The sequence below is a fragment of the Sciurus carolinensis genome, chromosome 16, assembly GCF_902686445.1.
Source record: "Sciurus carolinensis chromosome 16, mSciCar1.2, whole genome shotgun sequence".
NCBI classification, from domain to species: Eukaryota; Metazoa; Chordata; class Mammalia; order Rodentia; family Sciuridae; genus Sciurus; species Sciurus carolinensis.
The window spans coordinates 65,252,603-65,383,209 of NC_062228.1; the positions used below are offsets into that span (position 1 = coordinate 65,252,603).

Here is a 130,607-nt window from a genome sequence, read left to right on the forward strand (position 1 = left end):
CATCACGCAGCTGGAGAGAGGGATGAGGTCGGGCACGATTTGCAGCGTGAATGGACCTCCAGGTGCTCCGTGAAAGAGCAGTTGCCACAGCCACCACATGCAAACCCCCTGTCTCAAATGTCCAGCGTGGGCAAGGCTGAGGGGACAGTCGGTCAGACCGCCTGGCTCGGAGGGACAGGCGGGACTTCAGTGGGCAGGAGAGCTGTTCCGGGCATTGACAATGCTCTACAATTGGATTGTGGCACGAGTTAGATTTATGGAAAGTCAATGAATGAAACGTGAAGTGGGCAAATTCTGGGGCGTGGAAGTGACACTTCATTACGCTGCCCAAGAGCAAAAGCAGAGACAGAAGGAAAGGGGGGAGCCCGTCCTGGGTGGTGCTCTGCCGCTGTCGCTGGCGAGCTCACTTCTGTGGCCCTCCAGGCGCCTGCCTGTACTGTCACCCATGAACGCCATGAGGTCATGTATGTAAACGCTGGAGAGACAGAGCCGGCACCTCTGCATGCTCGTCCGCGGTGGCTTCATCGCTTCCAGGTCTGTCCGGGGTTTTCAGGCCTCAGTCTTCCACCTGCATGGAGGCGGTGGGGCTGGGCTCCTCCTGGGTCCTTTGCTCCCCCCAGCTCTGTAGTTTGCTCTGGGCACCTTCCTCTCTGGGGTCAGTGTGTGGGAGCAGAAAGTGGGCCCACCAGAGAGCAGGGGTGGGCCCTCAGGGCCAGGAGGGGACAGACAGGGCCTGGGCGTGGTCATGTGGGAGCAGATCCTGAGGGCTTCGTGGACTGGGTTTTAATCCTCACAGCTGTGAGGCCGGGGCAAGGGCCTCCCTGCTGGCAGTCTCCACCTTGGAAAGTGGAGAGGTGCTCCTCCTTCCCAGGGGCCTGGCAAGGTTGGCGGAGATCACCAATGTCCTGGGACCTCAGGGTGTACACCTTTCTGGAAAAGTCAGAGGAAGCCAGTGGCTCTTCCTGCCATGTTCGGGCACTGTCTCCAGCCCTTCCCACCAAGTAGCTCATTTAATGCCGTGGGAGTCTTGCCCTTGTGACGACTGGAGGTGACATTCACCTCAAGCCTCACCTTCAAGCCTCAACTCATCCCTTCTGGAAGTGACCTATAAGATCCCCTCCCTTGACTTCGTGTTGTCAGGCGGGGGTAGCCTCAGAAAGGTGGTCAATAAACAGTGGCCCGCATTTGCAGACGGTGCAGGGAGTCGCAGGGGTTCCGAGGGAGGGAGTAGCTTTGAGGTAACAAAGCTCTCTGTTTCTCCAGCACTGAGGGGTAGAGACAGCCCCTCAAGGACCTGGCTCTTTAGGGAACCAGCCTCATTTGGTTACCCTAATTTATTTGTGTCTGATTTGATTATTGCCACTCTCCTGAGCTGGATTGTCCGGCTCACAAAGACAGGCACCCAGGTGGTCTCCCCCAACACTGATGCTAATGTCCAGCACTGGGCTTCAGCACAGTGGTAATCAACAGGCCCTCTACTCTGAGAGCTTAGCCAAGATGGGTGACGGGCTGGCTGTTGTAGGGCTCACCAGGGAAACCAGCTTCCCTCCAGAACCTCAGTTAGTCTCCCTGCACAATGGAGACAGTCTTGCTCCTCCCTTGCCTTTTCTTGCAGGTAGGAAGACACTAAGTAATGACTTGCTATTATTTGCAAGGGCACACACAAGAGAGCCTTGGAAGGGGCAGGATGTCAAGAGAGGGCAAGAGAAAGACCTGGAAGGTGAACTGGCAGATATCCTCCCCTCTCCACTCCACTCCACTCAGGGTCTAAAACTGAGCTAACTCAAAACTTCCCACCCACCCCAAAGGTGGTTTACCCACCCACCTCACAGCATTGCCCTGGCCGTCCCCTCTGCCCAGTGCTCTCTTCTCCAGATCATTCCTCTCACATCTGGTTCCTTCCATCTTTATTCAGGTCAAACACCACCTCCCCAGAGAGGCCCACTTCCCACTTTCCCTCCACAGGTGACTCTTGGCAGGCCTCATCAATACCCAACATATTGATTATCTAGGACAGTGCTGTCCACTACAGCTTTTCACAATGGCGGAACGTTCTAGATCTGTGCTGTTCAATATAGCAGCCACCAGCTATATTTGGTGGGGAACTGAACATTTTATTTCATTTGAATTAAACTTATTTACTAATTCTAAATTTAAACAAAACCATCCCCGTGTGACTAGCGGATACCCTGTTGCACAGCAAAAGTCCCTAACATTCCAGCACCATAAAAAAGGTTTAGTGGACAGGGCGGCTCTGGAATTCCTGCTCTTCAGTGGAAGGGAGGTGGGCTCCTTTCTCCTCTGCCTCCAGGGCCTGGCAGAGGGTCTGGCACAGAGCATGGGTGTGGCAAGCCTGCTGTGTGACCGGGCAGCATGCAAAGCTCCCCAGGCAGCCATCTGGAGGTCCAGTTGTTGCATCCCTGCCTCTTCTCAAGTCAAGGTTCTTGCACTTCCTGCTCGGTGCAGGGTCTCCCTGCTGAGAACCCAAGCACGCTGGCTCCCACCTCCACACACAGCCTCACTCCCGGGTTTCACAAACTCACATTTATTCACAGACAGAGGAACAGGGACAGACCTTTGATCACTGGGAACCCCCAGGGTCTGGCAGTTCCAAAGAGGTGATGGTGTCCAGTGTGTCAGGGGACAGGCAGGCTGGGGCAAACCCACCAGTCCACGTCCCTCTGGCCAAGTGTCCTCCGCCTCCTTTTCCAAGTCGTTCTGCCTTAAGACACATGTCGGGGCAAGCGGTTCCTAAACGGCATCAGGGGTCTAGGGGTGGGAAATGGGGACGGCGGGTGGCCCGGGGCCTCCTCTCCTGTAGTGTCAAGGGCTTGGGGCAAGGTAGACAGAGGAGGTGCCTCTCCTTCAACTTCCCTCCTCCATACTGCGAACCGAGAGCTCAAAAGGAGGGGCGGAGGGTGGGCGCGAGGGTCAGGAGGCCAGGCCTCCCAGGCCGCGCAGATGCGCTTTGCTGTCTACCTCTTCTTCCTCCATCTCAAAGGCTGAGTGGTCTTGGCTGTCGAAACAGGAGGCGCTGAGGAAGACGGGGGGAGCCGGCGGGGACTGGGGTGGGGTCCCCGGGGAGGGCGGCTCTTCCTTGATGTGTGAGACGGGCAGAGGGAGCCCTTGGCCGTCCTGCTCAGGCGGCTGGGGCGAAGGTGCGGCCTGGGCCTGGAGCGCCTGAAGCGCAGCGGCCCTCTCCAGCTCTGCGCGGTGGCAGCGCTGGTGGCGCAGGAGGCTGTAGGCTCGCGAGAAGCGCCGTGGGCAGCGTGGGCACGGGTGCGGGGCCGGGCCCCCGGCATGGACCTGCGCGTGGCGGGCCAGGTCCGCCAGTCGCTTGAACTCCCGCTGGCAGCGCACACACTGGAAGGGGCGCGCCCCCGAGTGGGTCACACCGTGCTGCCGCAGGTGTGCCCGGCGTCGGAAACCTTTGCCACACTCGGGGCACCAGAAGCGGGGCTCCCCGGCAGGGGGCCGGGCGGGGGCGGCGTCTCCTCCGTTCTGCCCACCTTCCCCCCCTTCCGAGGCAGCCCCGCACTCGGCCCCTTCGCCCCCCTCGGGCCCTTTCCCTGAGGTCCGTCCAGCCGAGGCCTTGTCGTCCTTCTTGCCCGCCCCGGGCAGCGGGGCCAGCAGGCTGAGCGCGCCATGGACCCGGCGGTGCTGGCGGAGGTAGGAGGCGAGGCGGAAGGCCAGGCCGCAGTCCGGGCACACAAAAGGGCGGTCGGTGGAGTGGACCAGCCGGTGGCGCGACAGGGACCAGGGCCTGGCGAAGGCCTTGAGGCAGATGGAGCACTGGTGTCGCTTGGGGCGTGGCGGGGCCCCCCCTTCGCCCTCCTGTTCACCCTCAGGGCGCAGACACGGGTGCGCTTTGAGCTCACCCTTGGTGGCAAAGGCTTCGCGGCAGCGGAGGCACAGCAGCGTCCAGTCGGCCTGGAGCAGGACCTGCTTCTCCTCCTGCCTCCCGGCCGCCAGCGCCAGCTCGGCCCTCAGCTCAGCTGCCCCCGCCTCGGCCTCCTCCGCCTCCTCCTCTCGGGGCTCGGCACTCGTGGGGGCCACCAGTGGGGCTGGATCCCCGGCAGGCCACGACTCAGGCCACGCTGTCTCCTCCTCCGCGGCCCCGGCCACTGCAGTGGCAGGCTGCTCCGCGCCCTCCTCCTGCGGGCTCCAGCTGGACTCAGCCGCCTCCTTGGCTGCCCTCTCGATGGCCAGCTCGACCTCGCCGCCCGCGTGCTCCTGGGCCAGGTGGCGCCTGAGCTGGGCGGGCTCCGGGAAGGTGCGAGGGCAGGCGGCGCAGCGCAGCGGGGGCTGGGGCCCGTGGCCTCGCAGGTGGCGGGAGAGATGGGCGGGCCGGCGGAAGGCCTTGGGACACAGGGGACAGGCGTGGGGCCGGAGGCCAGAGTGGCTCAACCGGTGCCGGGAGAGGTAGTAGGGGAACCGGAAGAGGCGGCCACATGTGGGGCAGGGCAGGGGCGCCCGAGGGGCTCCAGCGCCTCCCCTGCCGCGACCACGACCACGGCCCCGGCCCCGGCCCCGGCCCCTGCCTCGGCCACGGTGAGGTGGGCTGCCCTGGGCAGGTGGAGGGGGCTGCGGATCCATGTCTGTGGGGAGAAAGGGGAGAGGCGGGGCAGTTGAAGGGAGGTCTGTGGGGTGTGACAGAGAGGGGCAGCCACAGGCAGGCACAGGTGGAGAGATGCACAGGGTCAGCAGCTCAACCAGGGAAAGGGGAGAGAGGGCAAAGATGGGAGGGCAGAGGTGAGAGATGGGAGACACAGGTCAGAGGCAGAGAAGTGAAGAGACACAAAGAAGCACAAATGGAGAGAGAATCCAGGGGGAGAGAGAGAGAGAGGGAAAGGGAAAGATGTAGCCCCAGAGGCAGGATAGTGCAAACAGACCAGACCAGGTGGGAGTGTAGAGGCAGGGACAGGCAGGGACAGACAGGGAGAACAGGAGAGACAGAAGAGACACAGTCAGCCAGCCAACTGCTTCTGCTCAAGGGCCCCAGGGTTGGATTTTTGAGAGAGGCCAGAAACTAGCCCCCAAGGGGCCCAAGTGGAGGAGGTGGGATTTCAAGCCTGAAGGCCCAGGAAATGGAGTGTGTGCGCCCAGAGCCAGGGGCCTGCACAAGCCAGGGAACTGAAGAGCTCAGACTCCCAGTCTGAGGGAGGAGGGCTGGGCCTGGACCCCTGAGTCTGAGGGAGGAGGCTGGGCCTGGACCCCTGGGTCTGAGGGAGGAGGCTGGGCCTGGACCCCGGGGACTGAGGGAGGAGGCTGGGCCTGGACCCCCGGGTCTGAGGGAGGAGGCTGGTCCTGGAGCCCCCCGGTCTGAGGGAGGAGGATGGGACTGGGGCCCCGGGTCTGAGGGAGGAGGCTGGGCCTGGAGCCCTGGGTCTGAGGGAGGAGGCTGGGCTGGACCCCTGGGTCTGAGGGAGGAGGGCTGGGTCCTGGACTCCTGGGTCTGAAGCTGGGGTCTGGACTTCTGGGACTTGGGGAGGAAGAACCTGGGTCTGAACTCCTGGGTGTGGACTGGGTGGGATGGGTGATCTAGCCTCCTGGTAGGTAGGACATAGAGTTCCTGGGTCCGGGTGGAGGAGGGGGCTGGGGGAGGGGGTCGGGCTCCTAAGACAAGGGGGAGGAGGAGGTTGGAAGCCTGGATGCTGGAAATCCCCAGGGAGGAGCAGGCTGAGGGCCGGACCCCTGGACGGGTTTGGGGGGCGGAGGCTGCGCCAGTCGGGGGCCTAGGTCCCGGAGGGGGCGATCTGCTCTGGGCCCAGCCTGCGGCTCCCCGCAAGCATGATCTGCAGAATTGGCGGCGGGTGGCGGCCTTGCGGATTTCTCAGCCCGTGGCCTGGGGCTCGCTCTGGCTGCAGGGCGCCGTCTTACCTCCGCCTCCTTCGCTCCTTTCTTCCTTCCCCGCGGCCGGCCGAACGCGGACGGTGGTGGCGGGGAGGGAGGGGGCCGAGCGTGGTGGGGGGTGGAGGAGGAGGCTGGGCTCGGTGTCACCGCCTAAGCCTTCCCCCCGGAAACTCGGCCTTTGGTCGGAGCCTGGAAGAGGAAAGACTGGCTGGGAAGCCGGAAGCGGAGGACCAGGGACCCGGGAGCAGGGAGGCAGGGTGGCTGTGGCTCCTGGGTCCTGTGCCGGGCCTGTCCTCTGGGCCGCCAGGGGGCGGAGGGGGCCGCCGGCCTGGAGGCTGAATGCAGCCATCCACCGCTCCCCTGCAGATGCACGTATTCATTCATTCCTTCAACAAATACTCATTTATCAAGCCCTGCCTGTGCCAGGCACTGTGTTGGGCGAGAGGGCAGGTGGGGGAGGGAATTGAATTTCGCGACAGAGTCTTCAGAAAGTACTGGCATGCTGCATCAGAACCTGGCTCCAGTCTCCCTTTGGCAGCCTGAGCAAGCGAGTCTCTTCTCCAAGTCTCAGTTCCTTTCTCTGTGATAAGCCCTTGCATATATTCATTCAGTCACAAGTGGTGCGTATTTACTGAGCACCTACTATGAGCTAGCTCTGTCCTTGGTGCTGGAAGGACAGTGGCCAAAACAGAGGCCACTGGACACTGCCCCAGGAGATCACCATCCAATGGGGGAGGCAGGCAGACAGATCAGCCACTGAGGGTGGAGGAGTGCTCTAATGCAGGAAGCTGGATGCCTAGGAATGCAGGAAGAGAGGCGGCTCTGTGCTGAGCTCACAATGGGGGTTGGGGTTATTCCTGAAGCCTTCCAGGAGGCAGGAGCTTCAGTTGAAGCTACAGGATGGAATAGCATGACCTCATCCCAGAAACCTCATGTGAAGCAGGAAAGGCATATTGCAGGTGTATACCTGTGCTTTTCTTTAAGATTTCATTCATGCCGAACATTGTTGGCAGGTGAGTGGGCAAACAGTTGCTTTTGTACATAGCTGGGATGAGTTGCGTTCAGAAGAGCCTTAACAAGCCAGCAATTCCAGGAATTTATCCTTCAGAGAGATCAGAAACATGCAAAATTATGTCTGTACCAGGTTAATCCTTGGCAGTGGTGCACATCACTGCAAATGGCTGAAAACAGTCTCAAGGTCCATCTGCAGGAGGTTTGAGTAACAAACCCATGATTGATCTATCCCGTGGAATCCTAGTGTCCATAAAAAGACTGAAGATGCCCCTGTGGAAAGATATGGAAAGCAATAACATGGGGGTGGAGGGGCGGAGAACAGCCTGCAGTAGCCTCTGCTTGTGTAGAGGTGGATGGCGCTGAAGAACTGGAAGAAAAGAGCAGAAACTGGCAACAAAGTCTAACTCTAGGACTGAAAGTTAACTACATTTTATCCTTTGGTACTTTCACAGTTGGAAATAGTGACTGTGATATATATATTCAAAAAAAAAGTAAAGGGGAAATAAATAAGTGAGGATACTGACAATACAGTGAAAAATGTAAAGTTCATTTTTATTTTTTGGTCCTGGGGATTGAACTCAGGGGTGCTTTACCGCTGAGCTACATCCCCAGTACTTTTCATTTATTTTGAGACAAGGCCTTGCTAAGTTGCCCAGGCTGGCCTCAAACTTGGGATCCTCCTGCCTCGGCCTCCCAATTCTCTGGGATTACAGGCATGAGCCACTCTGCCTGGCTTAATGAAAATAGCTGATTCTCGTAAGTGTTTTAAAAATATGAGCCCATATTCCTCCTTACTTTATGAAATAGATAACATACTACTTCCCCCTTTTACAGAGGATGAAAATGAGTTAGTTTCAAAGCTACTGAGTCTAAGATTTTTGACTTCACAAAGAGGAGAAATGATAGTGGATCAGAAGCATGATTTTTAAAAAAGCATCTGGTCGGTAATACTCTTTTTTAAAGGATATATACCTAAGGAGTAAAAATCTAAAAATATCTGTTGAAAATATAACCAATTTTTACATTTGAGAAGAAAGAGGCAATCAGATGTATCTCTGATATTTCAAAGCTGGTAGTGTATGGGTGTGTGTATATGCATTTTAACATTTTTATTTGGTGAAATACATATAACATAAAACTTACAATTTTAATTGTTTTAAAGTGTACAACTGAGTGATTGTAGTAGCAAGTACATTCACAACGTGGTGCAAGCATCCCTGCCGTCCAGTCCCAGAACTTACCCATCAGCCCGGGTAGAAAGCTTGTACCTGTTAAGGGGTCATTCCCTGTTCCCATCTCCCCACAGACCCTGGCAACCTATAATCTAGGTTTCTGTTCTGGATTGCCTATTGTGGGTATTTCATATAAATTGCATTATAAAATATGTGGCCTTTAAAAAAATTTTTAGTTGTAAATGAACACAAAACCTTTGTTTTTTAAATTTATTTTTTAGTTTGGTGCTGAGGATGGAACCCAGTGCCTCCAAGCACTCTACCACTGAGCTACAACCTTAGCCCTAAAATACGTGGTCTTTTGTGACAACTGTTTCCACTTAGCCTAATATTTTTCTGAAACACCCATGTTGTACGAGAATGGGTGAATCATTCCTTTTTGTGACAGAATAATATTCCATTGTACAAATAAAGTACATTTTATTTATTGATTGGTGAACATTTGGGTTGTTTCCATCTTTTGCCTGTCAGGAATAGTGCTGTTATAAACATTGCTGTGAAGTTTTTGTTTGAGCAGCTGTTCCGAATTCTCTTGGGTATATACCTAGGGGTGTGCCTATGTCATTTTGTCATCCATTTCAAAGGCCAGAATTTTTTCTTTAAAAAGTAAGACAAGAATTCAGGAATGAGCATGATGGGAACGAAAATCGAAACAGAGAAGATGGTAAGGGGGCTGTGACTTGCGGGGGATTTGATGTCTTGAATTGGGGCATCAAGGGCAGCGGGTGGGACTTCGAGGCCAGCGCCCTGCACTGGAGATGTGCGGGGCCTGCGGTCCAGGCTGAGCTTGGACTCGTTCCGAGGGAACTGAGAAGCCACTGAAAAGGTTTTAAGGAGAGTCACATGATCCGATTAGTGTGTTAGAGAAATTCCTGTGGGAAGCCTGGGAGACCCGGGCGGGGGCGGGGGGAGGCGCGCGGGTGCAGGTGCGCTGGGCCTGGGGAGGCGGCTCCCCAGGCAGGGGCGGGGCCTGGCTCCGATTGGCTCAGGCCGCGGTGCCATTCCCATCGCAACCGCTGCCTCATTGGCTTCTCTGCTTCCACGTCCTCCCTGGTCTCCAGGGCCAAGCATCCAAAACCACTTCAGGTCACTTCTCTGCTGAACGCTCTTCTGTGACTCCTCCTGTCCTTCGGAATAAACCCAGGCCTTCCCCCTCTGACCCTAACACCCCATGAACCCCCGCCCACAAGGTTCTGGCATGTCCCTCACCTCCTTGCTGACCGCTCTCCTGCCTCCTCCCCTCCAGCCACACCACTCTCTCTGCTCTTCCTGGGCTCAGGGCCTTTGCACTTCCTGTTTTCTGTAAAGTGTCCCTGACTTCCCACACTACTTTCAGAGCTCAGCCTCCTATCCTGTCCTCCCAAACTAAAATCGCCATGGATTTTCAACAAGTAAAGAGGCTCCACTTAACGGCCCTGTCACTGTGGCTTGCTTTAAAACGGACATTCCTCCCTTTCTCCCTCCGTCATCATGGAGGAAGCAAGATTACCCTTCTTATCCTAGGTCGAGTTATCTGTCCTTGGTTCACAGAGAACAAGAATGGAGGCCAGACTTTGGAGTCGGCACCTGAGGATCTCAGAAACAGCTCGCAAGGCTGCAGATGAATCACCATAGCCTTTGAGTCACTCTGTCCCCTTGACAGAATCACAGTCTCTGGGACAGGAGTCCCCTGTGTTTCTCCTTTGCTAGCAAAGCAATGCAACTTCTTTTTCCTTTTCCTCAAAATCTTGTCCTCATTATTGGATTGGCACCGGGGTGAGGCCGATCTGTGGATATTAATCATCCTTACTGCAAACAAACATTAGACAACCTGTGGCTTGTCCGTGGTGGTCTGTCTCCCCTCCCACTAGATTCCAAACTCCACCAGGCCCGGGGCTTGTTTTACCTATTTGCCAAACTGCTCTACCCATAGCACCAAACATTTTTGACACTATATGGAGGAATAAAAGGCCGGGAGGAATGAGGCGAATCGGGGCTTTGTGTAATGGGAAGGGAGCGATGGAGGTGGAGGGGAGTTGTAGGGATCAGGTGAGCGCGCCAAGCTGCCAACCTTGGGTTAGTTATTAACCCCCCGCCGCGCTCAAATTAGCACATCTACAAAATGGGGACACAGTGAGACAGGAAGAGGGCCAGTTCAGCGCCAGCGCCGCCCTTGGGAGGCACTCAGGAATTGAAAAGAGGCCGTTCGGTTGCCTCTGGGAAGCACCAGGATTGTGGTAGAGGTGAGGCGGATGGGAGCCTCTGGCTCCGCAGGTCCCTGCTCTTTACTCCGCAGCCGGTGGCAATCTCCATGACAACCCTGGCACCTTTCCAGGCCGTAGACCCCCGGACGAGCTGCCTCCAGGCAGGACTGGGAGGGCGGGCCTTGTCCCTGGGGACGGGCCCTGCTTCTCCAACTGTGACGCCCCCCACCCCCCATGGAGTTAGCCTGACGGTGTGGAGAGGAATGTGTCCAAGGTCTAGCGTCGGGGGCTGACTTTGTTCCCAAGAGATGGAGCCTTTTCAGAGTGGTAGTGTGGATCTCAGCCCGTCTTCCTTGAGCTTGGAACTGTTACTTGTTCCCGCCCCCACATGTCTCCCTCTTTAACATTGTTTCCCCTTGCGAAATGTAAAACTCAAAAACCGCACAATACAAACGAATAATCGAACATAAATCATGCAGTGGGGCTGGGTTGTGGCTCAGTGGTGAGCACTTGCCTGGCACGTGTGAGGCACTGGTTTGATTCTCAGCACCACATGTAAATAAATGAACAAAATAAAGGTGTATTAACATCTAAAAAATACTAAGAAAAAAATTCTACAGTGATCCCCAGATTAAGAAACAGGACATCATGGTCTATCAGCAACTGTAGAAACCTTTCGGGCCTCCGCCTGAGCTTAGCTGACCAGTCCACTCCGGTGAGTTTCAGAGAAGTGTTTTCCTGCCCATTCACTGCCCACGACACACCCTGAAAACTATGGCAGCTAGGTTTTGCTTCTTTTGCATGCTGTGTGCATGGAGTCACCCTTTCCCTCAAGTGCTGTGTGTGTTCTCACCCATTCTGTTGCCATGCACAGCCTAGTATATCATCACCATCTATGCATTGTATTCATGGGTGTGTGTGTGTTGGAGCGGGGTGCTGGGGATGGAACCCAGGGCTCCAACATGCTAGGCTAAACCCCCAGGCCCAACTTACTCATTTTTTTTTTTTTTCAGTTGTTTATATCTGGTGCTGAGTGTGGAAAACCAGTGCCTCACACATGCTAGGTAAATGCTCTACCACTGAGCCACAACCCCCGCCATCTACTGTGTTCCATGGACATTTTGGTGGTTCCGAGTTCAGATGTGTAAATACTGCTGCTATGAATGCTCTCATGTGCCTACCTCTCCACCTCACCTCAACCCTGGGCTCACTCTCCTCCTGGCCAGCCACTCCTCATCCTTCAGAACTCAGCAGTGCCACCTGGCAGGGATGCCCACCCTGACCATGGAAGGTGGCATAGCCTAGCCACTCCCCTTTTCCTGTTGTCTTCAGTGTTGAGGACCATTGGAAATGACCTTCACTTCATTGGTTTCTTTTCTTCTTACCTCCGTGGCCCACACACTAGAATGTAAATGCACCAGAACCAGGATTAGCTATTTGCTTACTGAGGGGTCCCCGGAGGGGGGCGCCAATGCCTGACTCCAAGAGCCCCGCCTGTGAATGCAATTGAGTTATGCAGGAGCAGATGACCTCTCCTGATGGGCCAACTGTGTTCTTGGGGTCTTTCTTAGGATCTAAGGATCTTGCCTGGTGGCAGTCCAAGGGGTGGGTCCTCTTCCTGGGCTAAGGAGATGGTTTGGTTTCCAAGGGGCATGTCCTGTGGGATTGATGATTTCTAAGTGGAATGTCTGATTTCTAGGGGGTGTGTCCATCTGGTTGGAGATGGATCTTGTATCTAAGGTACAAGTTTCCATTTAGGTGAGGCTTAAATTATCTCTGTAAAGGCCTCAAAACTTCTTTGGAGGGAGTGAGGATCTGTCTCTATTTAGGAGGCCTACTCAAAGAGGGAGAGATCCCCACCCCTCCGGAGCCTGGAGCAGAAAATGAGACAGTAGTGATTGACAGGACAAGGTTTATTGGGGTCCTGGAGACACTGGGGAGTGGGAGAAGGGGGCGAGGTCGAGGCTCACTGGGTGGGAACCCCCTAGCCAAGTTCCCCCCTTCCCCTTGGGGTTAGGAGGAACACAGAGACAGATAGAGATGGAGAGAAAGATGGACTGGTGCTACAGCAGAGGGGGAGGAAACCCAGATGTTCACCACCTCCACCAGGATGAGGGCTGGAGGCTGAGAAACGTGGACCCAGCCACACTCTACAGGATAAGGGAGTGTCTGTCCTACTGGTTCTAAGAAAGGTGGGGCCAGGCCACAGTGTGGCCAGCCCAGTGCATCTGGGTCGATCCATCCTACCGGCTAGGGGGATTTTGGACCAGTCTATCCTAGTGTTTGGGGGTGGGGAAGATCATTAGGGTAGATCCATTCCATGGTAGAGAAGGGGAACCTAACTGGAGGTCGGGGGAGATGAAAGGGGAGGCATCTATCCTGGTCCTCTTTCAGTACTGAGAATGAAATGGGGGAAAGGCAGATTTCGGCTATATTCATTTTCTGGGACCACCAGTTACTGGTGGGTAGCATTTGGAGGGGATCCTGGAAGATTAGGGGGCATGATCCCCACATTCCCCACATCAAGGTCGTAGGGAATGATGGCTCTCAGGGAGCAGACAGACTTCCCTTGGAGCTACCCACCCACACATTATTAGCTGAGAGGTGCAGGTGGAGACCTGTTTCTCATTCCTAGGTCCCCACATCCTAGAGACCTGTTGATTGGGGGTGCCCACACGCATTCCTGGGGTCTCAAGCTCAGGAGTCTGTCCGTAGGTTTCGTCCCCCAATGAATATGTTCTTTGACCCCTTTGCTGAAAGAGGTCTGTTTCTTTGTGGTCCCCCAGCCCGGGGGCCTGTGTGGGTTCTGAGTGGCCCCATCTCCAGGTCGGGGCCTCATCTTAGGGCCTTGGCTCTGGACTTGGAGGGCCGGGGGCTCACTTGCACGCAGTCCTGAGGTCCCTGGCATGGCCCTGGTCCAGTCCCTGGGGTTGGTCAGGTTGAGGGCTGGGTGGCCCAGCAGTTCAGTCCATGCCCCGGTGCAGCTTCAGGTGCCTGGAAAGGTTGCTGAGCGTGATGAAACCCTTGCCACAGATGTGGCAGGGGAAGGGCCGCTCGGTGCCGTGCAGCAGCCGGTGGCGCTTGAGGTAGCACTCGTGGCGGAAGAACTTGCCGCACTCGAGGCACGGGAACGGCTTCTCCCCGGTGTGCACCAGCACGTGCCGCTCCAGGTCTCGCGGCGAGCGAAACAGCTTCTCGCACTCAGAGCAGCCAAAGATCTTCTTGCCGCGGCTGGAGCCCGACGCGGGCTCGCCGGAAGTCGGCTCCCCTCCAGGGGCCGACGCTGCAGCCTCCTCCCCGCCACCCTCACCGTGGCTGACCCGACGGTGCTCCTCCAGGGCTGCCAGCGCCGCGTACAGCGCCCCGCAGTGGCCGCAGCCGTAGGTGGCCGGGCCCGAGTGAGCCTCCAGGTGGCTGGCCAGCGCCGCGGCCGATGCGAAGAAGGTCCCGCAGTCGCACTGGTACAGGGTGTCTTCTGAGGGCTCGGCTGCAGCGCCCCGCACTGGGGCCTCGCCGCCGCCCTCCGGAAGCAGCCCCCCAAGCTCAGGCACGCCGCCCCCAGTGGGGCCCAGGAGAAGCTCGCCGTCCCAAGCCGACGGAGCGTCGCCCGCCTCTGCTGCGCCGCCCTCGCGCGCCATCTCCGGCCCGCCGCTGGCCCCTGGGGCCCAGACCTGCGCAGGGGGCGCACCGGTGCCCTGCAGGTCGTGGGTTAGCTTGTGCCGCTCCAGCAGCGCCGGCGCGTTGAAGTCGCGCTCGCAGCGCGGGCACTTGAAAGGCTTCACGTCGGTGTGCGCTGCCCAGTGGGCTGCCAGCTCGCGGCCGTGGTCGAAGCGCCGCGCGCAGGCGCCACACGCAAACGGAGGCAAGGAGGCCGCGGCCGCAGCTGCTGCCTCCGCTAGCCCCCAGCCGCCCGCGCCTGCGCCCTCCAGGCCCTCTCCGCTGCCGGTCCCGGCGCCCCCGCACACCGAGCAGGGACCCACGTTGCAGCAGACCGAGCAGGGTGCGCTCAGGGCGGGCAGGCCGGGGCCGGGCTGCAGCGGAGCTGGGAGCACACCGCGGTGCTGGCGCTTGAGGTGGCGGCCCAGGCTGGAACGCGAGGAGAAGCGAAGCTCGCAGACCAGGCAGCAGTAGGGCTTCTCACCAGTGTGGACGACCTGGGAGTGGCGAGGAAGAGCACAGAGTCAGCGCAGAGGGGCTTTCCTGCGCGGCAGATTCCCAGGCTCTCCACCCAGCTTCCACCGGCTCACATCCACTCTCTCTCTACTTTGGACCACGCTGGCATCTTTCAGTGCTCAAGAAGGCCCAGTCCCTTCCACCTGAGAACCTCTGCAGATGCTGCTCCCCCAGGGTGGGAGACTTCCTCCCATTCTTCCTGGCTAACACACACTCCTCTTCCATGGGCTCACTTAAGGATGTGACTCCCTGGGAGAGTGGTTAAGGGCTGGAGCTCCCAGTGTCCTCTATTCTGTGAAAGGTGAAGCAAGTGGCTTTGAATCTCTTGAACTTTGCTTTTCCCTTTTGTGACATGGGCAGAATCAGACTAGCCATATCACAGTGCTCCTGTGAGGATACAGGGAAATGGTCACGAGATAATCGGTGGACTTAGGGATGCTAAGATCACTAAGGAGCCTTTCCATGCCCTCTAAACCAGCATACAGTGGGGCAGGTGGAGAGGGGTTTTCATGATCACCTAGGTGGGAGGTGGCTTTTAAGGTACACGCTGAACCTTCTAGAGCAGAGCTATCCAATAGACTTGAGTGACCATGGAAATGTCCTACATTTGCACTGCCCCATAAATTAGCCACTAGCCACATGTGCTACCAAGCACCTGGAATGTGACTGGTGCCAGTGAGGAACCCAGTTTTAGATTTTAATTTATTTGAATAGAACTCACCACCTGAGGCTAATGGTTCCAGAGTCCCAGAGGCCAGCCTAGGAGGGGCCTCATCCAATGTCAAGTCTGCTGTCATAACCCAGTAACTAACAGCCTCAGGTCTATCAAGGTGGAGCTGTGATTTGAACCAAATCTGGATGCTTTTCAGAGTGCCGCCTAATTTTTTTTTTTTTTTTTTAACAAATATTGATCCAGGGAATCACTTCCATATCTAGGAAATCAGACTCTCCCAGGATGGAGACCAGGAATATATTTTTTTCTGAGGTACAGCCAGGTCTGCAGGCTGGGAGAAACCAGAGATCTGTAGCATCATTCATCCCATGGCCAAGAGCTTTTTGAGTGTGTTGGTTGGTAATACCTGCCTGAGATCCATAATGAGAGTTCAGTGTGATTGGCAATTTCTACCAGGGGCATGGACCTATAGGAAGAACCAGGAGCAGTGCCCACCTGCCATTTGGCTCCAGACATAGTGATATGTCTGCAGTACAGTGTGGTGCACAGAACTCTCTCCTCTTTCTTACTAGATTTATTCTCTCTCCACCTGACTTTCTAACACAAAAGATGGTGCTGGCCTTGGGACTTTTGCACATGCTCTTCTCACTGCCTGGAACGCTCTTTCCCATGAGAGGCTCTTCCCTTAACAGGGAGAGTGTCAGTGTATCTGTCAGCTGCATTGCTCCCAGCTCTCTCCTGGTATCCATCCTCTCCCTTCCAAGTTTCTACACCCCACCTGGGTTTTGTTGCCTCCCGAGCATGTAAGGAAAGAGAAAAGAGGAGCCATATTGGTTTGCTCACTGCTGTAGTTTCAGGGTCTCACACTTAACTAGATGCCACAGGATCAGTGGATTCCACAGCCTTCTCTGGTGCCACACTGTCCCTGGCCACACATCCAGTTCCTGAAACGCCTATGCTGCTTCCATGAACACTTGCATTCCCTGGGTCCAGGCAGCCCTCTTCCTGCCTGGTGAGCACCTCCTCCTTCAGAGGCACCACCTGCCTCAGCAGCAACCCTGACCCTGGCCAGCTACATTGAATCTCTTCACCCCTGTGCCTTGGCTGCAGTCTAACAGTTACTAACCTATGTGTCAGTTAGTATCTCCCTCCCTGGACTGCTGGCTCTGGGGGCCTTGAAGGGCCTTGAAGGGTCTTGAAGGTTTTTCCCTGAACAACCTGACTCTAAGGGCTCATTAAATGGTTCAGCTGGATCATGGCCTACCGGTGGGCAGGGGGGGATGTCATGTGGAGTTAAGGGACTCATCGCCTGAGCATGAGGGCTATAAGCAGTGGGTACTTGGTCACTCTGATGGATGCAGACACTGGATGAGAGAGGGAGACAGGAGGTGAGGACACCACTACCACTACCATTGGGGCCAGCATCCAGGATGTGAGGTTCTGAACCAAGACAGATGCTGGGGGACAGAGGTGGGGATATGAAGACCACTGTAAAAGTCAGGTCTGCCTTACCTTTGCAGTGTGTCTGGCATACAGACACGGTGTCCCAATTCCTTACAATAACAGAGAAGGTTGGACGTGGGCCTGCCCCTACCCACCTTCCACCCTGCCCAGCCACAGTCTCCAATCAATCCTTGAACACACCATCTCCTTCCCACCTCGGGCCTTTGCACATGCATTCCTCCTGCTGGAATGCTTTTCCCAGATGGAATCCTTGGACTCAGGTTCAGCTCAAACATCCCCTTGCTCTGACCTTCCTGCCCCAAGTAAAACTTCCTTTACTCTTCTATGTGGATTTACTTATTTATTTATTAAAAATATCCTTCCCAACACTTCTCCTTTCCCAGGACAGTCTTATCTGTGGAACTGCTTTCTTGTTTATCACCTAACTGGCACTGTCCTTCTCCAAAGGAACATAAATTCTCCGATGGTTGAGACTTTATTGATTTTACGATTGCAACCCCAGTGTTGGACCCAGGGAAAGTCCTCAATTGTGGAATAAACAAATTATTTTTATATGTGATAAAACTATTTTAAAACGGTAAGGAAGGGATCCACAGACGCAGGACCTGGCAGGGGGCTGAGCAGAAGGGACACATGGGAGGGACAAACTTACTAGCATGTTGGGGGATGGGCAGTGACCAAGAGAATTATCTCACCCTTTGGTCAGGATGCTTTGATGGAGGGAAGAAAGGAGAAATTCTCCACGGAGAAAGCAAGTAAGTGGGCCTCAACCAGCTGCCTTTCACCAGTGTATGAGCTCTTGGGCCTGTAGGACTCACCTGGTGGTGTAGCAGGCCGGTGGAGTCGCGGAAACCCTTGGGACAGGCAGAGCAGCGGTAGGGCCGCTCCCCTGTGTGGGAGCGCAGGTGGTTGGCCAGGTTGAAGCTGTGCTTGAATCCCTTGCCGCAGCGCGGACACGCGTGGGGCTTGAGTGCCGTGTGCCGGGCGAAGTGACGCCGCAGGTCCGAACGGTAGCGGAAGCTCTTGCCACATTCACTGCAGTGAAATGGGACCCGAGGGGCCGCGGCAGGTGCTGCCTGTGCTGAAGCGGGTGCGGGCGCGGGGGTCGGGGGTGCGGGCAACCGAGCTTCGTCCATGATGACAGGTGGTACAGTGGTGGGTGGGGGCTTTCTGGAGTAGGGAGGAGACACAAAAGCAGGTGAGGGGATCACCTCCCTGTCAGCCCCTTGGGCTCACAGGTCCAACTTGTCCCCTTGGAGAACCACCCACTGCTAAGCCACGCCCTCCCTACAAACCCCACCCACTGTTGTTTAAATTCTTCTCACTCACAAATCTTTTTCCCTCTTCACTCATCTGCCAATCTTCATAACCACTTCCATGTCGCTTCTACTCTGGACCCTTTCTAAGCCCCTCCCATTTAGACGCAGGTCCCACCACTCCTTTAAAGACACTCCTAGTGTTCCCTAAACATCTATCTGTATTCCTGGCCATGCCACTTTCCCTCCAAAAGCCTCTCCTACACTTTTTTGAAGATGACTACTTAGTGCACAGGAGGACAAGGATTTGCAGTTAAGCACACAGGTGTCAGGCTTTCAGGAAGACCAGAACTAGCCGAACAACCTAGATAAAACCGGTAAAAACTCTTGTCATCTGCAAAAGGGAATAATTCTAGTACCCACCTCACGGAGTGGTGGTGGGCATTAAGCCACAGCGCGGCAAGTATGTTTGTGATCACATAAGTCAGCGAACAGCCAAGACTCAAGTGCGCTGTTGTGATTACCCCTATCCGTGAGGGTCCTCCTACTTTCCTCTTTTAGTCCCCCCATGTTTTCCAAGTTATCCGACTTCTCCAATCTTTTCACTTTAACAAGATCTGACTTCAAATACCACACATTTTTTCCTTCAAATAAGCCCCATCCTTTCCAAGATCAACCTCCACTCCACTTCTGTCACTTCCTCCGCCCTTTATTAGTCCACTACTGAGCCACCGCCATCCCCTCCAAGCTCTTTCACTTTCATTATTAAGACTTGATAGTTCCATGGAACTCTCCAAATTACACATCTAAACCTGGGCCCCTCTCTGCACCCACCGAACCCCACCCCGCCCCACCCCACCCTACCCCAGACAAACTCCACCCCTTCTGCCCTAAGCTCCTCCTGCTTCTTCCTGTTCCCTATGTCTACAGCAAGCCTTAAGAGTTTCTTCTACCTTTTAACCAGGCCCCGCCCACCATGGTATTAAAGCCACGCCCCTCTACCAAGCCCCACCCTTTAAAAGCTCCTCCCACTTTCTACCCACAGTCCCTTAAAATGCACGAAGCCCCACCCATCACAAAGCCCCGCCCATTAGACGCCTCCGGCCACTGCTCCGCCCACATCGACAATAGGCCCCGCCCCCTCGTGCTCCCCACGGCCTAGGGTGCAGGCCCCCCCCAGCCTAGTCGGCTCGGAGACCTAGGCCCCAAAGACAACCCTTTGTGCCCCTCCCCCTGGCCCTAGAAGGTGCAGCCCCGGGCACTCGGGGCGGGGGAAGGTCAGGCGGGCGGGGGCCAGGCAAGTCCACCTCGCTCGTAGGGGGCGGAGGTCCTGGAGGCTTGGTGCGGCCTCGGGAGGCCGGGGAAGTCAGTCGGCTTTCCTCTTTAATTACTTACACCTCCCTCTGGGCGCCGACATTTTGGGCAGCGGGGGCAGCGTCACTTCCACCCGGGGGGCCCCTCAACTTCCGCCTCGGCTCCCGTCTACCCCCCCTTCTCCCGCCCTCTCGGCTCCCCCTTTCCAGCCCACCCCGCCCTTCTCCTTCTTTCCCTTCCCTTTCCTAGTCCTGTAGGTTAGAGAAGCCAGATTGGCGCCATCTTGGGTGAGGGCACGAGAGAGGAGGGGCCTAGGGTCACCCCCAGCGCCACATAGAGTAAGGGCAACAAGCTTAGCGCGCGGCTTCCTGCAGTGTATAGCGACCCTAGCCGGTGCTAACGGAGACGAATGTAAATATGATTCCTTTTCCCCAACCTAGCACTGCTTCCTTGAAGGATGCTGAGTTGCATCAGGAGGGCAGAAAGAAATTAAAGTGTTCCAAGTGCAATAGAGAAAAAACCAGGCACCGTCTTTCCTACTTAGCCCTTCATGGGGCCTCGAAGCTATCAGGCGCCATGTTAGTTGTGGGCACTAAGCAGCCATTTCCCGCTTCTCATCTATTCTGTGCCGGTCTTTGATTGGATCACCCGGTTGGGTGCTTTGTGGGTGGAAAGGCATTTCGATGTGGTCGGGGATGTGGTGATGGGCTATTTCCCACTTGGGCAAATAAGGCGACTGGTGCGCCTCTGCCTTCACGGACGTGACCGGTCCTTAGGACCCAGCGAGTCCCCTTTGTTCCCCGCGGGCGCGGGCGGCGGGGGGAGGGGCCGCTGGCGTCCGCTCCGATGGGCGGGGCCGGCCCTCGCGCCATCGCCCCCGCCCCGCCGCCGCCGAGGGGCAGGGCCCCCTCGCCCCCGCCCCTTCCCACGCGCCGGCCCGTCGCCCCCCGCGCGCGTGCACACACGCGAGCCCAGGCGGCATGCAAATGAGGTACCCGGGAGGCGGGGGGCCCGGGAGGGGGGAGGGGGGAGAGGTGGCCGGGCGCGCGCCGGAGCGCGCCCCAGCACCTGCTCCCGCGCTCGCCCCTGCGCGCGCCGACCTCGCGCCCCGCGGAGCCGCCGGGCTCGCGCGCGCAGACCCCCTCCTGGCAGCTCTCGCTGCCTGCGGCCCCCGCGCCGCTCATTGGCCGCCGCCCCCGCAGGGCCCGCCCCGCGCGCGGGCACCGCCGCTCCGGCCCGACGGGCGCGCGCCCGCAAGGAATGGGGGTTGGGGAGGGTCGAGGGACCAGGTGATTTCCTCCCCTGTGTTCCTGAGGTCTACCTCCCGGTCCAGGATTCCCCACGGGAGCGAACCATCTGGTCGTGGAACAGTTGCCGCTCTTTGGACTTCAGGCCGTGTGTCCATTAAAAGGGGGTGGGGGGCTGCGGGTGGTAGAGGACTTGCCTAGCATGCTCAAGGCCCTGGGTTCCATCTTCTGACCATATAAACAACAACAACAAAAAAACCAACAAAAGTCTAAACGGGGACGCGGAGCACTCGTGCTGCTTCTCTAGTTACACCCCATCCCATGCTCCCGCGTTCTAGTTGGCTCTGGGAAGATGGTGATGGTGGTTGTAGTTTTACTGTGTACCAGTAGGTTAGGGACATTTTAAAACTCCTTCCATATTACGCGTGACTCTCCCACAAACCAGATGTATCCATTTTACAGAGGGGGAAACTGGTACAGAGAAGACAATCACTTGCTTACTATGGGTATTCAGACCTGGGCATGAGACTTCATGCTATCCTCTATCTCCTTGGGTCTATTTCTTCTCATTCCCTGAGCAATACTGGGTTGGAGGTGTTCCCCTGCACTAGCTATCAGAAGGAACTGGGCTTTCTTGTACCTGTTGCCCGTTGCAAAATGGGAAAGGTGCATCCTCAATCACAAGATTGGTGGAAGACTTAGCTGCTCATGATGCTCATGAGGGCTCTTCTGTGTATGAACCATTCAAGCGTTATTATCCTCATGGCATGTCTGGGCAAGCAAGTAGAACTGAATCCCTTTTGTGAAAGACTTAATTGAGCTCAGAGAAGTGAACACCTTGCCCAAGGCCACACTTAGAGGAAGTGACAGACTCGGAATTTGAACTCGGGATGTCTGACTCCAAAGGCCAGACTTAGCAACGTGGGTATGTTTCCTCGTGCACGAATTAGGGCCAGACTTTGCCTAGGACTGATTCCTTTCTTTCAGTCCCGAACCCGAACCCGATCCCCTCTTCTGCCAATCAGGAAGGACATTTCTGAGACCTCTATGGCTCCAGAAATTGATGGGCTATTTTGAGACCTGCACTCAGTTGAACTCTTATTTTTCTTTATTTAGCTCATGTTGATCTTGAATTCCCGGGTCAAGGGGAAGGATTGTAGGGCAGGAGGGACATTTGTGGGACTCAGGGCAGCGAGTACAAAATTATCTTGCTGTTTTACCCACCAGCATGGCTATAATTGTCTGGTCGAAGTCAATCATACTCAGGTTAAGAGACTTGGAGAGAGGGATGGGTGACATGTTGGGGTACACAGGGGTGCTGGAGGCCCTCCCCACACTGACAATGCCCCTCTCTCCTCTTAGCCGGCTCCAGTGCCCAGACCCAAGCCCCTCACTGCTCAATGGACACCCCCAGCCCAGACCCGTTGCCTTCGACTTTGCCTGGGGAGGAAGAGAAACCTCTGACCTTACTTCCTCCTGTTCCCCGGGGCCGCCGAGGCAGACCTCCCGGGGGAGCCGCCTCCTCAAATCGGACCCTCAAGGCCTCCTTCCCTCGCAAGCGGGGCCGCCCCCCCAAGTCAGGGCAGGAGCCCCCGCTGGCGCAGGGGCTGACCTCGCAGGTGGGCAGTGGTGGTGGCAGCGACCTCCTGTTGATCGATGATCAGGGTGTGCCCTATACAGTCTCGGAAAGGTCGGCTGCAGGTGGGCCCCAAGGCTCTGTCTCCAGAAGGGCCCCACACTTCTGCCCTGTGTGCCTGCGGGCCTTCCCCTACCTCTCCGACCTGGAGCGCCACAGCATCTCACACTCGGAGCTGAAGCCACATGAGTGCAAGGATTGCGGCAAGACCTTCAAGCGGTCCAGCCACCTGCGACGGCACTGCAACATCCATGCGGGCCTGCGACCCTTCCGCTGCCAGCTGTGCCCACGCCGCTTCCGCGAGGCGGGCGAGCTGGCGCACCACCACCGCGTGCACTCGGGCGAGCGCCCATACCAGTGCCCAGTGTGCCGGCTGCGCTTCACCGAGGCCAACACGCTGCGGCGCCATTCCAAACGCAAGCACCCGGAGGCCATGGGGGTGCCCCTGTGTCCCCCGGATCCAAGGCCGGAGCCGCCCTGGGACGAAGAAGGCATACTGACCACAGCGGGTGTGCGCGAGGAGGGCCCCGAGGGGAAGGAGCCCGCCTGACCCGCACCCTCGGCCTCAGCTTCCTGGTCCCGGCTTACAGCCAGGAACTCAGCTGGCACCGGGCCTGGGCAAACAGGCCAGGACACCCTCGCTTCTGGTGACCTTCCTGTCGTGGGAGGGGGTCGAGGGTAGGGACTTACACCTCCAGGTCCTGCTGCCTTGTGGCACCTTCCCGCAGACTAACAGGTCCCGGGAGGCAGGGGCTGTGGAAATAAATCCCTGCCTACTGGCTTCATGTGTGTATTCCATGATGATGCCTCTTCTCCATTGCAGTGTTCAGCGACTGCACCGCCTTGACAGAAGTGCGTGGGATTCCAAATAACCCACATCACATGCCTTGTTAGCATGGCGCCAAAGAATGGCTCTGAAGAAGCCTTTGCTCCTCTCCCATTTCCACCAGACCCCAAAGTGCTACCAATAAAAAGCCAGTCTAAGTGAGCCATTGACCCTTCTATGCAAACGTGACTCTAGGCTCCCCCCATCCCCGCCAAATTCCCTGAAATTATGTTGACACGTATGCCCCACCTCTTGGACCCGCAGTTTTGAATGAAAAACTGAGTTGAAGATTGGATGTAATTCAGTGGTACATCCACTCAGTGCATTGCATATGCAAGGTCCTGGGTTCAACCTCCAGCACCGAAAAAGAAAAAAGGAAAAAAAATATTAAGAAGTTGAAGGCGAGAGGGCTGAATTTCGGTAGTTTATCAAAAGAAAGGTTGGCCTGGCGGGGCGCGCTTGGCCGCCATGCAAGCCTTATTCGTCAGTTAGTGGAGATTAGGGCGGGGCTTGGAAGGTGCGAAGGCTGGGGGTGGGGGTTTAAAGCCGTTAAGGTGGGCCGAAGAATGACTTCGAGGGAATGGGCGAGAGTCTCCCTGAGGGATGGGGCTGGAAAGAGCTTTGGAAAGACAGAGTATTAGAAGTAGGACTTCTCTGTTAGAAAGTGCTGAAGGGTGGGCATGACTGGCGGGAAGGAGGTACCCGAGCGAGGGGGAACAGCGGGGGGGAGCTGAGTAGATCTGGGCCTCGCCGCTTGAGGTAGGGCTGAGTTGGGAGGAGGCTTGTGGAGATACACGAGGGGAGCAGTGTCAAGTGTGGTAAAGCTGTGGTTGAGCTACAGGAGACCCTCCTGGAGGATATTTTAAAACACAGAAGCTAGGCCCTACCACACAGGTTTCTTCCATTCAGTAGGTTTGGGGCAAGGAGCTGGACGCTGACTCTTACTGCCTGCGAACCACTGGTTCAAGGAGATGCTTTAGGTGCGAGGCATAACCACTGTAGTCAAGTTATGAGGGTCCTGCAGCTGTGGCAGAAGGACAGGATTTAATTCAAGGGGCGGGTACAGCTTAAGTGGGGTCGGAGCTTGGAAGGGGCGTGGCTGAGGGCGTTGCTTGGACCAGGGAGGGGATCTCCAGAGAGAGGCTTGGAGAGAAGGAAAGAATGGAGAAATTTGGTGGAGGTGGGGGCGAAGGGTATAGGTTTGGGGGTCGGGGGTGGAGCCTATGAAAGAGTGCGACGAGAGGGGCGTGGCTCAGAGCCCGGGGGCGGGGCCCAAGCGTGGGACCGGAACTCAGGGTGTGCCTTAACCGGATGTCCGCAGTACGTGGGCGGTGCCCAAGGAAGAAGCGGGCACACCGGGCGCAGGCGCACCTGGTTCCGCTGGCCCACCGGAAGCTGCCTAGGCCTTCCCCCGCCCGCATCACCCCAACAGTGCGCAGGCGCACTGCCCCTCCCTGCGCCGCCGCCGCCGCTGCCTCTTTCCGTCCTCCACGCCGGCGCCTCAGGAACGGGCGCGACTTCCGCTTCCGGGCGGGCGGCGCGGGGCTGCCGGGGAGGGGGAGGGGGCGGCACTTCCGGTCGGGCCCTCGGGTCTCCCCGGAGCGGCGGCGCCTCCTCCGCCTCCTCGGCCTCCTCCCGGCGGAGACCCCGGCGCCGGTGAGTGACGGGCGCGCGGCCCGAGGTCCCGGGGCGGCGGGGGCGGGGGGCCCCGCCCTGGCCTGCAGCGGTCCTCAGGACGCCCCCCAGAACGTCAGTGCTTCTCCGCCGGGCGCTAGCCAGGCCCCCCCCCCCACTGCTCTCCAAAAGACCGCTCCAGATGTGCCCCGCATGAACGCCCCAGCTCGGACGGCTGCCGGAGGACCTTCATTCGTGACGGTCCCCTCAATTGCCAGGCCCCCCACCGATGCGCCTTCGTAGGATCTCTTTCACATAGTCCACCGTCATTGCCTCTTGCAGGGCAGTCCACCGATGCCACCAGCATTGCTCCTCTTGTAGTGCAGCGGCTCGTGAACCCTCTGTTAGTGACTTCTAAAGGACTGCCCCCGGGAGGGCTGCATTCGTGCTTCGCGACGCAACTGGCCCCCACTAACGCTGATCACATACATTCCAGTCCCAGCGCCCCTTTTGTTGTAAAAATGCTTTCTATTCTGATCAAAATGCCTTTTACCCGTGCAGCCCTCAGTAATACCGCTCAAGAATATCCCTTTCAAACACACCCCTCAACGAACAGCTCCCTCTAGCGTTCCCCGTTAATACCCACACCTTCCCTCCCTCCGCAGGAAAACCTGTCGGTTAGGGCCAGGCCCTGATTCTGGCCTTCTTTGCCTTCAGTACTTCTGTTCTAGAACAGAGCCCGGCAGTGGAACTTTCTTAGCATACTCCCTTTCCCCTAGCATTAGCCAATTCTGTCATCACTTGCAGCCAGCTCAGCTGACCCAGTCCTGAACTTCCTCGAGAAGGTTCCCTGGCTCCACCAGGGTATGACACACCTCTTAATGTAGAAGTTTGTTGTTCATGGAATGAATATTCACTCTTCCCGGTCCAGGGCATATAGCTGGGAAGGAGAAAGGTGCAGATGGTCTTTCATCTTATGAAGTTTTACAGTTTAATTGAGGCAGATCAGAAACAAGAAAACAAATAAGCCGTATAAAGGCGGTTCTCCTAGAGGCTCCTAAGCTACTTCAGAGGTGAAACTTGAAACATGAGAGGTAACTTAGCCAGGCAAAGGTCTTGGTGAACAGCCAGGGGGAACAGCATGTGCATGCATGGTAGACCAGCAGCAGAGGAGGCTGGTGAGGGTGGAGCAGTAGAATTGAGGGGAAGCATGAGAGGAAGGAAAGCTGAAGGCAGAGAGCCTTGGGTTACATCCTTTGGCCCAAGCCCTGAAGGCTGATCATTTACTTGTTCATTCAACACACTCATTTGGCAGCTGTTTCATGAGTGCCTGCTTCACCCTAGGAATGCCACAAGAACAAAACAGGCAAAAATCCCAGTCCATGCGGAGTGGATATGCTGTCGAGAGGGCAGACAACTAAAAATCAAAATGCACATGAATGTGAAGTCATACAGTGGGCTAAGGGGACAGAGTTAGAGGGCTGGGGTATCATGAAGGCCTCACCCAAGATTCCCTCACCCTCCAATAAGCCATAGGATAAAAAGTTAGAACTCCACTTCTTTGGACAACTGTGATCCACCAGCAGGTTACTTTTAACAATCTCTCCCCAGGAGCAAATGATTAAGACGGTGAGCCCTGAATTCCTACTTGGGGCTCAAATCTTCAAGCAAATCACTTTCTCTCTTCTCCTTGTTCATTCATTTAATCAATGAATACTTACCACGCCAGGCACTCTTGTAGGTCCTGAGAACAGGGTAGTGAACAAAATGTAAAAATATTGCTTCTGAGCTGTGTTTCGTGGCACATGCCTATAATCCCAGTGACTCAGGAAGCTGAGGCAGGAGGATTGCTAATTCAAGGCCAGCTTCAGAACTTAGTGAGGTTCTAAGCAACTTGGTGAGAACCTTTCTTAAAAATTTAAAAGGACTGGGGGTGTAGCTCAGTGGTAAAGCAACCCAAGGTTCATTTCCCAGTACCTCCCCTCCACCAAATTTTATTTTATTATTTATTTATTTATTTATTTATTTATTTATTTATTTATTTTACTTCTGGCAGGTGCAGTGGTGCTTGCCTATGATTCCAACTACTTGGAAGGCTGAGGCAGGAAGATTTTAAGTTTGAGGCCACCCTGGGCAACTTAGCCAGATTCTGTCTCAAAACAAAAACAGTTTTTTTAATAAAAGGTTAGGGTTGTAGCTCAGTGGTAGAATACTTGCCTTACATGCTCAAGGCTGTGGGTTCAATTCCCATTACTGAAAAAAAACAAAAATAAAACACCAAAAAACAAAATAAAAGCCACTTCTGTCTGGAGAGGGAGACCAGCAAATCAAGGCAGGGTAGCAGAATGGAGCATTAGGTGATGGTGAGTGGCACTGGGAGAAGTGAAGCAGTGTGGGGAGATCAGGATGTGGGCCTGGCCACAGGCGACAGTGGTCACCAAGAGCCAGTTTGAGAAGACAACAGTGGAGCAGACAGGAAGGAGGTGAGGGAGTGACAAGGTGGGCACTCCAGGCAAGGCAGCAGTGGGCAGGAGTGGAGCAGACACGCTGGTGTGTGTGGGGACCTGTGGGGGCCACGGAGGCCATCCAGGTCATCCTAAGGACTTCGAGTTGTGCTCTGAGTGAGTGGCAGCACTGCAGGGTTTTGATCAGAAGGTCGTGGTTTGACTCTAGTCCTGTCTAAATGGGAATAGTAATGCTTCTGAGTTTGTGGTGAAGTTGAGACAAGTCTCATGAGTCAACAAACAGCAGAATTCAGCAAATGCCAGAGGCTTACCATGGATTGGGTCAACCCACAAGATTTGGGATTAGGTGGCAGGGAGGTGGGTGAGGCAAAGCCTGTCTGCAGTATATGGTGGAATGGGGGTTTCACCTTTGTCTTGGAAGATGGAATACTGAAAGCATATTGTAGGGGATCAGAGCATAGAATCTGGAACCCCACCACCACCTGCTGTGTGATGTTGGGAGATTCATTTACCTCTTGGGCCCTCAGTTACTACTTCTGTATTTCGGAGTCAATATGTGTAGCCTGGGCATGGTGGTGCACACTTGTAATCCCAGCAACTCTGGAGGACGAGGCAGGAGGATCCCAAATTCAAGGCCAACCAGGGCAACTTAGTGAGACTCTGTCTCAGACTTTAAAAGTGGAAGTGGTAGTGGGGGATGGGGATGTAGTTTAGTGGTAGAGTTACCCTGGGTTCATTTCCCAGTACTGGAAGAAAAAAAAACCCAAAGTAATTGAACTTGTTTCATAAGGTGCCTGGGAAGAGGGTTTAGAAGAGCACTTGACCGGTAAGAGGCTCTTGTCCAGGGTTCCATACCATTCTGCATCACTGTTATGATTCCGACAGACTGGAATTTCATCCCGAGCAGCTTTGTTGCAACTGAATAACTCACATTTCCTGGCATCAGAAACAACCAGAATCAAGTAGCTGATTTCCTTCTTATTGGCCATGTGACCCTGGGGGAATAACTTGGCTCCTCAGTTTCCCCACTTACCAAATGGGACCAAGAATGGCTTGAGACTGTTGTGAGGCCCCAAGGGCATGGTACCTATTAAACTGTCCAAAAGTAGATGTGAGCAGTTACAACTCTCACTACCTTCACTGTGGGACATCTCTCCCAGAATGCCTCTCTACCTAAAGCCCTCTGTGACACTCTTCCCCATAGAAAGACAATGTAGACTTGAGTCCTCTGAAGGAGGAAGTACCTTCTTTCTCAGTGGACGTGCTCTTGAGACTGACCTGTTCTCTCCCCATTCATGCACCCGCTCAGCATCTGCCGCACTTGCCCTCCACGCCACAGCACTGTTTCCAGAGCCCATCTTCTGGGATTCACTGCTCGATAGCTCCATCTCTGCACGTGTCTGCTTCCTGCGGGTGTGGTAGTCAGCCTGGTCTTGTACATTTGCTCATCCCACTGATCTTTATCAAAACAGGCATTCGCAGCCATCAGTTTCCCTCTGCACACTATATTGTGTTTCTTCAGCGTTGGTATGTTGTTATGTTTTCATTCCCTGCAAAAAGCATTTTCAAATTTCCCTTGTGATTTCTTCCTGGAGCCATTGGAGATTAAGGAAGGTGTTTATTCTACATATCAGCAAATACTTGTCAGGTAGTGACACAGTGTCCACACAGGTACTGTGCTAGGTCCTGGGGTCCCATTGGGGAACAAGACAGGCCAAGTCTTTTCTCTCTCAGTGAGAGCAGACAGTAAACACACAGCAAGGAATACTTAATAAGCCAGTGGCAATAACTGTGACGTAAAGAACAGTGGGATGATGGCTTGGGAATGCAGACCAGAAGGAAGCTCAGGAGGGCACCTTGTTGAAATCTGAGGAAGAACATTCCAGGCAGAAGGAAAATCCATGCTGATGTTTTGTTTTTTTTTTTGAGATAGTGGCCACCACCCCCTCTTACCAGGTTCCTTGTGTAACCCTCCCTCATACCGAGAGGGAGGTGGGAATAAGACTCCTGCCTCCACTCCCAAAACACAGCCCCTGGGAAAACACTCCCATGGGGCTTGGTAGTGGAGATGGGGTGCTCTTCTGGCTGCCCAAACCAGTTGCTTCATTACAGACTGTTGCTCTGTGACCTTGAGCAAGTCACTTGGCCTCTTTGTGCCTCTGTTTTCACACCTTTCCAATGAAGGGAACAGGTGTTCCTGTCTCGGTTGTGGTGGGGATTCGGTGAGTTAACAGGTAATGTGCTTAGGAAGGTGGGCAGCCTATGGAAATGCCAGTTGGCCACAGCTGTTGGTAACAGGTGCCTCGGTGGAGGTGAGCCAGGGTAGTGTCCGCCTCCCCACCACTCCAAATTGCTGCCCTGGTCCCAGCATCCTGCACTGGGTGCTTTCTCCCAACCTCTGGGGGCCCGACCTACGTTCCACCTTCAGTCTGCCAATTGCCATACCTTTGCTCCTTCTGGAGAGGGATTAAATGGAGGTGGTGTGAAGGGCATGGGATGTCAAGCCTTGTCCAAAAACAAGGACACTCAGAGCTGAAGATGAAAATATCTAGCGCTGGGGTGGGTAGGGCAGAGGAGACACTCACCTTCCATCTGTGGCAGGAGAGAGCCTGCCATGCTGACAAAGGATGAAAGATCTGTGTCTTGGGAGGCCCTGGGGATTCCTAAGGTGGGCTGGGGACTGAGCCAGGGCCCAGGGGTAGGGGTGATGGGCATGCAGCAGACCCCACAGGCACTGCTTCTATTGGCTCAAGATCTGGGTGGGCCCTAAGAACTGGGAGAGCAACGGCAGGAGACAGTGCTGCGGCAACAGTGTTCAGACGGGGACAGCTGTAGTCTGGGATGAGAGGTGCTGGGAGTACCTGCCTGCAGAGAGGGGTCAGGGCAGGGGCTCAGGCTCCCCCAGGTGTATGGTGTCATCTGGTGGTGTGCACAGCTCAAAGGACAGATGGTTCCATTATGTGCTATGTCACCCTTCTTCAATCCCCCTGAGTTGAGGACTTTTAATCCTGTTTCAAACGTGGAGAAAGTGTGAACCCCAACAGATGGCATCAGACCCCAAGTATTCCCAAGCCCAGGGCCCATGACATGTTGGGTCATATCAGGCTGTCTTCCAGAAACCCCAGCACCCTTGCAAGCAGACACTCCTTCCCACCTTGAGTTCCAGGAACACCCTCTTTCCCAGTACCAACTCTTCCCAGTTCTCTTGCCTTTTCCCGACTTCCCTGTTTTACTCTTGGAAGCAGCAGCAGCAACAGCACATGGTGATACCTTTCATTCATGAGGTGCTTAGAGTGCCAGTAGCCCTTTACCGCATGCTAGCCCTGAATGGTAACAGCCCTGTGACTGGGGCTGTGCTGCTCTCCCCTTTGGAGATGAGGAGATGACCACATAGCTAGAAAGTAGCAGGGCTTAGATCTGAACCTGGTTTCTCCCTACAGAGCCACCATCTTTTTTTTGGTGGTGCCGGGGATTTGAACCCAGGGCCTTGTGCTTGCGAGGCAAGCACTCCACCAACTGAGCTATATCCCCAGCCCAAGAGCCACCATCTTGATCACTCTGATAGAGTTGCTGTTACCTTCATTTTACAGAAGCACATCCTGAGGGGTCTGAGCACAGGAAGTGGAGCCAGAGGCGACAGAGAGTCTTAGAACTGAGATCAGAGTCTTCTCCAGTACCAGGGGAATTAGACTGAGAAGGAGAGAATGGACTTGCAGGTGGTGAGGGGGAGGATCTGGAGATCGGGGAGGTATGTGAGGACCCTGGAAAAGTTGGGGAGAGATGGAATTAGCTGGAGAGATGGAGGGAGTGGACAGGGTGGGCATTGAGGGCCTGAAGGTGAAGGGCTGGGAGGTCCTGGGCTAGTGCAGTGAGAGGAAAAGCTGGGGACAAGAGGCTGGGTGATGACAGCTCCTTTTGCTGGCAAGGTACCTGCCCCTTTCTTCAGCCCCCATCCTCCTCTTTACAGGGTCTCCTTTCTCCCCATCTGCCAGAAATGGAGGCAAACCCGGCAGGCAGCAGCGCCGGGGGTGGCGGGAGCAGCGGCATCGGGGGCGAGGACGGGGTCCATTTCCAGAGCTACCCATTTGACTTCTTGGAATTCCTCAACCACCAGCGCTTCGAGCCCATGGAACTATACGGGGAGCATGCCAAGGCTGTGGCGGCCCTGCCCTGTGCCCCGGGGCCCCTGCCCCAGCCTCCGCCCCAGCCCCCGCCACCCCAGTATGACTACCCACCCCAGTCTACTTTCAAACCCAAGGCGGAGGCCCCTTCCTCCTCCTCCTCCTCCTCGTCGTCCTCCTCGTCCTCCTCTTCTTCCTCCTCCTCGTCTTCCTCCTCTTCCCAAGCCAAGAAGCCGGATCCGCCCCTGCCACCTGCTTTTGGGGCCCCCCCGCCTCCGCTCTTTGACGCTGCCTTCCCTGCCCCACAGTGGGGCATTGTCGATCTGTCGGGACACCAGCACCTCTTCGGAAACCTGAAACGAGGAGGGACAGCTTCTGGACCGGGGGTGGCACCTGGGCTGGGTGCCCCTACAGGAACCCCAGGGCCGCTTCCAGCCCCCTCGCAGACCCCACCAGGACCTGCTGCAGGGGCAGCCTGCGACCCAACCAAGGACGACAAAGGCTACTTCCGAAGGCTGAAATACCTGATGGAGCGGCGCTTTCCCTGCGGGGTGTGCCAGAAGTCTTTTAAGCAGTCCTCGCACCTGGTGCAGCACATGCTGGTACACTCGGGGGAGAGGCCTTACGAATGCGGCGTCTGTGGCCGCACGTACAACCACGTCTCCAGCCTCATCCGCCACCGCCGCTGCCACAAGGACGTGCCACCAGCTGCCGGGGGCCCACCACAGCCCGGACCCCCACTTCCTCAACTGGGCCTCCCAGCGCCCACAGCCAGTGCAACTGCTGCTGTCCCCACCACGGTGTCCTCCGGCCCCCCGGTCGCACCTGCAGCGCCCGCCGCCTCCGGGGATGCGAACACCGCCCCTGCTGCCGTTGGTGTGCCCCCTGCAACCACCGCCGGTGGCGAGGGCCCATTTGCCTGCCCACTCTGCTGGAAGGTTTTCAAGAAGCCCAGCCACCTTCACCAGCACCAGATCATCCATACAGGCGAGAAGCCCTTCTCCTGCTCCGTGTGCAGCAAGAGCTTCAACCGGAGGGAGAGCCTCAAGCGGCACGTGAAGACGCACTCCGCGGACCTCCTGCGCCTACCCTGCGGCATCTGCGGCAAGGCCTTCCGTGACGCCTCCTACCTCCTTAAACACCAGGCGGCTCACGCGGGAGCGGGAGCGGGGGGCCCTCGGCCAGTGTACCCCTGCGACCTGTGCGGCAAGTCCTACTCAGCGCCGCAGAGCCTGCTTCGGCACAAGGCTGCCCATGCCCCACCTGCGGCCTCTGAGGCATCCAAGGAAGGGGCTGCCTCGGTCCCACAGCCCCCGCCCACCTTTCCCCCTGGCCCCTACCTCCTGCCCCCAGACCCACCCGCCACAGACAGTGAAAAGGCGGCGGCCGCCGCAGCAGCAGTGGTATATGGCGCCGTGCCAGTCCCCCTCCTGGGTGCCCATCCGCTGTTGCTTGGTGGGGCAGGGACCAGCGCGGCTGGAAGCTCTGGCTCCGGTGTCCCCGGAAAGACGTTCTGCTGTGGCATCTGCGGGCGCGGGTTCGGGCGCCGGGAGACCCTGAAGCGCCATGAGCGCATTCACACCGGAGAGAAGCCTCACCAGTGTCCCGTGTGCGGGAAGCGCTTCCGTGAATCCTTCCACCTGAGCAAGCACCATGTGGTGCACACCCGTGAGCGACCCTACAAGTGTGAGCTCTGCGGCAAAGTCTTCGGCTACCCGCAGAGCCTTACCCGTCACCGCCAGGTGCACCGGCTCCAGCTGCCCTGCGCCCTGGCTGGGGCCACTGGTCTCCCCACCTCCCAGGGCGCCACAGGAGCCTGCGGGCCTGGGGCTTCCGCCACATCCGCCGGACCAACTGATGGGCTAAGCTACGCCTGCTCAGACTGCGGAGAACACTTCCCGGATCTCTTTCACGTCATGAGCCACAAGGAAGCCCACATGTCAGAGAAGCCATACGGCTGCGACGCCTGCGGCAAGACCTTTGGCTTCATTGAGAACCTCATGTGGCACAAGCTGGTCCACCAGGCTGCCCCAGAACGCCTGCTGGCACCCACACCGGGTGGTCCCCAACCCCCTGATGGCTCCAGCGGCACTGATGCAGCCAGTGTGCTGGACAACGGGCTGGCGGGAGAAGTCGGGGCGGCTGTGGCAGCACTGGCAGGAGTGTCCGGGGGCGAGGACGCCAGCGGAGCTGCTGTGTCTGGGGCCGGTGGAGGTGCCACTTCAGGTCCTGAGCGCTTCAGCTGTGCCACATGTGGCCAGAGCTTCAAGCATTTCCTGGGCCTAGTGACTCATAAGTATGTCCACCTGGTGCGTCGGACCCTGGGCTGTGGCCTCTGTGGCCAGAGCTTTGCTGGCGCCTACGACTTGCTCCTGCACCGGCGCAGCCATCGGCAGAAGCGGGGTTTCCGCTGCCCGGTATGTGGGAAGCGCTTCTGGGAGGCGGCCTTGCTGATGCGCCACCAGCGCTGCCACACAGAGCAGCGGCCTTATCGCTGTGGTGTGTGTGGCAGAGGTTTCCTGCGCTCTTGGTACCTGCGGCAGCACCGCGTGGTGCACACTGGAGAGCGGGCTTTCAAGTGCGGCGTGTGTGCCAAGCGCTTTGCACAATCCTCTAGTCTGGCGGAGCACCGGCGGCTGCACGCGGTGGCTCGGCCCCAGCGCTGCGGTGCCTGTGGCAAGACCTTCCGCTACCGCTCCAACCTGCTGGAGCATCAGCGGCTGCACCTGGGGGAGCGGGCCTACCGCTGTGAGCACTGTGGCAAGGGCTTCTTCTACTTGAGCTCTGTGCTGCGCCATCAGCGCGCCCACGAGCCCCCTCGACCTGAGCTACGCTGTCCCGCTTGCCTCAAGGCCTTCAAGGATCCCGGCTACTTCCGTAAGCACCTGGCGGCCCATCAGGGTGGCAGGCCCTTCCGCTGCTCCTCTTGTGGGGAGGGCTTTGCCAACACCTATGGCCTGAAGAAACACCGTCTGGTGCACAAGGCGGAGGGCCTAGGGGGCCCTGGACCAGGGGCAGGAGCCCTGGGGAAGGATGCCTGATCCCAGAGCTCCCATCTGCCACTCCAATCAGATGTCCCTTCTTGACTCCCTGCTCCTGGGGCTGCTGAACAGACTGTCCCCCATTCCTCACTATCACCCATCCTTCCGAACTTCAGGTGGTTGAGCCTCCTTCAGGGCCCATGCCCTACAAATCAAGACTGAATCACTCCCATCCTGGCCCTCTGACCCTCCCCTCGTTCTGTCAGACACCGAACCTAACCCTCTGTCCAACCCTCTTTCATAACCCTCAGCAGCCACCCCCAGCAGCATTCTGCCCTGGGAGCTCTTTGGTGGATATGGATCTGAACTGCCCCCACCCACACCCCTGAAATCTGGCTGGACAGCACTGAGTGAGTTGGGAGGACAAAGGGGCTTCTGGGTGCTCTTGGATTGTGGGGTGGGGGGTGGGGTGGCAGACGCAGCTTGTACAGAGCAGAGAACAATAAATCTTATCAACATGGTGGTTGGAGTTTGTCCTCAAATCTCAGGGAGAGTGGGCGTTAAACATTGGCAAAATGCAAGGCTGAGAACGTTGGTTTCCTCAGGGTTGTGAGTCCCAGGCACCCTCTGCCTCACACCATTTTAGCTGGGCTTTTTTTTAGCTGAGGCTTGGCCACATTCCCAGCATTGGTCTATGGGTTGGGTAGATGGAAATTAGCAAAACAGGTAGAGTCTCCCCTCAGGAGCTGACCAGGGCTGCAGACTGCCCTTCAGGGCACCTTCAGCCTTTGTTCACTTGCCACCATTTCCTGAAGCCTCCTGTCTGCTAGGTCCCAAGCTGGGGAATGGGTGAGTTGGACACAGCCCTCACCCTCCAGGAAGACTGGAGAACTCCCGTCAGGCACATCATGGCCTCATGTGGACTCACATTTACAGCTCGCTCATAGCACCTGCTTCTCCAGGACCATGATTTGGGGTTTCAAAAGCCCTTTCAGGCCAGGCATGGTGGTGCATTTCTGTAATCCCAGCAACTTGGGAGACTGAGGCAGGAGAATGGCAAGTTCAAGTTCAACCCTGTCTCATAACAAAAAATAAAAAGGGATGAGGAAAAAAAAAAAAAAAGGGATGGGGATGTAGCTCAATGGCAAAGCACCCCTGGGTTCAATTCCCAGTACTTACACAAAAACAATCCTTCCACAACTCCCATTTTGGTTCTCAGGACTGTGTGATGTATGTCCTGCAGTGTGCGTTTATTCATCCCATTTGTCAGAAGAGGAGCCTGGGGTCCTGGAAAACCAAGAAGCTCTGAGGATGCCTGGCCACTTTTTGGTAGAATTGGGACTCCAATCTCTGGGTACTTTAATACTGAAATTGACGATGACATGGTGAGAGGCACTGCCTGGGCAGGTCTAAGGTGACCCACAAGAAGGCAGCAACCCCGTGTGGCTGCCAAATTCTAGTGCTGCAGACCTACCATGAAACAGGCCTATACCAGTGCTCCAGGGCTCAGAGGTCAATTGGAAGTGAAGTGTCACTGCAGACTGAGGGAGCATGGAGCAGTCACCTCCCAGACTGGGACGAGCCTTAGAAAAGCTTCCGTGCAGGGCGCATGAGACCTGAACAGTGGGATAAAGCAACAAGGGCTTGCCAGGTAAAGCCATGGGCAAATAATCCCAGGAAGAGGATAAGGTGTATCTAACGAAGTCCAGCTATTCTGGAGAATTTAAAATCTACTAGTAGCTGGAGGTTGGAGTGGATGTGCGGCTGGATCCCGAAGGGCTTGAATTCTAAATTGTATGGTTTGGAAGTTTTTTAGGCCAAAGGCTGAAAACTGGCAGCTGCCAGGCTGGATGCAATTCAAAATATTTAACTTGTGTATTAAAAAAAAAAAAATTTTTTTGGAGGGTTGGAGATGTAGCTCAATGGTAGAGTCCTTGCATAGTATGCCAAAGGCCCTGGGTGTGGCTTAGCTGGCAACATTGTAAAATCAAAGGATTTTACATAATGTTAAAATGGAACTTTGAAAACCTTGGACAAATCTATCAACCCAGTCTGCATCCCTGCTGGTGCTGAGTAGCCATTACTATCTGAGGTGTAAATGCCCCACTTGCTGGCAATCCCACCACTCCTTGTTGAATCCCAACACCGAGCCCAAGTGTCAGTTGCCATATTTCACCTCGCAGGTACTTTTGCCTTTAATCTGGCCACACAGTTCTGGTGTTTACATTTGTGATCTCTTCTCAAAGGCACAAGGAGTTGTGGATTGGTGCCAGGGATACACATGGCTCCAGTGTGGGGGAATGGAGTGGGGAAGGCCTCAGCTGGGCTGCTATGCAGTAAAGTTGTGAGGTCACTGCTGGCTTGGTCTATAAGAATAGTGACAAGGAAAAGAAGTATCCAAATGTCACAGATACTTAAGTGTTCAACACAAGAAACTGGTAAGGGGTTAGGTGAGGGAGGAATGTCCAGGTTCCTGAGATGGGGAGCACAGGTGTTTTTCTGGGGCAAATGGGTGAGTTAAGTCCCTGCAGGCTGTCTTGTGGTGCTGGCTAAGTGGGACTGACACTAGTGGCCTATTGTCTCATGAGCAGACCAGGACTAAGCAAATGTGCTTACGACCTCGATGTTGGATCAGGACATCTGCAGGCATCCCTACATTGTACCAGTCTTCCCAAACCCTTCTCCCACTTGGAAATGAAAGGTCTGAAGACCCAGCACCTAGTCAATCACATTCTCAAGATGAGAACACAGGCTTGGGAAGTGGTACAGTGCAACTTAAATGTTCATGGCAAGACTACAGCATGGCTCTGTTCCCCAACTTCCCCAAAGCAGACAACCCAGATACCAGACTGACAAAGAGAACCCCTTCATCAAGTCCTTTAATAGAACAGACAAGATTTCCCACCTCCAGCCCCCAGTCCTCCTTGTTCCACAGCTGGGCCCGAATGCCATGCTGCCATTAGTAAGTCCTTCCTTGGGACTGCCTGGGACTAAGCAATAAGCTGCTTCAAATTCAGAGTGGAGGAAATCAGAGAAACCTAAGGCTTCTTTGCAGATATGTTGGACCACAGGCTCCAAGCCTAACACTTCAGAAAGGGGTTAGCAGGTGGTTGTTTGCTGCTCTCAGTTGCCTCTGGATGGATTAAGGAGGAACCACCATGGGGGCAGAGGCAGCAGTGCTGAATGCAATTCCTATGGTTAGGCTTACATCCTTGAGGCTTCAGTGCTCTCAGCTGTGACTTGGGGACCTTCTGGGTCTCTTTACAGATGACCTGGGGGCATCTTCTGCCTGGGGGTTTGTATACAACTCAGGTCCAGTGCAGTATAATGAGGTAGGCAAAAGATTCCATCACAGTCCACTTCAGGGAGCACCCAACTTAGTCCAGCATTCTGCAGGACTAGATCAGGAACACTGGTATACCCCTGATTTTCCCACCTTCCACTCAACTGTGGCTCTCCTTTGTAGTGTCCAGGTTCTTTTGTAACAGGCTGTTTTGCCCAAGGACAACCTAACAAGGATGCAAACGGCAGTGAAGTGCTTCCTGTGGTCCTCATGTTTAGCTGGGCACACACAGGGCTGCATCAACACCTCTGTGGCATCTCACACAGGTGTAATGTGGGTCTCTGGGAGTCCACAACTTGGTTCTCTCCCTTTATGCTCCAACACCAGCGGCTCATTCCCTACCCACTCTGGCCCTGCCTCCTTTCGCCCACACCCTCCCCTGCAATCAGCCTCCTTTTTCAAGAATTATTGCCCCCAGCCCTGCTCTCCCAGCCTACTGGTCAACCTTCACCTTCGCCTTCACCATCTCCCCACGGCCCCCTTCCAGGGTGCTGCCTGTCCCACTCCCTGACCCTTCAGCCACCAATGATCCCAACTGGCCTCCGGAGTCTCCCAACCCAGGCCCAGGCCCGTGGAAGTGGGTGCGCTGGTGCTTGCGGAAGTTGGAGGAGTTGTTGAAAGTGCGATCGCAGAGGGTGCAACGGAAGGGGCGCTCTCCAGTGTGGATGCGGGCATGCCCGCTCAGCACCGAGGACTGCGTGAAACCCTTGCCGCAGATGCCACAGTGATACGGACGCTCACCGGTGTGCACCCGCTCGTGGTCTCGCATGTCTGAAGAGCGGCGGAACGGTTTGGCGCAGAACCTGCAGGCGAAGGGTTTCCCCACGGCTGCGCCAGCAGCCGCAGCGGCCATCACCACCTCCGACCTCTCCTGCGGCACCCCGGGGCTTGGCTCTCCAGCTGCTGCGGCTTGTGGAGGCCTGCCGGAGGTGCCCGGCTCCAGCCCGTGTCGGTGCTGGTGCCGGAGCAGTGGCGCTAAGGCCTTGAAGGCCCGCGGGCACAGGGGGCAGCGGTAGGGCCGCTCCCCCGTGTGCAAGCTGTAGTGAGCGCGGAGGCTGGCGGGACCCGGGCAGCTGTGACCACACACGTGACACCGGCTTGGGTCCCCACCCTGCCCGCCACCATCCGCGCCTGCCACGTGGCCATGTTCATGGAACAGCAGCTCGGAGACCAGTCGGAAGGCAGCTGGACACAAGGCACAGTGGAAAGAGCCTGGCTCTGGTGGCTCTGGTACCAGCGAAGTGTCTGTGACCTTTACCACCTGGATCTCGATGAGGTCACTTGGGGGTGTGGCGGGATGGCCATCATCAGGCACCAGGACCTGGGAGAGGGAGAAGAACAGAGAAGCCTGTGGGCCCTGCCTGGAGACCTCCCCATAGGCCCCCACTTTCTTAAAGGTCTGCTCCACTGCAGGCCAGGGCGCCCTCCACTAGTAGGTTGTTTCCAAGCCCAGGATGCTGCTGTGAGCCCTCAGTTCTTCCCTCTTGCCCCAAATACCTCAAGGACCCAGGCTTTTCTCTTCTCCACCCAAGTTCAAACCCCTGTGGTTTCTTGCTTCTCCTGCTGAAAGAGCCTCCTAGAGGGAATCTGTTCCCACCTCTGTCCCCTTATAATCCACCTCCCTTGAATGGGCTCTTGAAAATGTAAATCAGATGAAGCCACTTTTCCACTCAAAACCCTCCCACAGGTCCAAAAGAACCCCAAACCGTCACTATAATAGCCACCCTGATCTGACTCCTGCTTATCTCTCTGACCCCAGTATAAAAAGAAGCCGGCACCCAGCTGACCTCTGTCGTCTAAATTTAGCTCCCCAACCCCCACTCTATCAGCTCACTTTTTATTTCTTTTATAGAACGTATCGCAAAAATCTCATTTATAGTCTCTCTCCTCTCACAGGATGGCAAGCTACAAGAGAACACAATCCTTGTCTGTCTTGGGCACCTCTCCATTATAGACCCTGAACAGCAGCTCAGTAAATGTTTGTTGAATGAATGAATGTACTCAGTTACTCTCCATCCTGAATGAGGGGAACGAGGAGGAGGTTCCAAAGTCATTTGGGAAACCCATTCCTCCCCGCAAATTCTCCTGTGGGTATTACCGAGACATAGACATCCCTCCACCCCAACATAGTGACCTGATAATTACTCCCTTTCAGGGTCACCTTTGGAACCTCCAGGCAAGTTGACTAGCCCAAGAATTTTCCGGAGACCCCGCCCCCATGAAGGCATTACCCTAATTATGCAAACGAATCCCTGAGATTCCTCACCCACGACCCAATCCTGCCCCACAGACAACCCCGGTCGCTAGGCCCCGCCCCCTATGCCCCGCCCCAACCCCATAGGCTCCTCCCTAAGCCCCGCCCCAGAAAATACTCAAGAAGCTCCGCCCCCAGGGCAGGCACCCTGATTCCACCCACGTCAACCCTCATAGGCCCCGCCCCCTGCCCTGCGACCGCCCCGCCTCCCGCCTCGAGCCACCCCGCGCAGGCCCCTTTGTCGCCCGCACCAGGTCCGGCGGCTCCAGGGATCGTGACTCCGGGGTCGGTGAGCTCGGACTCGGGTGCTCCGGGCGCACGGCGGCCATCTTGTGCCCAAGCCCGGTCCCCGAGGCCAATGGTCGCTCTCCAAGGGGGCGGGGCTCGGGCTGGCGTAAGAGGTTCTGCGCCGGCGCACTGCAGGGCGGAGGGGGCGGGGCCAGGGCGGGTCTCCCGGGCCACTGTCAGCTCTTCCTGCGGGAAGGTGGCCGGCGAGGAGAGATGTAGCGTGGCGCTGGGTTGTCTGCATCACCGGGCGAGGGATTCAGACGCCCCTTTTAAACCGGCACTAGCAGACCCGAAGCTTGCTCGGTGGAGCCTCAGAGAGTGGAAGAACTGCGTGTCGTTTTCATAGCAAACGTTTCTGTGGTTGCCTTCTCGGCGTGGCTCGTGATAACGTAGTGATGCGAAGTAAGTTCATGAATAAAAGGCTTTTTTAAAAAAGTCGGTGTCGATGGGCTGTGGCTCAGTGGTAGAACGCTTGCCTGGCATGTGTGAGGCACTGAGTTCGATTCTTGGCACCGCAAGTAAATAAATGAAAAATAAAAACCCACCAACAACTAAAAAAAATTTTTTTAAGTCGGTGTCGAGAAAGATTCTCAGTAAACAGCAGCTCAGGTGGTCCCGAGAGGAAGCAAACCGCGCGAGCGGGGATGCCTGGAGGAGAGAGCGCAAACTCAGAGGCTGCGGCAGCACCAAGGACAGGGCTCCGTGCTCTTTCTGCGGCCTGGCTGCGTGCCTGAGTGCGTCACTGCCCTTCCCTGGAACACTCCCCTTTCTCCTGGACAGAACTCAGCACTGTCGTGAAAGCCCCGGGAGGAAAGAGACGTCGAAGAACCGCGGAACACTCTTACATTGTTTCCTTGGCAGGGCAGGAGAACCATAAATGTGACGGTCGCTCCCAAGTTTGCTGTCCCTTCGGGGAACACGGTAGGGTTGCATTTTTCTTTGAAGTTAAATGTAGTCGTGCGATTTTCTTTGCAGGTGAAAGTGATGTGTGTCCCCCTCAGCACGCATTAAGAGCCATAGAGCGATCCACAGCCTTCCATTCTTCCCGGGTTTGGCGGAGATTGTTGGTCAAAGTGAAGTTTCCATCAGCCTGGGCTCCGGAGTGACTAATGAACACAAAGCTGGTGCCTTGGATGTATAACGCTTAAAACAATCATTGTTATGTTGAGCCACTGAACTTTGAGATGGTTCCTGTGCCCCAGGTCCTAAATCATGCTAAGCACACATTCTATCATGGAGCTTCACCCACAGCCCAGATAGGTAGCCTTTAAAATAAACTTTTGTTGCGTTAATTCCTTTGATCTTTGGTTTGTTTTTGCTGCAGCATAACCTATCTCAACTGATACACATCTTTTACTTATATTTATTTTGTTACGAACACTTCTGCATAGGAAAGAATACAGAATAATATAATTCCTCATCCTCAACAAAACAACACTTAAAATGTACATAACTCATACAGTCTAGTCTGAGCCTTCTGTGTACCTGGACATTCATTCTCCTCTCTCCCTTGCCTGGGGTTATTAGGTTTTGCATTTGCTCTTCCTCATTCTCATGCATGGCTTTTTGTTTGTTTTGTTTTTTGAGACAGGGTCTCACTAAGTTGCTGAGACTGGTCTTGAACTTGGATCCTCCTGTCACAGCTTCCCAAGTCGCTGAAACGACAGGTTGTGCACCACCACACCTGGCTCATGCTTATATTTAAAAAATTTTTGCTATATGTATGAAAAGATATGAACTTGTTCTGCATGTTTTAAAATTTGACAGTAAATTATATAACAGTGCAAACTCTAATTTCCCCTGCCTTGGTATTGTTTTGGATTGGCCCAAAATTTTATTATTACAAACAACATTGCCACAAACACCCTTGCTCATGTCTCCTTGAAACCAAAGGGCATTTTCTCTGATACCCCTGGAGGTTAGGGATGTAGCTCAGTGGTAAAGTGCATGCCTAGCATCACAGACCCTGTGTTCTATCACCAGCACCACAAAGAGCAGCAACAATATCAACCAAGTTTGGGAGATACAGATTATCCACCTGGGAGCTGAATTGCTGGATCAAGGAGTTTGATCAAGCAAATTCAGCCACAGTGGAATTACAATGACTCCATAACTTACTGGGAAATCTTGGGTAAGGCATTTAATAATGCATTATGGTTTTCATGGACCCGGGAAACTGTATCTTTGTGGGTCCTTTCAACCCTAAAATACACTACAGATTATATTTTATAATTACTCTGGTATATAGATGAACATAACCAAACATGGATTATGTTTTTCTTTTGATTGCTTTTGAAACGGGGTATCAATATGTTGCCCAATCCTGACTTGAACTTCTGGGTTCAAGAGATCCCCTGCCTCAGTCTCCCAGGTAGCAGGAACTACAGGTGTGCACCATCCTGCCTGATTTTCTTGTAATATAAAAATAAACTAAAATGTGTGTGTGAGTCCCTTAGGGTACATGGGCTCCAGGCACTGCATGTTCTTGTTGAGTCTAATAGACAAGTAGCCATTCCTGTCAGGTTCCTAATTCACAAAAGTAAGATCATACATCACACAGTCCCTATAAGGATGAAGAAGTCTCTAAAATGTTTTGAATAGTGTATGATACAAAGTAGGTCATGTGTTAGCTAGAATTATTTCTACCAATTTACACGCCCACCAGCAATGACTGGTGTCCCCCTTGGTTGACATCCTTACCAACCACTAGTTGAACAAACTTTTAAATGTTTGCCACTCTGTGGGTGTTAAGTGGTTCCCCATTTGTCAAATGATATTTGGGGCACAACTCGTTCTCTGCTCTCCCTTTCTTGAGAGTCAGGATGATTTCATCTCTGCAGCCACAGAGAAGGCACGTAGATGCCCCAGTGAGTTAGTGAGTGACTGGATCTTTGCAATAAAGACTCGTTTACTGGATCTTGAGATCATTAAATATTTGAAGAGGAAAGTGTGCTTCAATTGAACAACCGTAAGTTTTAAAAGATGGAAAACATGGGTCCAGATCTGTTTATCCATTTGCTGTGCAAATTTGGGCATGTGGTGTCTCCTCTCAGTGTCCAGCTGACAGCAGCAAAGTAAGCACCCTTACACCATTTGGCAGGGTTGTGGTGAAAGCACCACAGAACACCAAGGGTCCAGCCTCAATCCTGGAAGCAACTGGTGCTGAATAACTCTGGGTTTATTGCCCCTTTCCTGTTGCCTTTCTTGAGGCCCTTGGGGCCTGGCCTGGCACGGACAGCCTATCACACGACCTGAGGCTACACGAAACCAACATAAGATGACATAAAGAGTCTGCTTGGGATCAGAAGATACGGGATCCTTCCTTGCTTCTTTTCATATATATATATATATTTTTTAGTTGTCAATGGTCCTTTATTTAATTAATTACTATGAGGTCCTGAGAATTGAACCCAGTGACTCACACATGCCAGGAAAGTGCTCCACCACTGAGACCAGCCCCTGCCTTGCTTCTTTCTCTCACTTTCTTTTTTTTTTTTTTTTTTTGGGGGGGGTACTGGGGAATCGAACCCAGGGCCTTGTGCTTGCAACACAAGCACTCTACCAACTGAGCTATATCCCCAGCCCCTCTCTCACTTTCTTACTATGAAATCCTGAGTGTGCCACCTCACCTCATTGGTCCTGGACTCCTTGCCTCAAAAACAAAAACAAAAAAAGTTCATGAGGATTGAATCCAGGGGTGCTACATTATTTGACTACATCCCCAACCCTTTGTATTTAATTTTGAGGCAGGGTTTCACTGAGTTGCTCAGGCCAACTCAAACTTGCCATCCTCCTGCCTCAGCCTCCTCAGCTTCCTCAGCATGGGATTACCAGCATGCACCATCATGCCTTGCTTGTCCTTTAAAACTGATTGGTTAAAAGACTCACCATATGGTTCAAAGATTCCACTCCTAGTTATGTGTCCAAGAAATAAATACATAAGTGCTCACAAACAGCATTTTTTCATAATAGCCAAAGTGCAGAAGTAACCCAGATGTCCATCAACTGACAAATGGATGAATGAAATGTGGCATATCCATACAATGGAACATTATTTGACCATAAAAAGAAATTAAGTACTGACACCTGCTATAATATGCATGAGCCTTGAAGACCTTAAGTGAGTTGGACACTGTAATCCCAGTGGCTGGGGAGGCTGAGGCAGGAGTGTCATGAGTTCAAAGCCAGCCTCGGCAACTTACAAGCAACTCAGCAAGATCCTGTCTCTAAATAAAATATAACAAAGTGATGGAGATGTGGCTCAGTGGCTAAGACCCCTAGGTTTAATCCCCAATACAAAAAAAGAAAAGGAAAAAAAGAAAAAGAAAAAAAAAAACATTAAGTGAAATAAGCCAGACAGAAATGGTCACATAGTACGCACAGTATATGATTTCATTCACACCACACATCTAGACCAGGGGAATCTACAGGAGCAAAACCCAGGTTAGAGTTTCCTGAGGACGAGTGGCGAGTGACTGGAGGTGAGGGAATGAGGGAGGGCGTGGGGATGGTGAACGTGTTCTAAACTGACCATGGCGATACGTGCACATATCTGCAGCTTTGGGCAAGTGGTGTCTCCTCTAGTGTTCACCTGACATCTTCACATTGGGCCCCATAACACCATCTTGGCAGGGTTGTGGTGAGAATGGCCATAGTGATGTATGCCCTCAGCCATGGAATCGTGCCATCCAAGTGGATGAACTGTAGGGTGGGTGGGTCATATATCAATAAAGGTGTTTTTAAAAATGACTGGTTTTCAGGGTAAAGTGTAGATGATATTTAAACATTATAAACTTATGCAGTATCCCAGCAGCTACTTCAGAAACTGAGGCAGGAGGAAGGCAGGTTTGAAGTCAGCCTGGGCAACTTTGCCAGATCCTGTCTCCAAATAAAATAAAAAGGCCTGGGGGTGTGGTTCTGTGGCAGAGTGCTTGCCTAGCATGTGCAAGGCCCTGGGTTGGAACCGAAACCAAAACCAAAACCAAAACAAACAACCTACATAATGTGTATGTTCACTGTGCAAGCCTTTCAGCTTTTCTCTGAAAATTCTCAAAATAAAATGTTGGTATCGGGAACCTGCAGCCAATATTTAAAATCCGATTTTTGAAAACTCCCAAGTCATGGCTTATCCATGTCAGAGTGCAAGCCCCTGGAAGTGAGAGACCATGTCTTCATCAGTCCCTCCAGTAGCTGTGCACACGCGCTGGTATCTGGGATGTTGAGGTATTCAAAAACATTCTTATTTAATTTTTAATTTGTATTTTTGTCATGACAGAATGTTCAATAAAAACATTTTTAATTAGTGAATCAATGAATAAGTGTAAATGTCTATGAAAAAAGACATACGTGTACTGACTGTGACATGAATAAATGAGGGAATAGAAGCTAGTAATGAAAAAAAAAATCTAGTAATGATGGTTGCCTGAAGTCCTAAGCCAGTAGTAAACCACCAAGAGGTCCTCCTCAGGCCTCCCTGTCTGGGTCTCTCAATGGCTTAACGTCAGCAGGTTAACTGATGCTTATTGTAGGCTCACTGGGTACCGTCCAGAGGTAGACCAGGTTGTGCTCACCAAAGAGGAATTCCTTGTTTCTCAGTTCACTTTCATTCTGACATTTCTAGGGACAGAAAGGAGCGCAGAGCAGGTAAGCCCAATTCATTGCACAGATGGGGGGAAATGAGATCCAGCGTAGGGAAGGAGCTCACTGAACCTAGTCAGCCAGCAAAACCTGGACTACCTGGAAAGGCAGGAAGAAATCTAAGAGAATTAAGAAAAAGGGCACATCAATGAAAGTTCAAAACAACACATACCCAGGAGCATTAAGTATGAGAAAAGAAAGCCCAATCAATTCATTTAAAGGATAATAATTATCATATGCAAATCCCAAATTTTAAAGGATAAAATTTTTATGAATTTCTCATCGCCCGAGACAGTTCTATAATGCTTTTTATCTTACATTCTTAACTACACTTCATACAACAATTTTGTAATACCATTTTGTTTTCTCTTCTCCTTTATTATATTGGAGATAAAACCCAGGGCTTGGGATTACAGGCATACGCCTCCATGCCAGGCTTTAATACCATTTTAGGCATAGAATAGAAAGATAATCAATCTTTGCTTTAATATGGTTGATCAAACATTTCATTTTTGGAGCTGGTGTGGTGGCAAATGCCTGCAATTCCCTACTTGGGAGCCTGACAAAGGAGGATCGCAAGTTCAAGGCCAGTCTTACAGGCTCTGCCTGGCAACTAACAAGATCCTGTCTCAAAATAAATAAATAAATAAAAGCGGCTGGGGATATAGCACATTAGTAAGAGTGCCCCTGGGTTTAATGACCAAAACCAAAAAATATATATAAAGGCTGGATCAGTGGTAGACAGCCCATGCATGAAACTCTGGGTTCAATTCCTATCACTATCTATCTATCTATGTACATATACATTTGATTTAAAATTAATAAATATATATACACATATTTATTTTTGATAATGTAGTAAAATTTTTATTTCAGGTTCATAACTGTTGTAGTTTTAGCATTGTTGTCAGGTTTGGGAAAATCCTAATCAAATTTCTTGCATGTGAGAATTTAACAGAGCTACAGGGTTTTTTTTTTGGGGGGGGTGGTTTCTGGGGATTGAACTCAGTGTGTGATGGACTGACAGATTTGGCTTCATGGAAACGGTATAGGCCAGGCTATATGGACAATGACTAAACAGACTCCATTTTGCTCTGAGACTCCATGTTAGGTAGGAAATGCTTCTCCCATGGGAATGCCCATCTCTGTACCCGTCATCAATTATTTAGCATGACATGTTTGGCAACACAAAATGACGAAATGGCAATTCTTATGAAAAATCGTTCTTTTTTATTCCTGTTTTCCAAAACAATGTACCATGTCAATGGTGATGTCAACAGCGATTGTCTAGATGTTAGTAACCATTCTTTAGTTTGTACCTAAGTGAGGTCATTTTGACCCACCTTCCCTTCTGCTGGTGATTTCAGATCCCATGTTAGTTTATAATTTTGAATCATAGCAACAGACACTTATGATTGATGTACTGGTTTTTGGTATAAGAACCCCTACAACTCTATGGTTGGGGCTGTTCTCCCAATAACCATTTTTGGGGTGTTGTGTGAGACAGCTGGCCGGTTTAATAAAGACTCTCAAATTTGGACTTCTCAGTGGTGAGCGCTCTGTTCTTAAGTTGCACCCCATAACGAGGGCACTCGACCACAGAGCCACATCCACAGCCCTATTTTGCATTTTATTTAGAGACAGGGTCTCCCTGTTGCTGAGGCTGGCTTTGAAGCCACGATCCTCCTGCCTCAGCCTCCCAAGCCACTGGGATTACAGGTCTGCCAGAGTTGCAGTTTTTGAGCAGTGACTAATCTGAAATAATCTTTGAATCATGGTTATTCCTTACTCAGGAAGCATTTAGGCCGGTGAGGCCCCTCCAAACTGAGCGCTTCGTGTTTAAAGTGTAAAGCTGCTTTGCTTCCATGAAGGGGGAGCCTAAAGGGATGAGGCTAGGGTTCAGACTGGAGCCTTGTTGTAGGGGCCCTAAGGCCTCTGGTGGGAACCTTCCTGTTACCAACCCCTCTGCCCATTTTAAAACAGGGGAGCCCTTTGGCTCTGAGGACTGGGAGCCCAGGACCGAGACTGGCTGAGTTCTGAGAGCCGCCCTTTCCTACCCTGGGCCTCAGCCCCCAGTCTATGCAACTATCCGGGTCCGTCGGTCCCCGGCTGGGTCGGAGCGAGAATGGAGAGACAGAACACTCCTCTGCGGCTGAGATCATGCGGCTCCCACCTGAGAGCGGAGGTGGCAGGTCGGGCAGGGCGCGGACCCGCGTCCCGGGCGCGAGTCCGGCCGCAGCACCTGGCAGGCGCCGGGGCCTCGCTTCCCCTCGCGCGTCCCCGGGGCGGCCGGCCCCGCCCTCACCGGCCCGCCCCTAAAGCCGCTGTCCTGCGGCCGCCGTTTCTGCTCGGCGGACCAGACAGGCAGCCCAGATAACGGGTCTGATGGGCGCGGCGGGCCGGGGGCTCCAGAACCGACGAGGTCGGAGGGGAGGCGGTGTCACCAGCGGGATGTCGGCGGCGGGTAGACGGCCCGGGCGGAAGGCAACGAGAGGAAGCCGGAGCGCAGAGGGGTCGGCGGGAGGACCATAGAGAGGCGGGGCGCGGCTAGAAGGGCCCGGAGCGCAGGCCGAGCGGTGTGGGGCGGGAACTGGCCTCCGAAGACCGAACGAAAGAGCCAGGCTCCTTAGATGGAGGCCTGTGTGTCAGCGGCTTCTGGCTCAGTCCATCGCGCGTTCTGGAGTGTGACCTCCCTCTGCGTATCCTGTTGTCATTCGCGAAACAGAAATGATTCTGTTGCCGCTCAAGGGAAAGAAAGAAAGCCGTATACAAAAGTACCAAGCACAGTGCCTTTGCACGGATGGTGTGGAACACAGGGGAACTAGCGCTGTTAGTTTGGCCGGTTGAACTCGTTTCTGCATCTCACCTTCTTCATGGGGTCTCCCATCCTCCCACATCCCTCCCGACCTCAGAACTTAACGCTTTGTCTTCTGGGTGGCAGCACCAACCTCCAGGGCCTCACCTCTCAATTCAGTAGCCCCATCAAAACGTGCAGGCGAAGATCTTCCACAAGGTAGAAAGCCTTCCACAGTTCCTTCCGGAGCCAACATGAGAAATGCAGCTCTTCAGCCTGAGAGGGTCCGGGGCGGTGTGTGAGCTCTTCGTCTTGGAGTGTGTGAGACAGAGCTCTTCAGGAGGCAGTGCCTGCCAAACTCTCCTCTCGCCACTTTGCACTCTGGCCACATGCAACATGACACCTCCCTGAGCACTCTTACTGTCACACCTGCAGGTGTGTCTTGGGTTGTCATGGAATTACGACAAGTTGTGTTTTATGTGTAAAATGAAACCCAGATTTCTGAAGACTGGTTTATATGTAACCTGTTCATCTGGGGCAACTCATTTCCTCCCAAAAGCGATCTTGCCTCCTTTCTCACTCCTCAGCTTCTCCTGCACTGCTCAAGGCCACCGGTTTCAGAGGAACATTTCTACTGCCCAGTAACTGTGTTCCCCCATGAAGCCCTAGTGCCAGCAGCACACAATTCAAGTTCCTCAGGCTGGCAATGTGTTTGTCTCCAGTCAGGATCGCCCCTTGCTGGGCTCTGAAAGATGAGCAGTTGTCTGTGCTTTTCTAGTCCTGGATTTTGCACCCTCCATTCACTTTGCCTGCAACTACACTAGCTGTTCCCCATTCCAACCTATTCTCCTGTGACCACAAGTCTGAACTCAGACATCTCCTCTGGAAAAACCTTCCCAATTCTGTGACCCTCCCTCAGTTGGAGCGTCTGCTCCTCCTGGCCTCTTGGAGCTAGTGTTGCATCATAGTTGCCTGTTTATTGTCCTCTCCTGTAGACACGTCTGTCCAAAATAGTAGCAGCTGTCTGTCCAAAATAGTAGCAGCTGGGCACTTGAATTAGGTCAAGTTGTGTTTTATGTGTAAAAATGCAAACCAGGTTTCCAAAGGGGTTCGTGTGTGTGTGTGTGTGTGTGTGTGTCCCAACCCAGTGTCTGCGAACCAGTCACAAGGGGCCAGGAGACTGAAGAAGAGGCGCACTGACCCAGGATTGCACAGGGTCCCACTTTTGAGAGCTTTACTAGCAGAAGCATGGTCATGGACAGCAGAAGATCAAGTAGATCCTTGAAATTTGTGTCAGAGGAGGGCTGTATATACTGGTTAGGACATAAGTGACTTCATGCTGGCCGAAATGTACCTAGTTTATCTTAAGCTAATATCAAAGAGTCACATTTCTGGTGCCAGGACCTGGGGATACTCTGGCAGCTGTGACTCAAGATGGCTGTGGCCATATGCTGCTGAATTCACACAGCTAGATAGAATTCATAGAACTAATTTCATATGTGTAGGAGGAAAAAGATAGTCTCTTCGTGAACTTACAGGACTCTCAGAGACAAAACTCAAAGGTCCCACTAGGTTTCTCCTTTCTTTTCCTTTCCAGCACCCACACCTAGCATATGGATTGTTGGCCTCAAGCCACACCCTTGAGGGCTGAGAGATGCACCATTGCTGGGACCCGTTTTCCCAGATGACCCTCCCTAAGGAAGGTGTGCTTCATTTCCACCTGAGCTTTCTACTAGTGGCACCCCTGCACCCATCTCACGGAGGAGGGGCCTGCAATGATTCCCCATCTGTGAGTGGGCGGAGACCTTCCCAGCACTGATGTTAATTCAGCTCTACTGTCCACCTGCTGCTGACCCAAGGTCAGCTTTCACTTTTCTGGGCCTCAGTTTCCTCATTTGCAAAGTGCTAAAGTTGAATTTGATAAATGAAATGACCACCTCCCTTGAAATACTAGCCTTTGCTTATAAAAGGTCCCTTAGTAACTCTGAAGACAGCCTGAGTATTCTTTGAATTTCAATGGCCTGATCTGTAAAGTGGAGGATATATCTTGATATTTTGGTTTTGTTGCCCCATAAGGGCTAAGAGAGTTTCTTGTCACAACAGCTACCTGATAAAGACCAGTCTATAAGAACTGTAGCCTCATGGAAGAAGACAGGGACTCTCACTCTTTTAGGCCCAGAGGCTGGTATACACAGGAGAGTCTTTATAAACATTCATTGAAAGAATGACTAAGATGCACGTCAGTGGAACATGAGGGATCTAAGTAGAAGGGGGACGGAGGATGAGGTAGATAAAGGTTGGGGGATACAGAAAAGTTCTTGGGCCACCTCAACTCTGAGCTTACCTCTTCCTGAGTTAATGAATTCATCCCAGTTTTTTGTTGCTCCTTTGGATTCAAAGATGACCTGGAGTATATCCTCATCAATCATAGATTCCTGCCTCCATCTTGAACCTCTTCCCTTAGGCTTCACCTTTTGCCTTCCCTCTGGGCCTCCAGGCCCATGTCCTGCCCTGATTCAAAGGCGATACTTGGTCACTGGCTGTGCACACATCTGCACAGACAAATTGTGCACAGGGGAGAAGCAGGACATCCTGCCCATCTACTGGGTTTCTTATACCTGTTACTTCTGTCCCAAGTTGCTCAGGAGTACCAGAGAGCTGGCTCAGCATGTCCTAGTGCACTAGGGAAGACTGAGTCTCTTACTGACTTGGGCATAGATCTATGGCCTTAGTAGTCAGTGTCCCTGGGTCTCCAATGTCCAACTTGGGAGATGTCAGTTGAAGAGCTTGGCTCTGGTGTCATAATGGGACAAAGTAGCACTTGTTTCTTAGCTCTCATGTTGAAGACTGGATGATGTCCCACTCCAGGGCATACTGGAAGTCTATAGGGGTCAGCAGGAGAGAGAGAGAAAAGGCCTCAAGGTGCATTAGCCAAGGGAAACATGTTCACAGAGGGGGATATGCATGTCTTGGGATGTGGGTTAGAGAGGTTTGTTTCATTCCTCGTCCCCTTCTTTCAGGCTCAGGATCACAAGTACTTTATACCTGTTTCTGAGGAGGCCATGGACCCGTTCTCCCCTAGGGTGACTCCTGCCCTTACACAGGCCTCTTCCCGTCACTCTGGTGACCTGTGTTCCCCCTTAAAAGGACTGTCTCCTACTACAATGGAAATGATGTTCCCTCCATGTACATAGTGGAAGATGACCTACTCCCACTGGAGCCCTGGGCTGGAACTGGCAGGAGCTCTACTCTTCTACAGGGTTTGTGGGTATTCAAGAACTCTCTGTACCTGAGAGCCACAGAATGGTCCAATGGGAGCTCCAGCCCCACATCTGTGCTACCTTCATGGCAAGTCATCAAGCCCTCGGGCATCTTCCAAGGCATTGCTTCATGCATGGGGCCACACATCAGCCCCAGTTGTATCAGACTCACACCTGCCTGCTCTGTCCCTGGCATTTGTAGGAGGCCCAGCATGTCCAGGTCCACTGGGCTGCATCATTGACAGGCAAATGGGGCTTCATAGGTTCTCTTATTTCTGGTACAGAGAGTAGAGGCCTGGGTCCTGGTCACACTGGATACTTGCTGTATGACATGAGGCAAAGGACTCATTCTTCACCTCAGTTTCCTTTCATGAAATAGGGAATGATTTGTGGACTCTAAGGCCCCTTTTCCCTAGGTTTCCTGGCCAGGGTTGAGATGTAGGGGTTGGGTCCCTACCTCTGCCACGGCTTCTCTTTATAGACTGGGAGCAATCTGTTTCATTGTGGAACTCAGTTTTCCAATCAGTAAAATGGGACACGCTTCCCTTTCCAGGATGCCCAGGATGAATGGGAGATGGCTGAATGTCAGTAGGTAGTGGACAAATAATACCTATTGTACAAATATCATACATACTGTACAAAGGTAGCATTTAATGCTCTATTGCTTATTCATACTAACTCATGGTGCCTGCTGTGACAGGCTCAAAAAAATATTAGTTTTGATTCTTTTTGAATTGTTGGTGTCGAGTGGAACCCGAATGCCTTGGGAACCTTTCTTTTGCGGGGCGAGTTTCTGGCCGGAGAGCTGTCCTGCTACTCCCTATCCCTAATCTGGTCCCTCCCCCTTTTCCGGGGTCAGAGCATCCCCGGAAGTTATCCCTGCAGCCACTTCAGGGCCCGGAAGTTTGCTGCGCCTGGGGACTGAGGCCGGCAGAGTCAGGAGTGTAGTGTCCTTCGCGTCCTGCCCAGCAGTGCAGTGAGGACCTCGGTGAGGGAGGTGGCTCCCAGACAGTGGGCATTGGAGACTGAAGTCCTGCGAGGGAAGGCCGGGCCGGTATAGAGAGGAAGGCAGAAAGTCTGGGGAGTTTTGTTTGGACCTGAGACTTGAACTTGGAAATCACTTTCCTCCTCGGAGGAGGTAGCAGTCGTTGAGAAAAGGGGATGGTCTGGGAAAGGTTCCTGAAGTAGGCAGGGCCAGGCTGCAGGCAGCTACAGCGAGGGGAGGGTGCTTGAGTGGGGGTCACTCTGCTCTCGGGCTGGAGTACCCAGGCAAGCGTCTCCCCTTTGAGGACATGGAGTGTCCCTGACTGTCTGCCTGCCTGGAGTGCTGAGGTTTATGCTCGACCCTGGGTAGGAGCATGAAGTTTGAGGGAATGGATAATTGGTTATGGGTGAGGCTGGAGAGAGAGTGATTGCCAGGGAAAAGGAGATTATGCGATGACATTGGAGGGTGGGAGGGGAACCTCAGACTGAGCATGAGCCCAGACATACTGGCCCCAAGTTGGAGGTGTGAACAGTGAAGTCAGATGATTTACTGGGCTATCTAGTCAAGGTTGGATGAGGGCAGAGGTGGGAAAAGAGGCTGATGCCAGGTTGAGTGGTAGATTCATGGGAGGATTTTAAGTAGAGGGAGTGTTAGAAATATCCTTCTGCATCTGGCAGAGTGGTGATCTGGACATACAGGAGATGTCTAGCCAGCTTCAAAAGGTCAGAGTCCTTGGCATTCCTGAAGGCTAGGGAGTAGGGTGCTGCAGAGGACAAACAAGGCTTTGTACATGGAGCCTTGTGAAGTCACTCTCTGGCCAGGGGGCTGTGAAGTGCCAAGTGTGTCTGCAGTACCACTGAGAAACAAGACAGAGAAGTGACTGCACCCTTCATGAAGGGTCTCAGATTCCAGGATGAGGAACTTGGACTTGGTCCTGAAGCTGCTGGAGGCTTTGAGTGGTGCATAAGTCACATTCAACATAGTTTTGAGAAGAATCTGCCAGGTCAGTGTGGGGAGAGAATTGGAATCCAGGGTACCAGGGAGAAGGCTGGCTCTGGGGTCCAGGTGAGGGGGCAGGGGCCAGAAATGGTCCTAGAGGACAGAAGAATATGGCTTTAGGAGCCTATCAGGGCGTGGACACACTTGAACTTGGTGCCTGTCTGACTTTGGGGAGTAAGGGAATGAAGATGTTCAAGGGTTGGACTTATGCAGATGGTGAGGCTTCATCAATATCCTGTCCCATGAGGGTGACAGTGATGCTTTTTAAGGGAGAAGAGAAGTATAAAGTTTGACTTTTGGAGGAGATGATCAAATTCACTCATTCATTCAACCAATATTGACTGTTATTCCCTTACCTTCTCCAGGTGCCTTTGTGGATGCAGAGGCTAGCATACTGGTCAGGACAGAGCTGAGCCTGCCTTCTTGAAGCATGCAGAAGGCAGACAGTGAAACAGCAGATCCATAAGTGTTCAAGGACATGTGGATCCTGTTGTGGGGTACACAGAAAGTAAAACGATGAGATAGCAGGCTATTGCATACGTGAACTGATACCCCCACTGAAGGCTTCAGTGACAAAGCATTACTTGAGCTGAGACCTGAATGGCCAGAAAGGATCCATCCTTCTGAGGGGCAGAAAGGAACATTCCAGAGAGAACAGCAACAAAGGCCTTCAAAGTGGGAGAGGCTGGGCTGGGAATTAGTGGTGGAGCACTTACCTGGCATGTGTGAGGTACCAAATATAATTAAATTCTCAGCACCAAATATAAATAAATAAACAATAAAGGTCCCCCAACAACTAAAAAAAATTTTTTTAAAGTGGGAGAGGCTGGCAAGGTGGGCAATGGAAAGGCAATACCGTGGTGATGGGCCAGGGAAGGAAAGGCAGCCAGGGTCTGCACTGGCCTCCAAGGAGCTCCGGGTTGATTCTAAGCTCATCAAAAACCTCTTTTTGGTTTCAAGACAGGAGAGGATAAGATTCCATGGGCTTAACAGATATCACCTGGCTACTGCCATGGAGAGAAGGGACTAGAGGAAGGGAATGGTTGATGGAGAGACTGTTGCTATGAGCTGGGAGTAAATGTGGAGGTGCTAGCCAGTAGGATCACATTGCTTCCTGGGGCTAGGCAGAAGCAGGTGCTGTCCCACCTTCAGATGTATGATCTTAGACCACTTGCATGATCTCTTCTTTTAAAACAGGGATCCTCATGGCATTTAACTTGTGAGTCTGCGTTGAGTGGTCTGCACATTTAGCAATGACAGTCACTGGATAAGGGCTTAATACTGGTCATTGATGTTATTTTCTGATATTGGGGTGGGGTGAGTGTGGCTCTCATGGGTGCAAATAGTTACAGGGATCTGAAACTTGAGAGTGGGACTGGGGTGGGAGATTCAGATTGGGTAGCTGTTCCTGCTGACCAGTCATTCTCAACCGGGAGTATTGTGGCCTCTCGGGGACACTGGGGAATGTTGTTGCCACTGGGCTTGTACTTCACATTCCGTAGTGCACAAGATGCGCCTACAATGAAGGATGCAGCCCAAAATGTCAGTGCTGAAGTTGAGAAGCCTGACGTAGATAAAGGGAACAGTTGAAGTATGTGGGAATGGTGACCCAGAAAGTAGAAAGGATGATAAATTCAAGTGTCTCAAATGTATGGGCAGGTGAACAGGTGAGTGAAGTGGGTCAGGTGACCAGAGCAGGCTTTGGGCCCTTTAGAGCAGGCATGCCCTTAGTTTTCCATTCTCCAAAGCCCCGACTACTCCCCCTTGCCCACCATAAAATTATCAAAGTGGGAGGACATCTAAGGCAGTGATGTCTAGTAGAAGGAGAATAAGCCAAATATGAAATTTTAAATTGTTTAGTAGCTATGCTAAAAAAGGAAAGGGGACATGCAACATTAATTTTAATTCATACCTCATTTAAACCAGTATGTATACATATGTATTCAAAATTATATTTCAGAATATTCAACATAAAAATTATTCATATGGGACTGGGGCTGTGGGTCAGTGCCAGAGTGTTTGCCTAGCACATGTGAGGCACTGGGTTCAATCTTTAGCACCACATACAGAAATAAGCAAATAAAGGCATGCTGTCCATCTACAACTCCAAAATAATTTAAAAAATATTCATGATAGTTTACATCCCCCCTCTCCACTAAATCTTTGGAATCTGTTGGGAATCTGCACTTAAACAGCCCATTTTAATTCAGACTAGATGTGTCAGCTGTGGTTGTTCTAGACAGCACAACATTAAGGGAACTTTAATTTTAGCCTAATATCGCAATTGTTTGGATCACTTGAGGGTTTCTAGAGAAGATAGGAGACTTGCTCGGTTCCAGATGATTGTTGCCACATCTCGGGACTTTTATTTCCATGTGTGCCTGGAACTTTGAATCTGTGCACTTTCTGGAATTGAAAATATTACCCAGTCAAACGTTGGTGAAATTTAAAACAACAAAACCCTTGATAATCAAACCAAATATAATGATCTTATTTTGGCCCTCAGGGTTCAGGTTCACAACTGGTTGAGCATGGAATATCTATCGATCCCATAGGATAGATAAATAGCCCCTGTGGCTATAAAGATTTAAATTAAGCAAAGTTGAGTCAAATTTGTACTTATTCTTAGAGGCACTAACTCCCTTTAAAGTGAGCAGTAGCCCCGCGTGGCTTGTGGCTCTCTGGAGCTGACCGAGCCTAGGAGCACTGGCGTCAAAGATGTTGGACAGCTCTCCTAGAAGCGGTCCAGCCGGTCCTGGGCTGGGCGCGAGAGCGTTCAGACTTCCTCTGTTGCTTCCAGCGCTGCTGCCGCTCCGCCGCCCGCTTCCCGTCCTCTCCTGCGGCGGTGTAGCGCTCTCCCTCGGGCCACGCTCCGCTCGCCCTGTAATTTCGAAGCGTTCGCCTGGGCCAGGGCTCCAGCAGCCCGAGAGCGCCGCTGCTCAAGCCCCCGCAGGCACTGGGGACACCGGGGCCTCCCGGTGCTTCTGCGCCAGGGAGGCGCACCCGGGCCCCGCCGCGGGCTCCGCGGGCTCCGCGGGCGCCCTTCCAGAACGCAGCCGGCCGGCAGCAGGCACACTGGCGCTAGGCTTGCTGCGGGCCCGGCCTTCGGCACCTGCACATCCCGCAAGGCCTGGCCTCTGGGCCCGGCTTTCCCACGTGTTCAGCGGGAACGCACAACTTCACACCTGTGTGCTCAGCAGTGATGGCCTACTCGGGGCTTCCGTTCCCCACGGTCCACAGCAAATGTCGCACCTCCCTCCCAGTACATCTAGCCAGCTCTCGGCCTCAGCGTCCCATGTGCCCGCCCCAAATGTCACATCTTCCCACTCGCGCGTCTGGCCGCGCCGGCTTCCTCGGCCTCCGTTCCCCAACTCGCGGGAGGAGAGGATCGTGGCTATTCACGTCAGAGCTAACGGCTGGCCTCGACCTGTCTCCCCCTTTACTCTATGGACAGTAGCATCCTTGAGGGCTTTCGGGCAACATTTCCCCCTCCCGGTCTCAGTTTATTGGCGGGTCGGGGCTTTTGCAGGTCCTCTGGGCCCTCCGCAGCTTGACCGTCGCCACCCCTCGGGCGGGGCCGGCTCCGGCGGCGGAACCTTCGTGCGGGGCGCGCGTGTTCCCCGCCGGCGCCCTTTCCCAGGGACGCCGCCGCCCCTCGCGCCCCCGCGCCCCAGTCCCGCGTACCCGGCGCCGCCGGCCCGGAGCTGCCCGGAAGCTCGGTCCCACAGCGGCGCTCGCCAGGGCAAGCCCGGGGCCGCCGGGACCTCGGCCCGCCCCGGACCCGAGAGGCCGCTGCACCGGGTACGGGGTCGGCATGAGGGAGGAGCCTGGCTCGGGGCCGACGGGCTGGGCCGTGGGGCGGAGGCGGGTGTGGTGGGGACGCCGCCGCCGAGGGGCTCCGGGTGCCAGGGCGCCTCACCGAGGCGAGGAGGAGGAGGGCCCCGCGGTGACGGGGTGGGGCTGGAGGGCGCCCGGCGCTGGGGCGGGAGGGCGAAGGCGGCCCGGGCGCAGGAGAGGGGTGGGGGCCCTGCCGCGTGCAGCGGAGGGATGGAGAGCCGGGCTGAGGAGAGATGCCAGCTGCGCCCAGAGCGGGGAGAGGGACTCGGGAGAGGCACGTGGGAACGGGAGCCCGGAGGTCCCGTGTGTGGCGGGAGGAAGCCCCGGAGGGGTGGAGAAAAATACAGATGGGTCATTGCTAGGGGCTGGGTCCTCCGCAGGGACCGGAGCAGGTAGCAAGAGCGGGGGCTGGGCGTACAAAAGGAAGGGGGAGAGGCGCCCTAGGGATCGTCGGTGGAGTAGAGGCGAAGTGGAGACAGGGTGGTGAGCCCTCGAGGTGCGACGCGTGGGGACGGTTCAGAGGAGCCTTGAGTGAAAAGTGGGGAATTGGGTTAGTGGGACTCTGGGGAAGTACCCGGGGAGGAAACGAGGCGCCGCGCTGCAGAGATGGGGAGGCCCTGAGCGCATGTAGTGGGGAGGAGGCCTGGGGGCCCTGAGGGTAGGACGCAGCCAGGGCTGGAGTTGACCGATGGGAGAAGTCCTGGAGGCCAGTAGGGCCAGGGGTGGGAGGTAAGAGAGACCCCAACTCGGACATTGGTTCCCGGTGGGGAATGGGAGGACGATGTCCGCAGGAGGAGGCCCAGGAGGAATGGCAGGGTGGAGCGGGTCTTGACAGCCCTGTTGGAGCCGCCCGGAGCGGATGGAGGGAAGCTGGGAGGTCTGGGCTGCAGTCCGTTCTTATTTTGTAGGGCGGTAGGTCAGTGGCGCGGAAAGGGTGACAGGTCGTGAGAATGGGGACACGTTCCCTTTTAGGCAGCTTTTCCTGAAAGGAAGAGGCGATCTTAACTTCTCTCCCCTCCGCCGCTCCCAGCTGCCGCTCCAGATGCTGCTGCTGCCGCCGCGGCCACCCCACCCTCGGTCCTCCTCTCCGGAGGTCATGGACCCACCGCCCCCCAAGGCTCCCCCTTTCCCCAAGGCGGAAGGCCCCTCCTCCACGCCGTCCTCGGCGGCGGGGCCCCGGCCCCCGCGGCTGGGCCGCCACCTGCTCATCGACGCCAACGGGGTTCCCTACACGTACACAGTGCAGCTGGAGGAGGAACCCCGGGGACCGCCCCAGCGCGAGGCGCCCCCGGGAGAGCCCGGTCCTCGTAAGGGCTACAGCTGCCCGGAGTGCGCCCGTGTCTTTGCCAGCCCTCTTCGGCTGCAAAGCCACCGTGTGTCGCACTCGGACCTCAAGCCCTTTACCTGCGGCGCCTGCGGCAAGGCCTTCAAGCGCTCCAGCCACCTGTCGCGGCACCGCGCCACGCACCGCGCCCGCGCGGGCCCTCCGCACACCTGCCCGCTTTGCCCGCGCCGCTTCCAGGACGCCGCGGAGCTGGCGCAGCACGTGCGCCTGCACTGAGCTCGATCCTGCGCCGCCCTGCCCTCTCTGGGCCACCGCGTCTGACCCACACAGCGCCACTCCCACATACACTCCCCAGTTCTGCCGAGGTTACTGCCTTACCCTGTGCCTCGGTTTCCCCATGTACCCAAAGGAAGAAGCATCATTCCTTCATCCCCCTGCCTCCTAGCTGTGTGATGTAGACCAAAGTTGTTGCCCCTCCCTGGGTCTGGGAGCCAGTAGGAGTTGGGCTCCTCTCTGGCTGTGCTGCGTGAGCCTTTGCAAACGACGCGATCTCTCTGAGCCTTGTTTTTCTGCTCTCTCAAGCGGTGAACAGTTGTCTGCATAGAAGGCAAGAGAAAAGAGCACCGGCACGGTCTGGTTCATTTTAGTACCTCCCCCTTCTGCCCATGACCCCTCCCCCATTCGTTGCTCAATAAACATTCCTCACTCCACTTTCAGGCTCCTACTTGCGTGTGTATTGGGACAGGGCAGGGGGTTAAGACCGGACCTCGGGCACCTGGGAACCTTCTTCTCGGTGTATGTTTGTTTCCAGCCGGCGCCCATTGCCTAGCTCTCAGGTGCCCCGCCTCCACTGTCCTCCCCTGGACCTTCATCGCTTTGCCCGACCCTCGCTCTCCTCGCTCCCCTTACCCAGTGCCGCCAGCTTCTGGGGACATCCAAAAGTCCCCGTCCCGCCGCCACCTGCAGCTGCGAAGGCAGTTCGGGGCCGTCCGGAGCCGCCCGGACATTAGAGGCTGCTGCACCGGGTACGGGGTGGGGCGGGAGGGAGCGGAGCGACCGCGGGGGCGGGGCCGTGCCCGGCACCTGTGCAGGGCCCGGAGGCCCGGCTGGCGGTGTCCGGATCCGGCTCTTGCGAGAGTTGGCGCCGAAAGGCTCGGCAGGCGAGGGCTGCGGACCCGGGGCAGGCCGCGGAGAGCTCCAGGGCCTAGGAAGAGGTGTGGGGGGTGGAGGGGCGTGGACTAGAGGGAGCCTGGAGGTGCAGGATGGACCCTCCACCTACACCGGGTCGGTCCGTAGCCGGGGAGGGGCAGGAGCTGAGCAGGGCAGAGGGGGAAAAGGGAGCAAGGTCCCGGTTGTGCGTAGAGGACAGAGAGCCTGAGTGCGGTGGGCGGTGGAGGCCAGAGGACAGGAGACCTCGCCGGCCTTGGAGAGGCTCACAGAGTTCATTAGTGGGTAGAGACTGAGGGACAGCGAAATACAGAGGTCCTGGCAGGGCACATAGAGGGGAAAGAACTGAACCCGTGGTTCCGTGCTCCTCTGTGCGGTGCAAACTTCTCATCCTCTCTCCCATCCACCAGGCCTCAGCCACCCCTCCGGATGCTGGTGCTGCCGTCCCCTTGCCCCCAGCCCCTGGCGCTTCCCTCTGTTGAGGCCATGGAGGCCCCTCCCCCTCGGACAGGCAGGTCCCCTGAACCTGGACCTTCCTCCTCCACCGGATACCCCCAGACTTCGTCCCCTCCAAGGCCCAACCACTACCTTCTCATTGACACCCAGGGTGTGCCCTACACAGTGCTGGTGGACGAGGAGTCGCAGAGGGAGCCTGGGGCCGATGGGGCTTCAGCGCAGAAAAAGTGCTACAGCTGCCCTGTGTGCTCCAGGGTCTTCGAGTACATGTCATACCTTCAGCGACACAGCATCACCCACTCGGAGGTAAAGCCGTTCGAGTGTGACACCTGCGGGAAGGCATTCAAGCGGGCCAGCCACTTGGCGCGGCATCACTCCATTCACCGCGCGGGTGGTGGGCGACCCCACGGCTGTCCGCTCTGCCCTCGCCGCTTTCGGGATGCAGGGGAGCTAGCCCAGCACAGCCGCGTGCACTCGGGCGAGCGCCCATTTCAGTGCCCACACTGCCCGCGCCGCTTTATGGAGCAGAACACGCTGCAGAAGCACGCGCGGTGGAAGCATCCGTGACCTGGTATCGGGCATCCCAGGGTCATGGGGCTCCTGGAGCTGGGACTACTGAAGCCCTGAGGCGCTGTTGGAGGTGCAGGCCCGCGTTCGGGGCCCTGGACACAGATGGAACTGGTCTCCTCTGGAGGTGATGCCTTACCTGGAGCAGGAGTCCCTGAGCCATTGCTTGGAGCTCAGCGCTTTGGAGTGTGATGAGCGCAAGTAAACCTTCACACAGAATGGAGTCCTATGACTGAAGACCCGGATAGTCCATGATGGAGCCCTGACTGGAGGGGTGAATGGGGAAAATGTTGTGCCTGAAAATTCTCCCCCTCAGGAAAGTGGCAGGGGTCCTTAGGAGTCCCCACTATCTTCTAGAGGCCACTATGCTGCCATTGGGCAGGGTCCAGACCTGCCTTCCTCTCCCAACCAGGGCTTGAGGCTGGACATCCAATAAACAGCTTCCTACTCTGAGCCCTTCTGTTCTTGGAGACTGCATCTTGAACCTGGTAGAACCTACTTACTATGGGCTTTGGCTGTCCTGGTTGGGGAATGGGACTGTTGGCCTGCCCTAGGGTCAGGCTTCTCTCAGCTCCTGAAGACCTGTGTCATCTGGAAGAGTGTTTTAAAACTTTTTTTAAAAACCATAACCCATTGTAACATACATGTTTTATATGAAAGCCCAGTATACAGATACACAAAATGTATGTGAAAAAAGTTCAACAATAGTTACCTTTAGTATGTGCAGGGCACCTTGATATTTTTTTTTTAATTTTACTATTTTTATTTGAAATGTAGAGTCCGTCCTACTATATTAAATTCTCTGCCCATGAACCTGCAATTTGGAAAACACTGATCTAGGGCAGGTGGCTCCCCCTGGACTTTCTGATCCAGGCTGCAATTTATCTATAAAGTGAAGCAGGAAGGGGGAACTGGTTACAGTTTTTTTGGTTGGGGCAGACATTCAGACTCTCCTCCACAGGGCCGAAACCTTGGTCTTATAAGGGCTTCATAGTCCCAGAGTACAGGTGCTGCTTGTGAATGGGAGTAGAGGCAGGTGGAACTGAGCTTAATAAATATCTGCCTCCTTAGTGCATCTTGCCTATTTTGTGCCAGGCACTGTGCTGGGCTTCCTTTCTTGTTCCGACCTCTTTTTTGGGCAGAAAAACTAATATCCCATATGTACTCCCCAGAGTAGGAAGGAACATCCCAGGGACTGTTCACACCCCACTGTCTGATCTCAGATAACACCAAGAGCGCTGGGACCCGAGTGTGGCCAGGTATTGGGCTGAGTTTTGTGTGTCATCTCACAGCGTTCTCGCAAGGATCCTAGCAGGGATTGTAATCTCCCCCACTTAACAGGTGAGTAAACCAAGGCTGGGGACTGGACTCCAACTCTTCCACAGCAAGCTCTTGGTCACCTTTATGGGGATGGTGGTGACTGTTTCTGGCCCTCATTTCGAAGTGAGGTGTAACTCCCACTCGACTAGTCACCCTGGCCCCCACACTCCTAGAAACCTTGGGCTCTGGGTGAGAGAGATGGGGCCAGTCGTGGGGGGGGTCCATACTAGCCAGTACCTGGAGCATCCCTAAGAGCAGATTCTCCTCTTTTCAACTTTCCTGGCTTGCCTCTCCCTTCCCCCGTCCACACCCCCACCACCACTTGCCGGTTGACTAGGGCACTTCGCCACTCACCGGGGGACCCCAGAAGCCGCGGCAGCTCTGCAGGATGGGAATTTCGTGACGTTCCCTGCCTGTACTTCGGGGGAAGGTGGTGGTGGTGGGGAAGTGCTGCAAGGGGCCATCGCGCAAGTGCGGCCCTAGCCTCCGCGCAAACGGCGGGCATCACCTGGGCGCCGGGATTTCTAGAGGAGGCACGCCAGGCGGGCTGGACAGGGCAAGTCCCCACGTCCCTGCCGGCTCCACTGCCCAGTTCCGAGACGCCCCCCTTTCCCTGTCCCCTGCGCGCTCGCGGGTGGGCACTTCTCTCCGCTCCCCGTGACACTTTGCAGACGTTCCCCGGCACCGGGCATGGGCGCCGGCGCCGCTGTCGGTCCCTGGGCCGGATTCCGCGCGCGGGTGGGTGAGCGCTGGGGGGCCCTGCCCCTAGGACCCCGGGAACCCACGGGTGGGGGATGATGGCCGCATTCGCACCCCTGGCCTGAGGTGCGCCCCTGCGGGACTCCTTTCCACGACTGTCCTCTCCCACTCGCGGGACAAAGGGCGGGGGCGGGGACGGGGGCGCATCCCCACGCGTGACCTTCCCCAGCACTGCGCACGCGTCCCCCACCACCTGGGAAAGGCCTTGCTTGCCCATGCGAGTGCGGGGGAGGGGCGTGGGGTGCTGGGGGAGGAGGCGGCGCGCGTGAACTGGACTCCCACCCCATGCTTGGAAGTTGGGGTGGTCTCCCTTTCCTGTATCTATGGCTTTTCTTGGTGTGAGAATGGTCGGTGGTGGGAGTCCTTCCCATTCAGGCCCAGGACCTAGGTGTCTGGGTCCTCAGCACCTTCATATAATAGGAGTCCGGAGTATAGGTCTCCTCCTAGCTCAGACCCGGGAGTCCGCGCTCGAGTTCTCTCCTTTCTCATTTCTGAGGAGTGGAAGCCCTCACCTCCTCTAGGACTGACCCCACTTGTGGCTGCTGTTTCTGTCCAGTGCCCCTGAGGCGCTCAACTGCTGGATCTGCAGGAAGCTTCCTTATGAATGACCGAAACATCCATAGGCAGACAAGTGAGGAGCAGTCCCTTCCCAGACTTGGCCCATCATTCTCGCCCCTCCTACCCGGGGCTGCTGTGGTTGGGGGTGGTCTGAGAGGCCCTGGATCATCCCTGGGTGACCACCAAGGGCCTCTCCTCTGCAGTGAAGAAGGACGACGAGGCTTTGGAGATTTCCATTCCCTTTGACAAGGCACAGCACCTAGACTCACAGATCTTTTACAGTCTCAGCCCCTCTCGGGGGAACTTCGACGGTGAGCTGAGGGGTTGGAGGTACCATTAGCTGGGGTGCACCCCATAGTGGTATGTAACTGGGGACCCTGCCCCTCCCTGCTGTTCCTAGAGCCTCCAGAGGCTGCATCCCCGACGCTGGCCCTGATGAACAGCGTCAAGACCCAGCTGCACATGGCCTTGGAGAGGAACTCCTGGCTGCAGAAGCGCATTGAGGACCTGGAAGAAGAGAGGGACTTCTTGCGGTGTCAGCTGGACAAGTTCATCTCCTCTGCCCGGATGGACACAGGTGGGGGGCACTGACACAGTTCCCCCCAATTCGTCCACAGGCTGAGGCCCCACTGTGTGGTTTTCTTGGTGGGGACTTGGCATCCTGGCCCTGTCCACTAGTTTCCTGCCCAGCTGCCATCTTGCTTGAAGTCCAGGACCTCCCATTCCCTGGGACCATCCCCAGGATCTCCTTTCCAGTGGGCTGCCCTCATCCCATCAGCCTCCAGCCCCTGTGCCCTAGGGTAATCTGGAACCTGAGTCCAGGTTCCCCTTCCTTTTCCCTAGAGGACCCTCTCCTCATCTCCTTGCCCAGGAGGACCACTGCAGTCCTTTGAGTTCTTCAGGAGACCCTGCCCTGAATTCCAGCTGTCTTTTCAAGCATCCAGCCTCTGGCCTTCTGTGCCTCAGACTGTCTTCATACCTACCCTGCCCCTACCTTGGTTACTGCTCCTTCCTCTTCTAAGAGCTTACACTCTGCAGGTGGATTCAGCCTCTCATCTGGGGGCCTTTTTGGTGGTTTTAGAATCTGTTCTCCCAACCCCCTTGCCTTGCTCTGCTGTAACTTATGGCCAGCAGCAGCCGCCTCCTCAAAGCCACTTTTTGTGATTGCCCTGCTTGCTAGTGTTCTGACCACTACTCCTGCCCCTTCCCCAGATACTCAGGGCTTCCCTTTGCTAGATCTTTAGCCTGTCTTGGAGGACTCAAACTCTGTGCACCTCCCAACCCCAATGGGCCCCTTGCAAGCTTCCTGGCTGGTAACTGCCTCCAAAGCCTGGGCAAGGGTCTGGTGGTATTTTGGGGTTTGTTACTGAAGACCACAGGATTAGGGAATCTGGACCTTCCTGTCTTCCTACACTGAGGGTTTCATTCTGGGTGACTGCCTGGAGGGCAGGACTCTGTCTGGGTCTCAACTGCTGTCTGGGTGTCCCTAGCCCCTCATCCAGAGACCTGGTTTTTAGGGGTCTGACATAACCCGTCAGGACCAAGGCCTTACCTGGCTTCTAGGTTTCAATACTCAACACCCTGGCACTTTTTCTGGGTCCCTGGAAAGCCCCTCCTCCCCGTGGGAACACCATGTGGTTAAGATCCTCCTGAGGTCTTCCTCCCCTGACTTCTGCAACACCCTTCAGGCCTCCTACATAAGGAGCTTGGGAAGATGGCCCCAGCACGCCCACCTCCTCTAAGTCCCAGCTGGTTCTACTCCACTCGGCATTGTCACCACCATCTGCAATACACTCCTGTCCACCTGTCTTAGTGGGGGCACCCTGGTTGGGGGGGTCCAGTCACTCACTGCGGAAAGACACCCAGGCCCTTTCTCTTTCCCTGGAGACCTGTGATGTGATGTTTTCAGTCCCAGTTCACGTGTTTCTCTCTCCCCAGAGGACCACTGCCGGGTGAAGCCTGGGTCCCGGAGGGTTGAGGGGGACAGCAGGGCTGGCGGTGAAGCCTCAGACCCAGAATCAGCAGCCTCCTCTCTCAGCGGGGTGTCTGAAGCAGGCAGTGCCAGCGAGAGGAAGAGGCAGAAGCAGAAGGGAAGTGCTGGTCGGAGACGCTTCGGGAAGCCCAAGGCCCGGGAGAGGCAGCGAGGTGAGCAGGATGCGGCGTCCCGTCCCGGAGGTCTGGGTTGATGGCTGCGCTGACTTCCACAGAGCCCTCACGCTGGCCTCCCCAGTGTAAAGGCCGGGCCCAGTTCTATCCCGAAGCCTCCACGTGTGGATGTGCACTTACCCCTCCAAAAGGGTCACCTCCTTAACTTCATGACTTGGTGTCCTCATCAGAAAGAGGACCTGGGCCTTTCTGATAGGGTGGGGCTGCTCAAGCGTGAATTCACGTTAAGTGGGAGGAGCGGGGCGGGGCGGGGTCTGGGAATGCTGGCCGACAGCCGTCTCGGACTGCCCACTGGTCCGACCTTCTCCCCTGCTCTTTTCCTCCTGTTTTCCGACTTGTGCTCCCTTGTCTTCCTCTATGGCGCTCACCTGTCTCTGGCTCCTTGCTCACCTCTTCCCTGCCTCCATTTCTTTTCCTGTGTGTTTCCTCCCCATGTCTGCCCTCCTCTTTCTACTCCGCTTTCCCTATATTCCGTCGCCCCACGTCCATCTCTCCCTGTCCCCCGTCCATTTGTCTGCCCCCTCTTGGCTCCACAGTGAAGGACGCTGATGGGGTTCTCTGCCGCTATAAGAAGATCCTGGGCACTTTTCAGAAGCTGAAGAGCATGTCGCGGGCCTTCGAGCACCACCGCGTGGACCGCAACACGGTGGCGCTGACCACGCCCATCGCGGAGCTGCTCATCGTGGCCCCAGAGAAGCTGGCCGAGGTGGGCGAATTCGACCCGTCCAAGGAGCGCCTGCTTGAGTACTCGCGCCGCTGCTTCCTGGCATTGGACGACGAGACGCTCGAGAAGGTGCAGGCCCTCAAGAAAAGCAAGCTGCTGCTGCCCATCACCTACCGCTTCAAGCGGTGATGCCGCGGCTAGCGCGGGTCCCCGTCGCCCTGCCCCACCCGCGGCGGCTCGCCCCCCCAGGAGCTCCGCACTCCACGGAGTCAGAGTTATTCAGAGAATTTAAATTAAAGAGACGTAAAAATTTGGAATAAACTCGGCCTAGCTCTTCCTAGGAGGGGGGCGGCCGTTGCCACGGAGACGGGGGCGGGGGCGGCCAGGAGGAGCCGGGAGGTTGGGGAGGACAGGGTGTAATTATCCCCGGAGACGTAGGAGTGGAGGGTAGGAGCTGTTGCTCGAGAAACTCGGAGGATCAGACTCCAGAAAAGAGGCGGGAACACAGCCCTCTGGGCTACCTGGGCAGAAGTGAGCCGGAGGCGGCGGGACTCAGTGACCTCTAGCGGAGGCGGCCACCTGGGGGGACCGTGGTGTGTGGGCTCATGCTGCCTCCAGTCCGCCAGGGGGCGGTAATGCGAGTTGGTCCTTTTCCCGGAAGTGGAATTCCCACCGTCTCCCGCGCCTCCGCGGAGAGAGGGGCGCTCACGCGCTCGCTGAAGCATGGAGGGCAGAGATGTCTAGCTTAACGGTCGGGAATTCACTACTTTTATTCTGGGGAGTGAAAACCTCGCGCATGCGCACTGTGGACCTTGGAACCCGTCTCGCTTCCGGAGCAGCGAGAAACCTAACCTCAGACCGATTTCTACGCAGGCGCAGGCACCCATCTCGCCCCCTCCTCTACCAACGTGCGCAGGCGCAGAAAGCAGCGCTGGCAACCTCCGCAGCGGCTGCGCGCTCCCTTCACCCGGCTGGCTGCTTTTGTCTCGCGCACCTCCTCAGACCCTCTGCGAGGTCGAGCTTTCTTTTCTTCTGCTCTCCCCACCGGGAGAGCCAGGTGCGGAGAGCCGGGACCCCGCCCCCTTTCCTGCATCCCTCCCCCTGACCCAACTCGTCCCTGTCCTCCTTCCCCTTTTCAATTCTCGACGCCGGAAGGAGCCGAAGTGGCGACGGAGAAAGCCGAAGGTGCTTCCCGAGAGTGAGAGCTTCCCGAAGTGGTCGGAAGGAGCCGAAGTTCTCCGGAAGGGGAGGAGTGAGCGAGTGGAACCTCCGGAAAGAGCCGAAGCTTGAAATCGAGCTTAATCCCTGGAGGGGCCCGTGGGCGAGCGCCGGAAACCTTCGGAAAGGGCCGAAGTCTGGGACGGTTAGGATTGTCGGAAGTGGCCGACGGCTTGGACAGGGTCGGCGGAGAAGAGCGGGCGATTCGGACGAAACCAAAGACTGGGACGGTTTGAATTGTTGGAAGAAGCCGAACTCTTAGAGGGGGCTGGGCGCAAAGGAAAGCGAGACCCACGGAAACCTCCGAATGTTGAGACGCTAATCTTCAAAAAGTTACCGAAACCAGGGAAGCCGGAGAACTGTCACTGCGGGTGTTTTCCGAAGCGGCCGAAGCCGCTGACAGCCTATCCTTCGGTCTACAGTCCGGAAATAGCCGACGCGTTTTGGAGCCAGGCTCGGGGGAGAGGGGCAGCTCGCGGGGGGGGGCGGGCGGGGCGAGGGGGCGGAGCCGGGGCGGGGCGGGGCGTTGGGGGCTTGATTAGGTAGGCGACGAAGCGCCGGCGGCGCCGGAAGTAGCCGAAGCCAGCGGCGGAAGTAGCCGAAGCGGCCAGAGCGGGCGGGCGGCAAGGCGAGGCGAGAGCTGCACAAGGCCCTACGCGGCCGCCTCAGCATGTCGGACTTCGACGAGTTCGAGCGGCAGCTCAACGAGAATAAACAAGGTGAGGGCGCCGGGATCGCAAGGCGGTGGCGGGAGCGTCTTAGGCTTTGCTCCTTGGCCCCCGCCATTTTCCCCTCGCGGCCCCCTCCTCAGGGCCGCGCCGTGCCCCCCCCTTTTCGGCGCGCGCCTTGCTCACGTGACCACCGCGTTCCGTCGCGCGCGGCGAGGGAAGGGGCGGCGGGCGCGGCTTGTGGCGCATGCGCGCGGCGCCGTCCTCCTCCCACGTGGTCCCGGCGGAGGTTGCGCGGGGGACGCGGTGCTAGCGCGCTAGGGCTTTGGACGCAAAGGCTCGCTTTTTCCCTTTGGGCAGGAGACGACGTTAAGTCCTGTAATCCTGTGTTTTTCACCCGCTGCCTTGGACTTCCGCTTCCGGCCGGGCGTTCGGCCGTGTCTCCACGCCCCCTTTGTTTCCAAAATGGCGGTGGCGGGGACCGGGGCCCCCCCTCCCTCCTTCACGTGGACGGCCGCCCCTGCAGGCCGCGGCCCTTCTCGCGCCCTGCCCTTCCCGGCTTCTTAGGACCTCCCTGTCAGGGAGCCTCTGCCCGGGCCGCTCGGGCCTCGGAAAACCCGTGGGACACCTGTTTCCTCGCGGAAGCGGGAAGCGCCTGCCCTCTTTGTGCCTCGCACGTGTGCGCCCTGCGTGTACGGGGATTTTCCGCGGGCCCGGTTACGACATGTGCAGTGCGTGTGCCCCACGTTCCCAGCCTGAGACACCCCCAGTCCTGTCCGGGCCCAGACTCAGGACGCCTAGACTCGCCTAACGAGTCATTTCAGTGTAGGGAAGAGAACTGAGCGGCTCTTGGCAGGCAAGAGGGAAGGCGCTGCCCCGTTGGGGGCTAAGGGAAGGTGGGAGGCAGGTCAGAACAAAGGCCGGGGCCATGCTGGCGCAGATCGAGTTAGGGACTCCAAGAACGTTGGAAGAGTCCTTGACTATTTTTAGTCTCTGGTGTGTCCACATTTTGGTTTGAATGAAGAAACTGAGGAGTAGGGGAGGTTGGAGACTTGAATCTCTTGGCGCTTCAGGCTTAAGTTGCCTGTGTTCTTAGCTGGAGTTCGGGGGACGGAATGGGACTCAGTTCTCCGTTGAACCCACGCTAGAATTGAGTAAGGGAGTGGCTGTGTTAGAAAACAGTACCTGGGGAAGAGGTGACTGCTAATTGCCCTCGCTGTGTCTGCTCCTGTCTAGGTGGTGTACTGCTTAAGAGCGTGTTTTGGAGTTGAGTGTACCTGAGTCCGAATACCTGCTTTGTTGCTTAGTATCTGTGTTATTTGAATATCTTCGTTGTTTGTTTTTTTCCATCTGTAGACTGACATCGCAGTTTTGCCCTTGAGTTTTGAGAGAGTTAATGAGAATGATGTTGGTGTTGGAATTAAACTCTGAGAGCTTACCACGTGTCAGGCAATTTGCTAAACTCTCTGCATGGTTTTTCTAACTGAAGCCTTGTAACAGCCTTATGAGAACAAAATAATTACTTTTTCTTACCAGAAAGGAAAGTGAAGCTCAAGAGCTTAAAAACTTTCCCACGTCCCAGCTGGTCAGAGGCAGGAGCCGAGATTAAATGGGTAACGTGTAAGTGCACGTGGCTCAGCATATGTCAAAGCACCTAATAAGTGATGATTATTATTGTGAAATCACATTCTTAGAAAGGAAGTAGAAAGGCATGTATTCACATAGACGTAGTGTAAGGGTTAGGGAAGGGCCTGGAAAAACATGCTTTCCAAATATTCTGCCAGGTCTTCAACACTTGGATGGTGTTGTACTTGACTCTGACTTTTAAATAAGAGTAAACCAAGTGTTAGAAGTTTTTTAAGTTGTTGGTTGGGGATGTAGTTCAGTGGTAGGGTTTAATCCCAGTACTACAAACACAATCTAATGTAGCATGGTTTTTATGCAGAGTTGTTTCACTCTGTTGGACTCCCAAGTGGAACTGCTTTAGAGGGTCCTGGAGGCTGCACTGCTTTGGTCCTCCTGGGTTGTTCCTGCTAGTGCAGGAGTGCCAGGGCCTCAGATGTAAGCACATCTGGGTTGGTGGAGCAGCTCCCACAAGGTGACCACAGTGCAGCATTTTGAGCAAATGAAGAAGCTTCCTTTCTGTTCTTACCTGTCCAGCATCAGTGTGGGGGAGAGAATTCTTGCCATAGGGGAGGCTCCGCCCATGTGTTACCCTGCCTGTGCCTCTTGTCTTTGTGGGTTATCCTCCCAACATCTCTGAACTTCAGGCCCCTTCAGACACCTAGGTCTGAACCCCAGCAGCAGGAAAGACTCTTGGGCTTCACAGAGCTATTCCCGTTCCCTGAGCTGGGTACAGTGCCTGTGTGTTTGCTTAATACTGCACAGTGCTAGTCTGTCTTTAATTCTTTCTCCTCCCTATTCCAGTCTTTTTAGTTTATTTTTGGCCCCTGAAGAGAAAATCCTGAGAGTGACTGGTAGTCTTAGCTGGACACTGGAGTGTTCTGCTTGACCCTCATTCAGGAATATGACCTGGTGCCTGACCAGCTGACATTACAGAGTTCAAATTCAGGTTTCACCATTTCCTAGCTGTTAGGTCTTGAACTCGAGTCGTGATCTCCCTGTGCCTTAGTTTTCTTATTTGTTACTTGAACTCCAGTAGTGTTTTTTTTCAAAGCAGTAATGTAGAGTAAGTAGGAGTAAAACTAGTAGGGATTCTGATTGTAAGAATGCATCTCAGTGTTACCAAAAAGTGACCTTTCTGGGTGCCCTTTTTCCCTGAGTGTTGGTGGTTCTGGAATTGAGAAGAATTTACAAAAAGTTTGTGTTTAATTGCATCAGAAAGACATGTCAGATAAAATGTCGTAAGACTGGCAGGCCTAGAAGTCAAATTTGACAGGCTCTTATTGCCTTTTCTTATGAGTGTTCTTCCCGAGACACTCATAAGAAATGTATGCTCAACCAGGAGTAGGTTGGTGTTTTCATCTTTTATTGTGCTTGAGGGGTTGTTGAGAAATCAGCAGTGCCAGTGATCTAAGGCAATGGTGCTACTTGTGCTTGGCCTCCACCTTGAAGGTCATTGTCCTCCTCCCGAGGGTGAGGGATCTGGTGGGCGCAGAGTGTAGCTGGCAAGGTTGTGCTCTATTCTGGTCCCCACCTCTGAGACAGATGAAGCTGAGAATGCAGATTGAATGCTGGCAGGGACACAGGTCTCACTCTGGCCCTTCCTGTCTGGCTATGAGGGGGTGAGGCAGGGAGGGTTGGGTGGTTTGGGCTTCCAGTCTGGATTAGGTGGCTCTTCTCCATCTGCTGAAAAAGACTGGAGCTTCTTTCCCCTTCAGTTCACACATTCAGAAAGCGGCCCCTCCCCTGGGGGAGGGTGTTCCTGCATTATTCACCTGGTTGGGAAGGGATGGAGTTGAGTTTCCTTGCTTCCTGGGGTTAGCAGATCCTGCCTGGCACCTGGTCCCTGGGCCTGATGGTGGGGCTGTGGGTGCCAGCTGGTTGCAGAGGTCTTTCCTGAGGGATTGCTGGGTTCCTTCAGGAAAACATCATTGGGTCTCTTGATTCCCCAGCCTCTAGCCCTGCCCCTCTCAGGGACGACCCTGGGGTCAGGCCCCTCAGCCCTCGAGGGGGACCAGGAGCCAGCCTCCTCTGTCTTCTCTGGCTCCTCCGCTCCTCTTGAGCATCCTCAGGTATCTTACACCCCGGGGGCATTTTCAGGCCCTGTTCCCCTGGTCCCCTCAGAGTCCTTGGGGACTCGTGTGTGGACCCAGGAGGCCTGCTATCTCCCTTCCCTTTGGGGGTGGCTTCCCTGGGGCTTGGGACATAGCACCAGCGTGCAGGGTGGGCTGGGCTTGAATCCTTCGTCTGCTCATTCCATCTCCTCCTTCTCGCCTCTGTCCAGAACGGGACAAGGAGAACCGCCATCGGAAGCGCAGCCACAGCCGCTCTCGAAGTCGGGACCGCAAACGCAGGAGCCGGAGCCGGGACCGGCGCAACCGGGACCAACGCAGTGCCTCTCGGGACAGGCGACGACGAAGGTATCTGGGTTCAGGAACCAACTTGGGAGCTGGGCCAACTTGGGAGTCGGGGTGCTTGCCGTTCCAGGCTGTGGTCTGAATGGGCCTGGGCCCTCTGTGACTCGTCCTTCCTCACTTCGTGTATGTCTTGGGGGGTGTACTGTTTGGTACGTTTTGAATTATGACTTCTCACTATTTAGGTTTCTGTTTTCTGTGTTGGGGGTACTGGTGGGTTGTTGGGTGCCATGGTTTCTTTGGAGACAGGGAATGAATCCTGTTTCTGAGAGGCTGCTCTCTGTCCCCAATGCTGAGGGACTACATTTTTCTTTCCTATTCTTCCTGTGATTCTCTTTGGGACTGTCTTCAAGAGGGCTGATTTCTGTTTCCAGTCTTTCTTCTTTGCCTCCCAGGAAAAGGGTGTTCTTGGAGTGGGACGGTACTCACAGCCTGGGCTTGGTTTCCAGCTCAGGGAATGTCGGTTTTATTTGGAGGCCTCTTCTCCCTGGCGCCCCGTTAAATGAGAGGGGGGGAGTACGTGGAGGTCCTCCTGCTCTGCCAGTTCATTGTCTTCAGAGAGTGGTTTACCATGGCTCCTTTCTCTCCTTCCTCCTTCCTGGGAGTGGGAGTGTTTGGGGAGGGAGGAATGGCAGGGCTGAGGGGGGCCTGCTTGCCACTTGTTCACCTCGGCCCTGCCCCAGCACTGGGGCTTAGTGCTCTTGGGGGGTGTGGCATGTGGGGAAGACGAGGGTCCCCAGTCACCCCTCCCCATACCTTTCCCTCCCACCCCCCAGCAAACCTTTGACCAGAGGCGCTAAAGAGGAGCACGGTGGATTGATGTGAGCTTCTCTTCCTGCCCCTTCCACCCTGATGTCCACTCCCTTCACCTTCCTCACGTCCTGAGCACCCTGCCTGGCCTGCGCCCACCCTGGCCCAAGCACTGGGGAAGAGTCTGCCTGCCTTGAAACCAGCGCCCCTCCCCAGTCCTGGGCCCTGCCCTGACCCGGATCCTCTCCCTCTTGGAGAGAGTGGAGCTTTTGTGGTGGGGAGTTGAGTGGGAGCCTGGGAGGGGTTCCTGGGTGGGAGCTTGCAGGCCCTCTCTTGGTCAGACTGAGGTCGCCTGCCCCGCTCTCCCCCCCCCACCCAGTCGTTCCCCCCGCCATGAGAAGAAGAAGAAGGTTCGTAAATACTGGGACGTGCCACCACCTGGCTTTGAGCACATCACCCCAATGCAGTACAAGGCCATGCAAGGTAGGACCCCTAGTTGGGTTGTTCTGGAGGGTATAAAGTATGATGTTGGGGGCAGTTGTCTCCATTAGTCTGTCTGAGTGTGTTTTTGGGGGTTGGGTTGAACCAGATGGAGATTCATACACGTAGGCTTCTTGTGGCTTCTGCTGGAGGAGGAGATGATCTGAGGTACCTGTAGCAGAACTGGGTCGAGGCTTCCACCCTGATGCTGTTAGGAAATGTGGCTTCTGAGGAACATTTATTACTGGGTTTTGGGGTCTGGTGATGGAAAGGCTAGAGGTAGTTCTCAGCATGCTGGGGGATGTTCCCAGTGAACTTGGGTTAAAGGTTGCTCTAATGTGGTTTTACTGTTTCCACTCCTCTCTTGAAGCTGCGGGTCAGATTCCAGCTACCGCTCTTCTCCCCACCATGACCCCTGATGGTCTGGCTGTGACCCCAACGCCTGTGCCTGTGGTTGGGAGCCAGATGACTAGACAAGCCCGGCGCCTCTACGTGGGCAACATCCCCTTTGGCATCACTGAGGTACTGCCCTCCCCCTGCCCCTATCCTCTCCCCTGTTCCCCCACCCTGCTCCTCCCCTCCCCTCCATTCCCTCCCCCCAACCTGCACGGGTCAGACTCTGTTCCTGCAAGACCCCCCGGCCCCCCTCCCAGACGGACCGATGGAGTTGAGCCAGCCAGGGGCCGGGCTGGGGGTGGCCCCTCCCTCCCTCCCTCTTCCCCTCTCCCGTCTCCCCCCCACCTCCTTCAGCAACCCAGGGATCACACACACAACGAACCTGCATATCATACCTCGTACCTCGGAGAGAGACAGAGAGGGAGACTCGGACACACACATACCCACACACACACACATGGACACACACACAGACGCACGCCCCCTGCAGTTTTTCTGACACGTTCTCCTTTCTGCCATCTGTCCCATCCTTTCCCCCACATCCCTCCCATGGTCGCTGTTCTTTTATTTTTGATCGCCCTGACCTCCCCCAACCTTCCCCACCGCTCCTCTCCCTTGCCCCTCTCCCCCACCCCTTCCCGTGGCACCCCCTGAGAATCCCGAGATCAAAGAGTTGTTTCCATTTCTCTTTAAAGTGAAATATTGTGGGGCTGAGATCCCTCGTAGCAACAAAAAGTTTGCTACCATCGTCGAAGGCAAGTAAGGTCCATTCTGACTTTCTCAACCTGCACTTTGCTACATTTGATAAACCAGCCCCCGGACTCCAGGGCCAGATCCCTCCACATCACTCTTTTCTCCTCCCCTCCCGCCCCGCCCCTCCCGCCCCTGCACTCCACCTCCTTGCTCTGTGCTGGTCTCCCTCTGTCCCTTGGCTTGTCTCTGTCTCTCCTGCTTGCTGCTTTCTTGCTGTTTCCCTGTTGTCTGCACTGTGTTTCTTCCTCATCATCTTGTTTTATGTTTTGTTTTTTTCCTCCTTTTCTTGTTGTTGACTTCCATTTTTTTCTTGAACAATTTTCCTCCTTTTTTCCTGATTTGTTTGGGGCCCCTGGGGCTCTCCCCCTGCACCTGTCCATTCCTATCTCCTGTCCTTCACTGTCTCTTGCTACTTTTTCCTCCTTGTTTTCTCATTTTCCTCCTGCTTTTGTTCCTACTATTGACCTCTACACCCCCACCCATATTCCACCATTCCCTCCCCTCCCCTTCTCCCTACCCTCGTCCCTCTCCCCTTACCCCAAACCCCTCTGTGTCTCCCTCTCTCACCCTTCCCCTCCTCTCTCCACCTCCCTCCCCGCCCCTCCCTGTCTCCTATTCCCTCTGCAGGAGGCCATGATGGATTTCTTCAACGCCCAGATGCGCCTGGGGGGGCTAACCCAGGCCCCTGGTAACCCGGTCTTGGCTGTGCAGATTAACCAAGACAAGAATTTTGCCTTTTTGGAGGTGAGCTGGGCAGGCGATGGGGTCAGGAGGCGGGGGGCATTGTGTGGTCCCTTGGTGTGTTGTGCTGCCCATTCCCACCAGCCCTCTGCTGTCTGTTCTGTTATTCTCTGGGAGGCCTGGGAGGCTGTAGACCTCTTCCAGACCATTCTGGTGCCGTATTTTGTTCCGGCCATACTCGGCTTCCCAGGACACACCAGGCCCCAACCAGGGCCCAGGTTGAGGTGGTCACTCTGCCTGGCTAACCATGTTTCTAATTCACCTTCCTTGTCATTTGTTTCTCAGATTTTCTGGTAAAGGATCTTGGTTACTAATTTTTGACTTTGGGTGCGCCAGTGTTCTTATTAAAAACAGGCATTGCACCAACACTAGGTTGCTGGAAAGGCTTCTGAGTGCTGCCTCTCACTCCACACTGGCCTCACTGCAGTTTACCTTGAATCCCACTGTTGCAGATTTTAGCTTAATTAAATGCTACTTAGCAGCCTTCAATGCCTTCTCCTCCTTATGTATCTTAACATCCCCACTCTGTCCTCCCAGCACTTTGTCCCCCTTCAGCAGCATCAAACTTGTGGTTGTGTGTTTGCCTCTGCATCTGTGTTGGGTGTTGGTGACTGCACTGGGGAGAGAGTGAGTCTCTAGGACCAGGATGTTCTGTTGTCCAGCACAGTGGTGTTTGTTCATATGAATGAAAAGAAAGAAAGTCATGGCTTATCACAGCCTTGGGGGCTGAGGCCTGGTCTAGTCCTTGACCCCTGCCCCTTCCCACCCCTTCTCTTTCCTTCAGTTCCGCTCAGTGGATGAGACCACCCAGGCCATGGCCTTTGATGGCATCATCTTCCAGGGCCAGTCACTGAAGATCCGCAGGCCTCATGACTACCAGCCACTGCCTGGCATGTCAGAGAATCCCTCTGTCTATGTGCCTGGTGAGTGAAGAGCCCAGTTTTTTGTGCCCACCCTTCCTGTCTTCAGCTTAACTGGAACTACTCAGGAAGTAGTGTGCTGCTTTGGATGTACAGACCTTCTCTCTGCATGGCAGGTGTGGTTTCTGGGGCCCAGAGGGTGAACTGTAAGCATCTTGCAGATGGACAGTTTGCAAGTGGCAGGTCAGGACCAGACCAGAGATGCTCTGGGAAGTGCAGGACTTGCAGTCTGGGCCTGGTCTTCCCCCTGCCCCATGGTATCTTGATTTTGGGATCTCAGAGGACTTGTGTGCGAAGACCTCAGTAAAGCACCTGGTGTGGGGTCTGGCATGTCAGTATTCACTCATTTAATGTTTTCCAGCCTCTGCTTTGAATCTGCTGTGGGCTCTCTCCCTTGCTGTGTCTAGTATCACTTCTGATGGGTAGTTAATGACAACCAGAGCTTGGCAGACAACAGCGTGCAGGACCTAAGTGGTCAGGTGCACCCTAACGTGTGATTGCTGTAGCTTTTCAGATAGCTGTGGGCTATGGAGATAGAGGCCTTGGGCCACTCTAATCCTACAGGCTGTAGTGGGGCTGACTCCTCTAGTGACAGTAGATATCAGTGAGGATTTAGGCTTGTTCGAGGTCCTTGGGGTGTGAAAGCCCTCTGGTGCTTGAGGGGACCAGGGTTGCTGGAACTTGAGTGAGTGGGGTGCAGGTCTCAGGCAGGTTGGAACATTGAGACTGTGGCATCTGCTTGCTGATTCTCAGTTGTAGAAACAGCTCTTCAGAGTGGGACCCCAGAGAGGTCCACGTATTCTGCAGGAGTTGGGGGCTGAGTTCCCCAACTCTTGTATTTCTTTTCACTGTAAGTTTTGGTAAATTCAGTTTATTTATTTATTTATTTATTTTTTGGAACTCTAGAAACCTGAAGTGTGATACGCACTGATAGGCACTATCTAAGTGCTCCATCTGGTGACCATGTGGGTACTTTCCCGCTTAGTGACAGAACATCTCCCTTATGCCTCTACCAGTGAATTCAATGTGCTTAAGTTCACTTACAGTTATGTGAATAGCCCGCCACCTGCCAGTGCTTACCACGTGCCAGGTACTGGCACAAAGACACTGTATGGCTCTTCTTGAAACCTTCACAACAGTCCTGCAGTACAGGACTAGGTTAAGACTTGGGGGACACATTTGGGTCATTGCCTGTTTCTGTAGGTGAAGATTTATGGGTAAACACTCTTGTTAATGCATTGCTTGTGTGCCAAGGTGAGTAACTGTGGCGCAGACTGAATGGCCCATTAAAACAAAAATACCTGTTGTGTGGCTATTCACTAAGAAAGTTTGCGGACTCTTCCTGTAGTAGATGCAGCTCTGATTTTGCAGAGTGAGGCATGGGGTGATGAATAACCTTCTGAAAATCCTGAAACCAGTGTCCTGGACCGTGCAGCTTGGCCATGGGTCCCTGATCAACCTTTGTGTACTGCCTCCTACACACTGGTCACTTTTCTTCTGAAAGCAGATGTGTACAGGGGGACAGTTGCTTTTGATTATTCTTCGTTGTGGCAGACTTTTTCCAGAGGTGGCCATTATTGTATAAACAAGGGGAAGGTCATTTGTTAGTCTGTTTGGGATGTGCACCTGGAAAGGCTTGGTTGTCCAGTTCTGCTTGTGATTGGACTGAACAGTACCACTCTAGGAGGAGGTGGCAGGAAGTGTGATTCTGCCGGCAGGCTAAGCATTCTCCAGCGTAGTTTCCTTCTGATATAGCTGGTGTTTTGATCTATCTTTCTGTTACTACAGAGGAAAAAAGTTTTATTCCATAAAGACAATAAAGATTTGATAAATGAACAGATCTCTTGATGAGACAGTTTGGAAACTGGAAGACAACACTTTGATGAAGGGGTAGTTGGTAACACCTGGAGGGACACAGTACAAGATGCATTTCCACTGAGGTCCAGCCCAGATGAAGCTGCCCGCAGTGGGCCCTAGCTCCCCTTGTGTGGCCCAGGTTAAGCTCACCTTTAGCAGTAGCATGAATTGTGCTCCTTTCTGTACCCTGGTGGCTGCTGGTGTCCTCCCAGTCTACAGATGAAGATGCTGAGCCCTTGGCAGTCACTGCTTGACCCCAGGGAGCCTGGCTCTCTTGCCCTCACTGGTGCTGTCTCCCTGAGGAGCAGCATAGTTGTTAAGCTTGAATTTGGAGCTTGGGGACACATGATCCTCTTTGCTGATCACCTGCTAGAGCCCTGGGCAGACACTGAGTAGCTTGTGGACAGAGTTGGAGGCCATCTTTTTTCCTGTCTTTGTGACTTTGCCCTGTACCTCAGTTTACTCATTTTTGTATTGTAGCCAGGGCTTTTGCATACATTAAAGTAGTAGATTCAAAGAGGTTGGGCCATGCCTGGCTTGTGGCTAGCATTTCATGTGTGCTTCTGCCCCCAGGATGTTTTGGCTTGTCATAGTGGCATCCAAGCTGGGTTCCCTGTGGTCTGCATGGCCTCAATCTGCTGGGCCCACTCTGAGGGACAGAGCCAGCTGGATGGGTGTCTGTAGTTCTGTGGGTACCAGAGGGGCTGGGGTGGGAGAGAGTGCATCAGGCGGATGAGAGTCCAGAGTGTGGGTGGGGCCCAGTGACTCAAATTCTGGGGCTTTTCCCCATTTCCTACCTTTTCTGGTGTTCCTAAGTTCAGGATGGAGGTGAGATGGGCCACTAGCACTTGGTATGAGAGACTGCTGTGGAAGGGGAGGCTCTGTGGCCAGGCTTTGAACTAGGGAGTCAGGGTGGATGGCTGCTGGGGTCTTATAGCTCTTGTCAGATAGGATGGTTCCAAGAATGAAGTGGTAAAATTGACCAAATATGTAGGCAGCCAGGTTGAAATATCTGGCAGGCATTTGTCTGTGAGTTGAGTTCAGGGCAGAGTAGAGGGCAGGACTGAGGGCTGTTGAATTCACTCAGCTCATGTGACCATGCTGTGACATTTCAGCCCTCCAGGACCTTGGATACAGCGCCCCATCTTGAGTTAGCCAGCAGCTTCCACAGAGGTCAGAATGGCTGACATAGATTACTTGAGCAGCCTGAGAGCAGGTCATCTCTGTGGTGTCACAGATGAACTGGGGCCCAGAGACAACCCAGTCTCCTGAGCACAGGTCCCTAAAAGGAAATGACTGAATGATTTAATGGGGAAGATGTTCCTAGGCAGTTGTCAGTGAAGGGCAAGACCCAAGTTGGGACCCTGGGGGTGAAGAAGGGTTGGGTATGTATCACAGCAGTGTGTTCAGAGGCAAGGTGACCTCTTGGGGTCACATAGCAGTGTGTGGCAGGTGGAGGGTGTGAATGTGGATCTAGGTGCCAGGAGGGTGTTCTGGGGGGATGCTGCTAGCTTAAGGTTGCTCTGAGAACCAGTTTGGGAGACACCCTGTGCTCCCTTGCATGTGTCCTTGTCAGGCTGGGGTGGGGATGAGAGGGACACAAGGTGTGGCCCTTCCTCCTTCCCTCATCAGGGTGAGGCCTATGAGGGGCTCACCTGTCATCTGGGAGCTGACTTCCTACTGAAATTGAAGTCCTTTTCCCTTCTCCCCTTAGGAGTTGTGTCCACTGTGGTCCCTGACTCTGCCCACAAGCTGTTCATTGGGGGCTTACCTAACTACCTGAATGATGACCAGGTAAACCCCTTGTCCCCTTCCCTCTCCTCCTCCTCCTCTCTGGTCTGACTTGAGCCCTGAGGGATTCTCGACCTGCTGCAGGTAAAAGAGCTACTGACATCGTTTGGGCCTCTTAAGGCCTTCAACCTGGTCAAGGACAGTGCCACAGGGCTCTCTAAGGGCTATGCCTTCTGTGAGTACGTGGACATCAACGTCACAGATCAGGTGAGCTCTGACAGCTATTTTGCTGCTTCTGTTTTTCCCAACCCTTCTCAGTTTCCAAGCTGAAGTCTCTCTTCTCAGGGCATAGGGTGGGAAGCAAGCCAGACTGAGGCAGAGCTCTGTATGGGACTCTCCACCTTTGCCCTGATTTTGGCTCCTTCTAAACTTTAAGCCCCCATTGCTTTCCCCTCTCCCCACCAATTCCCCCGTTTGCGGGGAGGTGCTCGTCTCCTGGACCCTGACCCACATCTCTCCTGCACCCCTTCCACCCCTTGCCTTCTGACTGCAGGCCATTGCTGGGCTGAATGGGATGCAGCTAGGGGATAAAAAGCTGCTCGTCCAGAGGGCGAGCGTGGGAGCCAAGAACGCCACGCTGGTGAGCCCCCCGGCACGTCATCTTCATTGGCTAGAGGGACCCTGGGATTGGGAGGGGCTGGCAGGGGGTAGGTTCTCTTTAGCTGTACCCCAGCTTTGGTAGGAGGGAATTGGGTAGGGGGACCATCAGAGGCAGTGCTGGGGAGTAGGCGCACATGTGTTCAGGTGGAGGAGTGGTCTTCCCCTGAGTTGGTGTCTGAAGGGCATGGGCTTGAGTGGAGGGAGTCCGGTCTGAACCCCCTGTGAGCCCCCGTCTCCCTCTACCCCACAGAGCACCATCAACCAGACTCCAGTGACACTGCAGGTGCCGGGCCTGATGAGCTCACAGGTGCAGATGGGCGGCCACCCTACTGAGGTTCTGTGCCTCATGAACATGGTGCTGCCAGAGGAGCTGCTGGATGATGAGGAGTATGAGGAGATCGTGGAGGACGTGCGGGATGAGTGCAGCAAGTACGGCCTCGTCAAGTCCATCGAAATCCCCCGGCCTGTGGATGGCGTCGAGGTCCCCGGCTGCGGAAAGGTCAGGGCATCTGGGCTCAGCTTGTGCCCTGCCTTCCTTGTACCCTTACTGAGTGTCCCTCTTGACCTGGCCTGGGGAGGTGCTAGTGACCCAGAGGATCAGGGCCCTCTGATGGAGACGGGCTGTTGGGGCTGAGAACCTGGGTTCTGTTGAAGCAGCTTTAGTTTAGAGCCCAGTTCTGCACCTGCCTTGTCAGGAGCCACATTTTGCCTTGTCTGTGAGGTGGAGAAAAAGTGTGTGAGGGCATCACAGCTCTTGGTGGTGCTGTGCCTCTGGTGTACCAGGTGCTCTGCTGTCTAGGTCCCGTGCTGAGCCCTTCTGTACCCCTGGGCTCCCTCATGGGAGGAGATGAGGCACATAGGTGACATGCCACACAAGCAGGCTCAGGTCCCTGCAGTCTTAAGAGCCCACAAAGTCATCTTGTCCCTCCTCTGTGCCCCAGGTCACTGTACTTATTCATGCACTCATTGTGTTAGGGAATTCTGCCTTCCCTGGGGTCTGATCTGTGAGCAGAACAACTCCTGCTGTCAAATACCTGGAATCCTGGGGGCACTGTTTTCAGGGGATGTGCCATGTTGGGCAGGAAATAGGGTGGCCCAGCTGCCTTTTTAAAAAGGGATTGTTGAGGCTGAGAGGTCCAGTGAGGTTCAGTTCTCTCACAGTAGGTAGGGTGCACAGCAAGCACAGAGATCCTGGGCAGGACTGTCGGTGTATTTGGGGACAGCGAGGAGGCCAGGGATAGCAAAGGAGAGCAGTGGGAGATGAGCTCAAGGAGCAGGTTGCTGGGTGGGTCCTTGAGAGACTATTGGGTGTGGTTTTGAGTGAAATGGAAAGGAGGCTGCTGGGAGGTCTGGCAGATAGAGATGGTTCTTTGTTTTAATGGAAAACTAAGCAGGCACTTGCCCTGCCCTGCAGAGCTGAGCAGGATCAGAGTGTGAGGGAATTCTTGGGGGAACCGACAGGTTCATTGAGGCTACAGTGAGCAAGAGCTACATTTGTTAGAGCAATCTGGCTCTATAGGACTGTCAGGGAGGACTCATGAACTTGTGGAAGAAGCTTGGGATTTTCCTGGAAGTGGTGGGTTTTTAAGAAGAGAGAAGGCTGTGTTCATGTTTCTGGTGATACCTACTGCAGTTTGTGGAGTAGAGAGGATCCAACAAGAGTAGGGTGATGCAAGAAGTTTCCTGCAGTAATCTGGATGAAAGATATTACCTTTTCTGGTTCTGTCATGTGCTAGGCAGTGACTTCGTTCTGTGACAGCCTGCATAAAGGGCCATGGTCCTGTGAAGATGAATAGTGCCTTGTGATACTGTAGCCAGCTCAGGTTTGCTACAGTGGTGAAATGGTCCATGACACATTTGGTGGAACCCGTATAGTCCTTAAGTGGCCTATGACTAGTTAGCAGGGGGTAGAGGGGAAGTGGGTGGGTTTGAGTTAGTATTTTTTTTTTTTTGGTACTGGAGATGGAACCTGGGGACACTTAAAACACTGAGCCACATTCCCAGCCCTTTTTTGTATTTTATTTAGAGACAGGGTCTCACCTAGTAGCTTACTTAGTACCTTGTTAAGTTGCTGGCTGGCTTTGAACTCTCGATCTTCCTGCCTCAGCTTCCCAAGCTGTTGGGATTACAGGTGTGAGCCACCACACCCACAAATTGATGGGTTGGAGAAATTTAAGCCTTTAAATTCCCAGCCCTTGGTAATTGGTTTGTTGAAACAGGGAGGGAGAATGCCCAGGAGATGCTGGGAGTGGCAGGTGAGAAACAAGGATGATGAGCTGGTATGTAAGGGGTCAGCAGTCAGTGTTGGGACACCTTGCCTTGAGGTTTCTGACACCCCAGTAGAGATGATTAGGGATCAGTTAGCTGGACAGATGTGTATTCAAAGGGTTAAGGAATGATGGAAACTGGGCCCCAGCAGCCCCTCCTCTTTCCAGGAGTCCTTGATAGGCCAGTTGGTCAGTTTGGTTCAATCTGGCACTACAGTGGTAACCTGGCTTAAAAAAGAGCTGAGTAAATATTTGTGGGAAGAATAAAGAGACCCTGGCCTTTAGGATCAGTTGACCAGTTTTAATTTACTACATCCTATTTTTGTTCTTAAACTTTGTTATAAACTTCATGTTACACATCTTTTCTATTGATACTTCAGGGATCAGTAGTGGTGTATTGTTTGTATTATAGTATCTACAGAACATGTTTTATCACAGTGTCCTGTCACCCAGCTTCAGGTTTCCAGTTTTTGTCATTTTTTTGTATTCAGTTTATTCCTCCTGCCCCATTTTTGTTTGAATATTTAAAACATAGCTTAGATGTATTTTGCCTAAGATAATTTAACTTTTTTCTCAACTATTGGACTAGTTAACTCTGCTTTGGGTGTTTCTGCTGTGCACTGTATGGGCTTGGCTGCATCCCAACCTGTACCTACCAGATGCTACAGTGCTGCTCCCCTCTTTGTGACAGCTCACTATGCTCTGGAGAGGTGTTGGCCCCTAGTGGGGAACCATTGCTCTAACCAGACAACCTTAAAATTGTGTTTTTAGTCTTGTGTGGTACATGCTTATAATCCCAGCTACTTGGGGGAGGCTGAGGCAGTAGGATGGCAAGTTCAGGGCCAGCCTGGGCAACTCAGTAGTAGCTCAGTGGTAGATCTGGATTCAGTCTCCAGTTTGAAGTGGAGGTGGGATTAACAAAATCATAATACAATTAATACAATAGCAAAATCAACATTAATTTTTTGTTACCTACCTAATCCATATTCCAGTTTGTTACTAAGACATGTCTTTTTTGAAAAAGGATTCAATCAAGGGCCCTTTTTGTGTTTGATTTTCCAAGTTTCTTCTAATTTTATCTCTCTATCTCCTACTTCTGAAGTCAAGCTGTTTTATGTGTTGAAGAAGTAGGGTCGTGGTTAGATAGAATTTAAATGTTAAAGTAGGTTCTTTGTATGCTCCTTTTCCTCTAAACTGGTGGTTGAAGCACAATACAAGTTTGAATAGGTTTGAGGTTACATTCTGGGTTTGAGTTCTAATTTCTGAGCTTCCCTTACTGCATCCCTTTTCTGGGAAGAAAAACATGGCCCTTGGTAATGTGGTGGCTAGTGTAGAGTAGATAGTGACTTCTGTGGACATTTGCTGGTCTTGCCAGCTGCCCTGTGTGATTCAGGGGACTCTCAGGCATGCCTTTGTTCTTTCATGCCTGTGAAGTCTCTGATCTGTGCTCTCTTGTTTTTTAATTCCAAAAGACATTTGGGTGAATAATCTCCAAACTACTGTAGGTCCCTTTCAGCATGCTGTGATGAGGCCTTTTCCTTCCTGCATTAGTCGTGGGCTTGGATGGGATGTTGATAGGCTGCTGGGAGCCAGCCTTGTTCACTGCCTGTTTCTTGCTCCCCACAGATCTTCGTGGAGTTCACCTCTGTGTTCGACTGCCAGAAAGCCATGCAGGGCCTGACAGGGCGCAAATTCGCCAACAGAGTGGTTGTCACCAAATATTGTGACCCCGACTCTTACCACCGCCGGGACTTCTGGTAGAGGTGGCCTGGGGAGGGTGGGGGCAGGGCTGGCTGGAGGCTTCTCTCCCGCCTGTCCCCCCCTTTCCCCCCTCTGAAGATGATGGGCAGAGGAGTGACAGCCGAATGACAGCCTGACAGCCGGCAGCAACTGGAATGGCAGCAATTAAGGGTGGGGGGTGGGGGGTTGGGAGGTTAGGGCAGGGAAGGGACTGGGGAAGTGCACACAGGCCCACACAGACACGCACCCACACAGACACAGAGGGAAGGGGTTGGGATGGGGACGGGTGCACAGCAGGGTGGGTAGGACCCCCACGGCCCCTCCCAAAACAGCCTTTTCTCCCTTACACCCCTTTTCTCCTCCCCTTTCCCATGGTAGGAACATAGTGTGTTTATATTTTATGGCCAAACTTTTGAATTTTGTTGTCCCGCCCTCAGTGCCCTGCCTTCTCCCCTTTGTAGGACCACAGCTCCCGTCCTCTGGTCCTCCCTGTTCCCTGCCCTGGTTTCCCTGGTTTCTTAAGTAGTTGGTTCTCTTTGGCCTTTCCCGACTCGCTCCCCCCTCCCCCCAGTCCCGTGGCCCCTGGCCCTCTCCTCCTCTCTGTGGCAGTTTCATATTTGCTAAGACGAATTTGCTCATTAAACATTTTGTTGTATTTTACTTTATGGAGCTAATCTGTGTCCAGTGTGTCCGACCCCTGCGCGGCGGGTGCGGGCTGGGGTTTCGTCCTTGGGAGGGTCTCCTGTTCAGGTACAGGGGCCGGTGGCTCGTCCTGTGTCGCGGGGCGTGGGGTCCCTCCTGGGCTTCTACCTCGCCAAGGGGCGCCTTGTGGCCAGGTCCGAGACCCGGCGGAACCTCGCCACCGAGGCGGCAGGCGGAAGTGGCGCAAGAGCGCCCAGCCAGGAGGGCCCGCGCGCCGGAAGTGATGCCGCCCGGGCAGGCTCAGGTCGCGGAAGCGGGGGCCGCCGGAGCCGGGAATAGCGCGGAGGCGGGGCGCGCGGCCACTTCCGCTTCCGGTCCGTCGCCGCCTTCGGTTGCTTCCCGTCCGCTCGGCGGCTCCCCTCCCCCGCCCGGCTCTCCGCGCCCCTCACGGGCGCCGGGGCGGCGGGGCCGTCGGCGTGCGGTTTTCCGTGCGTCCGCGTGTGCCCCGGTGCGCGCCTCCGCCGCCCGCAGCTGGCGTGCGCCCCGCGACACCGAGGCCGAGCGGGGGCAGGGGGCTGACCGCCATGACCCCCCGGAGCCCCGCGTGAGGGGGCCAAGGTAAGCGCGGGCCGGGTACCCGGGGCGCTGCTCGGGGTCGCCGGTCCGGCCTCTGCGCCCGCCCTGTGCCTGGCCCTCGGGCCTGGGTCGCAGCGCGCGGGCTTCGGCCGGGCCTCTGTTCCGTCCGGTGCCTCTGGATTTCGGCTGCGGTCGTCTGTGGCGGCCTTTGTGCCTCCACGTCCTCACGGGCTCGTCTGTCCGTTGTCTGTGTGCCTTTCTCGGCTCCGTAGCTGTCGGCGTCCCAGTCTTCAGTGGGCCTCTGCCTGTGTTGCTCTGTCTCTTCGCCTGAGTCGATGTTTTTACAAAGCGTTTGGAGATAGGAGTTCCTTGTGTGGCTGTGCTGTCAGGTTCCCGTCCTTGTCCTTCTAGGTTCTGTGTTTTCATTTCCTCAAACCTCTGCCTCTGGAGCACGTTTCTCTCTCCCCGTTTTCACGTATCACTTTCGTTACCATACCTATTACCAGTCTCCTCGTTCTTTCCAGAGCTCTCCTCCTTGGTCTAGGACCTGCTCCCTTCAAGTCTCTGGTGTGTATTAAGAGCTTCAGCTCTGGAATCAGAGCCCTCATGCTTGCTGTGATATTTGGCAGGTGACTTCTCTCTCCAGACCTTCGTTTCCTAGTCTTTTAGATAGAGATATGCGTAATTGGTACATCCAGGGGCTCTGTGCATCTTCGTGGAGGTGGTATTGTCAGGTACCCAGTGTGTCTGGAACAGCGTGTAACTAGCTAGGAGCTCTGATTTTTTTATTATTACTTAGAAATTTTTGTCTCACTAAATGTTTGATATTGGTCATTTGAGTTTCCTTGTAGAAGTTTGCCTGATATAACAGTTGTATTAGACTTAATTTAATAATTCCCTTTGAATTAGTTTGATTTGAAAAATAACTTCATTCTAAGCTGTGTCTGACATCCTTGATGTGAGAGATGTGTGTGTTTTTTAACACTGTTGAAGCATGTATGTGGTATTAAGATAGCATATCTTGGGATGCCACCCCTTGGAAGTGTTCTGTGTTCCTCCGATAATAATTGAAGGCAATGTTATTGAGCTCCTACTATCTGTGGGGCACAGAGCCAAGCACTTTGTGTACCCATCTTATTTAATCAACAACCTTGCCAGGTAGGAATTCTTTCATTTCAGAGTTGAGTATACTAAATCTTAAGGGGACTTTTTTTGCCTGTTTCATCAGATTTTAAACCTCAGTTTTGTCCCCCCCTCCCCCATTATATCCCATTTTTCTTGTCTCTTATTTCTCAGTCTCAGGTCTGTCTTTTCTCTCTGTCTTCCTGCCCTGCTCTCTTCCCATATTTTTGCATGTTTCTTGTGTCTGTCTCAGCATGCCTCAGGGCAGCCCCCTCTGCCCAGGTTTCTCCATGATTTTTCTTCCTGTTTCCTTATCATTTACTTTTTTCTCTCTGTATTTGTCACATTATCTCTTCTTCTTAGTGTCTTTGGCTGGGCTTATCTTGGGACCCTTGCTGCTTTTTTCACCTAGTTATATCATTCTTCAGGGGCCTGACTCTGCTGAGTTCAAGGCAGCCAGTCTTATTCACCAGTGTCTCCCCTAGGTTTAGATCATGGTAGGGTTCAGTAAATCTCCATGGCTTGTAGAAGAGGCATAGACTGTGGTGGTCAGAGCCTCTTCTGGACCAGGTTACTCCAGGGGTGAGTTGTGTCCTGGGCAAGACGTTAACCTCTGTCTCTTTCCTCCCTGGTGAGGTGGCTGTGTTGCATGGAGTTGTAAGGATTAATCGAGTTAATGTGAGTGAAGCTCTTAGGAGGTGCCTGACATTAGGTGAGAGCTGTGGAAATGCTTGCTGTTGCCATTCTCATGTGCTTGATTATTGCCTTCTGTCCTGGTCTCATCACCTGGTCTCAGCACAGGTTCATTTAATTTAGGTTAATTTAAAAGTGTGAGTTTTAGCATTCAAGTGACCTTGGGTTGAGCCTGCCTTGCCATTTCTAAGACTGTGGCTAGGTTGTTTAACCTCCAGAGCTCAGTGTCTAATGCAGTGTTAGATGAGATAATGTGTGCCTCACGCCTAGTGAGGCCCGACACATGACTGGGACCCATCAGTGGGCTGTTACATCCCTATGTCTCCTTCTTTGAGCCTTCCTTCCAACCCTTGGGAGGGACGTCCAGTTCCCAGGTATCCCTCACTTCCTGCTGCCTTGGGATGCCTCTGGTCTTTCTACCAACTCTTGAGTCCCTCATCAGTCTCCTCTTCCTTGTGTCCTTGTTCTGCCCTGGATTCCCTGCTTCTGCTGTCCCTGGTCCAGAGGTCTTCCCTGCCCTCCTTTCTTCCTTTCTGCACCATTTATTGAATGCTTTTCAGAGTTTGTAGGAAAAACCATGTCCAGACACGTGTGGTTTCTGTCCTGTGGGGCTTGTGGGTGGACCTCAGCCACAGAATCAGATGAATGAACTTAGAATCACAAGGGCTATGGAGTCTACTGGTGAGGACCCTGGGAAACAGTGACCCAGGTACAGATCTGGGAGGGGGAGTCCCTGGTGAAGGAGGAGAGGAGCATGTGGTCAGGGTGATGGTCTGGTGACATGCCTGGCCCGCCTTCACAGAGCGTCTTATGTTCACCAGGTCCTTAGTTCACTGGATCACCACACAGAACTCCATTTTACAGAGGGCAGGAGTTTGAGACCTGCCCAGGTTAGCCTGGCTAAGAAGGGGCTGAGTTAGGATGTGGCCCAGGGCAGTCTGACTCCTATGCCTGTGACCTGCTGCATGTTCTGCCTCACTGAGCAGAGACCCAAGCAGGAAGGATTTGGGCACATTTGAGGAACTGAAAGATGACTTGGGTGACTTTCAGACAGAGGTTAACAAGGGACAGAACCTTGTAGGCCACAGTTAGGATCTTGTCTTTGCATCTGAGGGGAGCCGGCAGCCTTGGGAAGAGATGGGGGGTCAGGGCTCTGGCCAGCCTATGTTGGGTTTGTGTTTTTTAAAGATTCTTTCCCCTTTCAGATGCAGCAGTCTGCCGGCACCTGCTGCAGCCTCCCTCTGTGAGTTGTAGCCTCTCCACGCCCCTTGACGCTCTCTGACACCACCACTGGGCACCATGTCGACCTCTTCCTTACGGCGCCAGATGAAGAACATTGTCCACAATTACTCAGAAGCAGAGATCAAGGTCCGTGAGGCCACAAGCAATGACCCCTGGGGCCCGTCCAGCTCTCTCATGTCAGAGATTGCCGATCTTACCTACAATGTCGTGGCCTTCTCGGAAATCATGAGCATGATCTGGAAGCGGCTCAATGACCATGGCAAGAACTGGCGGCACGTTTACAAGGTCAGCACCTGGGGCTGTCCCCTGGGGCTGGAGACCTGGGACAACAGGGTGTGCCTGCAGGGGAGCTTCTGGTTCCCAAGAGGAGTTGAAGTACTATGCTTGTATGTAAACTCTTTTGTTTAATGATAGCAACAAATACAGTGGACGCTTGGTATCCATGTGGCATTGGTTCCAGGCCCCCTGCATTTACCTAATCCAAGGATACTTAAGTCTCTTCAGCAGAATGGTGTGGTATTCACATATAACCTACCCTTGTCCACCTATGTACTTTATATCACTTCTAGATTACTTATTAGTTACTGACACAATGCAAGTGTTAAGTAAATAGCTCTGATACTTTATTTTTTAGGGAATAATGACAATAGAAAAACTGTACACATTGAAACAGACAGTTTTTCCCTCCAGGTATTTTTGATCCAGGACTGGTTGAATCTGGGAATGTGGAACCTGTGGAACAGGAGTGGCAACTGTATAACATTCTAAAGAGTTTTGAGCCTCATGATGTAAATCTACTTTTGAATGAGTGAAGTAAGATTTGTGTGCTCAAGAGATTTAAGAGGGCCCATAGTGCCCTCATCCAAGCGCATCCTCATCTGTGTCCCTATCTAATCAGGGGACCCCTTACACAGATGACACTGGGCTGTGGGCATGTCAGAATAGCCTGCGGGAATCTCAGCTGCCTTTCCTGAGGTGTAAGAGGTCAGACTTCTAGGCTGTACTCTGATTGCTGCTGTTTATCTAACATGCAGACCGTCAGACAGATAACAGGTTAGTGCTCACCAGGAGTCAGGGTGGAGATGGTGACAGGGGCACCACCAGGAGAATTTTTGGGTGACAAAAGTGTTTGTGTATGTTGGTTGCAGTGGTGGTTATGTGCTGGAGCACTTGGTCAGAACTCAGACTGTGTGTTAGGAAGAGTGGGTTTGGCTGGGTGGTGCACACCTGTAATCCCAGCAACTCAAGAGGCTGAGACAGGAGGATCACAAGTTCAAGGCCGGCATCAGCAACTTGGTGAGGACCTAAGCAACTTAGTGAGACCCTGTCTCAAAATGAAAAATGAAAAGGGCTGAGGATGTGGCTCAGTGGTAAAGTAGCCTGGGGTTAAAGCCTCATTACCAAAAAACAGTAGTTTAAACTGTATGTAAATTAGACCCCATTTAAAAAAGAAAGCGAAAGAATGCTCTCTATTAGGACATAAAGATATGTCACTTTTTTTTTTTTTTTTTTTCATTTTACAATTACAGAATATTCTGCTGTACAGATTGGCCATAATTTTCTTAATTCTGTGTTGATTTTTTTTCCTTTTAAAGTGGTTTGCAGTGTTTTGCTTTTTCAACCAAGAATGTCCTTGTAGGCTTGCAATTTTCTAGAGCTGGAATTGCTGGTCATATGTGATTTTGGTAGAAGTGGTCTAGTGTGCTTGCCCTAACCCAGACAGTCTCACAGCCTAGGGCTGTGGGCCGAAGGGAATAATGGGTCTGTGGGGAGGACTCTGTGAGTGGGTTTCCAGTTCGGTGGCTGCCTTGGGGGCTGAGGGCCTAGAAATCTCTCCTCAGGTTACTCCTCTGTTCCTTGTGTTCTGGCAAAGTGACCAAGGGCATGGGCTGAGGCCAGGTGGCTGGGTTACTCTGGGAATAGAACCTCAGGCTCATCCCTGGACTTCCCCCGTGGGAGGGTCTGAGGAGCCCTGCTCTTCTGACTTGGGTCATTGCAGGGCCCTGCTGCTTTGGTTTCTCTTTACTATGTCTGTGGAGGGTCTGCTCTGTGAGTCTTGGTGAACACGATGAGACCGAGGGCCCCTCTGTCCTTGCTGCCCTTGGATACTTCTGCCAAGGCAGGGATGGTTGCCCCTGCTCCAGCATGAGGAGGCAGAGGCCCAGAAAGGGGCATCACTAGAGATTGGATAGGGAGTTGAGGCCCACTTTCATGACATACCAAGGCTGGGTCGTGACCTGGGTTGAGCCATAGATGGGCGTCAGTTATTGGTCCATCACTTATTGGTCCATCACTTATTGTGGTAGACTGTAAGTGATGGATTGGCTGGTTTCTCCTGCTGAGAACTGGGGCAAGACCTGGAGGTATAGGCAAGCCCTGTGTGGGGGCAAAGAGGAAGGGTGGGCTGGTGGGTTTGGAAGAGAGGAGTGTGTAGAGGGAGGGGATCCTTGGGGGCCTTGGATGGCAGATCCTTCCTGACCAGCAGCTGGTGTATTGCCTCTGGTAGCAAAAACCAGCGGGTGACTCTTGTCCTGGGAACGTGCTGTGCTGGAGACTGTGGGCTGCACACAGGGCAGGGAAGTGGCAGGGGAGGTGGATAGGTAGCCTGACTGTTTCCCAAGAGTGGTGGGGGGTCCACACAAGGCTGCGTCTTGAATTCTGTGGGTTGTCCCTTTGCTGGATGGTGCTAAGAACCCACCCTGATAAGACCCTGCTCTGACTTTCCAACAGCTGCTGAACTGTTGGACCACTGCTGCAACTGGAGGGCTTAGTGAGGATGGTAGAGGACTCTGAAGTTGTGGGCAGTCAGGGAAGACTTCCTGGAAGAGGCTGTCAGGCCAATCGCAGGTCCTGCCTGACTTTTCTAGCCTGGTTGTTTTAAAGAATTTTTAAAAGATAGACTTAATGAGATCTAACTGGTAAACAGTAAAACCTTTTTAGGTACCATTCTCAATTCTGTTGGACGGATGTATTTTAAACTGTCATCAAAGTTAAAGGAGAATATTTTTGTCACCCCAGAAAGGTCCCTTGTGACTTTTTTATTTTTTGGTACCAGGGCTTGAACCCAGGAGTGCTTAACCTCTGAACCACATCCCTTTTTAAAAAATATTTTATTTAGAAATCAGGTCTCACTGAGTTGCTTAGGGTCTTGCTAAGTTGCTGAGGCTGCCTTTGAACTTGCAATCCTCCTGTCTCAGCCTCCCAAGCTACTAGGATTACAGGTGTGCACCACTGCACCTGGCCCCTCATGCCCTTTTTTGCTTCCCTCCTCCATGCCCTGGCCCGACTTGGCCCAACTGCCCCTGCTCTGCTTTCTGACCCTGCAGTGTCTCTTGATTCTGTATTCCCTGTGGCAGAGCCCGTGAATGCTGGTCTTTGAGTGCTCAGGAGTCTCAGTTCATGTGGACACTGCTGTGGGGATCCTGCTTGCTCTGAGCCTCTGATTCTCAAGCTGATATGATGGGATCCTGTCTCAGGTGTGCAAAGAGAGGATTAATGGCATCTGTGACACCCTGCTGTGGTGGGAGCCTGTGCTGCCCCCAGGTTGACCTACTGGGCAGTGTGGGGGGGGGGTGGCATGCGAGTGACTGCAAGTTGCCCTTTTAGTTGCTGCCACACATGTGGAGACCTCAGTGTACTCTGGGCCGGGGCTCAGCAGGGACCACTGTGTCAGCATCTGACTGGCGCCTCCTTTGGGCTTCGCAGTTCCCTTGTGGAAGTGTGTGTGACCCAGTGTTCCTGAGCTGCCAGGAGCCTGGGACACACCCTCTGCCCTCAGGGCCCCTTGTGCTGACCCCTGCTGGCATGAGGAGGGCTCTCATTCCACCTCTCACTGCCTGTGGTCTCTTGTCACTTCAGTTTTGTGGTGGATTGAGCAGGGACAATCTTTCCTCTTGGTTGGATGGGAAAACTGAGGCTCAGCCTTGAGAAGTAGACTGCTTGGAGCTGGGGGAATGGTCTGGGGCTTGGGCTCATCTCTCCAAAACCCGAGTGCTCCTGTCCGGCCATACTCTGTGGGGTCTAATTGCCCCTGCAGAGAAAGAACTTGTGCTTTGGGGGCCTGACAGGCCTTGGTTTCTGCATGCATTCTGAATGGGCTCAGGGATGAGTCTTGAATGAGTAAGGCCAGTGTAAATCCTCTACCTTTATGTATGGCCCTCTGTCACACACAGGTTCCCAGCAAGTCCTCAGAATTACCCCATGAAGGAGACCCTTCCTTCCTTTTTTATTGATTTTTCTGGTTGAGCAAACTAAGGCAAAGTAACTCAGGGCCACCTAGCACCTGGTAGACATGGGAATGCAGCCCTGGGACTTGTTTGTGGACTGTCTCCTAACTTCTCTAAGAATGCAGGGTCTCAGTCTTTATTTTAAACCAGGGGTCAGCAAGCTATAGGCCACGGGTCAAATTCCATGCATTGCCCTTTACTGAAAGTAGGTGCTAACCCCTGAAAGTAGGTGCTGACCCTTTTGTTCATTGTATGTAGGACATCTTTGACAAAGCTGTGTTAAAATTTAGCAAGGACTGTTGGGTCTTCGCTTGCCTGCTTTTATGTTAAGGTTTTAAGATTCTATTGAGTTGTGGCACGCTCGGATCATGAGCGTGCAGTCTGATTTGCTCTTGGTTACATGTACACTGTGTGGCCTTCGCTGAGAGGGAGGCAGAGGATGTGTCCAGCTGTAGGGAGACTCCCTCATAACATCCCTGTCCCAGAGGCACTGTGACTGCCTGCCAAGGCTGTTCTGAAATGCTGGAAGGTTGCTTGTGTTCTTTTGGGTCTCACTTCTTTGCTTGCTGTGGAGTCTAGGGGTTTGGCCCATATTGTTGCATGCAGCAGCCGTTCATTTTTCTTTTATTTTTGTGTAAATGGTTACCCCACTGTGTGTGAACCTAACTCTAATTTACATGTGCTTTTCACTGTGACTGGGTTTGGGGGCTAGTTCCTGGGTTCACAATCTTTAACTGCCACTCCAAAGTTCAGAGAACTGTGAAATTGTTATTGTGAAGTTTGTTATAATCTATTGGTGCAAAGTCTGATGCTGACCCAGGTGGGGCCCTTAGTAGAGTGTGTGTTGGTCCCACTTCGTGAATTGGCATGACTCCCCTCTGAGAGTTCTCTTAGGTGTGGCACATGCACAGTCTTCCTGGCCTGAATCAGGGAGATTTCTGGATTCCAAAGTACAGGACCCAGAAGTGTTGGACCTGGCCTGCCCCTCTGCCCCTCAGGCTGGGTCCTGATGTTGGGTAGAGACCACTGTGCTTTTTTCCTTTCCCTGCCACACATAAACACCTCTAGGGCCAGTTAAAGATTAATCTCCAGACTCATCCGTAAATAGCCCTAACACACATTCAGAGAGCCTGGCCAGACCTTGGTTCTGCTCCCTCAGATGGCTGGACAGATAGATGTTCATGGCCCACAGCAGCATTTTCTGGCAAATTCACTGTTTAGACAGAGTTTGACTGCAGTAGCTGCCTCCTCCCTCTTTTTGTTCACTTTGCTCTATGCCTGGGAGCCTGGCTGAGTTTTGGGGACTCCGTGAAACCCCTGAAATCACCTGTGAAACTTGGGGTGTGCCTTTTTCTGAGGACGGTGGCCAGGGTCTCCTGCATTGTTAAAGGGGCCTGGAGCCTTATTCTGCAGATGGAGGCTTGGGTCCAGGCCTTGCCTAGGGATGTTTTATCCCCCATTTAATTTCAGTTTATTGAAAGATAATTTGTATGTTACAAAGTACAAAATCCCCAAAGGGCACAGACTGAATAGCAGGGCTTCTCCGCCCCCATCTCCTAACCCCAGTGTTCTTCCTGAGAGCGAGAGACTCCTTCCAGGAGTGCTTTGCTGGTCATCCTCAAGACTCCGTCAGTGCGAGTGTTGACTCTCAAGAGTGAGGGCACCTTTCAGACTGCAGACCGAGACAGGCTGTCCAGGGCACCTCCAGAGTGGCTTGGCAGGTGCAGTTCTGTTTGGCCCTGTTCCTCATGCTTTCACCTGAAGGGCGTGGAAGAAGCCTCGTGGCGCAGACCACACCAGGCGCCCAATGGCTGCCGCCACCCTGTCCTCTTCGCTGTTGTCATTCAGGTTAGATAGAGCTGCATCCACAGGTCACCCCCTCTGCAGCAAACAGTTGGCGGCATCTGGGGCGCCTGGCATTGGGCAGTCACCCCGTCTGGTGACTTCTCATCATACTGATAGGACCTCCCCACCAAGGGGGCCCTCCCCACTTACCCTTCCCAGCCCCTGGCAGCCTGCTGTCTGTCTCGGGACTTCTTGTCCATGAGCCCACTCTGGACTGCTGTGTGTGGCTGCTCTCTGAGCACGATTTGTCTCTGCTGCTGACACCGCATGGGTTAGCACTTCACCCTTTTCCTGCCGCCTCACGCTTCCACCGTGTGGACGGATGTGTCTCCTCCACTTAGATGATATGGGCCGTGGGACTTGGACCCCAGGTGGCTGCATGAGGGTCTGGGTACTTGGTGCAGTCTCTGCTGGGGTACCCAGCCTGAGTGAGTGGTGTGTCCCCACCCTGTAGGCTATGACACTGATGGAGTACCTCATCAAGACTGGCTCAGAGCGCGTGTCACAGCAGTGCAAGGAGAACATGTATGCTGTGCAGACACTGAAGGACTTCCAGTATGTGGACCGTGATGGCAAGGACCAGGGCGTGAATGTGCGGGAGAAGGCCAAGCAGCTGGTGGCCCTGCTGCGTGACGAGGACCGGCTGCGGGAAGAGCGTGCCCATGCTCTCAAGACCAAGGAGAAGCTTGCACAGACCGCCACAGGTGAGGCCACTTTTCACTGAAGCCCCTGACAGCCCAGGATCGGGTCTTCTCCTGTGAGGCCCTTCCTTCCAGTCTTCAGGGACCTGTCTCTCCTCACTGGGACCCTGTTCTGGCAGGTCTGTGTCCTTTCCTTCCCCTCAGGCCTCTTCTACAACTGCGGGTCTCTCCCTGCCTCTTGCCTCCTACTGTGGAACCCTAGAATTGAAATTTGTTCATTTTTCCCACAGTATTCGCCCATCGCCTCTTTACGGGCCAGGTGTGTTTAGATGCTGAGGGCAGCCAGCAGTGTCCCTGACCTTGTGGATATGTAGCCTGGGCCCTGGAGCAGGTGCAGACAGGTGTACCCACACTGGGAGTGGTTGGTGCTAGGTAAGGGGGCTTCCAGATTGGGGCTAGGAGGTCATGCAGGCACATGCCTGAGGGAGGAGCAGTTTTACGCAGAGATGAGGTGGGGCAAAGGCTCTGGGGTAGCCTGAGCGAGGCACAGAGGAGGAGGATGCCATGGATGACAGTGTCAGCCAGGGTCACAGCCTGGAGGTCTCTGCAAGGCCTTTGGATCTGCTTGATTTTAGGGTGAAGTTCATAGGTGCTATGCTGAGTTTGTTTGGTGGGGAACAGCATTTTTTAAAAGGTGGAAGTAAAGAGAAAATTACAGTGCATCCTCTGTCCTAAGGTCATGATCTCCCCTGAATCGTAGAGAGGCGTGTAGGCCCTGGATGTGCAGGGAAGTACATTCTGAACTGGATTGGGGGTGTCCACAGCCTGAGAGGAGTCAGCCACACAGCGTAGGGAGGGCCAGTAGTGTGTGCAGGAGACTGGCTATGCCTGGGTTGTGGGGGCATGCCTGGATTAGCCAGCCATGGTGGGAATGGGGAACCGGGAGTGTTGCCTGCAAATGAGATCGCTAGACCTGCTGGAGCAGAGGGAGCAGAAGGGAGCCTGTGACCTCTGGGGGTTCCACTATGTCATGTCTGGGTTCTCTGTTGATACCTACTTGGAGGTGTAGGGGGCAGAGCAGCATGTGCATAGCCCTGGCCAGGATTCCAGCATTGGCCCTGAACCTACAGTTGGAGTTTAAAGCAGGAGGGGAAGTGGAGGAAAGGAAATCGGGGAGGCTGAGGAGTGGACAGAGGTGATGGAGGACCAGTGTGGGTGGTGGAAGAACTGGGCTGGGCTGGGCTGGGCTGGATGTTGGCTGAAGGCAGGGACCTTACTGTCTCATGGTGTACACTTCACCTAGTTCACGTGTAAGTGAGCGTGCCTGGCCACATGCCCCAAAACCCCCACCATGGTCTCTGAAATTTGAGTTTCCTGTAGTGTTTTTTTATTCCTTTTTTTTTTTTAATTGGTGCATTATAGTTGCACATATTGATGTAATTACATTTTTATACATATACATAACATAACTCTATAATTTGGCCAATATCACTCCCCAGCATTTCTTATAGTTTTATGTCTTAATGCATTCTTTTTCATTTTTTTCCCACTGGTTGAAAGCAAGAAAACCTGCGTTGGCCAAAGGCCATAGTTTGCTGGTCCTGTCCTGGAGCAAGCTGTGGGAGGCTGGGGAGGCAGTTCAGGAGCACCCTAGGGTGAGAGGAGAGGCTGGCAGGGCTGGCAGCCACAGGGAACCTGTGGAGAGTGGCTAATGAGGGGAAATCTGGTTGCTGGTGGCTGAAAAGTTAGGCGGACCTTCAGACTCCAATACCCAACTTGGACTGGGGCCAAGGTTTGGCCATGGAATGTGGACTCCCAGCAACCCACTGCAACACTTTGCTGATCTGGTTCAGAGCTGCCCTAAGAGCACAGGTGGGCCCTTGGACAACTTCCAGGAGAGCCTGGATGCAGGGTGGGTGGGTGGGATCAGGAGCCCAGGACTTGGGGACTGGCATCTAGAGTTGAAGCATACAACTTACTGGGGCAGGGAGAACTGGGGAGTGCCAAGGGTCTGCTCTAGGGGGTGCCGAGACTGGGCCCATGTGGGAGCTCAGCAGACAGTGTGGTGCTGGGTGGGGAGGGTGGTGAGCAGATGCAGACTTCAGAGGCCGAGTACGAGCTCTCCTGGGGGCCCAGAGTGTCTTCCCCCACTTCTGTTAGCCCTGGAGACAGTCTGGCCTTCCTTTGTCCCCAGCTGTCCCTTCTTGTTCCACTCCTGGAACCAAGAGCTCCTCTACTCACTCTCTTCTACTCACTCTCTTCTACTCAGTCTCTTCTGACTGAGCCTTGAGTGACTGAACAGACACTGTCCTTCTCTCTGAATTCCAACTGTTCATGCCAGAGCCATAGTCCTCCCTGAGTCCCTGAAGCTGAGGCTCTGGGCCTCCCTCCCTGGTTGCCAGGGTTGGCCAGGGGTAAGAGGGGACCAGGGAAAAAGGACCTCTTGCCCAGCTCTGGGGCAGACCTCAAGGCAAACAGGCCTGGGCCCTCCCTCTTCCCATAAGCATCTGCTCCTGCCCTCCCTCTGTTCCTCCTGCGGATGGGTCTGCCTTCACCCCTCTGCAACTCTAGCTTCTCAGCCCCTGCCCCAACTTGGCCTGCGGAGGCCTTGGTGGTGGGTACCTGGCAGCAGAAGCACCTGCCTTTCCTCTTGGGTCACCATCTCCTACTCCCAGGTCCGTGGTTCATCGGTCTTGTGTCTCCTGCCCCCAGCCTCCTCAGCAGCAGTGGGCTCCGGGCCCCCGCCTGAGGCGGAGCAGGCCTGGCCGCAGAGCAGTGGGGAGGAGGAGCTGCAACTCCAGCTGGCCCTGGCCATGAGCAAGGAGGAGGCTGACCAGGTAGTGGTGTGCCCTGGGCCGTGGGTCAATCTCGTTCTGCCATCCTGTCTCCATGCCTCACCCTCCACCTGCTCCTTCACTCCTGCCAGCCTCTTCTCCCTGGCCCTTGCTCAGTCTCTGCTCTCCCTGGTCCTCTGTCCCTGTCCCTTCCTTTCTGGGAGCTGTCCTGAACCTTTGCCATCTGGTGCTCTGCATCTCCCTTTGCTCACCCCTCACTGGCTTGGGGGTCTGGTGCCCCTCTTTGCCCATGTCCAGTCCTCTGTCCTCCCTCTTGACCTTACCCTGTACCTCTTCCTCTGGCTTTGGCTTCCCTACCCTTGCCCCTCACACTCTCTCTCCCCCAGCCCCCGTCCTGCGGCCCCGAGGATGACGTCCAGCTCCAGCTGGCCCTTAGTTTGAGCCGAGAGGAGCACGATAAGGTCAGAGTGGCCTCCCTGCCCCTGCCCAGGGGTCCCCTCACACCCCACTCAGGCGCTTGGGTCCCACCCCTCACCCCTTCCTGGAGTGCCCGAGCCCACAGACTTGGCTCACACTGAGCCCTCGGTGTCTTTGGCTGCTCGGCCTCAGGCAGAACAAGGTCTGGCATAGATGCCATGGAAGTGAGGCAGACCTGCTAGGTTGTCCTGGCTTTGCAGACCCCCAGTGCAAACACCACCCCTGCAGAAGGCCAGGGTGAGCACCTCACACTTCACATCTTGGATCACACATGCTTCCCTGCCTCCTACCTGCCTTCGGCCCAGGTGTCCCACCCCATTTCATCCATTGTCCACATCCCATTAATTTTCCAAAGAGAAGGGGTGGTCGGGGCCTTCCAGGCTCAGCAAGCTGTGTCTGCCCATCACTTGTGCTCACTCCTGCTCTGGCTGGTGCTTTTGTGCCCCACAGGAAGAGCGAATCCGTCGCGGGGACGACCTGAGGCTGCAGATGGCAATAGAGGAGAGCAAGAGGGAGACTGGAGGCAAGGAGGAAGTGAGTGGTGTGCTGTGTCCCCTGGATTGGCTCCTCTTGTGGTTGGAGGTGATTTCTGGGCATGGTTTGCTGAGGAGAAGGCCCAAAATGGTACAAGAGCCTGAGGGGCTGCAGATGGGGTGTAGGCGTGTGGCCGATCGCCCTGCCCAGGACCTCCTCTCTGGGCGAGGCATGGTGAGGTGGAGCTGTGCAACTCTGTTCTGGATCCTTCCCAGAAGCCTCACTTCCATCATCTGGCAGGGTTCTGGGTGGGTGGGGCTCGCTCACGCAGGGCTGGCCACAGGGTCAATACTGACCTTGTCATCCAGTCTCCACTGGTGACCTCTGTTCAATCACTGGTCTACCCTGAGCATCTCCATGGCTCCCTGGACTCTGCTGCCACCCTGAGGGCAAAGAGATCTTGAGGCCAGTCCTGACTCTTAAAATGTAGGGATGTGGAGAGCAACAACTGTGGCCATGGGTAGTCAGCCAGTGGGGCCATTCTGATGGACAGAAGTGCCTGCTCAGGCTGGTCTCAGCTCACTGGGTCTTCATCTGGCTGCACCAGTCATCCTTTTTGCTCCTTCCACCCTTGGCATAGGCCAGGAAGATGCTCATGTCTCCCTGAGGCTGCTTGCCTCGTGGGTGCTGCCTCGGCATGCCAATGGATGGGGGGCACCTCCACTTGCAGAGAGACAGGGCCTGAGCTGCCAACCCCAGTACACCAGGATTTTGCTCAAGTATGTGCACACTTGCAGCACCTGTAGGTCCAGCGCGTGATGGTAACTGCAGACAGTGAGGCTTGGGGAGGGCTTCCCGGGTGGGGCACAGGGAGTGGGTGGGCAAAGTCAACTGAAAAGCAGCTGTGACGCAGTGGGTGGGGAGTCCTTCCTGAGCTGCCGCAAGTTGAGGGACTGATCAGAGGACCTGGGGCAGGTGGTTTTGAAGGGCCAAACCTGTGGTGCAGGTCATGGTCTGGGGGCCAAGGTGGAGGGGAACTAGGCCCAGGCCCTTTGGTGGTGGCTATGGGTAGGTGGAGGTGGATGGAGATGGGTAGGTCCAGTGGGTGTGAGGGACTGCCAGGGCATCTGTCGCAGCCCTACTTCTGTCTCCTGCCTGCACACTGAGAACCCCTTGCTCCTTCCCTTCAGCACCCACCACCACCCTCTTCCCACCAGGTCCTCGACTTCCCTCTGGCCCTGCCCTCTTTTCCTCTAGGCATCCCTCCCCACCCCCTGCCCTCTGTTCTTCCAGGCACCTGTGTGCTCTTTTCTTTTTTTCTCTTGCAGTCATCTCTCATGGATCTCGCCGATGTCTTCACGGCCCCGGCCCCTCCATCGGCCTCAGACCCATGGGGGGGCCCAGCACCCATGGCTGCCCCCATCTCCACGGCTGCCCCTGCCTCGGACCCCTGGGGGGGACCTGCTGTCCCTCCAGCTTCTGATCCCTGGGGTGGTCCAGCCCCCACACCAGCCTCCGGGGACCCCTGGAGGCCTGCTGCCCCTGCAGGACCCTCCGTTGATCCTTGGGGTGGAACCCCAGCCCCTGCAGCTGGAGAGGGCCCCATGCCTGACCCATGGGGAAGCTCTGATGGTGAGTGCCACAGGCCACTGCTATAGCCCCTCAGCCCTCTGTACCATCCTTAGCCAACCATGCCTTTTTGGAAGGGGGAACAAGTACAGTCAGGTGATGCAGGGAGTGGAGGGAGTCAGACAAGATGACCCAGAGGAGGGCGAGTGAGATTGGGTCTCGGAGGACTTGGGAGGGCCTGCAGGGAGGGGCAGCTGTGCAGGGACTGCACAGGCAGAGTCTGAGCTTTGTCTTAGGTACCTGGGGAGGGTGGCAGGTGAGGCTGGGATCTGGTTAGGGTGTGGAGGCCTAGATGCCTGACTGGACGGGAATGGAAGCTTTGGAGAAGTGGCAGGTGTGGTGAGCCTAGGACCAGACTCTGCAGGTGGATGTGTGTACAGGTGGAGTGTGTGGCTGGAGGAGTGCGTGAAAGTGGGCCTGGGTGGTCATTTCAGCAGCAGCAAACTCCCAGCCACCCAAGCAGGGAAGGCCACCCTCCCCTCCCCTATTCCTTGCTCACCTAGGTGGGGCTCCAGTCAGCGGACCCCCAGCTTCTGATCCTTGGGCTCCTGCACCTGCGTTCTCTGACCCCTGGGGGGGGTCGCCTGCCAAACCCAGCACCAATGGCACTGCAGGTACTGGGCAGCTCTGGGCTGGGTATGTCCATGTTGTGTGAGACGTTCACCTCCTGGGTCCTGAGTGAGCAGGGCATGGAGGCAGGGCCACCAGGTGGTTGCTGAGTGGAATACCCTGATCCCCACAGCAGCTGGGGGCTTTGACCCGGAACCTGATGAGTTCTCAGACTTTGACCGACTCCGCACGGCCCTGCCAGCCTCTGGGAGCAGCACAGGTGAGCTGCCTCTCCCCCCGATTCCCCAAAAGCTCCCCACACCTTCCCTGCCTGTTTCCTCTGTGTGCCTCACCATGCGGGGCAGGCTGTCCTTCAGAGCAGAGAGTTTGGTGGGGAAGAATGAGCCAGACCTGGCTTCACAGAGGACTGTGTTGCTTTGCTGGGAGTAATTTCAGATGTGAAAAAGTTGCCAAAACAGTACAAAGAACTCCCTTTGGTGATTGCCCACCTGGATGCCCACCTGGGCCCTCTCGGCCTGGCAGGCAGTGGCGTGTTCTCAGTGGGGATGGGAGTTGGGGAACCACCTGTGCCCCTCTGTTGTGTCCTGGCTGCACCTGGCTGTCCTCGTGTGTTGAGGTGCTGGCCTGGAGCAGGTCAGTGCAGGGCTCTTCAGAGTGTGTCAGCAGCCACAGTTGTCCGCCTTTCAGCAGTTGTTCCTGTGTTAAGCAAACTTCTGTTGAAGTGCCAGCCACGATCGGTATTGAAGCATTTCTACCGAGGAAGTCTGGAGGAGGAAAGTGAGGCCCAGCGCTCCCCTCCTCCCTCACGCTGGCATTGATTTAGGTGGCCTGTTGGACTGCAGGTGGCATTCTCCTCAGCCTTTCCTCCCCAGACAGATTTGTGTAGTTTTTTTAACATTAGAATTTTTAGATCTATTTTTTCAAAAAGTCTGCCCTCGGGCCAGCAGATGTATCAGCTTTACCAGGATGGTTGGCGACCACCCTGGCTCCTCCCTCGTGACATCCCCACTAGACCTGTGTGCTCAGTGGGTTTCTTGTGGGGACCCTGCTTTGAGACTGCAAGTGTCCTGCACAACACTTGTCCTGCTGTCTGCACTGGCCCTTCTCAGATGGCTCTCTCCTGAAAGAGTCCCACTGTGGTTGTTAGGGGTACCGTGTTCTGTCATTCCCTCTGCTTGCACACTGGAATTGGGCCCTTGTAGCTTTGAACTTGGCCTCTGCAGCTTGAACTGCATGCCTTGAACAGACCATGGCCTGTCTGTGCCTCATGTCCTCCTCGAGGAAGTCTCAGCCTGCCTGTCTCCCCTCAGCCTGTGTGACCCTGCCATCTGGCCCCTCTGAGCCCCTTCCTGGCTTCTTCTAGGGGAGCTGGAGCTGCTTGCAGGAGAGGTGCCCGCCCGCAGCCCTGGGGCCTTCGACATGAGCGGGGTTGGGGGGTCTCTGGCCGAGGCTGTGGGGAGTTCCCCACCTGCCACTGCCCCAACCCCCACACCCCCCACACGGAAGACACCAGAATCCTTCTTGGGGCCCAACGCAGCCCTCGTGGATCTGGACTCGCTGGTGAGCCGGCCAGGCCCCACTCCTCCAGGAGCCAAGGCTTCCAACCCCTTCTTGCCAAGTGGTGAGTGTGGCACCCCCTGAAGGCCCCCCGGAGCCAGTGCCTCACGGGCTAGGGATGCTCCTCCCCACCGTGCACAGACACTGGGTGAGCCAGCACCCTCTGACTGGACCCCGTCTTTCCTTTTCTCTCCCTACAGGAGCCCCAGCCACTGGCCCCTCCGTCACTAATCCCTTCCAGCCAGCGCCCCCTGCAACGCTCACCCTGAACCAGCTCCGTCTCAGCCCTGTGCCCCCAGCCCCTGGTGCACCACCCACCTACATCTCTCCCCTTGGTGGGGGCCCTGGCCTGCCCCCCATGATGCCCCCGGGTCCCCCGGCACCCAACACTAACCCCTTCCTCCTATAATCCAGGGCAGGAGGGGGACCTGGCCTGGCCGACCCCCCACTCCTGCTTCCTGGGAGATCAGTGTTGTGAGTGCATGTGAAATGGGGCACTCCCACCCCAGCGCCCTCCCCCTTCTGGGGCCCACTCACACTACGCCCTCTTCCCACGTCCCCAACCCTTCTCCCCCAGAGAAACTGGACATGGGGGATGGGGAGGGGAGCAGCCAGAGGAGGACCCCTTTCTGTGGCATTAGAAGAGGGAGGGACAGCTGGGGCCCCCCCACCATTCCCCCTCCCTCCAAATTCCTGACCCCATCAGTGTTTGAGCCTCCTTGTTCCCCTTTGCACCCCGTGGTGAACCCTTGGTGATGATTTGGGCAACTTCGGGAATAAATGGCAATTCTCATGGGTGCGGCTCCTCTGCATTCCCATCCACAATTTCTGTGTCCCTCAGAAGCCCCTTTCCCTGGGGGAGCCAGGACTTGAACTGTGTTCCCTCTCAGGGGCAGCTGGGAATCTGTCCCTGAGCTAGTTCCTGGGGTGGCCGACTGAGGGCCGGGAGTCCCTGCTCTGGGGAACTGATGTCCTGGGTGAGGCTCTAGGCATGCCCCGGTCAGTGGCACCGTGCTGAGGTCAAGAACTGAGGGAGAGCTGGGTGGTGGCACATGCCCACACCTGTGCCCTTGTCACTGTACCTGCTGCAGGCATCACTAGTCCTTCCCAGCACATCACTAGTCCTTCCCAGCACCCCTGGGCCCCCAGGATCGGCCTCTGCTGGCTGAGCCATGTGGACCATCAGGTGCCATCTGTTTGCCATTGTTCTGTGTCATGTGCTGGACTTTGTCTGACAGAAACAAGCCCAGCAAGGTGGTGCTGCCATCATCTCTGTACAGGTGGACATCAGCCATCTGCAGCCCACGGGCCTCAGGCTTGCAGATGTCCTTCCGAGTGAGGACTCCTGTTACTCTGTAGTCAGGTCCTGACTACGAGGCATGTTCTCATTGACTACGACCCCATCAGGTGAAGTCGGGTGGGAGCCAGGCGCAGGGTCATCAAACTTCATTCTTGTCTCTTCTACTAGAGACTCAGGGTGAGGGGACAGATGAGTCACGGGGGTGCTTGCTGCAGCATCCAGGCCAACCAGGGTCTCCAAAAGGGCCACCCAGAGAGGACATGATACAGGCTCTAGGATGGCCTGTGACACCCCTGTGCCCTGGTTCCTTCCTTGTGTGGAGGTTGCTGAAGCGTATATGACCTTGGAGCCTTGGAGTGGAGTACAAGTGTCCTGTGGTGGTGTGACGTTAGGGTCTGTTACTTTTTGTCAAGTGCACCCTGGGCATTCGGAGCATCCTCTCATTTTCAGCTCAGAACAAGTGCCTGCTCCCTCCTGCAGGCCAGGGTGCTGGGAGGGTGGTGGGCATGGAGGAACTGACCAGCCACGCACGCCATGCTGCAGTGCACAGGTAGGTCAGCTGGCTTGCTAGTATCCCTGGCTTGGCCTGGGGAGGCAGCCTTCTCCTTGCACTTGGGTATTTTGGTGTGAGGGGACTCCCTGGGAGGAAATGGGACCTGGGCTAACTGAGACTTACTCTAGTCCCGGCAGGGCAGTTATGGGTGGGCTGTGGGGCAGGAAGAACCTGGCTCTTGCAGATTCGTCCTCCGTGGTGCATTGTTGCCACCACAAGTCAGGCCTCCACCCGACTCGGGGTAGCATGCCTGAGGAGCACTATGCTTCAGTAGAGGAGCGGGAGACGGGCAGCGCACGGGGCTGCTGGCACCCAGCCCGAGTGCTGTGTGTACCACCACGAGGCTGTCCCCTTGTTTACTCTTTTTCCAGGGTATTCTAGTTCCCAGAGTTAGTTGGAGCAGCCATTTAACGAGGCTCAGCACCTTGGTTTGTGGTGGCCCTCTGTGAGGAGGTGACTTCAGGGAGTCCCCAGTCCAGGATGCATGTGCAGGGTGCATTTCACTCCTGCAGCAGGCACTTTGCTCCTTTGGAGGGGGGGTACTGGGGATTGAACCCAGCGGCACTTTACCACTGGGATATATTTAGTCCTCCACTTTTGAAATTTTAGGACAGGGCCTCCCTAAGTTGCTGAGGAACTTGTGATCCCTCCTGCCTCAGGTCCCAAGCTGCTGGGATTACAGGAGTGGGCCACCAATACCCTACACTCCGCCCCTCTTGCTCCAGCAAACATCTTGTCCCCAAGCTCCCATGGTTGAAGTTTTTCAGTGACACTTGCTAGCGTCCAGGAAGGAAGACTGTCCAGGGTCACTGGGTTAGGTACAGGGGCCTGGTACTAGTGGTGGGGCAGAATTTGGCTCAGCTCCTGATGCAGGTGGTCACCGGATCTAGGAGGAGCAGGGTGCAGATTGTGTACAGGCGACTCGGAATGCCAGGGTGAGGAGGGTTCTTACTGTGGACGGCAAGCAGATAAGGAACCCAGACGCTTTGTCACTAGGCTGAACCGCCCGGACTGCTGAGACTGGGCTTTACCCGGAAGTGCACAGGAGGGCCTAGGACCTCGGGAACCAGAGCAGTTTGGCCAGCCTTGTCAGGGTCAGGCTGATCTGGGCATCTGTGCAGAGGGCTGACAGGGCTCTTCTGCGATGTGAATGGGCAGGAGCGTCTCCCGTGCTCTGACAGTTCAGGGACGGGTGGGCGGGGCGGCGGGGCGGGAGGCCGGTCCTGGGACCTGGGGGCTGTTCCCAGCAGGTGGCGCCACCTCGGCCTGGTCCGGGTCTGGCGCTCTGCTTGGCGCGTGACTGGGTTCGTGGCCAAGCACGGCCGCCCGGCAGCAGCCCTGACCCGGAGCCTCCCGCGCGTGGTTCACTGGCCATCCTCACGTGCGGGCCGAGCGGAAGGCGCGTGCCCCGCGGTGGCCCTGGTCCTGCAGCCCCACCTCAGTTGGAAGTTGCCCTGGCTCTCATGGCTCTCGCAGACGGCTAACCCCGCAACTTTGCCCGTTCCAGGCTTGCCCTGTCTCCTCGGGCACCCCCGCTCCCCACAGGGTCTCAACATCCTTTGCACTGAGAAGTTCCTTTTGCTGCCTTTTGTTTTGGATTGGACGTATCTTGGCATTTTTATTCTAATTTTAGGGATATTACTTTAGTTTGGATATTTACACTTTCAAAGAGCACTATTTAAAGATTGTTCCTTTAATACAACCTTTAAAGAAAAAAAAATGGCACTGGGGTTTGAACCCAGGGGCACTTTACCACTGAGCTCATCCCCGGCCCTTTTTATTTTTTTATTTTGAGAAAGAGTTTCACTAGATTGCTGAGGCTGGCCTTGAACTTGCTAACCTCCTGCCTCAGCCTGGGGTTCCAGGTGTGCCTCCCCCCTCACCTGGCTAATACAAACTTTTAAATGGATGTTTTCTTTTTTTATGGTTCTGGAATCTAACCCAGCAACACCCCCACCACCCTCCCTACTAGACCAACACTCTACCACCGAGCTGCACTCCCAGCCAGTGGTGGGTCTTTTCAAGCACACAAACTATAGACTACAGTATCATAACCCCTTGAGGCAGCTGGTGAATGAGTGCCTTGCTGTTTCTCCCGTTTATGCTGAGCCAACCTGTCTCACCTGTAGCTCCTCTGAGCCCCTTCCCCTGCAGCACTTTGAAAAATGATAATAGTACGGGTGTCACTGTTAAGAGCTGTAACTATGCCCCTGCCTGCAACTCAGAATTCAGTGTGTTCACACTGAAAAGATCCACAGGGAGCAGTCTCCTGAAGTGACTGTGGCAGAGGAAGTCTCGGGGAATGTTCCCGTGGGCCTTTTCAGTTCTCCTCTCTCCACTCCTATTTAAGCATCATTAATGTCATCCATGCCTGGCAGGGGGTTCAGATGTGATGGCCAGCAAGCTTCATGTGGCCAGGGGTAGGACTGCAGTGGGCTCTGGCAGGGTACCTTGGGCCCGACCTGCTCAGGACGCTGGTGTGGGAGCTGCAGAGCTCAGCTCCTTGGGGCATATGTAGTCAGGCCCCTCCCTGTTCTTGCTGACAACCTTTTTATTTTCTTTTCATTTTATGTCTTATTTAACTCCATTTCCTTTAAAAGCAGCAGATATCCTGGTTCTCCAGAATCTTGGGAAGCAATGAAGTCAGAGACTGTATTACTTTCCCCTTCATGCAAAGGGAAGAGGCAACCTAAGATCACCCAGCCGTGAAGGCTGGAGAGGGTGTTCTTCATTCTGCATCTTTATTTTCTCCCTTTTTTATTAACATCTAGGTAAAACTTTACTTGACCAAGGACCTCTGTCTTCTTTTTCCAGAGAATCTGGCCACACTAGTTCTCAATAGGGGACCATTAAGGAGAACCCTTAATCTTAGACCCTTAGTGTGCCACGTTTTGGTCCTGTTGGCTGTGGGGTTTCACATAGAACGAGTCGTGAGGATCCGACCTTTGTGCATCCAAGCCAGGATTGTTGCATTCCCTCTTCCTTGCTGCCAGAGTACCTCCTGCTTCCTGTGGTCTGCATCCTCACATTCTGCAGTGGTCAGCTCTGGATTAGACTTCAGTGTGTGGGGGGAGTGACCTGTGTGTGCCTGTGTCTGTGTGTTTCTGCCTGGGACAGCATCGTTCCCAGGGGTTGAAGTGGGAAATGTCCCCAGTGGGTGGGATCCAGGCCTGGTGCACATGCTGGAAGTCTCCAGACCCTTTCTGTTGAAGTCTGTTGGGTGGGGTGGGGAGGATGAGGGATTGTCCTGGATCCTCATATTTTGAGCGAATGGCCACTGGCAGGGCATCTGACAGAAGCTTCTGAAATGCTGGAAGTGTTCTTTGTGCTCGTTCAGAGAGGATGCCAGTAGCCATGTGCTGCTGTTGAGAACTTGAGGTGTGGCTAGTGTAAATGAGATTTTCAATCTCACTGAATGTTGATGAACTTCATTTGCCCACACGTGGGCAGTCCATTAGGGATGGGAGAAGCGCAGTGGCCCTTGCGTTTTGGGTTTCTGGCTCAGCAGGGGGCGCCAGAGGGCGCGGCTGGAGCTGGGCTGAGCAGGTGGGTCTTAGGGAAGCACCCGGCCCACACCGCTGCAGCCTGGGCTCCAGGAGCTCTTGCAGAAACACCTGCTCTGCCTCCAGCCTTCTGCCTTCCTCGCTCACTCACCAGCTCTCCTCCCCATGCTGTCTCGCAGAAGGCCCTGCGTGGGCGCCCGCACGCACTCAGACCCCTCAGACCCACTCTGCCTGCAGCCCTCACACCCGCAGTTCCCCAGCGTGCAGTGCCCATAGGGCTGAATTGTCTTCCCCAAATCCATGCGTTGAAGTCCCTAGTCTCAGAATGTGACTTTATTTGGAGATAAGGCCTTTAATGAGGCAGTGAAGGTAAAATGGGCCCTAATAATATGGCAGGTGTCCTTATAAAAAGAGATTAGGACACAGACAGGCACAGAGGGAGGATCAGCTGCAAGCCAAGGACAGAGGCCTCAGGAGGAACCAGCCCTGTGGACACCTTGGTCTTGGGCTTTCCCATTCCAGAACTGTTAGGAAATAAATTCACGTTAAGTCACGTGATCCATGAGACTGTTGTGGCAGTCCTGGTGGGGTGGGCCCAGATTTGGGTTTATCAGATGACAGACTTCAGAGCAGCTTTTATTCCTATGTCTAATGAAATAAAAGTGTTCAATAATTAAGGAACTTCTAAGAATGAATGGAGAGATGGGGAATCTCAACAGAGCAGTGGAAATGGTGAGAGCCAGGTGGCCGAAGGCAGTGTTCACTGCTGTCCAGGGAAACACGCGACCCTTGCTGTCTCACCTGCTGCACAAGCTCATACTTGTCCCTCTCCCAAATCCCCAGAGTACCACCAACCTATAGCTCGCTCCTTGGTGGGGGGCCTGGCCTGCTACCTCCCATGGTCCTGGACCCCCTGGTCCCAACACTGGCCTCGTCCTATCTTATGAACGGCAGAGAGAGGAGCTGAGGTGTGGGCCAGCCTCCCCATGGATGCCCCTGGGCCACGTTCACAGCTTTCCAGGCATCTCCGGCTGGCTGCTGTACTACATGTGCACGTGGGAGACCCCGGGGAACCCTGAAGACGTGGAAAGCCTGGGTAGACTTGCAAATATGCCACTCTGTTTTCTTCAAGCCACACCTAGCTAAAGGTGCTGAGGTGGGAAGCCTCACTGGCTTGAGATTCCTGAGTAAAACTTCATTTGCCTGAATATTCAACTTCTCAGGTGCAGGCAGAACTAGGATCTAAAGGACATTAGCAGGGACATAGATAGTTGCTTATTGCTGGGAGATTGAGATCTGTTTGTAGGCTTGTCCAGGCAAATTTTGTGTGAATGTCTGTGTTACTGGAAATTGAACCCAGGAATATTCTACCTCTGAGCTACATCCCACCTGTTTTAAATTTTATTTTGATACATGGTTTTGCTAAATTGCTGAGGCTGGCCTTGAACTTGCGATTCTCCTGTCTCAGCCTTCCAGTTACTGCTGTGCGCCACTGTGCTGGTGCAGGTAAGTTTTTCACCTACCAAAAACTGAACAAAATTGGGAAAAATCCTAGAAGAACAAAACAGAATCCAGAGTTAACACAACACATTCCTATAGTGCCCTCTTTTTGAGGGGTGAGTATCAGGGATTGAACCCAGGGCTGCTTAACCACTGAACCATGCCACACCCTCACCCCTAGCCCTTTTTAATATTTTATTTACAGACAGGGTCTTGCTGAGTTGCTCAGGGCCTCAATAAGTTGCTGAGGCTGGCTTTGAATTTGTGATCCTCCTGCCTCAGCCTCCTGAGCCACTGGGATTACAGATGTGCACCACTGTGCCTGGCAGTGCACTATTTTCAATGGAAAATTACTAGACAAGCAAAAATGCAGGGAAGGCAGACTACTGCTTAACAACAATAGCAGTGCCATCAAGCAACCAACATAAACTGACTCCAAACACCCAGATGTCGGATTTTACCAATGTAGATCTCAAAGCAGAGTTCATGTTTAATGAAATGTGTTCAATGGTTTATGAAAGTATGCTAAAAATGAATGACTAAATGGGGATTCACCTCCAAGAAATGGAAATGATAAAAACCAAGTGGAATTTTTAAAAGTATTTTTTTGGTTGTCAATGGATCTTTTATTTTATTTACATTTTATTTTTATGTGGTGCTGAGTCTCAAACCCAGGGCCTCACACATGCCAGGCAAGTGCTCTACCTCTGAGCCATAACTCCAGCCGCCCAAGTGGAAATTTTAAGGCTAAAAATTACAATAACTGAAATGAAAATTTCAGTAGATGGGCTTGTCATATTTTTTATATGGCACAAAAATGTCAGTGAACTAGAAAATAAAGTGTCATTATTCAGTTTAAAGTCTGCTTAGAAGGACTATAAAAATGAAGAGTGAGTGTGGGACAATATCACTCACACATCCAACTGGAGTCGAGGAGGAGGAGGAGGAAAAAGAAATTGAAGACATAGGAATGGAAACTGCCAAATTTGGGTGAAAACCATCAACCTATTGATTCAAGAAACTTAACAAAACCTAAGTGGATTAAATGCAAAGAAAACTATAGCTCAACATTCTCATAAACTACACAGGCCAAAGGGTAAGAGAAAATCTTGAATGTAGCAACAGAAGTGACCCGAGCATTGACATTTTGGCCTGGAACGTCTTGTTTTTGAAGGCTGTCGTGTTCCTTTGGTGGTATTTAGCAACCCCCGTGGACTCTACCTGATTATTTTCTCTTATCCCCTTAACGTCTATAGAATCTTTAGTGATGTCCCCTCATCCATAACTCATATTCCAGGTACTTGGCACCCCCACCAAAGATTTATAAGTTTCTATGATCTTGTAAAAACTGAACTTTAGGTTTGATTTTAACTGATATCCATTTTTCTCATTTGTTGAGTCACTGTATGTATTCACTGCCTGCTATTTATTTGGGATTGATTTGCTTAGTTTAACTTAACAACTCAAAAATGGGTTCTGATACTTCTTACTTCCTATTTAAGTATTTAGTGTTACAAATTGCCCTTGATTTTTTTAAAACTGGAGATCGAATTCAGTGGTGCTTTACCACAAAGCTACCTCCCTAGCCCTTTTTTTTATTTTGAGCCAGAGTCTCCCTAAGTTGCTGAGGTTGGCCTTGAACTTGCCATCTTCTTGCCTTAGCCTCGAGGGTTGCTGGGTGACAGATGTTGGCCACAGTGCCAGCTCATTTTTTATCTATAGTTTAACTACAAGTATGTTGTTCCATTTTTTTGGGGGGGCAGAGGGTATCAGGAATTGAACTCAGGAGCACTTGACCACTGGGTCACATGCCCAGCCCTATTTTGTATTTTATTTCGAGACAGAGTCTCACTGAGTTGCCTAGCACCTCAACATTGCAGAGGCTGTATTTGAACTCTCAATCCTCCTGCCTTAGCCTCCCGAGCTGCTGGGATTACAGGTGTGCACCACCGCCTGGCTTGTATTGTTCCATGTTTGAGGAGATTGTCCAGATTTATTTCTGTTCATGATTCATAATTAAATCCTGTTGGGGTTAGTAAACAGTGCACAATTTCAGCATTAAAATTAGTTTTTTTTTTTTCTGATTGCATATGTCTACCCTTGTTTAATATTCAGTGTGTACTGGAGATGGATTTGTGGTTTTCAAATTTGGGTGAAATCAAATGTGTACACATTTTTACTGTTTATATAGATCTTGTTTCCTTATCTAGAAAAATCAGTTCATATACTGGGTCACATTCAAAATTTTATTTCATTTATAAGCTCTATTAGGAACTAAATTGACCTTAAAGATGATTTAAAAATTGATCTGAAGGTTCAAAATTTTATTAGAACAGAAACAGCGTCAGGTCCCAAAGAAAGCAGGCTGCCTGTGCTGACGCCCAGGAAGGGGACCACCAGCTCCACCTCTTGCCGCTTGGTGCGCACACCACAGGGCATTGAGCTACGGCTCCTGCGCCCGAGGTCCAGCAGCACACACAGGCCGGCGGGGAGGCCGGCGGGGAGGCTGGCGAGGAGGCTGGCGAGGACGGCTGGGAGGACGGCGGGGAGGCTGGTGGGTAGGATCACGGAGAGGACCAAGGGGAAGCTGAGTGAGTGGTTCGTGGGAAGGCAGATGGGAAGGACCTCCTGTAGGACCGCGGGGAGGTTGACTGGAAGGCTGGCGCGGAGGACCGCGGAGAGGACCAAGGGGAGGCCGTGGGGAAGGCTGGCGGAGAGGACCGCGGAGAGGACCAAGGGGAGGCCGTGGGGAAGGCTGGCGGAGAGGACCGCGGAGAGGACCAAGGGGAGGCCGTGGGGAAGGCTGGCGCGGAGGACCGCGGAGAGGACCAAGGGGAGGCCGTGGGGAAGGCTGGCGGGGAGGACCGCGGAGAGGACCAAGGGGAGGCCGGGGAGAAGGCTGGCGCGGAGGACCGCGGAGAGGACCAAGGGGACGCTGTGGGGAAGGCTGGGGGGAAGGGGAATGGGAAGAACCAAGGGGATCGCTGGGTGGTGGGTGGGAGGGTTTGCGGGGAGGATCCTGGACGACTGGACCCACAGGGCAAATGCGCAAGACGCCGGGGTCGTCTGGAAGCGTGCTCGCAGGGGCGAAAAAGGGGCGCAGCGGGCGCGCTGAAACTTGAGTGAAGGTGAAAATGTGCGCACCGTCGGCCACGTCGCAGAAGGACAGGAGCCCCAGGTCTGCATCCAGCAGGATCCCCAGGCGGCGCAGGCGGGGCAGCAGCCGCAGCTGGGTCATGGGCACCGTGCAGGCGGCGAAGAGCTCCCCCTGCCGCAGCCCCACTGTCCAGAAGCCACGCTCTGTCGACAGCAGCAGCGGGCCCCGGCGTCTGGCCGTGTCTGCGCACGCGCCCACGTCCCACTCACGGCTGGCGCCTACGTCCACCTCCCAGTAACTGCGGCCAGATGCCCGCAGTGGGGCGCCTAGCACACACAGAGCAGTGTCGAAGCTCTCCGCGTGTGCACCCTGGCGCTGCGCATGGCGCCCGCAGCGCACACTCCGCAGGTCCTCGGAGATGACTAGGTGGCTGTGCGCCGTGTCCACGTCCAGTGTCACGTCCACTGTGTAGAGAGAAGCCAGAGGTCAGCGCAGACACGCGCAGTGTCCTTTTCCTGGTTGGGAAGGGCCCACCACCCCACCCCTTATCTGCTCTTGCCACGTTTCTCCAAGTCAGAATGTTCCTGGACAAACTTCCTCCGCCCCCGTTAGGTCACATTTTATGAACAGCACAAATGCGTATCACAGCAAGTCCCTTCTTCCCTTAGGAGGACTTCTTTCTATGTTATTGAACTACCCGAGTATTCTTCTTCCTTTTAGGGGAGAAGATAAAGGCAAATACCATGACTGCTACTTATTCTCAAAATTCTCACACAAAGTAGCACAGATTCTGTGAAAATAGAGTTGGCTCTGAATTAACTTGGATCGATGGAAGATATGTTCCCCGGTTGCAGAATACTAAGAAATTAAGGTCATTTCCTTTGCAGTTACCTTTTTGTTTAGTCTTGTTGACGAGGACATTCCGCCCCAGGTTTTGCTTTCCTGAAGCTATAAGGAAAGGTACTAGGTGCCCAGGGCTGAGATGGGCCAACTGGGGAACCGAGGCTACAGGGGGGAGTTTCTGTGGACAGGAGCCAGGATGTGTGGGGATCATGGCAGCAACTTGCAGGACCTGTGGTCAGAGGGGCAGATGGACCTGGGGAGGATGGCTGGTGTGTGGTCAATGTCTCCAAAGAAGCCCCGGTCCCAGGGGTCAGGCACATAGCTGCTGCTGTTACCCTGCCTGTGCATCCGGAGCCGGTGGGAGCCTCTGAGGGAGCCTCTCGACCAAGAAGAGTTACTTTACTTGGGTCCCTGTGATGTGGCTCAGAGGAAGATGCTCAGGTTGTGCAGCGGCTGAGAGCAGTGCCCGGGAAAGCGTCAGGACAGGTCTCCTCATTCCACGCATGGACGGCCATGAGCCAGGGGAACTTTCCCCATTGTTACAGAGGATTGGAACACCTGCCGAAGTCGTCACCATGGCTGTCCCCAACATATCCAGCACTGAGTACAGGACCCCTTCCCCAGACAGGAAACAGAAGAAGCAAGGCACACTGGAGGGAGCCCAGGCGCAGGAGCCTGCAGGCCGAGTTCACCAAGTTACAAATGCAGCCCAGCTATCACGCTGGCTCGGCGCAGCTGTGGTGGAGTCTCCCGGTTCTATGCTCAGGCCTGGCGGCTGTGGGGACTGTCCTTCCTTTCCCCAGGGCCTGAGCACTGGGACACATCCCCTGCCCACACTCACTCGGGTTAGAGCCACCTTGCAGCGTCCCAGGCCTCACTGCAGAGGGGGTGAGAGGCAGCAGCTTGGCTCCAGCCACGTCAGAAGCACAGGAGCTCTTGTGAGGACCACAGTTCTCATGCCAGCCGAGTACTTCAGAGCCGCATCTGCGCGTCAGCACGACCCTCGCGACTTCAGGGACTTTCAAGTCCGAGGGTCCATGTTCCAGGCAACGGTCGCTCAGCGCCACATTGCAAGTTGCATTTGTAATTCAGTCTTCCTGGAAGCACGCGGCGAGAAGACGGACGAGGAGCTGCAGTGGCTACCTCCGCAGTCGATTCTACTCCAGCTGATACACCCCAGATTTTCTTCCACCTATCAACGGCCACATTTCAGGCCCCAAACTGCTACCTGTGGTATCCACAGTGGGCAGGAGCGTTCTCAGGCACAACCTAAACATTATGCTTTGATAAAAATTCCCACGTGGTTCTCTGTGCACTCAGGTGGAAAGAGTTGTGTGTGAAGCTTTCAGGGACAGAGTCCAGCCCTTGCACACCTACTAAGCGGAGAGCCTGCTGAAAGCGCCTGGTACAGGGCTCTCTGTGGGTGGGGTCGGGGTGCAGGTGGGGCAGGTTCCTTACCTTGGAACTTCTTCACCCTGGGGTTCAGCTGCAGAGTGGCTCTCAGCTTGGGTTCTAGCTCCTTAACCCTGGACACTATCCTGTCCAGCTGGGAAACGTGCTGAATGTCTTCCTTCTCAGAGACGGTGGAGCAGTGGGGGCACAGCAGGCCCTCCCCCAGGGGCTCCTTCTGCAGCGAGTCCAGGCACCGCTGGCAGCAGACGTAGCCACACTCCAGGCGCACGGGCGTTTCCAGGTAACCGGAGCAGACGTGACAGGCACACGCTTCTCTAAAGTGCTCTGCCATGACTGGCACCCCGGGGAAGGACAGAGGTGACAGTGTGTCCGGAGTCCAATGTCTGCCAGCCTCAGTGTCCTGTGGACAGGGATGGAAGATCACTGCTCACTGAATGGTCTCAGAGCCAGGTAAACCTGAAGGACTCGCAGCTGGAGCTCTGGACCCCTGAAATGCTGGTAGGAATAGTGGACACCACTCATCAGGGCTTTGAGTCAAGTGGTGCGGGGCATGTCCCCGAGCTGTCCCACACGGCAGCCCCCAGGGACGTGCGGCTACTGAACACTGAAACAGGGTGTCCCTGGGTGGCGAGGAGCCGAGTGCCAGGTGCAGAGACAGCCCCGAGGACAGAAGGAGCGTGTGAACCGTCCCACCGGGACCTGTGCTGATGCAGCTCACCCGGCCTGGTTGCTTTGTTAGGCTCCTTCCAGTTCACTGCACTCGCCCCTGGAAGGACCTTTCCTAAATGCAGATGCAGTCACTGCTTCCCCTGGATGGACCAGCTCTGCCCGGGAGACCTTTCACTCTCCCCGCTGTCCAGCCTGGAAATGGCAAAAACGCAGCCTGAGAGCACACCAAAAGCCCAGCAGCAAAGCCGACTCGGTGGCTGTCACCTACGCGCGCCAGAGTTCAGGTGGTGCGGAGCGGGTGGCAGGCAGGGGGTGGTGCAGCCCAGCTGGGAACAGCAGGGAGCACGACAGGAGGATGAGGACACCCTCACATGCCAGCCAGCCACCACCTCTGGGATCTAGTGCACTGCACTCCAGAGAGCAGAGTCCCTGGTGCTGGCAGGCAGGGCGGGGCGGGAGTGGGCACACGAAGAGAGCCGTGGTGGCCCCAGGCTGGGAAGCGGGCTGAAGCTCTTCACCCAGCTCCTCGCGAGGTCATCGGGTTCTTACTGCCTTTAGGAGGACAGAGACTGCCGTTTCTCCAGTCTGGACAGAGTCAGATCCCACCTGCTGCAGCAGAGAGCCTAGGCTGTGGGACCCTGGCTGCGGGGCCTGCGTGGGCTTCTGAGGACGCTGCTGAAGGAAGCCACTGTCCCCAGCACTCGCCCTCTCACGCCAGCCCTGGGCAGAAATGGAGAAGCAGAAGCAAGGGCCCGAGATTGCACTCACCTGGCCGGCAGGGGCTCTCCTGCTCTGCTGACCCACACAGGCTGGCCCTGGGCCACCCCAGGGCCTTTATGGAGAGCTCCTTTCCCGCTGACAGACACAGCCTCCCCTCATCCAATCAGGTTTGATCAAGTTCTCGTGTAAGTGAGATTTTTTACTGCAGGCGTTGGGTTTTTACTACAAAAAGCGGAGGTTACTTTGTCTCCAAAATGTTTGCTGCAAACAATGTGGTAAAATATTACCTTGTGGTCATTCTAGATCACCTTGACTGTGGGGCCTGGGCCTGAGATCTGGAGTCAGGACTGGCTGAAACTTAAAAAATTTTGCAACATTGTTGATCTTCTAAAAAGAAGGGCTGGTTTCAGTTTTCCTTCCTGAAAGGAAGATTGCTCCAAGTTTCAGAGGAATTAGTTCAACCTGCTCCGAGGTCTGTTCTAAACCCCCTCCCTGGACCGCAGCTGCTTCTCAAAAGGACCTTTCCTCCAATATGAAGGTCATGTAGAAGTTGGTAAATGAGCCCCAGACGCTTCCCTGGCTGTCAGTTAGCCAGTGACGACCTGAAAGCTGCAGTGTAAAAGGTGAATGACTGCCACAGTCGAGCCGTTTGCCGTCCATCACAACATACGTAAGAAGCAATGCCAGAAAGAAATGTTTAGGAACTCTCCTTGTGGTTTTAGGAGAGTCACAGGTGATAGAGATTTGAGGGGTGCCAGGTGTGGTGGCCAGGCTTGTAAGTAACCCCAGCAACTCAGGAGGCTGAGGCAGGAGGATGGCAAGTTTGAGGTCAGCCTGGGCAATTAGCAAGACCCTGCCTCAAAATAAAATAAATGCACCTGAGGATGCAGCGCAGCATAGAGCTCCCTGGGCTGGCTGTGGCTCCGTGAGCGCTTGCCTAGCACACTTAGGCGCTGGGTTTGACCCTTTGCACCACATAAAAAGAAACAAATAAAATAAAGGCATGCTGGCCATCTACAACTACCAAAATAACAAATTAAAAAAAAAGATTTGAAGGCAAGAGTAGAGAATAGGCGGGGGTGCTGGGAGCAGGGAGAGCGGCTGGGACCACAGCTGACTGTAAGCTGCTCAGTCATCCTTTGCTGGCTTCCTGGACACTCTTGGGGTGGTGGTGGTGCTGGGGTGGAGGCCAGGCCTTGCACAGGTGAGGCCAGCATTCTGCCCCTGAGCCGTGGCCAGCTGTCCTGGACACTGGCACTTCACATCCGTGGGGTCAGTTCTAGCTGCCAGCCTGACTGGATTGAGGAATTCCTGGAACCTGGCAGGGTATTCACTGGGGTGTGTCTGTGAGGGGTGGCCCGTGGATGTGAGCACAGGAGGCCGGGAGCACCAGGCGGGGACGGCCTGCCCCAGTGAGGGTGGGACCCCAGTTGCCCAGGGGCCAGGAGAGAACAAAGACAGAGGGCAGGCTGGCCTCCTCCCAGCCAGGGGAGGTGACCCTGTGATGCCGCCTGGGACTTCAGAGCTGGGATCCAGGGGCCTGAGTCCCTCCAGGGGCTGGAAGTAAATGGGTCAGCAGTGGCCAGTGATGCCATCAGCCATGCCTCCACAGAAACGCCACCCTGAAGGGATCAGAGAGCTTCCGTGGCCCGTCGCGTGCAGGTTCCCTGGAGCGGCGGGCTGGCTGGCGAGCGTGGGGAGCAGCCTGACCCTGTGTGTCCCCTTGTCCATGTCCTTTGCAGTGCCCCTTAGAGGAAGCCAGTGAGGTCCTGGTCCCCAGAGTTCTGTGGGCCACTGGAGCAGATGGGTGGACGTGGGGAGGGTTTTTGGGATCCTGCATTCAAGGCTGCTGGGCCGAAAGCACAGGGAAAGCAGCTCGGGTTGCATCAGGAGCGGGAGCCCGGCGCCTGGGACCGTGGCTGCCTGGACGGTGTCAGAACTGCCCAGGAGAAACCCCCACGCACGGGGATTGCGGAGCCTGCGATGGGATGCGAGAGCCCAGGACCTCTGTTCTCTGCAGCCAGAGTCCCAGGGCCTCCAGTTCTCAGCGGGCCTGTTGCAGGGCCTCTCAGCCTCTGCGTCAGGGAGTCAACGCCCCCAACAGGGAGTCCCCTTCCGAACTTTCTGGAAGACCCCAATACAAGACTCAAGCACCAGGCTCATTCCCAGCTCTGGATTCCTCCTGTCTCAGCCAGACGGATTGGAAACCACACAGCTGCAGACTGGGGCGAGTGTTTGTTAGAGGTCCCTCTGAGGTGGGGTCGGAGCGGGATGCACCAAGTCTCAAAGGAAGTGCCCAGGAGCCATCGAGAGGCAGAGCACATATAAACGGCAAGCATTTAAAGCAGAGTTAACACGAATCCTTGAAGAATTCTCCCACCAAGCAGGATGGAGCACCCACTTCCTAACTCACCCTGAGGGCAGTTTGCCTGGACAGTGAGCCAAACACACAGCCAGGCAAAAGACACCGGCAAACAACATCCACCAAGAATGCAGATGCAGATCAACCCAGCAGCAGCCCAACCCAGCCATGTTGAGAGCATGCACACATCAGCCGGGCGGGCACGAGGCCCATGCCTCAGGAGGCTGAGGCAGGAGGTTCAGGAGTTCCAGGCCAGCCTCAGCAACTTAGTGAGACCCTGTCTCAAAACAAAAAAATAAAAAGGACTGAGGATACAGCTCAGTGCTAAAGAGCCCATGGGTTCAAACCCCAGTGCAATGGACAAGCAAATAAACACAAACCGGAATCCCATCCAGGTGCAGTGGTGCCCACCTGCAGTCCCGGCTACTTGGAAGTCTGCGGCAGGAGGAAGGCCATTCAGGGCCAGCATCAGCCACTGAGTGAGACCTGCCTCCAAATAAAGTGTTGGGGAGGGAGCTGGGTGTGGAGACCCTGGTTTAATCCCTGGTCAGAAAAAGAGTCCCGCTGCCTTGATTCTCAGCCCCCTTGGGTTCAGCGTCTGCACACTTACTGCCTAAGCCAAGGGCGGAGGAGGTGGCTCCACAGAGTGGTCCTCCTTCACGCAGCTCACCGGGGTGGCAGCCTGACGGCACTTCCTCTGGACAGGGCTGGTTGGAAGTCTCCCTCCCAGGAGGAGCAGGATGCAAGTAGCTGAGGACATGAGAGCTTCCCAGCTCCCTCTGGCCACCAGAGCTGCGAGGGGGCCTGCGGCCTGGGTGTTGCAGAGGCCGTTCAGGGGCAAGGAGAGAGTCGCCTGACCTCAGAGCCACATGCTGCACGGACGCAGGTCTGAGAAGGGCCGCACCTTGCCTTGGACGGGGGGTTCCTGGACAGAGTGCTCACCGTCACGGAGTGGGACGAGGCCGCTAAGGGGAGGCGGCCGGCAGCGCCCCTGAGGAGCCCTCCGTCGTGGGGGCCGAGCATGCCCTGGGACTGCACATCCCACATGTGAAACAATGGCCCTGTGGAAGAAAGCAGGAGGTTAAAGGGCAGCACTGGGGACGTGGGGATTCATCACACACGACATGGGGGAGCAACTGCAGCCCAGCTCCCACAACCAGTCGGCAGAAAGCCAAGTCCAGGACGGTGCGTGACTCCGTGTGCCTGGCAAATACAAGCATGTATGTGTTGTATGAGTGGCTCTTTAAAGAAAAGAGCAGGCGATTCACCAGAGAAGTCAGGCTGGACATCCACCATGGGCCACGGTCATCACCACCACGGCCTCTCCACCCTGGTCTTCGTCACTATCCTGCTTCTCTTTGGTCCTGGGGGATGAAGCCAGGGGTGCTCAACCACGGAGCCACATCTCCAGCCCTCTTTTAAGACAGGGTCTCCTTAAGTTGTTTAGGGACTTGCTAAGTGACTGAGGCTAGCCTTGAACTTGTGATCCTCCTGCTTCAGCCTTCCAAGCCGCTGGGGTTACAGGTGTGGCCACTGTGCCCAGCACCATCATCTCCACCTCCACATCTCACCACCACCAATCATCACCTCCACTTCTCACCACAGCTCAGCACAGTGAGGTTAGGCTACTTGCTGTGGCCACACAGGTGGTCCAGGTAGGGCCGAGGTGATCCTGGGCAACACAGCCCTTACCTGAAAGCTTACCACCTTTACCTCCTCTGTGGGCCTGTGCAGCTATGGGAGACTGTTTTCTAGGACAGAAATCAAGACACAGCTTTGTAAGGTGACCCAGCTGAGGAGGGTTAGATGGCCACGGTGAGAAGCCCAGGCGGGTCTGGGCAGGAGGGTACATGGGTACAACAAGGATCAAGATCTTGGAGAGAGAAGGTCGCTGGCGGCTCTGAGCCCAGGCTCACTAGGCAAACGGAGTCGCCTGCCTGTGGACCCAAGGCGGCCCTCTCTAACCCAGGGACGGACAGCGACTTGCTGGCAGGCAGCACTGGCCCATCAGGGTCTCACCACCTGCGACTCCAGCCTCCAGGCAAAGCCTGCGGCAGAGGACCGCGAGGAGAGCTGTCAGATCCCGAGCGAGCCGCCCAGGAGAGGCGCCTTGGCAGCTCACTGGAGCAGCCTCAGGGAAGGTGGGGACACCAGCGCGGTAGGGGGCGAGGGTGGGCGAGGGTGGGCGCGGGGACGGGGCGGAGCAAACTCCAGAGGGTCCACGGCGTCAGCCGTTGACGACCCCTGCGGGTCCAGCGTCCCCTCTGTCCAGGCCACTTATTCAAGAGCAGCCAGCGGGTTCTGCACACGCACGCTCCTTCCTAGGGTGCACAGAGTCGCTCCCCTGGGAAGCCGCGGTGCGGGGAGGGTCTCGTCGCAGGCTGCACACGGGCTTCCCGCTGTGCCGGGGCATCAGGGCGCACCTGCAGCTCCCCTGGAGGCGCCCCAAGGAGCCAGAGCAGGCCCGGGGCGTCGCACTCCGCGCGAGTCCAGCCCTCGGGGCCAACGGGAGGGACAGGACCCCTGGGCAGTCCGAGGGCGCGCGGCCTTTGGTTCCTGGGCGCCACCCCCGCCGGGTGGAGGCGGGGTAAGGCGCCCTCCCCCTGACCCACCTTTCCTTCCTGTCCTCCCGTGGCCCGCTCAGCGCCCGCTGAGGGCCGGGGTGCGGGGAGGACGCGCTGGGCCCAGAGCAGGTCCGCGCGGAGGCGGAGCTCAGGGCTCGGGGCTCGCTCTCTTTGAACCTCTTGGGCAGAGGGTGGGGCTCTGCCGGCAGGAACTGGGGTTCCTCATTCTTCTCTAAAATTGAATTGGAGCCGGACTTGGGACCTGCAGGTATTGGAGAACCCTGGAGAGGTGACCAATGCACTAAGCCCACGGACTGTTTTTCAGACTTGGCGGTCCCTTGGTCTGGATCAGGACTCGGACGACCTGGGGAGGTGGGCGCAAACATCCGCGGCAATGCAGTCATCCGGGAAGAAGGAGGAACAGGACTGATCCCATGCTGGGCACGGTGACTCGGGCCTGTAAGCCCAGTGGTTTGGAAGGCTGAGGCAGGAGGCTTGCTGGTTCAAGGCCAGCCTCAGCACTTAGAACCTGTCTCAAAATTTAAGAGGGGTGGGGCGCTGGAGATTTAGCTCAGTGGTCTGTTGTCCCCGGGTTAAATCATCAGTACCAAGAAGAAAAAATTGAGACCCATGGCTGTGGTGATCTGGCTGGTTGGCTTTTTTTTTTCCCCCTTGGAGGAAGGAGCTGCTGGGGAGGGAGGGGCCAGGGTCTTCCTGCTGGGCCAGCCCTCTGCCCAGGAGCTACTTCCCCAGCCTTTTCATTTTGTATTTTGAGTCAGTCTCACTAAGTTGCCAGGACTGACCTTGTTGCTGCCGATGAAGCCTGCGGCGGGAGGGTGGGGTGTGAGGCAGCTGCAGGAGATCGATGTCTGCAGGAGGAGAAAGGATGTTTAGGGAAGAGGCTCTGCAAAGTTGTGGTCAAGTGTGCAGGGCAACAAATTGAGGGTTTCAGCCATTTTTGAGAGAGCAGCCAGGGCTTGTGTAGGCTTGCGAGTGGCGTGAGCCTCCTGGCCATCCAGCTCCAGCACTGGCTGGGCATCCCCAGCCGAAACTCCCTTCCTGTCAAACATCGGCTCCTTCCCCTCCACCTGCCCTCTGTCTTCCCTTCTGTCTGTTCCAGGTACCTTGTGTGCAGAGGCATGCTGCACCGGTCCCTCACGTCTGGCTTACTTCACAGCAGGGTAGTTAAGGCTCGCCCTGGTGCAGCCAGTCAGGATTTCCTTCCCGGTCAGGGCTGCGTAATATTCCCTTGCTGGGATAGACCATGTGTGACCACCCACCCGTCCTTTGACAGGGAAGGGGTTGCTTCCTGTGCTTGGCTGTTGGGAACCGGCTGCTGTGGATGTCAGTGTGCAGCTAGAACAGGTGTGTTGGAAGGGCCTGGGGTGCTGGGAGAGAGTGGCTGTGCAGATGGGGACGTGGCCTCTTGCTGGTGACCTGAGTGTGCAGGAGAAGGGTTACTGATGTGGGCAAGGCACACGGGGCTCCTGAGAAGGACCCGATATTCAGATAGGCCTGTGGGCCGGGAGTCCTGCTGGCCCAGGCCCTGAGGCCCACGTGGGAGGCTCTTCTGGAGGGTCGGGCTTCCTCCTGGCCTCTGCCACAGTGGGTGTTCCTCTCCCACAGGGGCTTTGCTGGACCTCACTCAGCACAGACTCAGGATGTGTCACAGGCGGTAAGCACCTACAGTTGGGTGCGCTGTGTAATCGTACATTATTTAACTGTTCCCTTGTTTGAACATTTAGGTTTCTCCCCTTTGGAACCTCCTCTAAAATCCTGCCCTGATCTTCCATGCATACCAGTCTTGGTAAGCACAGATGCTGCTTTGGAATGGATCCCAGGAAGTGAAATTGCAGATGGAGGCAAAGCTCCGTCTCTACTTTTGTAGAGGCGGCCAGGTTCCATCCTACCGTGCGTGCATCCACGTCTTTATCACTCCCCTTTTGTCCTTGGTGCTGACCCCAGGCCCTTGTCTTGTGCCACCTCAGTCATTATCCTTCCCACCTGCTCAGTGGAAATGTGGTGCCTTCCACGTGTGTTTAAATCAGGTGGGAGTGGCTTCTATGAGGCTTTTGACTCTTTAACAGCCATTTAATTTTTGTTGCTGGCACCAGGCAGTGAACCCGGGGTGCTGTATGGCTGAGCCACATCTCCAGCCCGGTTCATTTTCTATTTTGAGACAGGGGTGTCTGAGTTGTCCAGTCTGGCCTTGAACCTGCCATCCTCCTGCCTCCACCTTCCATGTTGCTGGGATTACAGGTGAGCTTCTCGGTACCTGCAGGTCCCTCTGTTGATTTCTGAATGGTTCCTCCTTGCTGAGTGTTACTAAAATGCACATTTAAAATGGGCTTCCCCTGCTGTTGTCTTGTGACTGTATTTCATAGTGTCGAGTGAGACCTGCTTCCTTGGGGGTCGGTGTGATCCCGAGTGCGGTCCGTGTCTCGTGTGTGTCTGAGTGGACTTTGTGCACCTGATGGACAGCCAGAGCGTTCTTCTCACCAACAAGGTGCGTGCACCGCGCACACCATGCACCCTTACGCTCCTCTAGATGGCTGTGGTGTTCTCAAGTGTTCCATCACGTACTTTCTTTTTTAAATTCTATAAACTGATACATGAAACTACATATTGACGGGGTGTGAGATGGCGTGTTGATAACCCCACTGTGTGATTTTTATGTCTCTTCAAACACTTCTCAATGGCAAAAGCATTCCAACTCCTGCCTCCTGGCTCTTGAAAGACGCCCAGTGTGGAGGGTTCCCCAGTCGCCCGGGGCAGACGCAGGCAGCTCCTCCCTCCATGGGCTCCAGCTCGGTACCCACCGTGGCTTGTTGAGCCCCGACTCAGTTGCTCCTGTGAGTGTGTGTCCTCCGCTCTCCGTGCCTGCTCCATCCCACTGGACGTGAGGGTCTCCAGTTGCACCTATGCCCTCTGAAGTTGGAGGAGTGCATTCTTCGTGCCCAGTGGTGTTCGGTGCTGCTGGGCATTGTCATCTTCATCTGTCGATGGACGTCGGGGCTTCTGTCCTTGGCTGCTGTGGGCTGTGCTGCAGTTGGCGCAGGCTCAGGGGGTTCTTGGACTGTCGGGTGCATTTGCTCTGGATGTGCACCCAGGCGGGGCTGCTGACGGGGAGTTTTGGTCCTCTTGGGTGAGGGACCTCCCACCCTTCCCCGAGGCCGTCCCAGCGACCCTCACCAGCATGGCCGGGGCTCCCACTCTGCCGTCTGGCCTGCTCCTGCTGACCTCCTCTGATACCAGCCGTTCTCACTGGGCCGGGAACTCACTGTGGTCTTGGTGCGCATCTCCCTCCTGGTTAGTGGTGCTTAGAATTTTCTGTGTGCCTCTTGGCCACTTTTGTGACGTCTTGGGAGAAAGGTCTGTTGCCTGTTTTGAACAGGTTTTCCTGCTACTGGGTTCAGCCCCTGGCAGACGGTGGGCGCCGACCTGTAAGATGCCGTCTCCACGGGTTTTCTCCCCGTCTGGACCTCGTCCCTTCGCCCCCTTGGGGGTCTCCCTGCCCTGCAGGAGCTCTTGTTGGGTGGAATCCCACTCCTCAGTTGGCTTTTGTTTCCCGTGTTTGGGGCCCTTATCCAGAGATCCCTGCGCATTCCACTCCCTAGTCAACCTAGGTTTTCTTGAAGCGGTTTTGGTCTTGGAAACTTCATGCAGTTTCTAATCCATTTTGAGGTGATTATATCCAGTTTCCCCAGCACAGTTTATTAAAAAAGACTGTCCTGTCTCTGAGGCCTGTCCTCAGGCACTGTTACGGGTAAGCTGGCTACAGAGGGCAGGTCTAAATCCAGCACTTTGTTCTGTTCCCTGGTCTGTTTGTGCCGGTACCACGCTGTTTGGGTCCTGTAACTTCATAGTAAGTTTGAAGTTGGGTTGTGTAATGCCTCCAGAGTTAGTCTTTTTGCTCAGCCTTTTTTTTTTTTTTTTTTTTTTTTTTTTTTTTTTTCCCATTTAGAGTGTATTGTCCTTCTATATAAATTTCAGGATTTTTTTTAGTTCTATGAAAAAGTCCTTGAGTTGGGCACAGTGCATGCCTATAATTCCAGTTTCCTGGGAGGCTGAGATGGGAGGATGGCAAATTCGAGGCCAGCCTAGGCAATAAATGAGGTCCTAAGCAATTTCTTGAGACCCTGTCTCAAAATAAAAAGGGCTGGGGAGGTGGCTTAGTGGTTAAGTGCCCCTGGGGTCAGTCCTTTGTACAAAAAACAAAAGTCATTGACGTTTTGATAGGGATCGCATACAATCTGAAGACTTCTTTGGGTTTGTATTTTGGCAGTTTCTTTAATTCGTGAACATTGGATGTCTCTTTTGCGTTATCTCTATTTTATTCACAAATGTTGTATAATTTCATAGTAGAGCTTTCACCTCTTGGGTTGAATTCGTTCCTAGGTATTTTGCAGTTATAGATGGGATTGCATTCTTGATTATTTTTTTTTCTTCAGATAATTCAGTATCGGCATATAGCAACACTCCTGATTTTTGTATATTGATTTTTGTATCCTGCAATTTGCTGAAATCATCCTAAGAATTGTGGGGTTTTCTGTGTACAACATCGTGTTACCTGCAGAGTGGCGCTTGAACTTCGATTTGGACGCCCTTTCTTCATTTCCCTAGCCTGACGGTCCTGGCTGGGACCTGCGGGGCTGTGCTGAGTGAACCAGGACGTGGTGTCCTTGTCTTGCTCCAGGTCTCGTAAGGCGTCCAGCCGTCCCCGTTCAGCGTGGCCTTGTCGTGTGGTGCTGCGCTGTGGCGCCTACCTCGCTGTGAGGGTGTTGAGAGTTACCGACACCCCGTGAGCTTGTGTTTGGGGTGGTCGTGGGCCGCGTGCTGAACCTGTTAGTTCAGGAGCTGCGCCTGCGGACCTGCCTCTGTGGACGCCCGGCACCCTGGGGTGGAGCGCTTGCTGACGGTGAATCGTCCATCGCGGCAGCGTGGGGTTTCCAGAACCTGGGGCGGGGTTGTGCATCCAGTTAAGGGAACGCTGGCCTGTCGCGTGCTCTCCTGCGCTGTCCTGTTCCGTCTTCGCATCCCAGTCTCCCTGGCCTCGTAGACCGAAGTACAGGAATGTCCACTCACTGGACTTCTGGTCGGTTTTTCAACATCTTTTAAATCGGCTCCTGGAGTCGCTGAACGCTCTGCTCTGGGTCTCTGATCTGCTTCTGCCCCGGCTCTTGCCCTCCGTCCTCTGGCTTTGTTCTCCCTCCTTGTGGCACATGGTGGTCTGAGGTCCTTCTGCCTTGTCATTGCAGGTGTGGATTGCTACCGGTTTCCTTCCTGGAGCTGCTTTGACTTGTCCCCTGGGTTCTGACGTCCGCTTTCCATTTTCATTTCTTCCAGGGAAATTTTCAGCTTCCTTGAATTAACCTTGGCCCGTTGCTCGTTCATCACCAAGTTCATCCACGTGTTGGCATGGCGTTCCAAGTCCACCTTGCTGCTGCGTTCTGGTTTGCATGGTGGCAAAGGCACCGTGCGTTCCCCTCGACCTCTCTATCCGGTCCACCTCCCGGGAGCATTTATGATGGGCCTGGTGGGAACAGATGTTCTCACTCAAAGCTGAAGGACTGGCTCTCTCCTTGGTTCTCGCGGGGTGGCTTTGCCGAGCGCCGTTTTCCTGGTTTGCCGTCTTCCCTTAGCGTTGAAGACCTTGTCCCCCTGCCTCCAGCCTAGAAGGTGTCTGCCCCGAATCTGCCAAGACGTGGCAACACCTATTGTCTTCTGCTGTTTGACACCTGTCTGCCCAGCAACGACGAGTCTCGGGGTGGCTTGGGTCGAGTCGGATCTGATCTTGACTTTCCTGTACCAGCGTATGTGCAGCCTTTTCTCGTTTGGGGACCTTTTCTGTTACTGTCCCTGTGAATGAGCTCTCTTCCCCTTGGCCCTGAGCTTCCCTCGCCCTCCGGGTATTTCCCGGCTGTCACAGGGTTCCCGCAGGCTCTCTACTTCGCGTGTTTTCCTCCTGGTGCACATTTCAAACAGCCCGTCTGAGACCACTGGTTCTTTGTCTCATCTGTTTTGCGACTGATGTCTTCCGTCATATTGTTAAGTTTGCTGAGTGCATTTTTCAGCTCAAGGATTTGTTTGGCTTTCCGGGTTTTGGCTCCGTCTCTTTCTGAGGGCGCACTGGCTTGTTTTCTTGAAGCTGCTTGCTTGCTCTCAGCTGTCGGGCTCTCGGTCCCAGAGTTCGTGCCTGGAGTTGCTGTACAGTTGGTGATGGTCTCGCTTTGCCGGTTAGGTGGGCTCGCGGATCCCGTGGGTCTCCATGCTTGTCAGCACGTGGCATCTGCAGGCTGCAGCGCAGGTGTCTCCTCGGGTCTTTCCGCCTGGCTGCCTTTCCTGCCTGTCCCTCCAGGGATTCGAGGTGGCTGTGTTTCTCCTGATTTTGTGGTTACTCCCACGGTTCGGCACCGGACGGGGCCAAGTCCAGGTGTGGCATGAGTCTGTGTTGCTCCTTATCTGTCTTGGCCCCGGATGGTGCCCACGCCCGCTTTTGAGTTGTGCGGATGGAGTGTGTTGAGAATGAACTGGGCTGGGCCTTGCCTAAGGGAAGCAGCCTCTCTGCAGCCTCGGCCTGGGCTGGCGCAGCCTGGGCTCTCTGCCGCCAGCACCGCAGGATCCACCCAGGACGGGCTGGGTGTCTATGGACGGCCCGGCAGCTCCCTTCCTCTTCAAGCAGACGCTCTTCCCTGATGTTGCCTAGCATTAGACACCGTGTGGGGGTCTCAGCCACCGACACTCAACACTGGGTCATGCCCAGAGCCCACAGCCCAGTGAGCGGCCAGCACTGTCCGTCTGTCCTCTCTGTGCGCCCATGCCGACCCCCTGCATTGAGAAGTGTCCTCGCTCATCACCGGGATGGCCACCCAGCACGGCTCCTTCACGTCCAGGACCAGGTATGCGAGCAGGAGAGCACCTGGCCTGGGCCCTGTTTTGATACCTGCGTTTCTTGGAATGGCAGCCCTCTGCCTTCTCGCCCGCAGGGTTCACCACCGCCGCCACGCACCAGACACGCAGGCGTGTTTGATTTTGGTAAGTCCTCCTTGCACGGTGAGCCAGCCCAGGGCTGTTCTTGGGGAGTGCTCGGTGTGACAGTCCACTGCACGTGACACAGAGGTGCCCACCGTCGCACAAGCCCCCGCTCAGCTCCTGAGAAGGGCCCTGGGGACGTTGGTGCAGGCCCGGGGATGGAAATGACCAAGGTTCCTTCCTCGGCTCCGCAGGTCAGCCCCGTGGCTCTGCCGTGGCTTCGCTAGGGACAGCTGTCCCTGGCGTCGCCCTCGGCACAGACTGCTTAGTAGCCAGCACTGGATCCCCTGGAGGTGCAGCCTCCCCCAAGGAGGAGTCGAGGCGGGAAGCCGGCTCTACGGTAAGGCTGTTGAGGTAGCTCCTTCCGTCCTCCTCGGGTGTCGCCTGACCCCCATGGGAAGACCCTCGCTCTGGAGAGGTCCAGGCTGCTCTGGGGCAGGATGGCAGCGCCTTTCTGAGCTGAGCCTCAGATGCTGAGCCCGTGTCTGCAGGTCCATCTAGAGATCTCCAGAGGGAGGCTCAGGAAGAGCCGGGAGTGAGGGTGGGGTGCAGGGCAAGGCAGGTGTCCTGCAAGGTCCCACGGGAAGCCCGTCCCTGCTGGGTGACCTCCACCTGCCATCTGCCCAGACGGCTGTGGGGGGAGAGGTGGGGCCAGAGCTGGTCATGCCTAGGCCAGCCCTGGGCCAGGGGGACGGCGTCCCCACACTCCTTGTCTGAGAGGACTCCGACCTGCAGGCGGAGTCGCCTTCGCCTTCTTTTTTTTGGGGAGGTGGTCCAGGGATTGAATTCAGGGGCACTCGCCCACTGAGCCACGTCCCCAGCCCTGTTTAGTATTTTATTTAGAGACAGGGCCTCACTGAGTTGCGTAGCGCCTCTCCATTGCTGAGGCTGGCTTTGAACTTGCAATCCTCCTGCCTCAGCCTCTCCGGCTGCTGGGATCACAGGCGAGTGCCACCACGTCCAGCTCTGAGTTGTGGCTGGTTCTCCTGACCAGAACACACAAGGAGGAGGCAGGATCCAGAGCGCTTGCCTCCCAGGCACTGCAGGGAGCCCTTGTGGGGCATAATGGCCTTTCTCGCCACCGCTGGGACACGTCCCGGGAGAACCCGTGGGTGGTCTGGGTCGTCTGTTGGACGAGTTCTCAGGTCCATGGGCGCACTGGCGGCGCCTGCCCTCCCGGGAGGGGCCTCGCTGCTGGAAGGCGGGTGGAGGTGCCCTCCCGCAGACGTTGCAGAGCGGGGTCCGCGGCCCCTTGCGTGGTGACTGAAGGCTTCCTGGTGCTCTGTCCGGGCGGCACGCTCTTCTCCCGGCCTGGTCTTGCGTTTTTCTGATGAGCAGACAGACAGACCGGCTGGACGGTACCCCATCCGACCCAGGGCACAGTCCCTGCTCCCCTTCCCTGGGCCTCCCCATCCCTGAGCCTCCCCGTCCCTGGGCCTCCCCATCCCTGGGTCTCCCTGTCCCTGGGCCGGCCCTTCTTCGTGGGAGCTCGGCAGGTGGGGCCCGAGGACTCAAGTCCCACGAGGCAGGTGAGATTCTGCAAGAGGAGGGATGCGGGCCGCGGGCGAGCTGGGCGGCGCCTTGCTGGACATCCCGGAGGGCGGTAGGCAGAGGCGGAGCCTAGAGGGAGCGGTGGCATCGCGCTCCGCCGCTCGGTTTGTGTCCGAAACACGACGGACTCTGAAGATTCCGATTTGAAGGCTCCTGCTTGCCCCTGGACGGACCCAGGGTCGTGGTGCAGGGTTTTGCTGTGGTGCGGAGTCGACCCGCGCTGAGGATCGCTGTTCGTGTTCATGGGGGCGCCGGCCGGTGGCTGTCTGCTTCTGCCTGACGCACCCGGGCAATCTCGTGCTCCCTAGAATGAGCTGGGAAGAAACCTGAATCTTCATCATCTTCTTCTTCTTCTTCTTCTCCTTCTCCTTCTCCTTCTTCTCCTTCTCCTCCTCCTCCTTC

At 54.8% G+C, this 130,607-nt stretch overlaps 10 protein-coding genes across 26 annotated transcripts; 7 read left to right on the forward strand and 3 right to left on the reverse strand.

Annotated features, from left to right (window-relative positions):
- Window positions 1-2,226: 2,226 nt before the first annotated feature.
- Window positions 2,227-6,113, reverse strand: Znf579 (zinc finger protein 579). 3 transcript variants are annotated; one of them, XM_047528535.1, is made up of 3 exons: window positions 5,881-6,113; window positions 3,879-4,598; window positions 2,995-3,774 (listed from the first exon to the last, which is right to left on the reverse strand). In XM_047528535.1, exons 2-3 carry the CDS (start codon window positions 4,594-4,596, stop codon window positions 3,140-3,142), a joined length of 1,353 nt encoding a protein of 450 aa, XP_047384491.1. In that variant the 5' UTR covers window positions 4,597-4,598; window positions 5,881-6,113; the 3' UTR covers window positions 2,995-3,139. The 3 variants fall into 3 exon arrangements, with proteins under 3 accessions (XP_047384489.1, XP_047384488.1, XP_047384491.1); XM_047528533.1 differs by having other exon boundaries at window positions 2,227-4,640; window positions 5,881-6,107; XM_047528532.1 differs by having other exon boundaries at window positions 2,228-4,598; window positions 5,881-6,105.
- Window positions 6,114-12,188: 6,075 nt separating this feature from the next.
- On the reverse strand, window positions 12,189-19,323 carry Fiz1 (FLT3 interacting zinc finger 1). 4 transcript variants are annotated; one of them, XM_047528683.1, is made up of 3 exons: window positions 19,244-19,323; window positions 17,411-17,762; window positions 12,189-14,436 (listed from the first exon to the last, which is right to left on the reverse strand). In XM_047528683.1, exons 2-3 carry the CDS (start codon window positions 17,726-17,728, stop codon window positions 13,246-13,248), a joined length of 1,509 nt encoding a protein of 502 aa, XP_047384639.1. In that variant the 5' UTR covers window positions 17,729-17,762; window positions 19,244-19,323; the 3' UTR covers window positions 12,189-13,245. The 4 variants fall into 4 exon arrangements, with proteins under 4 accessions (XP_047384639.1, XP_047384638.1, XP_047384640.1 ...); XM_047528682.1 differs by having other exon boundaries at window positions 19,156-19,288; XM_047528684.1 differs by lacking the exon at window positions 19,244-19,323 and adding an exon at window positions 18,272-18,671.
- A 533-nt stretch (window positions 19,324-19,856) lies between these two features.
- Znf524 (zinc finger protein 524) lies at window positions 19,857-23,043 on the forward strand. The gene is made up of 2 exons (XM_047528707.1): window positions 19,857-20,153; window positions 21,772-23,043. The coding sequence occupies exon 2, from the start codon at window positions 21,810-21,812 to the stop codon at window positions 22,593-22,595; it is 786 nt and encodes a 261-aa protein (XP_047384663.1). The 5' UTR covers window positions 19,857-20,153; window positions 21,772-21,809; the 3' UTR covers window positions 22,596-23,043.
- Window positions 23,044-24,161: 1,118 nt separating this feature from the next.
- On the forward strand, window positions 24,162-34,570 carry Znf865 (zinc finger protein 865). 3 transcript variants are annotated; one of them, XM_047529492.1, is made up of 3 exons: window positions 24,447-24,527; window positions 30,541-30,669; window positions 30,918-34,570. In XM_047529492.1, exons 2-3 carry the CDS (start codon window positions 30,655-30,657, stop codon window positions 34,110-34,112), a joined length of 3,210 nt encoding a protein of 1,069 aa, XP_047385448.1. In that variant the 5' UTR covers window positions 24,447-24,527; window positions 30,541-30,654; the 3' UTR covers window positions 34,113-34,570. The 3 variants fall into 3 exon arrangements, with proteins under 3 accessions (XP_047385447.1, XP_047385448.1, XP_047385450.1); XM_047529491.1 differs by lacking the exon at window positions 30,541-30,669 and having other exon boundaries at window positions 24,162-24,527; XM_047529494.1 differs by lacking the exon at window positions 24,447-24,527 and having other exon boundaries at window positions 28,976-30,698.
- Window positions 34,571-36,920: 2,350 nt separating this feature from the next.
- On the reverse strand, window positions 36,921-40,391 carry Znf784 (zinc finger protein 784). Its single transcript, XM_047527044.1, has 2 exons — window positions 39,901-40,391; window positions 36,921-38,716 (listed from the first exon to the last, which is right to left on the reverse strand). The coding sequence occupies exons 1-2, from the start codon at window positions 39,976-39,978 to the stop codon at window positions 37,829-37,831; spliced, it is 966 nt and encodes a 321-aa protein (XP_047383000.1). The 5' UTR covers window positions 39,979-40,391; the 3' UTR covers window positions 36,921-37,828.
- Window positions 40,392-57,285: 16,894 nt separating this feature from the next.
- Window positions 57,286-59,444, forward strand: Znf580 (zinc finger protein 580). Its single transcript, XM_047529599.1, has 2 exons — window positions 57,286-57,413; window positions 58,422-59,444. Exon 2 carries the CDS (start codon window positions 58,492-58,494, stop codon window positions 59,008-59,010), a length of 519 nt encoding a protein of 172 aa, XP_047385555.1. The 5' UTR covers window positions 57,286-57,413; window positions 58,422-58,491; the 3' UTR covers window positions 59,011-59,444.
- Znf581 (zinc finger protein 581) lies at window positions 57,304-62,028 on the forward strand. 3 transcript variants are annotated; one of them, XM_047529596.1, is made up of 2 exons: window positions 57,304-57,413; window positions 60,312-62,028. In XM_047529596.1, the coding sequence occupies exon 2, from the start codon at window positions 60,331-60,333 to the stop codon at window positions 60,922-60,924; it is 594 nt and encodes a 197-aa protein (XP_047385552.1). In that variant the 5' UTR covers window positions 57,304-57,413; window positions 60,312-60,330; the 3' UTR covers window positions 60,925-62,028. The 3 variants fall into 3 exon arrangements, with proteins under 3 accessions (XP_047385552.1, XP_047385551.1, XP_047385553.1); XM_047529595.1 differs by lacking the exon at window positions 57,304-57,413 and adding an exon at window positions 59,575-59,759; XM_047529597.1 differs by lacking the exon at window positions 57,304-57,413 and adding an exon at window positions 59,794-59,948.
- Window positions 62,029-62,124: 96 nt separating this feature from the next.
- On the forward strand, window positions 62,125-66,706 carry Ccdc106 (coiled-coil domain containing 106). Of its 4 annotated transcripts, none has more exons than XM_047529592.1 (6): window positions 62,125-62,265; window positions 63,500-63,634; window positions 63,765-63,872; window positions 63,962-64,138; window positions 65,500-65,706; window positions 66,264-66,706. In XM_047529592.1, the coding sequence occupies exons 2-6, from the start codon at window positions 63,604-63,606 to the stop codon at window positions 66,578-66,580; spliced, it is 840 nt and encodes a 279-aa protein (XP_047385548.1). In that variant the 5' UTR covers window positions 62,125-62,265; window positions 63,500-63,603; the 3' UTR covers window positions 66,581-66,706. The 4 variants fall into 4 exon arrangements, with proteins under 4 accessions (XP_047385548.1, XP_047385547.1, XP_047385549.1 ...); XM_047529591.1 differs by having other exon boundaries at window positions 62,161-62,265; window positions 63,560-63,634; XM_047529593.1 differs by having other exon boundaries at window positions 62,175-62,265; window positions 63,503-63,634.
- Window positions 66,707-68,129: 1,423 nt separating this feature from the next.
- U2af2 (U2 small nuclear RNA auxiliary factor 2) lies at window positions 68,130-85,278 on the forward strand. 2 transcript variants are annotated; one of them, XM_047527345.1, is made up of 12 exons: window positions 68,130-68,328; window positions 72,185-72,320; window positions 73,091-73,135; window positions 73,444-73,547; window positions 73,915-74,066; window positions 75,321-75,437; window positions 76,219-76,357; window positions 79,926-80,005; window positions 80,087-80,209; window positions 80,496-80,594; window positions 80,853-81,101; window positions 84,496-85,278. In XM_047527345.1, the coding sequence occupies exons 1-12, from the start codon at window positions 68,280-68,282 to the stop codon at window positions 84,628-84,630; spliced, it is 1,428 nt and encodes a 475-aa protein (XP_047383301.1). In that variant the 5' UTR covers window positions 68,130-68,279; the 3' UTR covers window positions 84,631-85,278. The 2 variants fall into 2 exon arrangements, with proteins under 2 accessions (XP_047383301.1, XP_047383302.1); XM_047527346.1 differs by having other exon boundaries at window positions 68,132-68,328; window positions 80,496-80,582.
- Window positions 85,279-85,604: 326 nt separating this feature from the next.
- Epn1 (epsin 1) lies at window positions 85,605-103,894 on the forward strand. Of its 4 annotated transcripts, none has more exons than XM_047527342.1 (11): window positions 85,605-85,869; window positions 88,848-89,169; window positions 95,410-95,659; window positions 98,309-98,433; window positions 98,778-98,852; window positions 99,319-99,402; window positions 100,671-100,974; window positions 101,475-101,585; window positions 101,717-101,800; window positions 102,905-103,162; window positions 103,299-103,894. In XM_047527342.1, the coding sequence occupies exons 2-11, from the start codon at window positions 88,942-88,944 to the stop codon at window positions 103,505-103,507; spliced, it is 1,728 nt and encodes a 575-aa protein (XP_047383298.1). In that variant the 5' UTR covers window positions 85,605-85,869; window positions 88,848-88,941; the 3' UTR covers window positions 103,508-103,894. The 4 variants fall into 4 exon arrangements, with proteins under 4 accessions (XP_047383298.1, XP_047383299.1, XP_047383300.1 ...); XM_047527341.1 differs by having other exon boundaries at window positions 85,606-85,869; window positions 101,714-101,800; XM_047527343.1 differs by lacking the exon at window positions 98,778-98,852 and having other exon boundaries at window positions 101,714-101,800.
- The last annotated feature ends 26,713 nt before the right edge of the window (window positions 103,895-130,607 follow it).

Bases quoted from the DNA above. Each gene is read 5' to 3' on its own strand.
- Znf580 (XM_047529599.1), top strand. From the start codon at position 58,492: ATGCTGCTGCTGCCGCCGCGGCCACCCCACCCTCGGTCCTCCTCTCCG.
- Znf581 (XM_047529596.1), top strand. From the start codon at position 60,331: ATGCTGGTGCTGCCGTCCCCTTGCCCCCAGCCCCTGGCGCTTCCCTCT.
- Fiz1 (XM_047528683.1), bottom strand. From the start codon at position 17,728: ATGGACGAAGCTCGGTTGCCCGCACCCCCGACCCCCGCGCCCGCACCC. The intron at 14,437-17,410 runs GTGAGTCCTACA...CGCCACTCCCAG, and splicing joins CCGGCCTGCTACACCACCAG to GTCGTCCACACTGGTGAGAA.
- U2af2 (XM_047527345.1), top strand. From the start codon at position 68,280: ATGTCGGACTTCGACGAGTTCGAGCGGCAGCTCAACGAGAATAAACAA. The intron at 72,321-73,090 runs GTATCTGGGTTC...CCCACCCCCCAG, and splicing joins CGGGACAGGCGACGACGAAG to CAAACCTTTGACCAGAGGCG. The intron at 73,548-73,914 runs GTAGGACCCCTA...CCTCTCTTGAAG, and splicing joins GCAGTACAAGGCCATGCAAG to CTGCGGGTCAGATTCCAGCT.
- Znf524 (XM_047528707.1), top strand. From the start codon at position 21,810: ATGGACACCCCCAGCCCAGACCCGTTGCCTTCGACTTTGCCTGGGGAG.
- Znf784 (XM_047527044.1), bottom strand. From the start codon at position 39,978: ATGGCCGCCGTGCGCCCGGAGCACCCGAGTCCGAGCTCACCGACCCCG. The intron at 38,717-39,900 runs GTGCGGGCGACA...TCCCTCTCCCAG, and splicing joins CCCTGGAGCCGCCGGACCTG to GTCCTGGTGCCTGATGATGG.
- Znf579 (XM_047528533.1), bottom strand. From the start codon at position 4,596: ATGGATCCGCAGCCCCCTCCACCTGCCCAGGGCAGCCCACCTCACCGT.
- Znf865 (XM_047529491.1), top strand. From the start codon at position 24,183: ATGTCCGCAGTACGTGGGCGGTGCCCAAGGAAGAAGCGGGCACACCGG. The intron at 24,528-30,917 runs GTGAGTGACGGG...TCCTCTTTACAG, and splicing joins CGGCGGAGACCCCGGCGCCG to GGTCTCCTTTCTCCCCATCT.
- Ccdc106 (XM_047529592.1), top strand. From the start codon at position 63,604: ATGAATGACCGAAACATCCATAGGCAGACAA. The intron at 63,873-63,961 runs GTGAGCTGAGGG...TGCTGTTCCTAG, and splicing joins CTCTCGGGGGAACTTCGACG to AGCCTCCAGAGGCTGCATCC. The intron at 65,707-66,263 runs GTGAGCAGGATG...TTGGCTCCACAG, and splicing joins GGCCCGGGAGAGGCAGCGAG to TGAAGGACGCTGATGGGGTT.
- Epn1 (XM_047527341.1), top strand. From the start codon at position 88,942: ATGTCGACCTCTTCCTTACGGCGCCAGATGAAGAACATTGTCCACAAT. The intron at 100,975-101,474 runs GTGAGTGCCACA...TTGCTCACCTAG, and splicing joins CCCATGGGGAAGCTCTGATG to GTGGGGCTCCAGTCAGCGGA. The intron at 103,163-103,298 runs GTGAGTGTGGCA...CTCTCCCTACAG, and splicing joins CAACCCCTTCTTGCCAAGTG to GAGCCCCAGCCACTGGCCCC.